The sequence below is a fragment of the Heteronotia binoei genome, chromosome 7 (assembly GCF_032191835.1).
Source record: "Heteronotia binoei isolate CCM8104 ecotype False Entrance Well chromosome 7, APGP_CSIRO_Hbin_v1, whole genome shotgun sequence".
NCBI lineage: Eukaryota > Metazoa > Chordata > Lepidosauria > Squamata > Gekkonidae > Heteronotia > Heteronotia binoei.
The window spans coordinates 4549320-4691313 of NC_083229.1; the positions used below are offsets into that span (position 1 = coordinate 4549320).

The following is a 141994-nucleotide window of genomic DNA, read 5'->3' on the forward strand; positions in this document are numbered from 1 at the left end:
TGGAATGGCCTTGGGCCAGCCAGAGCTCTCATAGCAGTTGTCCTTGAAAGGGCAGCTGCTGTGAGAGCTCTCTCAGCCCCACCCACCTCACAGGGTGTCTGTTGTGGGGTAAGGAGTTATAGGAGATTGTAAGCTGCTCTGAGTCTCTGATTCAGTCTCTGCAGTCATCTTCTTGGTTCTAGTCTGTGTGAAAAGGATCTAGGGGTCTTGGTGGACCATACGCTGAACATGAGTCAACAGTGTGATGGTCTAATATGGGGTGGGGAACCTTTTTTCTTCCAAGGGCCATGTGGATATTTATAACATCATTTGTGGGCCATAAAAAATTATCAACTTAAAAAAACAGTGCTCCATTGAGGCAGAATGCTTCAGGCCAGCAAAATTCATGCAAATAATTGTTTTTCTGTTTGAAGTCATGTGGGGAGAGCCCAATCTGGCACACACACACACGCACACACCAGGCCCACCGCCCTAGGCAAATGCATAGGTCCAGAGCTTTTTTGTAGGAAAAGCCCAGCAGGAACTCAGTAGCATGTTAGACCACATCCCTTAATATTAGCATATTAGGTCACACACTCATTAGCATATCAGGCCACACCCTCTGGGATAATCATGTGCAAACTGAACTGGGACAGTAACTTTTCCAGGCCCTGCAGCTGTTCTGGCCGAACAGCCAGGCCCGAGGGAGGCTGCTGCACAGTACATCTGGGCCCTGTGATCCCTGCCTGGCCCTGGGGAGGCTGCTGCACGGCGCGGCTGGGCCCCACGATCCTCGCTGGCCAGCCAGGCTCCAGGGAGGCTGCCACATGGCTCAGTTCGGCCCATCAATCCCCAAGGGCAACACCAAGTGACCTCGAGGGCCGCATGTGGCCCTCGGGACAGAGGTTCCCCACCCCTGCTCTCTAAGACTTTGATTCAGAGAGAAGGGCGTGGCATAAAAGCACTCTCATTTTCACTGGTCAGTTCTTGAATGGGCCACAGCAAGCCTCCAGGGGCAGCCCTATTACTGCCACCTTCTGAGCAGCCCCTGGCACAGTGAAGCAGAGCCGAAATGCTACTCAACTGCCCCCGGTTTTGCCACTCACTCGGATCTTTCGGCATCCTCCAGAGATGAGCAAAAGAGGATCCCGCTCTGTGGGATAGGGCAGGGGGGTCTAAATCGCAAATTAAATGAAATTAAAACTGTCAGCTAAGCCGTTCCACAACAGCACACAAAAGTGTCGTTCATTCCTCCACATCTACACCCTCAGTCTTCCATCGGGGAACTCGGTCTGGTATAGACGGATGAAGTCACATTTCTCCCACGACCCCCCCCTCCCCCAACCTCCTCAAGTAGGGTAAAGGAAAAGAGCAGCCGGCACAAAGAGCTCGACTGAACTTGGAGAGCTGGGCTTCGGGGCAGAGCATCTGCTTTGCATGCAGACATTCTCGGGCTCAGTCCTTGGCACGATCCCAGTTAAAAGAGAGCCAGTGTGGTGTAGTGGTTAAGTGTGCAGACTCTTCTCTGGGAGAACGGGGTTGGATTCCCCACTCCTCCACTTGCACCTGCTGGAATGGCCTTGGGTCAGCCAGAGCTCTCTTATCTGGGAGAACCGGGTTTGATTCCCCACTCCTCCACTTGCACCTGCTGGAATGGCCTTGGGTCAGCCAGAGCTCTCTTATCTGGGAGAACCAGGTTTGATTCCCCACTCCTCCACTTGCAGCTGCTGGAATGGTCTTGGGTCAGCCAGAGCTCTCTTATCTGGGAGAACCGGGTTTGATTCCCCACTCCTCCACTTGCACCTGCTGGAATGGCCCTGGGTCAGCCAGAGCTCTCTTATCTGGGAGAACCGGGTTTGATTCCCCACTCCTCCACTTGCAGCTGCTGGAATGGCCTTGGGTCAGCCATAGCTCTCTTATCTGGGAGAACCAGGTTGGATTCCCCACTCCTCCACTTGCACCTGCTGGAATGGTCTTGGGTCAGCCATAGCTCTCTTATCTGGGAGAAAGGGGTTTGATTCCCCACTCCTCCACTTGCACCTGGCTAGAATGGCCTTGGGTCAGCCGTAGCTCTGGCACAACTGTCCCTGAAAGGGCAGCTCCCGTGAGAGCTCTCTCAGCCCCACCCACCTCACAGGGTGGACCTGAGGGCCAGTTTGGTATAGTGGTGAAGTGTGTGGACTCTTATCTGGGAGAACCGGGTTTGATTCCCCACTCCTCCACTTGCACCTGCTGGAATGGTCTTGGGTCAGCCAGAGCTCTCGCAGAGCTGTCCTTGAAAGGGCAGTTTCTGACAGAGCTCTCTCAGCCCCACCCACCTCACAGGGTACGTATTGTGGGGGAGAAGCGTAAAGGAGATTCTGAGCTGCTCTGAGATTCATCTTCTTCTAGAAGGATCCGGTTGGCTGGTGGTGTATAAGGGCTCTCCCTGAGACCCTGGAGAGCCGCTGCCAGTCTGAGTAGACAGTGCCAACTTTGAGGGACCCAACTTTGAGACACCAAGCTTCACGTTCCATAGCCCTACCCAGGATTCAACCTCTGGTCTCTGAAGCGAAAGCCCCACGATACCAGCCTGGCCTTTCCCCCTTGGTCCTCGACCAGACAGAACTCCCCAAGAATGAAGTCAAAACACACAAGTCATCGACAAGTGGAAGACGTATTTCGGAACTGACAGCATGGCATACAAAAATATTCTTCCTTTGCCCTGAGATTGTTTAAGGCGAACATTAAACAGCTAAAGAAAAAAAAGCAAGAGTGTAAACGACTTTGGGGAGAGCGGAGAGAGAACTGCTTCTCGTCGACTGCCATCGACAGAAATGGCGAGCATCGCACAGAACGGAGGAACCCATCGGATCAGCTGACAACGATCCAAGCAAGCAAAATCCTCACAGCTGGACAGCTTGGCGTAGCTCATAACTAAGTGCAATAGAGTCTGTTACCAGAACTGCTCTATCCACCGGAGAAAACGGCTTGCATCTGTAGCCACCGCTCCTTCCCTCTTTGGGGCAGGTCATGCACACACCCCAAGGTAAATACAGTGAGGCCTGCTAGACTTCTGCACCGGTCACGCTTCTCCCCCAAAATCAACTGTCTTCGGCAGCGGGCCAGTACTCCCTGTAATTCATTCATGGGCACAGACCAGTAAGCGATAAAATTAGCCCCGGCCAACAGATTTGGGGCTCCCGTTCTTGTGCAAAGCGCTTCTCTCTCCGCTCTGTACAGTATTTTCTGGACAAAGATGTCTCATGCTTTGTAAGCTCTATACAGAACAGATTAGAGCCTCTCTCCCTGTGATGAAAAGGAATTGGTTATTTTGGAACGATCCCCACGTGTGCAGTATTCAAGTGTGTGTTGGCGGGGGGGGGGGGGAACCAAGTCTAAAGAAATTAAGAGAAAAGGAAACTAAAGAAACGGTCCAGCAGATCAAAAGGGAAGATCCAGCCTTCGCGAATGAAATTAGTTGCGAGACATTTTCCATAGAATTTGTGGGAGGGGATACAGGAACCAACGGAACGCATTTCTAGGAACTGGTGTATTAAATCCCGTTGGCAATGGGGGGAATGACCAAACGCAGCTGTTCATCTTAAGCAAACCAAGGGGGTAAAGTCAGCCCACTTTCCAGAGACACTCCACATAATGCCTCGGGCCACCCCGGTCCAGGATACAGCATTTCCTTAGGACGTGCCAAGAGAGGAGGGCAGCTGCCAATGTGGAAAGGGCAGAGGCGACGAGGACCAGCAGAAGTTGTGAAGGAGGTCCAAGAGAGGCCCCGAGGATGCTCGATGAACAGGGGATTGGGGCCAGAGGTTCAAGGGCGGGGGGGAATTAACTGGAAGAGCAGAACAGGCTGAGGCAGAGACGATGGCGTCCCACCCACAGACCTAGGATCATCGCAACCAAGGGTGGGATTCTAGCAGGAGCTCTTTTGCATACTAGGCCACACACCCCTGATGCAGCCAGTCCTTCAAGAGCTTACCGAAAAGAGCCTTGTAAGCTCTTGGAGGATTGGCTGCATCAGGGGTGTGTGGCCAAATATGCAAAGGAGCGCCTGCTGGAATGCCACCCCCGATCGCGACGACGACTGCAACAAGGACGCTTGCTCAAAGCGCACGCCGTCAGGAATCGGGTCTCAATCCAAAGCCGCAAGCGCCGCCAAATAATTGGGGTCGTTCAAAAACTAAAGTGCCATCAACGTTTACAGGACCGTCAAAGACACGGAGACGAAACAACAACAAAAAAGCCAAAGTGCGCAGAAAAGTCACAGTCGTTGGTCCTCTCGGGATTCCCGGTCCAAACTAGCCGGAATTTATTGCAGGATGAGGTCCTAGCAGGGGACATTTCCCACGTCTCCCCGAGTTTGCTTCTGGATTCACGGAACCCGGCCCAAGTGAGAACAAAAACCACCCTGCAAGCTCCCCCCACTCCCCCATCGTACCCCGAGCCGCCCTCTGAGCTCCGGTTTCCCTGAGCTGAACCCCAAAGCAAAGGTCAGGTTTCCCCTCCTGCCGAAGAACATCTGGGAGCGACTCGTTGAACTCAAGGCAAGGCACAGAAATTCTTGCCCCCCTCCCCCGCCGACCCATACGCGTCTCCAGATCAATCAGAAGAACCAGCCGCCGAAAGCAGAAGAGCACCACGAACTCTGCACCCCGCAGGGGGATTCTACAAACAGCGGGAGAGAAACGTCAGCGGAGAACCTCGAAGGATGAGTCCACGGAAGCCTCCGCTCCGGACAGGGAGAGCCGCCGCTGGGCCCCTCAGTCACTTATAGAGTGCCATTTTCTTGCTTTGGTACATGTACATATAGGCGTCGCAGAACAGGCGTTTGGCGACACCCTCCATGTCCCGGGGCTGCTCCATGGCCAGGACGGCCACCGGCATCTCCAGGTACTTGGCGACCTCTGGGCACAGCGTCACGGTGGGGATGTTGAAGCCGCTCTCGTCACCTGCGCCAATGAGAAGGGTCATAGAATCATAGAGTTGGAAAGGAGCTCCAGGGTCATCTAGCCCAACCCCCTGCACAAGGCAGGAACCTCACAAGAACCTCCCCCTAAATTCACAAATCCACATTGCAGTCAGATGGCAATCTAGCCTCTGTTTAAAAACCTCCAAGGAAGGAGAACCCACCCACCTCCCGAGGAAGCTTGCTCCACTGAGGAACCGCTCTAATGGTCAGGAAGTTCTTCCTAATCCTAGAATCCTAGTGCTGGAAGGGACCTCCAGCTATTAGCCACAGCATATTGATGGAACTCTCTGTCTGGAGCACATTATGCTTTCTATTCTTGGTGCTTTGGGGAGGGGCACAGGGGGAGGGCTTCTGGTGTCCTGGCCCCACTGATGAGCCTGGGTTTTTTGGCCACAGAGTGTTGGACTGGAGGGGCCACTGGCCTGATCCAACATGGCTTCTCTTATGTTCTTATGTGTGACACAGAGAGTTGGACTGGAGGGGCCATTGGCCTGATCTAACATGGCTTCTCTTATGTTCTTATGTGTGACACAGAATGTTGGACTGGAGGGGCCACTGGCCTGATCCAACATGGCTTCTCTTATGTTCTTCTGTGTGACACAGTGTGTTGGACTGGAGGGGCCATTGGCCTGATCTAACATGGCTTCTCTTATGTTCTTATGTGTGACACAGAGAGTTGGACTGGAGGGGCCATTGGCCTGATCCAACATGGTTTCTCTTATGTTCTTACTTGTGACACAGAGTGTTGGACTGGAGGGGCCATTGGCCTGATCTAGCATGGCTTTTCTTATGTGACACAGAGTGTTGGACTGGAAGGGCCATTGGCCTGATCCAACATGGCTTCTCTTATGTTCTTATGTGTGACACAGAGTGTTGGACTGGAGGGGCCATTGGCCTGATCCTACATGGTTTCTCTTATGTTGTTATGTGTGACACAGAGTGTTGGACTGGAGGGGCCATTGGCCTGATCCAGCATGGTTTCTCTTAGGTTCTTATGTGTGACAGAGAGTGTTGGACTGGAAGGGCCATTGGCCTGATCCAGCATGGCTTCTCTTATGTTCTTATGTGTGACACAGAGTGCTGGACTGGAGGGGCCACTTGCCTGATCCAACATGGCTTCTCTTATGTTGTTATGTGACACAGAGTGTTGGACTGGATGGGCCATTGGCCTGATCCAACATGGCTTCTCTTATGTTCTTATGTGTGACACAGAGTGTTGGACTGGATGGGCCATTGGCCTGATCCAACATGACTTCTCTTATGTTCTTATGCCTAGGGCAGTGATGCTCTGTATTCTTGGTGCTTGGGGGGCACAGTGGGAGGGCTTCTAGTGTCCTGGACCCACTGGTGGACCTCCTGATGGCACCTGGGTTTTTTGGCCACTGTGTTACTCAGAGTGTTGGACTGGAGGGGCCTTTGGCCTGATCTAACATGGCTTCTCTTATGTTCTTATGTGTGACACAGAGTGTTGGATTGGAGGGGCCATTGGCCTGATCCAACATGGTTTATCTTATGTTCTTATGTGTGACACAGAGTGCCAGTTTGCTGTAGTGGTTAAGTGTGCGGACTCTTATCTGAGAGAACTGGGTTTGATTCCCCACTCCTCCACTTGCACCTTCTGGAATGGCCTTGGGTCAGCCATAGCTCTGGCAGAAGTTGTCCTTGAAGGGGCAGCTGCTGTGAGAGCCCTCTCAGCCCCACCCACCTCACAGGGTGTCTGTTGTGGGGGGAGAAGATATAGGAGATTGTAAGCCGCTCTGAGTCTCTGATTCAGAGAGAAGGGCGGGGTATAAATCTGCAATTCTTCTTCTTCTTATGTGTGACACAGAGTGTTGGACTGGAGGGGCCATTGGCCTGATCCAACATGGCTTCTCTTATGTGTGACACAGAGTGTTGGACTGGAGGGGCCATTGGCCTGATCCAACATGGCTTCTTTTATGTTCTTATGTGCGACACAGAGTGTTGGACTGGAGAGGCCATTGGCCTGAACCAACATGGCTTCTCTTACACTCTTAAGGCTGCTTACAATGCCGTGTACTCAGCTATGAGATTTGTTGCACAAGAATTTGGGCTGTGCTGGCAGAGCACAAGCAGCAGCAGCCAGCACCGGCCCGAGGTCGCATGGCACCCTAGGCAGACTGGGTGGCCTGCTGCCCCCCTCCACAGTGCCCCCCGCCCCTCCCCCATGGCGCAGTGGGCTCCCCTCTCCCACGCGCTTCCTCCTCCCTGGATGGGAAGGAAGTGTGGATGAAGGAAAAGCCACAGCATCCTTTCCGGACGCAGTTCGTTCGAGCTGCCGCTGGCTGCCCAGGCACTGAGTGAGCACATAGCACGGTTTTCCCCGCCGAACAGCTGATTGACGGGGAGCCACCTTTACACAGCTTAATCGCCCTTCCTGACACTGAAATAGACCTGGGGTTGGGAAGGGAGGGAGGAGGTGCGTGGGGGGGGCAAACTAGGCGTTTGCCTGGTGGGCGAGCCGGCCCTGGTAGCAGCCAAACGTGCTGAAGTGCCAGTCGGTGGGTTTGGGGAAGAAACCTGTCCCCAGCCATCTTCAAAGGCTGCTGATTAGTCAGCGAAAAGCTGGTGAGAAGACCCAGCCTGGAAAATGCTTCCCAAGAAGAGTACCTTGACAAAGGTCAAAGGTCTTTTTTTGTCATTTTGGCAGGGCCAGGAAAATGCTAGCAGAGGAGGCTGGTGTTCTGGTTATTCGGGATGACAAATGAACGGAGCCCATCTCCCTGGCTGAACCTTCCCCCAGCGCCCTCTGTGTTCATGGACCTGGTTTGGAATATTGACAACGCAGGCCAAAGCTTTTACTCTGGCCAGACGCTCAGCGCTTCCCTCAGCAGTTCTCGAGGGCCGGTAACAAGGGAATCCCCTTCACGAAAAGGCTTTGCCACCGTGGCTTTGGGGGAGTTGAATCCACTACGCACAGAATCCTTCGGTGTTCCTGGTATAAAGAGGCCCGTGTGAAATATGCAGAGCCTATGTTAAGGGCAAATTCTGGGCTGCTGGAATCAGAATGTCCCAATCTCATGCTTTCGCAGGAAAGCCAGCTGATTTCCAAAGCTATTGCCAATTGTGGGCTGCCTGCTGCAGCATCCGAAAGACTCGTTTTACCGCTTCTCAGTTTTAAGATTTTCTGTTTTTAACTTGCGTCTTGGTGCAGTCTTTTATACTGAACGTATTAAGACAATTGTCCATCCTAGAGAGCCAGTTTGGTGTAGTGGTTAAGTGTGCAGACTCTTATCTGGGAGAACCGGGTTTGATTCCCCACTCCTCCACTTGCACCTGCTGGAATGGCCTTGGGTCAGCCAGAGCTCTCTTATCTGGGAGAACCGGGTTTGATTCCCCACTCCTCCACTTGCACCTGCTAGCATGGCCTTGGGTCAGCCATAGCTCTCGCAAGAGTTGTCCTTGAAAGGGCAGCTGCTGCCAGAGCCCTCTCAGCCCCACCCACCTCACAGGGTGTCTGTTGTGGGGGGAGAAGATATAGGAGATTGTAAGCCGCTCTGAGACTCTGATTCAGGGAGAAGGGCGGGGTATAAATCTGCAGTCTTCTTCTTCTTCTAATACTTACTATAGTATAGATTTTATCTTCTGTGTTGAAGCTTTTATAATCGTGCTGGTTTTTTCCAACTTGGCCTGTGACCATAAATAAATTGACTGACAACGCCGGCCATCAGCTTCACTGCACGGCTTTCAAAAGAAGCCACCCACTGAGCCGTAGCCGATGTGAAATTGCTGCTGGAGACGCTCTGCGTTCGCTTTTTAAAAAAAAATTATGTAAAGAATCTATATAATTGAATCAATATCGGTCCCAGGTCTGATGAAGACTGGAAAGAAACAAGTACTTAAATCGATTGGCTTGTCACCACACTACTTTGGGACTTGAATGCACACGTTTTGGACATTCGGACTGGTTTCTATCTACTTCTTAGTAAATTGGTCGCTAGCTTGCATTTTTTGTTGGCTTTCAAAATTGGCTTCTCTTCCTTGCCCAAGCGCAAGTCCTTCTGCAATGCTCCAGACATGCAGGTGCCCGTCTGTACCCAGCTATGGAAGCGGTGCCAACCCTGGGAGAGGGAAACAGACAGACACACACACACACAGCCCTGTTGTGAGCTTACCATGCCTGTCCGCCATGCTGTCAAAGAACATCCAGTGCTCTCTCTCCGGCCCGTATTTCACAAAGGAGACATAGTGGCTGGTTTCGATGCAAAGGACAGCAAAGAGCTCCATCTTCTCCCGAGGCACTCGTACGCTCCCGTGGGGGCCCCCCCTGCAGAACTCCTCCGGGACGCGCAACTTGGTGGGCTGGTGCGTCTTGCGCTGGTAATGAGAATGAGCCTGGAAATGTACATGAGGGAGGGAGGATCAAAAGGAGCACAAAGCGTCTTAAGGAACTGCCTGAGAGTTGGCCAGAGTCCCACAGAGCAAGGCAAGAGATCGTGGCTAAGAAGCAGTGGCCTAGATTCAGCCAGCTTTCTGGCTCACAAACCCACTCCGTGGATAACCAGGCTATTGCAATTCTGGCTGTGTGTGTGTGTGTGTGTACACACATACACACACAGAATCTACTCTCTGGGGCATAGACTGTCAGCCTGAAAGGCTTTGCCTCTTCTCAACGATTTCCTAGCCCTCATGGAGGCTGAGAAATCTCTCCTGACAAGTCAACCTCTGCGAAAGCTCAACAACTAGAATGATTAAAGGTTTGGAACACTTTCCTTATGAAGAAAGGTTAAAACACTTGGGGCTCTTTAGCTTGGAGAAATGTCGACTGTGGGGTGACATGACAGAGGTTGACAAGATTATGCATGGGATGGAGAAAGTAGAGAATAATAACTTTATTATTAGAGAAGTACTTTTCTCTCTCATAATACAAGAACTCGTGGGCATTCACTGAAATGGCTGAGCAGTCGGGTTAAAACGGATAGAAGGAAGTATTTCTTCACTCAAAGGGTGATTAACATGTGGAATTCATTGCCAAGGGAGGTGGTGGCGGCTACAAGCATAGCCAGCTTCAAGAGGCGGTTAGATAAAAATATGGAGCAGAGGTCCATCAGTGGCTATTAGCCACCGTGTGTGTGTATATATATATTTGGCCACTGTGTGACCCAGAGTGTTGGACTGGATGGGCCACTGGCCTGATCCAGCATGGCTTCTCTTATGTTCACGGAAATTTTGCTGGTCTGAGAATGTAGAGCTGGCTACTAAATTCCTACAGCATATCACACATTCCTTTCTCATCCTCACAAAGGATTTCAAATTCTTTAAAAAAAAAAATCCCCTACATCAGGGGTGGCTGACGGTAGCTCTCCAGATGTTTTTTGCCTACAACTCCCATCAGCCCCAGCCAGAATGGCCATGCTGGCTGGGGCTGATGGGAGTTGTCGGCAAAAAAAAGCACCTGGAGAGTTACGTTGGCCACCCCTGCCCTACATGCTACAAACAGTCAGCTCATCAGAACTCTCAAATCACAAGACGCTTTTTGTCAGTTCAGAATGTAGTTTCCAAGACACGGCCTGGCCTTGGGGGCAGACAAAGTCATTCGTCCAGCTACCTCCAGAGAAGGGAATCCCGCCGGGCACTCCAGAAGTCTCAGGGCAAGTGGGTATGAATCCAGAGCCCCGGGCAACCACCTCCTCCTGCCAGAAAGCAAAAACAGGGGTACCTGTCTGCAACAGGAATCGCAGTACTGCTTCAGTCCCGTGTCCGCAAACATCTTGTCCTTGAAGCAGGCCGAGCATTCTTGGGTGGCGACACCTCCGCACACAAAGCACTCCCGGGGACCTGCGGCGGGAGACCTTTGAGCGTCTGCCCCCAGACACGAGAGGGCGCGTCCAGCTAAGCACCTTCTGTGGCCAGTTCCCGAGCCACGGCAGTTCTGATCACAGGGACGGCCTGGCTGGTTTCCAACCCACCCCCCCCACCCCCGGGGCCCATTCTCAGTGGGAGGAGACGACAGCAGGATTTGAACTCGGCAAACTCGGCAGAGATGATGGCCGCTATCACCTGTTGGGCTGTTTCTATCTACCCCAAGTGTTCCCCACACGGTGACATCATTCCTGGTGCCCCCACCCAAGCAGGGTTCCCCCTCAGCTGAGTGAGCGTGAGCCAGCTCTCAGATTTTTAGCCTCACATTTTAGCCACACATTTTTGTCTTAGCTCAGGCAGGAGGACCCCAGAGCGCACTAATTGATGCAGCAGCTCACAACTTTAATACCAGGAGCTCACAAACTAGAATTCCTGCTCACAAGACTCTGCAGCTTAGAGAAGAAGAAGACTGCAGATTTATACCCTGCCCTTCTCTCTGAATCAGAGACTCAGAGCAGCTCACAATCTCCTTTATCTTCCTCCCCCCACAACAGACACCCTGTGAGGTGAGGGCAGATTTATACCCCGCCCTTCTCCCTGAATCAAGAGTCTCAGAGCGGCTTACAATCTCCTATATATTCTCCCCCAACAACAAACACTCTGTGAGGTGGGTGGGGCTGAGAGGGCTCTCACAGCAGCTGCCCTTTCAAGGACAACCTCTGCAATAGCTGAGGCTGACCCAAGACCATTCCAGTAGCTGCAAGTGGAGGACAGGGGAAGAAGAAGACTGCAGGCTTATACCCCGCCCTTCTCTCTGAATCAGAGACTCAGAGCGATTTACAATCTCCTATATCTTCTCCAATGACAATAGACACCCTGCGAGGTGGGTGGGGCTGAGAGGGCGCTCACAGCAGCTGCCCTTTCAAGGACAGAGACTCAGGGCGACTTACAATCTCCTATATCTTCTCCCCCGCAACAGACACCCTGTGAGGTGGGTGGGGCTGAGAGGACACTCACAGCAGCTGCCCTTTCAAGGACAACCTCTGCAATAGCTCTGGCTGACTCAAGGCCATTCCAGCAGGTGCAAGTGGAGAAGTGGGGAATCAAATCCGGTTTTCCCAGATAAGAGAGCTCTGGCTGACCCAAGGCCATTCCAGCAGGTGCAAGCGGAGGAGGGGGGAATCAAACCCGGTTCTCCCAGATAAGAGAGCTCTGGCTGACCCAAGGCCATTCCAGCAGGTGCAAGTGGAGGAGTGGGGAATCAAACCCGGTTCTCCCAGATAAGAGAGCTCTGGCTGACCCAAGGCCATTGCAGCAGCTGCAAGTGGAGGAGTGGGGAATCAAACCCGGTTCTCCCAGATAAGAGAGCTCTGGCTGATCCAAGGCCATTCCAGCAGCTGGAAGTGTGTAGGCTCTTATCTGGGAGAACCAGGTTTGATTCCCCACTCCTCCACTTGCAGCTGCTGGGATGGCCTTGGGTCAGCCATAGCTCTCTTATCTGGGAGAACCAGGGTTGATTCCCCACTCCTCCACTTGCACCTGCTGGAATGGCCTTGGGTCAGCCATAGCGCTGGCAGAACTGTCCCTGAAAGGGCAGCTCCCATGAGAGCTCTCTCAGCCCACCCACCTCACAGGGTGGAGTCTCTAAATGGTGTACTGGGTAAAGGAGTCTATTTCTACTGGGCTGACCTTTTGGCCAAAGTGAATTTATACTCCTCCCCCCCACACACACAGACAAAACCACAAATGCGCACCCACCCACCCACACACCCTACACAAACACAACACTTACTATCCAGGAGGAGGTCGGTGATATCCAGCTCCAAAGAGGGAATGATTTTGCTGAACATTTTGTACTCCTTTCCAAAACGGGGCATTTGGATGATGAAGCAGGAAGGAATCTGGGGAGAGGGAAAAAACGGCAAAGATGTCACACGGCCTGCCTTTCCGCTGAGCGAAATTAGACAGATACAGGGAGGAGAGCTCCATCAGCAGCGACCAGTCACGGTGACAGAGGGGAACCTACACGTTCAGAGGCAGTTAGCCTCGGAATCCCAGTGTTGAGGAGGCAAAACCAGGGGAAGGCCACGATGTCTGTGTCCTGTTGTTGGCTGCTGTGTGAGACAGGATGCTGGACTAGATGGACCACTGGTGTGATCCATTAGGGCTCTTCTTCCATTCTTATGAAGGCCTCTCTGCCCTGTTGCTGGCCCTCCAGAGGAACTGGCTGGCCCCTGTGTGGGACAGGAGGCTGGACTAGATGGATCCTCCCTGGTCTGATCCAGCAGGGCTCTTCTGATGTTCTTCTCAGGGGAAGGCCTCAACCTCTGTGTCCTTTTGTTGGCCCTCCAGAGGAACTGGGTGGCCACTGTGTGAGGCAGGAGGCTGGACTAGATGGACCTTCACTGGTCTAATCCAGCAGGGCTCTTCTGAGGTTCTTTTCAGGGGAAGGCCTCAGCCTTTCTGCCCTGTTGTTGGCCCTCCAGAGGAACTGGGTGGCCTCTGTGTGAGACAGGATGCTGGACTAGATGGACCCTCACTGGTCTGATCCAGCAGGGCTCTTCTGATGTTCTTCTCAGGGGAAGGCTTCAGCCTCTCTGCCCTGTTGTTGGCCCTCCAGAGGAACTGGGTGGCCCCTGTGTGAGACAGGAGGCTGGACTAGATGGACCCTCATTGGTCTGAGGTTTTTATGTATCATGTGCACGCTCTCAGTATGGGGTGCTGTGGCAGCACCACAGTTACGGAACAATTTTGTATGGTTTTTTATAGTTTTTACTGTGTTTTCAGTAACATTAGATTTACATTTAAGCCACCTTGAGTTCTGCAAGGGAGAAAGATGGGTAATAAACATTTGAACTAAATATATTTTGTAGCGACACCTGAGGACACCTCTATCATGTCACCCCACAGGCGACGTTTCTCCAAGCTAAAGAGCCCCAAGCGTTTCAACCTTTCTTCATAGGGAAAGTGCTTTAGCCCTTTAATCATTCTAGTTGCCCTTTTCTGGACTTTCTCCAATTTTTTGCACTTACGGTACATGATTCTGTACTACTCTATACAGTTTTATTCTTGTAGCTGACCCACCTGGAGACTGGTAACCCCAGGCTAGAGGGAGGGAGGGGGGTCTCTGCTACTCACCTCCACCAGCTTGAGGTCAGAGGAGAGGAAGGAATGTTCCACCAGCTGCTGGACGTTGGGCACCACCAAGTCCTCCTGCTTGTCCATGAAGATCTGGTAGCAGAAGCACTCCTGCTCTTTCAGCTTCCCCGACCTAAAAGCAGCAGGCGAGTCACTCCTCCGCAGGGGTTACGAGGCCCCCGGAACTCCGTCCCAAGACCTCCGGGGGTGGCTCCAAGCTATACAACAGCACCAAGGAAACTGGAAGTGCAAGGGCGGACGCGTGCTCCTTTACCTCCCCTCTCTTTGCAAGGCACTGCCAGGACCACATGTGAAGCTGCCTTCTCCTGAAGCGGACCATCGGTCATCGTGGTCAGTCTTGTCTACTCTGACTGGCAGCTGCTCTCCAGGGTCTCAGGCAGACAAAGGTCTTTCACATCACCTAAAACCTGCTCCTTTTAACTTGAAATACCAGGGACTGAACCTAAGACCTTCGGCATGCCAGGCCAAGGCTCTGCCCCCAAAGGCCACAACCACCAGCTAGATGACAGCCCCCATCCCTGAAGAGTATCATCAAATTCCCTATGAACCATCTTCTTGGAAGACCAACGGAGGCCCTGCAAGAAGACGGAGGAGGAGAAAGAGAAGGAGAGAAGAAGAGGAAAAGGAGAGAAGAAAGAAGAGGAAGAAGATGACGACGACAACCTTGGATTTATATCCTGCCCTATACTCTGAATCTCAGAGCTGCTCACAATCTTCTTTACCCCCCCCCCCATCTCACAACAGACACCCTGTGAGGTAGGTGGGGCTGAGAGAACTCTGACAGCAGCTGCCCTTTCAAGGACATCTTGAAGAGAGCTACAAGAGCTATGGCTGAGCCAGTTTGGCGCAGTGATGAAGTGCGTGGACTCTCATCTGGGAGAACCGGGTTTGATTCTCCACTCCTCCACTTACAGCTCCTGGAATGGCCTTGAACATATGAACATATGAAGCTGCCTTATACTGAATCAGACCCTTGGTCCATCAAAGTCAGTATTGTCTTCTCAGACTGGCAGCGACTCTCCAGGGTCTCAAGCTGAGGTTTTTCACACCTATTTACCTGGACCCTTTTTTGGAGATGCCAGGGATTGAACCTGGGACCTTCTGCTTCCCAAGCAGATGCTCTACCACTGAGCCACCGTCCCTCCCCTTGGGTCAGCCATAGCTCTGGAAGAGGTTGTCCTTGAAAGGGCAGCTGCTGTGAGAGCCCTCTCCAGGCCCACCCACCTCACAGGGTGTCTGTTGTGGGGGGAAGGTAAAGGAGATTGTGAGTTGCTCTGAGACTCTGAGATTCAGAGTATAGGGCAGGATATAAATCCAATATCTTCCAATATCATCTTCTTTGCTTCCCCACTCCACTTGCAGCTGCTGGAATGGCCTTGGGTCAGCCAGAGCTCTTGTAGGAGTTGTCCTTGAAAGGGAAGCTGCTGGGAGAGCCCTCTCCAGCCCCACCCACCTCACAGGGTGTCTGTTGTGGGGGGAGAAGACGTGGGAGATTGTGAGCAGCTCTGAGACTCTGAGATTCAGAGTATAGGGCGGGATATAAATCCAATTTCTTCTTCTTCTTCCTTCTCCCTGCGTGCCAACTCTTCTGCCAGCTTCTCTCCCCACTCAAGGCCTTAGGCCTGACACGCCAGCCGCCCTTGGGAAGCAAGAACACCACAATGTCTTCCCAATCCCAGAATGCAACAGCCTCCATTCAGCAGTCTGTGGGGGTGGGGGGTGGGGATTAACTTACTGAAGCTTCAGAAGGGGCTCGATCCCAAGGATGCGATGCATGATGAGATTCAGAAACTCTTCCGGGTCTGAAAGCACCAAGGAAACATCAGGTCAGACCCAGCGCAAGGGGGAAAAAAACCCCAACTCCTCCAGAGAGGAAGCCCCTGTACCGATCAAGGATCTTTTTGCACAAATCAAAGCAAGCTATTAGGAGGCGTGGGCAAAATTAACTAGCTGGTTTTGCCCCTTCATTGTTCACAAGCATGCACCTTGTCAATGGAAGCCCAGATAGCAGCCACTGCTAAATCCGCCTTTTTTTCATCTTAGGCGGGCGAGGCAATTGGCCCCCTTCCTGGAGCATGACGACCTGGCAACAGTGATCCACACGACGGTCACCTCGAGGTTAGACTACCGTAATGCCCTCTACATGGGGCTGCCCCTGTGCCGAACCCGGAAACTGCAGCTAGTGCAGAACGCAGCAGCCAGGCTGCTATTGGGACTCCCTGTCAAGCATCGATATTTCTCAATAATCAGCCTTTTGTTATTAAATCAAAAGTTACTTTATGACTGAAACGCCATAGCTTTGCCAAGGTCCTTGGAAGTAATGACATATGCAGATTCAAATAGTTACTTCATAGTATAGCTTCAAAGGATAACATACAGATGCAATTTGAGTCACGGGTTCAAAGGCTACTACATCCTATCTCTTTTATTGCTGAGGAATGCAAGGTAATAAAAACATCTCCCTTTCTCACACTTTCTCTGAGAGTAGATAAGACCTGGCTGTGTGAATCTGGGGGAGAGGCACATTGCACCATTAGAAGCAAGGCTAACCTAAACATCCTTGGGCCAGATGGATTTATTATGCACCCTTTGGTTGTAAAGAAGGGGGGGAGCAGACTAAGGTGGTGTTCTGCTCTATGTCTTGTGGACTGTTATGGTATACAGAAATATGCATGATTGACACTCCCTAAGTGGAAGCACACACAGCCGAGGCTGCGGAAACTGCACTGACTGCCAATTGTGTACCGGATTCGTTACAAGGTGCTGGTTATTGCCTTTAAAGCCCTATATGGCCGAGGACCTGCCTACCTTAGGGACCGTCTCTCCCCACAGGTTCCCCAGAGGGTACCGAGATCTGGTTCGCAAAATCTGTTGACAATACCTGGGCCGAAGGAGGCCAAACTGAAAGCTACAAGAGAAAGGGCCTTTTCGATCACAGCTCCTCACTGGTGGAACCAATTACCAGAAGAGGTATGGGCGTTGTGGAGCCTCGCTCAGTTTCGCCGGGTCTCCAAGACTACCCTCTTTCAGCTGCCTTTTTCTGAATGTGGAACCTACTGTACCGTCGTCACGGAAAAATTGTAAGACGGGTAACGTCGAGACTGTAGTGCCAAACTAATTTGCTAGAATTGAATTTGCTGGTTTTAATTAGATGGTTTGAATGTAATAATATATATGAATTGTAATATGTAATACGTTGTGCAACCAGTGTGCTTTTGTTATTGTAATGTTTGTATTTTATGTTATGCTTCGTGAACCGCCCTGACACTGCTTCGGTGGGGAGGGCAGGATACAAATTAAATATTATTATTATTATTATTGGGGGGGGTCAGTGTCAGACAAGGAAGGATGCACAGTTGATTTTTGATGCCAGAAAGGCACCATAAGAAGATTTCATCATCTCGAGGTTGTCCATCAGTGGCTATTAGCCACAGTGTGTATATATTTTGGTCACTGTGTGACACAGAGTGTTGGACTGGATGAGCCACTGGCCTAATCCAACATGGCTTCTCTTCTATTCTTGTGTGTGACACAGAGGGTTGGACTGGATGGACCATTGGCCTGATCCAACATGGCTTCTCTTCTGTTCTTGTGTGTGACACAGAGGGTTGGACTGGATGGGCCATTGGCCTGATCCAACATGGCTTCTCTTCTGTTCTTGTGTGTGACACAGAGGGTTGGACTGGATGGGCCATTGGCCTGATCCAACATGGCTTCTCTTCTGTTCTTGTGTGTGACACAGAGTGTTGGACTGGATGGGCCACTGGCCTGATCCAACATGGCTTCTCTTATGTTCTTTTGTGTGACACAGAGTGTTGGACTGGAGGCGCCATTGGCCTGATCCAACATGGCTTCTCTTCTGTTCTTGTGTGTGACACAGAGTGTTGGACTGGATGGGCCACTGGCCTGATCCAACATGGCTTCTCTTATGTTCTTTTGTGTGACACAGAGTGTTGGACTGGAGGCGCCATTGGCCTGATCCAACATGGCTTCTCTTCTGTTCTTGTGTGTGACACAGAGTGTTGGACTGGATGGGCCACTGGCCTGATCCAACATGGCTTCTCTTATGTTCTTTTGTGTGACACAGAGTGTTGAACTGGAGGCGCCATTGGCCTGATCCAACATGGCTTCTCTTCTGTTCTTGTGTGTGACACAGAGTGTTGGACTGGATGGGCCACTGGCCTGATCCAACATGGCTTCTCTTATGTTCTTATGTGACACAGAGTGTTGGACTGGAGGGGCCATTGGCCTGATCCAACATGGCTTCTCTTATGTTCTTGTGTGTGACACAGAGTGTTGGACTGGAGGGGCCATTGGCCTGATCCAACATGGCTTCTCATATGTTCTTGTGTGTGACACAGAGTGTTGGACTGGATGAGCCACTGGCCTAATCCAACATGACTTCTCTTCTGTTCTTGTGTGTGACACAGAGTGTTGGACTGGAGGGGCCATTGGCCTGATCCAACATGGCTTCTCTTATGTTCTTGTGTGTGACACAGAGTGTTGGACTGGATGAGCCACTGGCCTAACCCAACATGGCTTCTCTTCTGTTCTTGTGTGTGACACAGAGTGTCGGACTGGATGAGCCACTGGTCTGATCCAACATGGCTTCTCTTATGTTCTTGTGTGTGACACAGAGTGTTGGACTGGAGGGGCCATTGGCCTGATCCAACATGGCTTCTCATATGTTCTTGTGTGTGACACAGAGTGTTGGACTGGAGGGGCCATTGGCCTGATCCAACATGACTTCTCTTCTGTTCTTGTGTGTGACACAGAGTGTTGGACTGGATGAGCCACTGGCCTAATCCAACATGACTTCTCTTCTGTTCTTGTGTGTGACACAGAGTGTTGGACTGGATGAGCCACTGCCCTAATCCAACATGACTTCTCTTCTGTTCTTGTGTGTGACACAGAGTGTTGGACTGGAGGGGCCATTGGCCTGATCCAACATGGCTTCTCTTATGTTCTTGTGTGTGACACAGAGTGTTGGACTGGAGGGGCCATTGGCCTGATCCAACATGGCTTCTCATATGTTCTTGTGTGTGACACAGAGTGTTGGACTGGATGAGCCACTGGCCTAATCCAACATGACTTCTCTTCTGTTCTTGTGTGTGACACAGAGTGTTGGACTGGAGGGGCCATTGGCCTAATCCAACATGACTTCTCTTCTGTTCTTGTGTGTGACACAGAGTGTTGGACTGGATGAGCCACTGGCCTAATCCAACATGACTTCTCTTCTGTTCTTGTGTGTCACACAGAGTGTTGGACTGGAGGGGCCATTGGCCTGATCCAACATGGCTTCTCTTATGTTCTTGTGTGTGACACAGAGTGTTGGACTGGATGAGCCACTGGCCTAACCCAACATGGCTTCTCTTCTGTTCTTGTGTGTGACACAGAGTGTCGGACTGGATGAGCCACTGGCCTGATCCAACATGACTTCTCTTCTGTTCTTGTGTGTGACACAGAGTGTTGGACTGGAGGAGCCATTGGCCTGATCCAACATGGCTTCTCTTATGTTCTTGTGCGTGACACAGAGTGTTGGACTGGAGGGGCCACTGGCCTGATCCAACATGGCTTCTCTTATGTTCTTGTGTGTGACACAGAGTGTTGGACTGGAGGGGCCACTGGCCTGATCCAACATGGCTTCTCTTATGTTCTTGTGTGTGACACAGAGTGTTGGACTGGAGGGGCCACTGGCCTGATCCAACATGGCTTCTCTTATGTTCTTGTGCAGTAATATCTGAAAATGGCATGGGCGAACAAGGCCTTGTTTTGTTCCACACAGCTGGCGTTAGCAAAACAGGAAGCTAGCTCTCACTAGAGGAGCACCTGTTGGGTCACAAAACATTTGCTGTGCTGAACTACCAGAATGGAACCATCCCCTAGAGAGCGATTTAGCCACACTGAAAAAGCATAATGCCAATGCCCTCACTTTACACCCCTGCTGTAATGCCAGACTGAGCCTATTGGCATTACAGCAGGGGTGGCCAACGGTAGCTCCCAAGGAATTTTTTTGCCTACAACTCCCATCAGCCCCAGCCATTGGCCATGCTGGCTGGGGGTGATGGGAATTGTAGGCAAAAAAACATCTGGAGAGCTACCATTGGCCACCCCTGTGATAGAGCAACCTGCCCGAGGATGCCTCGATAACACAGAGAATCGTGCAGAGCCACAAAACGCAAGAGAAGATGGCTCACCTTTCTCCGAAGTCGCAAAGCTGGAACACTGGCCCTTCTCGGTCAGCTGGTGCCGAAGGTTCATCACGTTGCTTGCGGCGACGAAGCCTTTCCTGAGGAGGAGGAGGAGAGATTTTTTGTAGCAGGAACTCCTTTGCATATTAGGCCGCACACCCCTGATGTAGCCAATCCTCCAAGAGCTTACAGGGCTCCTAAGCACAGGGCCTACTGCAAGCTCCAGGAGGATTGGTTACATCAGGGGTGTGTGGCCTAATATGCAAAGGAGTTCCTGCTACAGAAAAAGCCCTGGCCATACCCCACCCTTCACTACCCGAAGAAGTCTCAGAGCAGCTTACAGTCTCCTTTCCTTTCCCCTCCCCACAACCCTGGGAAGTAGGTGGGGCTGAGAGAGCTCTGCAAGAACCGTTCTTGAGCAGAAGAAGCTCTGAGAGAACTTGTGACTGACCCAAGGTCACACCAGCAGTTGCATGTGGAGGAGTGGGGAAATCAAACCCGGTTCTCCCAGGTAAGAGTCCGGGCACTGAACCGCTACACTAAACTAACTCTGAAAGGAAGAGAACAGATAAGCTCTATTAGATCTCAACAACCACGGCCGAAACCTGGCAGCTGGATGGTACGCGCTCCATACACAGCAAAAATGCAAGTTCTAGGTCCATGATGCTAAAAAAAATTGGCTCCGCTTGTCTATTTCTCGTGCCTGTCCTCTGAAATTTCCCTCCTAAGTTTCTCAGCTTTGGAAAAGCAGACTTCAACAGGCAGAATTCTGCATGCCTTTCATGTGACCATGGAAGCAAAAACACCGAGATTTGTATTTAAGCAAAGAGCCAGTTCGGTGTAGTGGTTAAGTGTGTGGACTCTTATCTGGGAGAACCGGGTTTGATTCCCCACTCCTCCACTTGCACCTGCTGGAATGGCCTTGGGTCAGCCAGACCTCTTTTATCTGGGAGAACCGGGTTTGATTCCCCACTTCTCCACTTGCACCTGCTGGAATGGTCTTGGGTCAGCCAGAGCTCTCTTATCTGGGAGAACCGGGTTTGATTCCCCACTCCTCCACTTGCACCTGCTGGAATGGCCTTGGGACAGCCAGAGCTCTCTTATCTGGGAGAACCGGGTATGATTCCCCACTCCTCCACTTGCGGCTGCTGTAATGGCCTTGGGTCAGCCATAGCTCTGGCAGAGGTTGTCCTTGAAAGGGCAGCTGCTGTGAGAGCCCTCTCAGCCTCATCCACCTCACAGGGTGCCTGTTGTGGGGGGAGAAGATATAGGAGATTGTAAACCGCTCTGAGTTTCTGATTCAGAGAGAAGGGCGGGGTATAAATCTGCAATCCTTCTTCTTCTTCTAAACACGAAAGGAGTTCCGGGGCTGCTCTAGCTGATGAGGCAGACAACGAACTACTCACTGTCTGAGTGGGTTGACTATCTTTTCCCGGAGAATCCTCTGAATGTGTCTGTCAGGCGGGAGGGAGGGCTTGAACAGCATGGAATCCAACACCGACGTGCAAGAGAAGAGGCTGTAGGAAGAGAGGACACTTTCTGGCAACGTCTCCATATTTCATAGGTGTTCCCCTCCCCGCAGTGGTGTCTCAAATCTCTCAATTTTTCCATCAGAAGAAGCTGTCAGGGAAACAAACCTGAAAAGCCATTCTGTCCCAGTCTGGGGGGTTTTTTCCCCCTATTCCTCCACCCCACCTCTGGCCTTCATGTCCATATCTCTTGGCCCAACGTGAACATAAGAACATAAGGGAAGCCCTGTTGGATCAGGCCAATGGCCCATCCAGTCCAACACTCTGTGTCACACAGTGGCCAAAAAACCCCAGGTGCCATTAGGAGGTCCATTGGTGGGGCCAGGACACTAGAAGCCCTCCCACTGTTACCACCCCCAAGCACCAAGACTACAGAGCATCACTGTCCCAGACAGAGAGTTCCATCTATATCTTGTGGCTAATAGCCACTAATGGACCTCTGCTCCATATGTTGATCCAATCCCCTCTTGAAGCCTTTGGTGTTTATCCAATCCCCTTGAAGCCTTTAGTGTTTATCCAATCCCCTTGAAGCCTTTGGTGTTTATCCAATCCCCTCTTGAAGCCTTTTGTACTTCTAGAGAAGGGGCGGCCAAACTGTGGCTCGAGAGCCACACGTGACTCTTCCATGCATATTGTGTGGCTCTTGAAGCCCCCACCACCCCATCAGGTGGCTCGGAGAAAGCATTTCTCTCTTTAAATTGCTTCTTCAAGCTAAGCCATCTGGTGCCTTTGAGAATGCATTTAAAGTTGCTCTCTTTCCACCTCTCTTCCCTCCCCCCGCCATCTATTTGGCGCCTGCCTGTCTTGCGGCTCTCAAGCATCTAATGTGAATGCCTTGTGGCTCTCTTTATTCCATGTGCCTCTTACGCAGAGCTTTTTCTACAAAAAAAACCAACCCAGCTGCAACTCATTTGCAGATTAGGCCACACCCCCTGACGCCACCATTGTTTCACACAGGGCTCTTCGGTAGAAAAAGCCCAGCAGGAATTCATTTGCAAATTAGGCCACACCCCCTGACACCACCATTGTTTCACACAGGGCTCTTCGGTAGAAAAAGCCCAGCAGGAATTCATTTGCAAATTAGGCCACACCCCCTGACGCCACCATTGTTTCACACAGGGCTCTTCGGTAGAAAAAGCCCAGCAGGAATTCATTTGCAAATTAGGCCACACCCCCTGACACCACCATTGTTTTACACAGGGCTCTTCGGTAGAAAAAGCCCAGCAGGAATTCATTTGCAAATTAGGCCACACCCCCTGACACCACCATTGTTTTACACAGGGCCTTTTTATTTGCATATCAGGCCACACCCCTTTTCTCGTTTGCCTATTAGGCCACACCCCCTGCCGCCGAGCCAGTCGGAACTGTGTTCCTGTGCGTTCCTGCTAAAAAAAAAAAAAAAAGCCTCACTCTTACATTAAGCAAGTTTGGCTTCCCCTGTTCTAGAAGAACGTCAAGGCAGATCAGCTCTCTCAATGGACCAAAGGAAGTTTCCAAAGGAAGAGGCTTACCAAGCTTTCTGGGAGCGAAGCTGAGTGGGACCTCCTACCTGAAGAGGGCAGCATCCATATAGCAAGAGTTGCAATGGCCCTGGATCCCCCGCATTCGCCCCTGCAGCACGTGCACTGCTAAATCGTCCCTGAGAGGAGGCGAGTTGCTCTGAACCTCCGGTGTGTCCAGCCCACCTGAAAGAGAGGGGTTTTTTTAAAAAAAGACTCTAAACATGCGACCCAGGGGCTAAATCAGGCCCTCGGAGGGCTCCTATCAGACCCCCCAGCAACTGGCTGTCATCTGCTTCCTTCTCCCTCTCTCTTGCTTCCTTCTGCATCACAGCTTGCTTTGCCAGGCTTGCTCAATCGCACAGAAGCTACAGAGCAATACCTCTTATTTTCTTCATTGGCTGAGACTCCCCCTTTGGGAAGGAAGGGGGGAACAGCTTGCTTTGCCAGGCTCTCTCAGTTGCACAGCAGAGCTACTGAGCCAATCCTCTCTTCCTTCTCTTGGCTGAGGCTCCTCCCCCTCCTGGCCCCCTGGGGAAGGAAGAGCCAGAGCTTTCTTTGCCCAGTTCCTTGGATCCCATGGGAAAGGTACAAAGAAAGCACCTTTAAGATCACGAGGTGCTAATGTTTTAAGCATGTTTTAATTTTTTTTTTTAAAAAAAGTATTTAACTGTGTTTGTCTGTGTCTTTTATAAAGTTTATATCTCTGCTAAAACAGGTAAAAGTAGTCCCCTGTGCAAGCACCAGTCGTTTTCAACTCTGGGGTGACGTTGCTTTCACAACATTTTCACGGCAGACTTTTTACAGGGTGGTTTGCCATTGCCTTCCCCAGTCATCTACGCTTTTCCCCCAGCAAGCTGGGGACTCATTTGACCGACTTCAGAAGGATGGAAGGCTGAGTCAACCTTGGGCCAGCTACCTGAACCCAGCTTCCGTCAGGATCGAACTTAGGTTGTGAGCAGAAGGCTCCGACTGCAGTACTGCAGCTTTACCACTCTGCACCACGGGGCTCTTTAAATAAACAAGGAAAAGGAAAGGTCCCCTGTGCAAGCACCAGTCGTTTCCGATTCTAGGGTGATGTTGCTCTCACAACGTTTTCACGGCAGACTTTTTACGGGGTGCTTTGCCATTGCCTTCCCCAGTCACCTACCCTTTCCCTCCAGCAAGCTGGGGACTCATTTGACCGACCTCAGAAGGATGGAAGGCTATATCTCTGCTACCTAATCTTAAATAGGTACACACATGGCCTGGCCCAACAGGATCTCAGTTATATCAGATCCAGTCCTCAGAACAAATGAGTTTTGACACCCCTCCTCTAAAATAACATTCTGTTCCTGAGAGACTGGGTGTGGAAGATAGATCGATTTTATTCATTTACAGCAAACACCAACATCTTAAACAAAAGGGATAGCCATACGTATCCATAAGAACTATCTGTAAAAACATGACAGAAGTATTATAACATTATTAAAATTGAACAAATATACAGAAATGGCCATTAATGCAAACGTGCTCCGGCGTATTAAGCTACTAGTAATTCTCTCCTAAAGAGACGGAGCAGCAAAGTCAAGGGACTCTATGGTAAATCATGTGTGAGATGACCTCGCTCAACTATCCAGTGAAGGCCTTCCAGTAGGAAGAGGCAGACTGGGGGGGGGGGGTGCTGCATTTCACAGCAGCTTTGGAAAGTGGGCGGTGCCCCCAAACCACGTAGCAGCAGAGGACAAAGGCAACAGAAGCCGCTGGGGGAAAACTGCTGGTTGACGAATAAGGTGAGGGGTATGGAGACCAAGTCCTATCAAGGAAAGGTTGAAGGAGCTGGGGATGTTTAGCCTGCAGAGGAGGCGGCTGAGAGGTGATAGGATCACCATCTTCAAGTACCTGAAGGGCTGTCCTATACAGCAGGGGTGGCCAACGGTAGCTCTCCAGATGTTTTTTGCCTACAATTCCCATCAGCCCCAGCCAGCACGGCCAATGGCTGGGACTAATGGGCGTTGTAGGCAAAAAACATCTGGAGAGCTACCGTTGGCCAACCCTGCTATAGAGAATGGGGTGGAATTGTTTTCTGTGGCCCCAGAAGGTAGGACCAGAACCAACAGGTTGAAATTAAATCAGAAGAATTTCCGGCTCAACATTAGGAAGAACTTCCTGACCATTAAAGCGGTTCCTCAGTGGAACAGGCTTCCTCGGGAGGTGGTGGGCTCTCCTTCCTTGGAGGTTTTTCAACAGAGGCTAGATGGCCATCTGACAGCGATGAAGATCCTGTGAATTTGGGGGGAGGGATTTGTGAGTTTCCTGCATTGTGCAGGGGGGTTGGACTAGATGACACTCGAGGTCTCTTCCAATTCTATGATTCTATGACTGTTAAGAGCGGTTCCTTAGTGGAACAGGCTTCCTCCTCGGGAGGTTGCGAGCTCTCCTTCCTTGGAGGTTTCTAAACAGAGGCTAGATGGCCATCTGACAGCAATGAGGATCCTGTGAATTTAGGAGGAGGTCTTTGTGAGTTTCCTGCATTGGGCAGGGGGTTGGACTAGATGACCTGGAGGTTCCTTCCAGCTCTGTGATTCTATGATTTCCTTTTCATGAGGAAGCCAAGCATCAAGGCTTCCTCCTCGGGAGGTGGTGGGCTCTCCCTTCTTGGAGGTTTTTAAACAGAGGCTAAATGGCCATCTGCAAGCGATGAAGATCCTGTGCATTTAGGGGGAGGGGTTTGTGAGTTTCCTGCATTGTGCAGGGGGTTGGACTAGATGACCCTGGAGGTCCCTTCAACTCTTTGATTCTATGATTAGGAAGAACTTCCTGACTGTAAGAGCGGTTCCTCAGTGGAACAGGCTCCCTCCTCGGGAGGTGGTGGGCTCTCCTTCCTTGGAGGTTTTTAAGCAGAGGGTAGATGGCCATCTGACAGCGATGAAGATCCTGTGAATTTAGGGGTAGGTATTTGCGGGTTTCCTGCTTTGTGCAGGGGGTTGGACTAGATGACCCTGGAGGTCCCTTCCAACTCTACGATTCTTTGATTCTATGATTATTTGATCTTCACCAGCTTGACCTATCATAGAAGATGACGTTTGGAACAACTCAACCAGTTAAGCGGAACTTACCGAACTCGGCAGACTCCAGAAAAGCCCTGTCGTTGCACTGGAAACGCATGTCGGGTTGGCACAGCTCCAGGTGGACAAAAAGGCCCCGCTTCGGGGGACAGGTGAAGTAGCGCACTCCTTCCCACTCCCCGTCACAGACCCCCTTCTCTTCATCCTGCAGCGGAGGGCAAAATCTCTCAGGCAAAGCAGTTGTGTGGGGCTAGACGAACTCTTGCGTAAGAAAGATTCAGGTGGGTCACTGTGTTGGTCTGAAGCAGCAGCTTTGAGTCCTGTGGCACTTTTAAGACCAACAAAGTTTTATTCAAGGCATAAGGTTGCCTTGTTTGGTGTAGTGGTTAAATGTGTGGACTCTTATCTGGGAGAACGGGGTTTGACTCCCCACTGCTCCGCTTGCACCTGCTGGAATGGCCTTGGGGCAGCCATAGCTCTCGCAGAGCTGTCCTTGAAAGGGCAGCTTCTGGGAGAGCTCTCTCAGCCCCACCCATCTCACAGGGTGTCTGTTGGGGGAGGGAGGCGGAAGGTAAAGAAAGCCAGTTTGGTGTAGTGGTTAAATGTGTGGACTCTTATCTGAGAGAACCAGGTTTGATTCCCCACTCCTCCACTTGCACCTCCTGGAGTGGCCTTGGGTCAGCCAGAGCTCTCGCAGAGGTGTCCTTAAAAGGGCAGCTTCTGGGAGAGCTCTCTCAGCGCCACCCACCTCACAGGGTATCTGTTGTGGGAGGAGAAGATATAGGAGACTGTGAGCAGCTCTGAGTCTCTAATTCAGAGAGAAGGGAGGGGTATAAATCTGCAGTCTTCTTCTTCTTCTTGCATGTGCACTTCTTAATCTGCATGCGCACAAAAGTGTCCACCTTGAATAAATCTTTGTTGGTCTTAACGGTGCCTCTGGACTCAAACTTTGTTCTCCAGTGCAGGAAATTATCACGACCGGTCAAATCTTAGCGCTTGTACATCCTAGTTGCACAACATTCTTACTCTGGCTGATGCCAAAGGAAAATCAGATTTGGAGGAAAACAAGAAGCAAAGTTTGCCCTGACCGGGATAGCCCGGGAGGCAAGCCCAACCTCATCAGATCTCCGATGCCACACAGGGCCAACCCTGGCAAGGACTTGGGTGGGAGGACTCCGAAGAATACCAGGGCTGGGAGGCAGAGGCAGGCTGCATCGAGCCACTTCTCTGAATCTCCTTCATGGCCCAGCAGGAGTTGCCATGACTTCCAGGCACGGGGGCACAAACACACACGCACACACACACAAATGCAAAAGGAGGTGGAGGAGGGGCAGCAGCAAAGTTTGATCCTCCTCAGCATATGGGTGGCATAGACCACCAAGCTTGTGTACAGGTTCATCTCACAGAGGTCTGGGAGGAGCAGAGCAGAGCAGCTCTGATAGCTGAGACAGCTGGAGAAATTGCTGAGAATTTCTGAGTTTTGAAGGACTACATTCTAAGGTTTGTGGGGCTGCCTAAAATTCTAAGGTGTGATAGCTGGGGAACTGCTCTTTGTTTGGTTGACTGCTCTTTGTTTGGTTGACTGCCTTAAGGGTGAAAGAGATTGAGAGTGATTGCTGCTGATTGAGAGTGATTGCTGAGGAGTGCCCTGCTCCACCTCTTTGCATTTTAAGCTGCGCCTTGCCAAAGGCGCGAGCCTTTGGCGCGAGCCGAAGGGCGAGAGCTAAAGGGCTCTTGGCCTGTGGCTCTTCGCCTAGGGGCTCTCTAAGGAGCAGGAACCCAGATCCCTGGCTTCCTTGTTCTCCAAATAAGGTAAGTTCCCAATAAGGTAAGTTTAGGTAAGTTGACCCGCCAGAAGGGGAGCCACTTAAACAGCATTTAAAGAGGACTGTATATTTTAATATATATATATATACAATGAAGATAGAATGCCAGCAGGGGGTTGGGGGCTTTCCAGTGTTTTGCACTGAGTGTCACATGTATGACTATCTGTCCAAAGGACAGAAGTCTTGGGTGTGTGCTCGATGCAAGGAGCTCCTGGTCCTCAGGGAACGAGTTCGTACCCTTGAGGCCGAGGTGACTGCCCTGGAGAAGCAGAGACGGTCAGTTAGGCACTTGGGGAAGACTCTCGGGGGCGTATTAGATGAGCCCCGCTCTGAACGTAGCAGCCCCGTTGCTGCCAGAGAGCGTGAGGGTCGAGAGGGAACAGGGCACCGTGCTGAGGATAAGGGGAATGCGCCCTCAGAAGGGACCTCTTCTTCGGTCGGTGAGCGGGAATCCTTTCGCGCCAAGGAACCATCCCTGAGCAGGGGGAGAGGGGGGGTATTGGTAGTTGGTGATTCGATCATTAGGCAAGTAGACAGCCGGGTGGCGAAACCGCGTACTGACCGTATGGTGACTTGCCTGCCTGGTGCGAAGGTAGCGGACATTACGCGTGTAGTAGATAGACTGATAGACAGTGCTGGGGAGGAGCCTGTGGTCGTGGTGCATGTTGGCACCAACGATGTGGGGAAATGCAGTCGTGAGGTCCTGGAGGAAAAATTTAGGCTGCTAGGCGGGAGACTTAAGGCCAGGACCTCCAAGGTAGCCTTCTCGGAAGTGCTACCTGTTCCACGTGCAGGGCAGGAGAGACAGGCACAAATTAGAAGTCTCAATGTGTGGATGAGACGATGGTGTAAGGAGGAAGGGTTTAAGTTTGTTAGGCACTGGGATGCTTTCTGGAACAAGCGGGAGCTGTACAAAAGAGACGGTCTCCACTTGTCCCCGGATGGAACCAGGCTGCTGGCGCTTAAAATCAAAAAGGTGGCAGAGCAGTTTTTAAACTAAATCTTGGGGGAAAGCCGACAGGAGATGAAATGTCTCTGGTTCGGGAGGACTCGTCTCAAAGAGATGAAGGGTTAGCTGCTATTTTTCTACCGGGTAACGGACCGGAGTTGTCCACTGTGAAGGTGACAAACAATATGGACTGTCTGCCAGTGTCTCGAGGCGGCAGGAGGAAGGTGGCGGGCCTAGCTCGCCTGGGAAATTATAGATGTTTGTATGCAAATGCTAGAAGTGTTCAAAGTAAAATTGGTGAATTGGAATGTTTAGTGCTGGGAGAAAACATAGACATTGTGGGAATTTCAGAAACTTGGTGGAATGAGGAGAATCAGTGGGACACGGTGATTCCTGGATATAAGCTATATCGGAAGGATAGGGAGGGAAGGGTTGGAGGTGGGGTGGCTCTGTATGTCAGAGAGGATATACGGTCCAGTAAGGCTGAGATCAGAGAATTAGATTCACTTTTAGAAATGCTTTGGGTTGAAATAGAGGGCCCAAAAGGAAATTTAACTATGGGAGTTTGTTATCGCCCACCAAATCAAAAGAGAGAGGACGATTATAATATGATGGAAGGCTTAAAGATAGCGGCTAAACGTAAAAACTGTGTTGTAATAGGTGATTTTAACTACCCGCAGATTGATTGGGTCAATATGTGTTCTGGTCGAGAGAAAGAGATTGAGTTTCTTGATGCTCTCAATGACTGTGCTATGGAGCAGATGGTCTCAGAACCTACCAGGGGTGGGGCGATCCTGGATTTGGTCCTAAGTAATGCCCAAGACTTGGTGAGAGATGTAAAAGTGATTGCGCCGCTTGGGAGCAGTGACCATAATGTTATTGATTTCACCGTTTGTATAAATAGGGAGTTGTCCAAAAAGACCACCACAACCACGTTTAACTTTAAAAGGGGTAAATACACTGAGATGAGGAGGCATGTGAGGAAGAAACTGAAAGGAAAGGTACATACGGTCAAAACCCTTGAGAAAGCTTGGACGCTATTTAAAACTATAATCCTAGAAGCTCAGATAAAATACATACCACAAGTTAGGAAAGGCACAAACAGGCATAAGAAAAGGCCTGCGTGGTTAACAAATAAAGTAATGGAAGCTGTAAAAGGTAAGAAGGACTCCTTTAAGCGGTGGAAAACCAGTCCAAGTGAGATTAGTAAAAGGGAACACAGGCTGTGGCAAATCAAATGCAAGACTGTGATCAGGCAGGCAAAAAGGGACTATGAGGAGCATATTGCAAAAAACATAAAGACCAACAATAAAACTTTCTTCAAATATATTAGAAGTAGGAAACCAGCCAGGGAGGCAGTGGGGCCCTTGGATGACCATGGGGTGAAAGGATTACTGAAGGAGGATAGGGAAATGGCTGAAAAGCTAAATGAATTTTTTGCCTCCGTCTTCACTGTAGAAGACGAGAACTTTTTGCCCGCCCCAGAACCACTAATTTTGGAAGGGGTGTTGAAAGACCTGAGTCAGATTGAGGTGACAAATGAGGAGGTCCTACAACTGATAGACAAATTAAAAACTAATAAGTCACCGGGTCCGGATGGCATACATCCGAGAGTTCTGAAGGAACTCAAAGTTGAACTTGTGGATCTTCTAACAAAAATCTGTAATCTTTCATTGAAATCTGCCTCCATTCCTGAGGACTGGAAGGTAGCAAATGTCACCCCCATCTTTAAAAAAGGTTCCAGAGGAGATCCGGGAAACTACAGGCCAGTCAGTCTGACTTCAATACCGGGAAAGTTGGTAGAAACCATTATCAAGGACAGAATGAGTAGGCACATTGATGAACATGGGTTATTGAGGAAGACTCAGCATGGGTTCTGCAAGGGAAGATCTTGCCTCACTAACCTGTTGCATTTCTTTGAGGGGGTGAACAAACATGTGGACAAAGGAGACCCGATAGATGTTGTTTACCTTGACTTCCAGAAAGCTTTTGATAAAGTTCCTCATCAAAGGCTCCTTAGAAAGCTTGAGAATCATGGAGTAAAAGGACAGGTCCTCTTGTGGATCAAAAACTGGCTGAGTAATAGGAAGCAGAGAGTGAGTATAAATGGGCAGTCTTCGCAGTGGAGGACGGTAAGCAGTGGGGTGCCGCAGGGCTCGGTACTGGGTCCCATGCTTTTTAACTTGTTCATAAATGATTTAGAGTTCGGAGTGAGCAGTGAAGTGGCCAAGTTTGCGGATGACACTAAATTGTTCAGGGTGGTGAGAACCAGAGAGGATTGTGAGGAACTCCAAAGGGATCTGTTGAGGCTGGGTGAGTGGGCGTCAACGTGGCAGATGCGGTTCAATGTGGCCAAGTGCAAAGTAATGCACATTGGGGCTAAGAATCCCAGCTACAAATACAAGTTGATGGGGTGTGAACTGGCAGAGACTGATCAAGAGAGAGATCTTGGGGTCATGATAGATAACTCACTGAAAGTGTCAAGACAGTGTGCGTTTGCAATAAAAAAGGCCAATGCCATGCTGGGAATTATTAGGAAGGGAATTGAAAACAAATCAGCCAGTATCATAATGCCCCTGTATAAATCGATGGTGCGGTCTCATTTGGAGTACTGTGTGCAGTTCTGGTCGCCGCACCTCAAAAAGGATATTATAGCTTTAGAGAAGGTGCAGAGAAGGGCAACTAGAATGATTAAAGGGCTGGAGCACTTTCCCTATGAAGAAAGGTTGAAACGCTTGGGACTCTTTAGCTTGGAGAAACGTCGACTGCGGGGTGACATGATAGAGGTTTACAAGATAATGCATGGAATGGAGAAAGTAGAGAAAGAAGTACTTTTCTCCCTTTCTCACAATACAAGAACTCGTGGGCATTCGATGAAATTGCTGAGCAGACAGGTTAAGACGGATAAAAGGAAGTACTTCTTCACCCAAAGGGTGATTAACATGTGGAATTCACTGCCACAGGAGGTGGTGGCGGCCACAAGTATAGCCACCTTCAAGAGGGGTTTAGATAAAAATATGGAGCACAGGTCCATCAGTGGCTATTAGCCACAGTGTATGGAGCACAGGTCCACCAGTGGCTATTAGCCACAGTGTATGTGTGTATATAACATTTTTTGCCACTGTGTGACACAGAGTGTTGGACTTGATGGGCCGTTGGCCTGATCCAACATGGCTTCTCTTATGTTCTTATGTTAAATGATCTCAGAGTCATTTTGGAAAGGAGACCCCCCCCAACAAAAGGAGACCCCTATATGGCCTAAGACCTGCCTACCTTAGGGACCGTCTCTCCCCACATGTCCCCCAGAGAGTACTCAGATCGGGATCATAGAATCTATTAGTAATCCCCGGGCCGGAGGCCCGATTGAAATCGACCAGAGACAGGGCCTTCTCAATCGTAACCCCTGCTGGTGGAACCAACTGCCGGAGGATGTGAGGGCCTTGCGGGACCTTGCGCAGTTCCGCAGGGCCTGCAAGACTGTCCTCTTCCGGCTGGCATTCAATGGACTCGGCACCGACATTTAAGAGAAGTGGAAGAAGGCCGCCGCCGCCGCCAGAATAGCACCAACTCGATATTCTGTTTTAACTGTTTTAATCGTTGCAGATCTATTTTATTACTGAATGTGTAATTTTAATATTAATTTGTTTGCGGGATTTTATGTTGTGAGCCGCCCTGGGTCTGCTTCGGTGGGGAGGGCGGGATAGAAATCAAAATAAATAAATAAATAAATAAAAGGTCCCAGAAGGGAGCTACGCAGTCAGTCACCCACCTTCACCCCCTTACATAAACAGACCCGAGGCTGCCTTCTACACAGGGGTGGAATTCTGATGTAGCCAATCCTTCAAGAGCTTATGAGAGCTCTTTTTTTGTAACACCTTGGAGGATTGGCTACATCAGGGGTGTGTGGCCTAATATGCAAAGGAGCTCTTGCTAGAATTCCAAGCTCTTGGAGGATTGGCTGCATCAGGGGTGTGTGGCCTAATATGCAAAGAAGCTCTTGCTAGAATTCCAAGCTCTGGGAGGATTGGCTACATCAGGGGTGTGTGGCCTAATATGCAAAGGAGCTACTGCTAGAATTCCAAGCTCTTGGAGGATTGGCTACATCAGGGGTGTGCGGCCTAATAGGCAAAGGAGCTCTTGCTAGAATTCCAAACTCTTGGAGGATTGGCTGCATCGGGGGGGGTGGCCTAATATGCAAAGGAGCTCTTGCTAGAATTCCAAGCTCTTGGAGGATTGGCTGCATCAGGGGTGTGTGGCCTAATATGCAAAGAAGCTCTTGCTAGAATTCCAAGCTCTTGGAGGATTGGCTACGTCAGGGGTGTGTGGCCTAATATGCAAAGGAGCTCTTGCTAGAATTCCAAGCTCTGGGAGGATTGGCTTCATCAGGGGTGTGTGGCCTAATATGCAAAGGAGCTACTGCTAGAATTCCAAGCTCTTGGAGGATTGGCTACATCAGGGGTGTGCGGCCTAATAGGCAAAGGAGCTCTTGCTAGAATTCCAAACTCTTGGAGGATTGGCTGAATCGGGGGGGGGGGGGGGGGTGGCCTAATATGCAAAGGAGCTCTTGCTAGAATTCCAAGCTCTTGGAGGATTGGCTACATCAGGGGTGTGTGGCCTAATATGCGAAGGAGCGCCTGCTAGAATTCCAAGCTCTTGGAGGATTGGCTGCATCAGGGGTGTGTGGCCTAATATCTAAAGGAGCTCTTGCTAGAATTCCAAGCTCTTGCAGGATTGGCTGCATCAGGGGTGTGTGGCCTAATATGCAAAGGAGTGCCTGCTAGAATTCCAAGCTCTTGGACGACTGGCTACATCAGGGGTGTGTGGCCTAATATGCAAAGCAGCTCTTGCTAGAATTCTAAGCTCTTGGAGGATTGGCTACATCAGGGGTGTGTGGCCTAATATGCAAAGGAGCTCTTGCTAAAATTCCAAGCTCTTGGAGGATTGGCTACATCAGGGGTGTGTGGCCTAATATGCAAAGGAGCTCTTGCTAGAATCCCACACCTGCTTCTACAGAATCAGACCCTTGGTCCATCAAGGTCAGTATAATGCACGAAGCGGAGAGAGATGACAAACAGAAATTTCTCCCCCTCTCCCCAAACTCTAGAACTCGAGAGCATCCAAGGAAGCTGATGGGCAGGAGGTTCATGATGGGCAAAAGGAAATACTACTCTACACGGGGGGGGGGGGTTTCAAATCGGGAATTTGCTGCCCGAAGATGCTGTGAGGGCCACTGGCACAGACAACTTGAAAAGGGGATTAGAGAAATACACAGTGGCCAACCAGTTCCTCTGGAGGGCCAGCAACAGGGCTGAGGCCTTCATAAGAACATCAAAGAGCCCTTGTGGAGTAAACTAATAGTCCATCTAGTCCATCCTCCTCCTTTCTCCCACAGTGGCCAGCCAACTCCTCTAGATGGCCAGCAGCAGGGCTCAGAGGCCTTCCTCCGATGTTGCCTCAGGGATCCAGAGGATTAGGGTCTTTGAATGTGGAGGTTAAGTTGAGCCACTGATAGACCTCTCCTCCATGAGAGACAGGAGGCTGGACTAGATGGACCCTCACTGGTCTGACCGAGCAGAGCTCTTCTGATGTTCTTCTCAGGGGAAGCCCTCGGCCTCTCTGCCCTGTTGTTGGCCCTCCAGAGGAACTGGGTGGCCCCTGTGTGAGACAGGAGGCTGGACTAGATGGACCCTCCCAGGTCTGACCAGCAGGACTCTTCTGATGTTCTTCTCAGGGGAAGGCCTCAGCCTCTCTGCCTTGTTGTTGGCCCTCCAGAGGAACTGGTTGGCCACTGTGTGAGACAGGAGGCTGGACTAGATGGACCCTCACTGGTCTGACCCAGCAGAGCTCTTCTGATGTTCTTCTCAGGGGAAGGCCTCTGCCTCTCTGCCTGTTGTTGGCCCTCCAGAGGAACTGGTGGGTCCCTGTGTGAGACAGGAGGCTGGACTAGATGGACCCTCCCTGGTCTGACCCAGCAGGACTCTTCTGATGTTCTTCTCAGGGGAAGGCCTCAGCCTCTCTGCCCTGTTGTTGGCCCTCCAGAGGAACTGGATGGCTGCTGTGTGAGACAGGAGACTGGACTAGATGGACCCTGCCTGGTCTGACCCAGCAGGGCTCTTCTGATGTTCTTCTCAGAGGAAGGCCTCGGCCTTTCTGCCCTGTTGCTGGCCCTCCAGAGGAACTGGTTGGCCACTGTGTGAGACAGGAGGCTGGACTAGATGGACCCTCACTGGTCTGATCCAGCAGGGCTCTTCTGATGTTCTTCTCAGGGGAAGGCCTCAGCCTCTCTGCCTTGTTGTTGGCCCTCCAGAGGAACTGGTTGGCCACTGTGTGAGACAGGAGGCTGGACTAGATGGACCCTCACTGGTCTGATCCAGCAGGGCTCTTCTGATGTTCTTCTCAGGGGAAGGCCTCAGCCTCTCTGCCTTGTTGTTGGCCCTCCAGAGGAACTGGTTGGCCACTGTGTGAGACAGGAGGATGGGCTAGAAGGACCACTGGTCTAACCCAGCAGGGCTCTTCTGATGCTCTCTTCAGGGGAAAGCCTCAGCCTCTCTGCCCTCTTGTTGGCCCTCCAGAGGATCTGGTAAGCTAACGTATGAGACAGGAGGCTGGGCTAGATTTTTAAACAGAGGCTGGATGGCCATCTGACAGCAATGAAGATCCTGTGAATTTACAGGGGAGGTGTTTGTGAATTTCCTACATTGTGCAGGGGGTTGGACTAGATGACCCTGGAGGTCCCTTCCTACTCTATGATTCTATGATTTTATTCTATGCTGAAATTTTGAGTAGCACAGTGAAATGTATTTTAATTGTTATTTTATTGTTTTTAAATTGTAACCTTAATTATTTTTTTTAACTTGACTGTTGAACACATGAAGCTGCCTTCTACTGAATCAGACCCCCCTCGGTCCATCAAAGTCAGTCTTGTCTACTCAGACTGGCAGCCGCTCTCCAGGGTCTCAAGCTGAGTTTTTCACGCCTATTTGCCTGGACCCTTTTTAGTTGGAGATGCCAGGGATTGAACCTGGGACCTCCTGCTTACCAAGCAGATGCTCTACCACAGAGCCACCGCCCCTCCCTAAAGTCAGTCTTGTCTACTCAGACTGGCAGCCGCTCTCCAGGGTCTCAAGCTGAGTTTTTCACGCCTATTTGCCTGGACCCTTTTTAGTTGGAGATGCCGGGGATTGAACCTGGGACCTCCTGCTTACCAAGCAGATGCTCTACCACAGAGCCATCGCCCCTCCCTAAAGTCAGTCTTGTCTACTCAGACTGGCAGCCGCTCTCCAGGGTCTCAAGCTGAGTTTTTCACGCCTATTTGCCTGGACCCTTTTTAGTTGGAGATGCCGGGGATTGAACCTGGGACCTCCTGCTTACCAAGCAGATGCTCTACCACAGAGCCACCGCCCCTCCCTAAAGTCAGTCTTGTCTACTCAGACTGGCAGCCGCTCTCCAGGGTCTCAAGCTGAGTTTTTCACGCCTATTTGCCTGGACCCTTTTTAGTTGGAGATGCCGGGGATTGAACCTGGGACCTTCTGCTTACCAACAGATGCTCTACCACTGGGCCACCGTCCCTCCCACCTTGAGTTAGCCGCCTTGAGTCCACTTGCGGAGAAGGCGGGATAGAAAACTAAAGTAATAAATAAATAAACAAAACTCCCCCTGCCCACCTTCCCTTTGCCGGCACACCTGGGGCTGCAACAGTGAGAAGGAGGGGGGGCGGAAAACCCTAGTTTAAAAGGCTGCCGGCTTCTGCGCTAGGACGTGACACTAGCCGGGTCCGAGACCTGCACGCAAGTACCAGTTCGATCCCAGCCGTCTTCTGCCGTGTTGTCGACATGTAGCCAATCCAGCGGATCGTGCCGGTGATGCAACTGCCTGTGCCCAGGTCAATCTGCACGACGGAGTTCACGTCAAGAGCGGGCGGCCGGTCCTCTCCGTCCTCCAGCTCCTCGCTTCTCTCACGTTTCCGTGGGGTCCAGGGCCCACTGGCTGCGTCGGTCCCCAGCGCTGAAAGCAACAAACACAGAATAACGTTAGGGTTTGTAGAATCTTTTGGGCTCAAGTGCCGTGTTCTACTGGAGAAAGTTTTCCTTCCAGACGTTTCGTTCTCAGCTGCGGAGAACATCCTCAGTGGCGTTGCAGCCGGAGCAGGCGCTCAGACCTTCTTGGCTGCTGTGCATTGAGATCAGAAGGTCAGAGCGCCTGCTCCAGCTGTAACGCCACTGAGGATGTTCTCCGCAGCTGAGAACGAAACGTCTGGAAGGAAAACTTTCTCCAGTAGAACACGGCACTTGAGCCCGAAAGATTCTACAAACCCTAATGATGTTACCAGCCGTGAAAACCTGAAATCTTTGACAGAGTAACGTTCTCTGGCCACCGTTTGATGCTAGATTCAGGTGGGCAGCTGTGTTGGTCTGAAGCGAGGGTGGCCAAACCGTGGCTCGGGAGCCACGGGTGGCTCTTTCGCACACATTGTGCGGCTATTGAAGTCCCCAAGGCCCTGTCAGCTAGCTCCGAGAAGGCATCTGTCTCTTCAAATCCCTTCTCCAAGCCAAGCCAATCAGTGGTTTGGAGATGCAACGTTGCTTTTTTTCCACCTCTCCCTCCCTCCTCTATTTATTTTCCTTCCTTCCTTCGAACATCTGAAGTTCATGTCTTGCGGCTCTCAAGCATCTGATGTTTATTCTATGTGGCTCTTGTGTTAAGCAAATTTGGCCACCCCTGGTCTGAAGCGACAGAACAAACCTTGAGACCAGTGGCACCTTTAAGGGCAACAAAGTTGCCACTGTGTGACACAGAGTGTTGGACTTGATGGGCCATTGGCCTGATCCAACATGGCTTCTCTTATGTTCTTATGTGACACAGAGTGTTGGACTGGATGGGCCACTGGCCTGATCCAACAGGGCTTCTCTTATGTTCTTATGTGACACAGAGTGTTGGACTGGAGGGGCCACTCGCCTGATCCAGCATGGCTTCTCTTATGTTCTTAAGTGTGACACAGAGTGTTGGACTTGATGGGCCACTGGCCTGATCCAACATGGCTTCTCTTATGTTCTTATGTTCTTAAAGTTTAATTCAAGCTTTCGTGTGCATGCATGCTATTTCAGGGGAAGCATGCGTGCATATGAAAGCTCATACCCAGAATAAAACTGTGTGGGTCTTAAAGGCGCCATGGGATTCATACGTTGTTCTACAGTCTGATGTTGCCTCACAGCTTAGCTGTCAAGAGCTGCCCTGAAAGAAGGCCAGAAACACAAGAATGATAGGGGGGGAAAGCTTTTCTTGTAGGCCGCTTTGGAAATGTGGATTGAAAGGCAATGTGAACATCTAGCTCAGATTTTTAAAAAGAAAAATAGGGTAAATAAGCTCGAGCATCACCTCTGGAAATGGAGTGACAAGCAGCAGTGGCTCTCATAAGAGAAGCCCTGTTGGATCAGGCCACTGGCTCATCCAGCCCAACACTCTGTGTCACACATAAGAACAGAAGAGAAGCCCTGTTGGATCAGGCCAATGGCCCATTGGCCTGATTCAACATGGCTTCTCTTATGTTCTTATGTGACACAGAGTGTTGGACTGGATGGGCCATTGGCCTGATCCAACAGGGCTTCTCTTATGTTCTTATGTGACACAGAGTGTTGGACTGGAGGGGCCACTGGCCTGATCCAACAGGGCTTCTCTTATGTTCTTATGTGACACAGAGTGTTGGACTGGATGGGCCACTGGCCTGATCCAACAGGGCTTCTCTTATGTTCTTATGTGACACAGAGTGTTGGACTGGATGGGCCATTGGCCTGATCCAACAGGGCTTCTCTTATGTTCTTATGTGACACAGAATGTTGGACTGGAGGGGCCACTGGCCTGATTCAACATGGCTTCTCTTATGTTCTTATGTGACACAGAGTGTTGGACTGGAGGGGCCACTGGCCTGATCCAACAGGGCTTCTCTTATGTTCTTATGTGACACAGAGTGTTGGACTGGATGGGCCATTGGCTTGATCCAACATGGCTTCTCTTATGTTCTTATGTGTGACACAGAATGTTGGACTGGAGGGGCCATTGGCCTGATCCAACATGGCTTCTCTTATGTGACACCGAGTGTTGGACTGGATGGGCCATTGGCCTGATCCAACATGGCTTCTCTTATGTTCTTATGTGACACAGAGTGTTGGACTGGATGGGCCATTGGCCTGATCCAACATGGCTTCTCTTATGTTCTTATGTGACGCAGAGTGTTGGACTGGATGCGCCATTGGCCTGATCCAACATGGCTTCTCTTATGTTCTTAACACCTGATCAACTCAATCTGGAATTCTTTCAGGAAGCTAAAATGACTAAAATTTGGCTGTAGGACAGAGCAAGAGCATCTCAAGGGCTAACGAAGTTTGTGGCAGGGGGTGAGCTTTTCTGAGTTACTCCTCACTTCCTTCAGGTATCCGAAGAAGTGAGCAGTGACTCACGAAAGCCCCTCCCCTGCCACAAATTTCATTTGTGGACTCTGTTGGACTCTGGTTGTTTTCTACTGCCGCAACCAAACACGGTGACCCATCTTGATCTAAGCTGAGACTATTGCATTTCAGTCACTGAAAAATACAAAAATGCTAGGAAAAGCTGAAGCCGGTAGAAGAAGAAGATGAAAAAGATATTGAATTTATATCCTGCCCTCCACTCCAAATCTCAGAGTCTCAGAGCGGTCACAATCTCCTTTACCTTCCTCCCCTAAAACACACACACACACACAACAGACACCCTGTGAGGCAGAGGGAGCTGAGAGAGCTCTCCCTGCAGCTGTCCTTTCAAGGACAACTCCTGAGAGAGCTATGGCTGATTCAAAGGCTATGCCAACTTTTTCATGGGGTTCTGAAACTATTCTGCAGGACAGAACCAAACAAAGCAGCTACAAAGGCAATGGGGCGGGGGGAGTTGCAGAAAACATCCATTCAAAACCACACCCCGACGCTGCAACAGAACTAGAAAAGAGTTTGGGGGCAGCTTTCGCCCTCAGGAAAATGGAGAACAGAATCTATAGCTACAGACCACCAAAGAGCCAATTCACCTGATGTAAGCAGCTCTTCCTTCACCACGGAGTCCATGGGGATATCCCTAAAAACATCTGTCGTCCCTTCTTCTTCCTATACGTGGAGAAGCACAAGACTCAGTTAAGAGTGGAAAGGGAAGGGTGGGAGATGAAGACAATCCTATATTTCTACCAAAAGTTCCTGTCTCACTGGTAGGCATTTATCTGATTAAAAAAGGTAAAAGTAGTCCCCTGAGCAAGCACCAATCGTTTCCAACTCTAGGGTGATGTCGCATCACAACAAATTACACGGCAGACTTTTTTCAGAGTTTGAAAACAAATCAGCCAGTATCAATCGATGGTGCAGTTTCATTTGGAACGCTGTGTGCAATTTTGGTCACCACACCTCACAAAGGATATTATAGCACTGGAAAAAGTCCAGAAAATGGCAACTAGAATGATCCAAGGGTTGGAACACTTTCCCTATGAAGAAAAGTTAAAACGCTTGGGGCTCTTTAGTTTGGAGAAACGTCGACTGCGGGGTGACATGATTGAGGTTTACAAAATAATGCATGGGATGGAGAAAGCAGAGAAAGAAGTCCTTTTCTCCCTTTCTCACAATACAAGAACTCGTGGGCATTCAATGAAATTGCTGAGCAGTAGGGTTAGAACGGATAAAAAGAAGTCCTTCTTCACCCGAAGGGTGATTAACATGTGGAATTCACTGCCACAGGAGGTAAACCTCTATCATGTCACCCCGCAATCGACGTTTCTCCAAGCTAAAGAGCCCCAAGCGTCTGATTGACAGCAAAACTTCATAATTATTACTTGGAGCTGCACTATTCCATTGATTCATATACAACCTGCTGTGCCTGAAAGTTTTTGCGTGTGTCACTGTTTGAAAAAGTTGACTTCCAATGTTTTTTGGATGGTTCACCAGCTTGAGGGCCCGAAGTGGGCAGAAAGGCAGCACCACCAACGTTTGTCAACAAGTTCAGAAACACCTGCAGAGGAGCAAGGAACTGCATAATCCAGAGACAGTTAGGTGTTTCACTTTCCAAACTTTATCCTGCTCTCTATGGTCACAGGCGAAAACTGTCCAAAACCACAAAATAAAACATTTTTTAACTAGAGACACCAGGACTGATGAATGCCAAGCATGAACATCTGCCACTGAGACTTTAGCAACATTATCTGCATCACCTTCCAATGCAGCAAGTGGAACACATGCTCTGCCCCAAAAATGGGACAGCCACCACACCCTCCTTAGGAGAAAGGAGGAGGAGGAGACCACCTCCATACATTTATACCCTGCCCTATACTCTGAATCTCAGAGTCTCAGAGCGGCTCACAATCTCCTTTCCCTTCCTTCCCCACAACAGACACCCTGTGAGGTAGATGAAGATATTGGATTTATATCCCGCCCTCCACTCCGAAGAGTCTCAGAACGGCTCACAGTCTCCTTTACCTTCCTCCCCCACAACAGACACCCTGTGAGGTAGATGAAGATATTGGATTTATATCCCACTCTCCACTCTGAAGAGTTTCAGAGCGGCTCACAATCTCCTTTACCTTCCTCCCCCCACAACAGACACCCTGTGAGGTAGATGAAGATATTGGATTTATATCCCACCCTCCACTCCGAAGAGTCTCAGAACGGCTCACAGTCTCCTTTACCTTCCTCCCCCACAACAGACACCCTGTGAGGTAGATGAAGATATTGGATTTATATCCCACTCTCCACTCTGAAGAGTTTCAGAGCGGCTCACAAATTCCTTTACCTTCCTTCCCCACAACAGACACCTTGTGAGGTAGATGAAGATATTGGATTTATATCCCGCCCTCCACTCTGAAGAGTCTCAGAGCGGCTCACAATCTCCTTTCCCTTCCTCCCCCCCCCCCCCCACAACAGACACCCTGTGAGGTAGATGAAGATATTGGATTTATATCCCGCCCTCCACTCCGAAGAGTCTCAGAGCGGCTCACAATCTCCTTTACCTTCCTCCCCCACAACAGACACCCTGTGAGGTAGATGAAGATATTGGATTTATATCCCACTCTCCACTCTGAAGAGTTTCAGAGCGGCTCACAATCTCCTTTACCTTCCTCCCCCCACAACAGACACCCTGTGAGGTAGATGAAGATATTGGATTTATATCCCGCCCTCCACTCCGAAGAGTCTCAGAACGGCTCATAGTCTCCTTTACCTTCCTCCCCCACAACAGACACCCTGTGAGGTAGATGAAGATATTGGATTTATATCCCACTCTCCACTCTGAAGAGTTTCAGAGCGGCTCACAAATTCCTTTACCTTCCTTCCCCACAACAGACACCTTGTGAGGTAGATGAAGATATTGGATTTATATCCCGCCCTCCACTCTGAAGAGTCTCAGAGTGGCTCACAATCTCCTTTCCCTTCCTCCCCCCCCCCACAACAGACACCCTGTGAGGTAGATGAAGATATTGGATTTATATCCCGCCCTCCACTCCGAAGAGTCTCAGAGCGGCTCACAATCTCCTTTACCTTCCTCCCCCCACAACAGACACCCTGTGAGGTAGATGAAGATACTGGATTTATATCCCGCCCTCCACTCTGAAGAGTCTCAGAGCGGCTCACAATCTCCTTTACCTTCCTCCCCCTCCACAACAGACACCCTGTGAGGTAGATGAAGATATTGGATTTATATCCCGCCCTCCACTCCAAAGAGTCTCAGAGCGGCTCACAATCTCCTTTACCTTCCTCCCCCCCCCACAACAGACACCCTGTGAGGTAGATGAAGATATTGGATTTATATCCCGCCCTCCACTCCAAAGAGTCTCAGAGCGGCTCACAATCTCCTTTACCTTCCTCCCCCACAACAGACACCCTGTGAGGCAGGTGGAGCTGAGAGAGCTCCCACAGAAGCTGCCCTTTCAAGGACAACTCCTGCCATAGCTATGGCTCTCTCTCAAGGCCATTCCAGCAGCTGCAAGTGGAGAAGTGGGGAATCAAACCCAGGTCTCCCGAATAAGAATCCATGCACTTCATCACTACACTAAACTGGCTCTGTTTAATGAATACGTCTAGCAAAAGACTGAAAACAGAAGAGTGAGTTCCTTACCGGGCATACTTTAACCATCCAGTTGTTGCCCTCCTTGTACACAGCCATGGCTACTCCGCGAGTGCAGACGTCATCCACGTAGAAAGCAACGGTTTCCCCCACTTTTACAGGAATGTCCTCCGCAGCCTCCATCTTTCCCTCCTGCTTTGCCTCATCGCCCTCAGATGCTGCTACAAACTGCAGCTTGTTACATGGCAGGAAGAGGCCACAGTCCGGTTTGCACTTGAAGTATTCTTTCCCGTTATAGGTGCCGTCACAGTGGCCTTTGCCAACGCCGTCCTCCTGGAGAAAAGGCAGACAGATACGTGACATCCCAGGCCCGCAGACCAAACCAGGGAGAACTCTGTAAGACAAGCGTAACACGAGCCATGGAAAGAGGCAGCGAGGAACATCAGCACAGGAACGAGAATTTGCAGAAGAGTAGATCCTAAATCTCATACAATAGGTTTACAAGATTATGCATGGGATAGAGAAGGTAGAGAAAGAATTCCTTTTCTCCCTTTCTCACAATACAAGAACTCATGGGCATTCAAGGAAATCCCTGAGCGATCAAGTTAAAACAGATAAAAGGAAGTACTTCTTCACCCAAAGGGTGATTAACATGGGGAATTCACTGCCACAGGAGGTGGTGGCGGCTACAAGCATAGCCAGCTTCAAGAGCGGATTGGATAAACATACGGAGCAGAAGTCCATCAGTGGCTATTAGCCACAGCATATTGTTGGAACTCTCTGTCTGGGGCAAGTGATGCTCTGTATTCTTGGTGGTTGTAGGGGTAACAGTGGGAGGGCTTCCAGTGTCCTGGCCCCACTGATGGACCTCCTGATGGTGCCTGGTTTTATTGGCCACTGTGTGACACAGAGTGTTGGACTGGAGGGGCCACTGGCCTGATCTAACATGGCTTCTCTTATGTTCTTATGTGACACAGAGGGCATTTTCGCACTCACCTTCAGCCGGCGCGACCCCCCTCTTCACCCCCCTCTTCCTGCGCGGATTTCGCACTAAATGCCGCGGAGCAGCCGGAAGAGCCGAAAGCTCCCAGCGCAAAAGCCGCTCAAACGTAAACCGCCAAAAGGCAGTTTCCGTTTGCGTGGCTTTTGCGACGGGAGTTTCCGGCTCTTCTGGCTGCTCCGCGGCATTTAGTGCTAAATCCGCGCAGATCCTGCGCGGTGAAGAGGGGGGACGCGCCGGCTGAAGGTGAGTGCGAAAACGCCCAGAGTGTTGGACTGGATGGGCCATTAGTCTGATGCAACATGGCTTCTCTTATGTGACACAGAGTGTTGGACTGGATGGGCCATCAGTCTGATCCAACATGGCTTCTCTTATGTTCTTATGTGACACAGAGTGTTGGACTGGATGGGCCATTGGCCTGATCCAACATGGCTTCTCTTATGTTCTTATGTGACACAGAGTGTTGGACTGGATGGGCCATTGGCCTGATCTAACAGGGCTTCTCTTATGTTCTTATGTGACACAGAGTGTTGGACTGGATGGGCCATTGGCCTGATCCAACATGGCTTCTCTTATGTTCTTATGTGACACAGAGTGTTGGACTGGATGGGCCATTGGCCTGATCTAACAGGGCTTCTCTTATGTTCTTATGTGACACAGAGTGTTGGACTGGATGGGCCATTGGCCTGATCCAACATGGCTTCTCTTATGTTCTTATGTGACACAGAGTGTTGGGCTGGATGGGCCATTTGTCTGATCCAACATGGCTTCTCTTATATTCTTATGCATCAGTGTTACATCACAAGTACATATGAACAGCCCTGCTGGAACAGACCACTGGCCCATCTACTCCATCATCCCATCTCACGCAACCAGTTCTTCTGGAGAGCCGAACAAAACAGGCATGGAGGCGAAGGCCTTCCCCGATGAAGAAGAGAAGGGTTTCATACCCCACTTTTCTCTACCTCGAGGAGTCCCGAAGCGGCTTACAGTCACATTCCCTTCTTCCCTCCAGGATACTGCTTCCTTGCCCTGGGATTCAGAGGTTTGCTGCCTCTGAACATGAAGGTTCCCTTTCGCCACCATGACTAGCGGCCACTGATGGGCCATGAATCTGTTTAATTCAGGGGTGTCGAACTCATTTGTTATGAGGGCTGGATTTGACATAAATGAGACCTTGTTGGGCTGGGCCATGTCGGGTTCGGCCAAACCATGTCGGGCCGGGCCACAGATTCGGCAACAGAGATATAAATTTTATAAAGAACACAAGCACAAATATATTTCTTTGAAAACTTAAAACATGCACTCATTGGTCTCTAGGATGCTTTCTTTGTATTTCTCCCATGGGATCCAGGGAACTGGCAAAGGAAACTCTGGCTCTTTCCTCCCTTCCCCAGGGGACGGGAGAGAGGAGCCTCAGCCAACGGAAGGAAAAGAGGCTTGGCTCAGTAGCTTCGCTATGCCACTGAGAGATCCTGGCAAAACAAGCTATTCCTCCCCCTTTCCTCCCCAAGGGAGGAGCCTCAGCCAATGGAGAAAATAGAGGTTTTGCTCTGCAGTGGCTGTGCCATTGAGCAAGCCTTGCAAAGCAAGCCGTGATGAAGAAGGAAGCAAGAGAGAGGGAGAAGGAAGCAGACAAGAGCCAGTTGCTCAGGGGCCTGATAGGAGCCCTCTGGGGGCCTGATTTGGCCCCCGAAATGCATGTTTGACGCCCCCGATCTTGTCCTCTTTTAAAGGCATCCACGCCTGCGGCCATCACTACACCCTCTGCCAGCAAATTCAGCGTTTCAATGATGACGACGACGTTGGATTTATATCCCGCCCTTCACTCTCCGAGTGGCTTACAGTCTCCTTCATCTTCCTCCCCTACGACAAACACCCTCTGAGGCAGGGGTGGGGGCTGAGAGAGCTCCCCCAGAAGCTGCTCTTTCAAGGACAAACTCTAGATGCCTAACCGACTGCCCACCAGTTGTACGTAGCACTGCTCACCGTACCCCATTTCATCGTCAGACGAAGTGTGCACGCTCACGAAAGTTGACGCCCTGAATAAAACTTTGTTGGTCTTAAAGTTGCTACTGGACTCCAACTTTGTTCTATCGCTTCCCACAGGTTACGCCACAACCCGCAAACTCAGTCAATGCTTGAAGTGTGCTGTACAGAGCCTAGGTGCGCTCACGCGCCACACCCACAAGCATCGAGGCCATTCCTGCTTCCTCGATCACCTTACCTGCAACTCCACCCCAACGTAAATGGGACACAGCCCACATGGCAAAGGGCTCCTTAGGTTCCCAATGTAGCATATAGTTCCAGGGAAAGTCCGTTGGCCCAAATCGACAAGGACCCGTTGACCCTCTCTGGCCTTCAAAGCTGAGTCCAGAGCCAGCTTTTCCAGAAAGCAGTTCAACCGCTCACGGGGGCTGCTGATAGCTATGAGGAAATCCGCCATCACCTTGCCCACAGGGTGCAGAATTTCTACATCCACCGTGGCCGCAGAGCCATCCTCGACCATGAAGAATCTCCAAAAGCGGGTAGAAGACATGTCCGTTCCAATGTAGCGCAGGTACGTCTGCTCTTTGATGTAGCACATGCTCCCCGCAAGAAATAACTTGCTGCCATAGGGTAGATTTTCCATCAGGATGTAATAAATATACTTGTCCCCTTGAGGAAGCTGGAAGGAGGAAGATAAGATGGCAGAAGTCATCTCTGCAGTTCTTCGCTCCTGGAAAAAAAATCGCACAGTCGCATTAGCTGATCCCACAGGACAACACATCCAATCTGTTTCACATCCCTGACTGCACAAAAGCAATCAGACCAGCTAAAGCTCCTACGTTAAATGGTTGGTTTAACAAAGTTTGGGGCATCTTGATTCAAGATAAATTAGCTACCAGCATTACTCTGCAGGATAACGTCAAAGCAGACGACTGGTTTCTTGAAAAATGGTTCATCTTTCTCAAAGATGTAAACAATAAGGAAACTAGGGTTTGTAGAATCTTTCGGGCTCAAGTGCCGTGTTCTACTGGAGAAAGTTTTCCTTCCAGACGTTTCGTTCTCAACTGCGGAGAACATTCTCAGTGGCGTTGCAGCCGGAGCAGGCGCTCAGACCTTCTTGGCTGCTGTGCATTGAGAGGAAACTAATTTTGGTAACATTCCTCTAAAGTATTTGAACATTATGATTTATTAATTCGATGTCGTAACTTTGAGGAATATTTTGCCTTAGGGCTTGGTGGTGTATCGCAGGGGTGGCCAATGGTAGCTCTCCAGATGTTTTTTTGCCTACAACTCCCATCAGCCCCAGCCATTGGCCATACTGGCTGGGGCTGATGGGAGTTGTAGGCAAAAAACCTCTGGAGAGCTACCGTTGACAATCCCTGGTGTATTGGGTTAATGTTTTGCATTCTATGTTTCTTTCTTTATGTCATGAGGAAACTGCAATACGCATCTTGCTTGGTTTCTATTTTTTCTTTGAGTTGTTTGTTGGTTTGTTTTTTATATATTGAAAAGTTTCAATAAAATTTAAACTGTAAAAAAAAAAAAAAGTAATCATACCTCTATACTTTTAAGGAACACCTTGAAATTTTAAATTGGTACAAGTCATCTAATACGAGGGTGTCGAACTCATTCGTCATGAGGGTTGGAAACTTTGTGAGGCCGGGCTGTGTGTGTCATAAAATGCAACGCCAGGTAACAGAGATATAAACGTTATAAAGGGCACAGTCAAACACAATTAAAGATTTTTTTAAAAAAACTTAAAATAAAACATGATTAATACATTAACGCTTGTCAGTCTTAAAGGCGCTTTCTTTGTACCTCTCCTGCGCGATCCAGGGAACTGGGCAGAGGAAGCTCTGGCTTTTTCCTTCCTTCCCCAGGGAACCAGGAGGGGGAGGAGCCTCAGCCAACAGAAGGAAGAGAGGCTTGGCTCAGTAGCTGTGCTGTGAGATTGAGAGAGCCTGGCCAAGCTACCCCAAAGGAGGCGCCTCAGCCAATGGAGAAAATAGAGGCTTCACTCCGTAGCTCCTGTGCGATTGAGCAAGCCGGGCAAAGCAAGCAGTGATGCAGAAGAAAGCAAGAGAGAGGGAGAAGAAGCAGATGACAGCCAGTTGCGCAAGGGTCTGATTAGGCTCTCGGGCTGCAGGTTTGACACCCCCAATCTAATGGGTGCAAATTAACATCTGAACAGGAAAGTCAAGAAAGTAGGCACATTTTTCATATTAATCAACATTCAACTAAACTTTTTTGTTTTGTTTTGGTTGTGAATCTGTATTCCTTTTTAGCTATCATGGCCAGTCACCTTGAGTCCTTTGCAGAAATCAGGCTGTCCTTCTTAAATGCATTCATAACCTTACCTTCGCAAGAATTCCCCGGCAGATCCCAAAAAAGCTACCACTCCCACAAATCATTATCAAGAAAGCCACCCTTGTGAAAACCAAATTAAACCCAAGCCCAGGGGTATCTTAAAGCTTGTTCCAGCATAATTACAGGAATGAGGGTCTTCCTTCATCAGAGGAATCCAGGCACCTAGTAAAGTGAGCACTGCTCACAACAGTGTACGCTAGAGAGCCAGTTGGAAGGAAAGAGAGCCAGTTTGGAGCAGTGGTTAAGTGTGCGGACTCTTATCTGGGAGAACCGGGTTTGATTCCCCACTCCTCCACTTGCACCTGCTGGAATGGCCTTGGGTCAGCCAGAGCTATTGCAGGTGTTGTCCTTGAAAGGGCAGCTGCTAAGAGTCCTCTCAGCCCCACCCACCTCTGTCTGTTGTGGGGGGAGAAGACATAGAAGATTGAAGCCACCCTGACTCTGATTCAGAGAGAAGGGCGGGGTATAAACCTGCAATTCTTCTTCCTCTTCTTCTTAGAACAGATTTTGCTAAGGCCTTAAGAAGAAGACTGCAGATTTATAACCCACCCTTCTCTCTGAATCAGAGCTTCAAAGCGGCTTACAATCTCCTTTATCTTCTCCCTCAACAAAAGACACCCTGTGAGGTGGGTGGGGCTGAGAGAGCTCTCACAGCAGCTACCCTTTCAAGGACAACTCTGCGAGAGCTACAGCTGACCCAAGGCCATCCCAGCAGGTGCAAGTGGAGGAGTGGGGAATCAAACCCGGTTCTCCCAGATAAGAGAGCTCTGGCTGACCCTAGTCCATTCCAGCAGCTGCAGGTGGAGGAGTGGGGAATCAAACCCTGTTCTCCCAGATAAGAGAGCTCTGGCTGACCCAAGGCTATTCCAGCAGCTGCAAGTGGAGGAGTGGGGAATCAAACCCGGTTCTCCCAGATAAGAGAGCTCTGGCTGACCCAAGGCCATCCCAGCAGCTGCAAGTGGAGGAGTGGAGAATCAAACCCGGTTCTCCCAGATAAGAGAGCTTTGCTGACCCAAGGCCATTCCAGCAGCTGCAGGTGGAGGAGTGGGGAATCAAACCCTGTTCTCCCAGATAAGAGAGCTCTGGCTGACCCAAGGCTATTCCAGCAGCTGCAAGTGGAGGAGTGGAGAATCAAACCCGGTTCTCCCAGATAAGAGAGCTTTGCTGACCCAAGGCCATTCCAGCAGCTACAAGTGGAGGAGGGGGGAATCAAACCTGGTTCTCCCAGATAAGAGAGCTCTGGCTGACCCAAGGCCATGCCAGCAGGTGCAAGTGGAAGAGGGGGGAATCAAACCCGGTTCTCCCAGAAAAGAGCTCTGGCTGACCCAAGGCCATTCCAGCAGCTGCAAGTGGAGGAGTGAGGAATCAAGCCCAGTTCCCCCAGATAAGAGAGCTCTGGCTGACCCAAGGCCATCCCAGCAGCTGCAAGTGGAGGAGTGGGAAATCAAACCCGGTTCTCCCAGATAAGAGAGCTTTGGCTGACCCAAGACCATTCCAGCAGCTGCAAGCGGAGGAGGGGGGAATCAAACCCGGTTCTCCCAGATAAGAGAGCTCTGGCTGACCCAAGGCCATTCCAGCAGGTGCAAGTGGAGGAGGGGGGAATCAAACCCGGTTCTCCCAGATAAGAGAGCTATGGCTGACCCAAGGCCATTCCAGCAGCTGCAAGTGGAGGAGTGAGGAATCAAGCCCAGTTCCCCCAGATAAGAGAGCTCTGGCTGACTCAAGGCCATGCCAGCAGGTGCAAGTGGAGGAGGGGGGGAATCAAACCCGGTTCTCCCAGTTTAGAGAGCTCTGGCTGACCCAAGGCCATGCCAGCAGGTGCAAGTGGAGGAGGGGGGAATCAAAGCCGGTTCTCCCAGTTAAGAGTCTGCACACTTAACCACTACATCAAACTGGTAGCACGAGTCTCTTATTTAAAACTGCAGTAACAAATTAGCATAGCTACCTCTCTGGATCAGCGTCAAATCTGTCCACGACTGCAATGCAGACAGGCTTCCAGAAGCCAAGTAGAGAGCCGTTTTCATAAATTGCAGGACGATGCACCCTCGATGCACTATAGCAATTGTTCGCAACCAGATTTTCTGGCGGGAAACAGGAATATTCGGTCGCAACCAGGGGTCATTTTGTAGGAAAAAAGATGCAAGAACTCAGTAGCATATCTCATTTCCGAATGCCCCGGGATCTGTGTGCAGCAGGTAGAAAACTCCCCACTTCATACAGACCTTGGCTGGAGGTTCAGGAGCTGTGCTCCTGTGAGCTCCTACTGAATTCAAGCCCTGCTTGCAACCAATTGCTGTAGTGCAGGGGGGGGGGGGGCCAACGGCAGCTCTCCAGATGTTTTTTTGCCTACAACTCCCATCAGCCCCAGCCAGCATGGCCAATGGCTGGGGCTGCTGGGAGTTGTAGGCAAAAAACATCTGGAGAGCTACTGTTGGCCACTCCTGCTGTACTGCATCAAGAGCGTACTATTCAGCTTGAAACAAATCTAGGTCTCTGTGACAGACATAATCCCTCCAAGGAACTCAACTAACTCCAGCTACAAGGGGCTCTTTAAGGCAGATACGGTTGGACAGTGGGCTGCGTTGCATTACATCCATACTGAGCTCTCTGCCATCTCCAGAATCCACTCCAGAATTTCTTAACCAAATCCAGCAACTCTACATAAAAGTAAAGGTAAACCCCTGTGCAAGCACCAGTCATTGCTGACTTTGGGGTGATGTTGCTTTCACAACATTTTCACGGCAGACTTTTTACAGGGGTGGTTTGCCATCGCCTTCCCCCAATCATTTACGCTTCACCCCCAGCAAGCTGGGGACTCATTTTACCGACCTCGGAAGGATGGAAGGCTGAGTCAACCTGGAGCCGGCTACTTGAACCCAGCTTCCACCAGGATCAAACTCAGGTCATGAACAGAGCTAGGACTGCAGCTTTACCACTCTGCGCCACGGGGCTCTCTGCCCTCCCCAGGATCCACCCCCAAACCTCCAAGCATTTCTCAACCAAGATCCAGCCACCCTAAACAAAGGTAGAAAAGGGCGCAGAAGAAAAGAGAATGTGTTCCAGGGTCAAAGAGCAAAACAAAGAACCGTAAATCATATTGGTACAAAGTCCATTCCAGACGCAAAAGCAATACAAGGTGCTTTCAAAGAGACAGAACTGGTTAATCCACACTCACTTTCATTTCAATCTGGATTATTTATCATTGCACAGTTCCTTCAAATGCACATTAAATTCAATTCATGAACTAGAAGCTGCCAACCTCCGGGTGGGGACTGGAGATCTCACGGAATTAGAACTGGTCTCCAGACAACAGAAATCAGTTCCCTGGAAATGGCTGCTTTGTGGCATGGACTTTGCGGCCTTGTATCCCATTGAGGACCCTCCCCTCCCCAAATCCTGTCCTCCCATACAGTTGCCAACCTCCAGGTGGGGCCTGGCGATCTCCCAGTCTCCTGAGAAGGCTGTTTTGCAGTGTGAATTCTATAAGTGCTTTCACAAAACAAGTGGAATTTGCAGTAAAAATCCAGTTGCAAAGTATGTTATTTAGTGTGTGTGAACGCTTCCTATGGCATTACATTCACTGGGTGCCCCCTTTCCCAAATCCTTTCAGCTACATAAAGTCGCCATACTCCAGGTGGGGTACCAGAGAAAACTATGTAATAAGCAATTTTGTAAGCAATGCTTACAATCGGAGAACCGCTAATGCCGCCTGAGAAATAAACCAGTAGACTAACACGCTGTAACTTTTTTGAGCATTGGTTCCAGATACTGAAAATAGGTGTGTCAGATGAAGGCTATCGAAACGTGCCTAAAAACCGGAAGCGTGTCACACGGCATCTTTGATGAAATATGGCATTCCTTTGCTGAAGAAACTTAGTACCAACGCTGCATTTTGGCTGAATCTCAGCATTTGTGCTAAAGAAAATTTACCAGCACAACAGCATCAGTCTTCAATTGGCAACGCCTCCTCAGGCGTAATACAAGTATAGAGCTTGTCTCTTTAAATGCGGACTCTCTGCATCGTTTCTAAGCAATTCATGTTACGATTGCATACTGTTCAGTTGCGAAATGTGAACAATATGAACCTATGAAGCTGCCTTCTCCTCAATCAGACCCTTGGTCCATCAAAATCAGTATTGTCTTCTCAGACTGGCAGCGGCTCTCCAGGGTCTCCAGCTGAGGTTTTTCACGCCAACTTGCCTGGACCCTTTTTAGCTGGAGATGCTGGGGATTGAACCTGGGACCTTCTGCTTACCAAGCAGATGCTCTACTACTGAGCCACCATCCCTCCCTAAAGTCAGTCTTGTCTACTCAGACTGGCAGCGGCTCTCCAGGGTCTCAAGCTGAGGTTTTTCACACCTATTTGCCTGGACCCTTTTTAGTTGGAGATGCCGGGGATTGAACCTGGGACCTTCTGCTTCCCAAGCAGATGCTCTACCACTGAGCCACCATCCCTCCCTAAAGTCAGTCTTGTCTACTCAGACTGGCAGCGGCTCTCCAGGGTCTCAAGCTGAGGTTTTTCACACCTATTTGCCTGGACCCTTTTTAGTTGGAGATGCCGGGGATTGAACCTGGGACCTTCTGCTTCCCAAGCAGATGCTCTACCCGAGCCATCGTCCCTAATACGATTAACTGTATTATTACGTATCAGGATACTATATACGTAAAAAATTAATTGAGCTTAAGCATTGCTCACAAAATTGTTTATTACACGGTTTTCTCCAGTACTCCGTGCTTTCCCGTTGGTTGCCAAACCTCCAGGTGGGGCCTGGAGAGCTCCCAGAACTAGGACCCAGAACTCTAGGTGACAAGAAATCAGTCCCCCCGGAGCAAAAGGGCTGCTCTGGAGGGTGGACAAGGCATTAGGACCCCCCCCCACTGAAGCCCCCAAACTGTGCCCCCATCTCCAGGAATCTCCCGGGCTAGTTGGCAACCCCACCGCCTTCCCGCCGGAAACTGTGAGAGTGAGGGGAGCCGGCCGGAAGAGCAGCGAGGCTACCCCGAGGGCGCAGGAAGGAAGCCCGCCCGGCCTTCTCACCTCCCGGGCCCCGAGAGCGAATCCAGCCCGCCTCTGCTTCTTCTTCTTCTGGAGAAATGGAACCATAGAGAGCGACTGACCCAGAGCAGCCCAATGCCCGGACGGAAGACGCCCATCCGCCAATCAGTGCGAAGGGCGGGATACCGGAAGGAGTCCAACGGGGTGGTTTTATTCCTTCCCGCTTGACTGATACTTAGTTGGGCCAATCGCAAGTTCTTGGAGGGAATGCGGAACCGCAGGCATCGCACGCATGCGCATTTCGGGGCTTTCTGTCAAAAGAGAAAGGGGCGGGGGTAGCAGCTGTTCTCTTATTGGCTGGGACCGTTTGGCGACGCCCCTGGCCGGAGGAGCGACTGTCTCGCTTCTGGTTGGGATCAGAAGGTTCACACTGCGCAGGCGCTTCCGGTAGACAGTGCTTACAGCCTTAAGGGGGCGCTAGTTATTTAGGTACGGGTGTTGTTGCCAACCTCCAGGTGGGACATGGAGAACTCCCGGAATTACAATACAATCCTGCAATACAAAGGAACAAAACAAAGTTTGAGTCCTGTGGCACCTTTAAAGCCAATGGAATTTAATTCTGGGCGCCAACAAAAGCCTCTACCCAGAATTAAACTTCTTTCATCTTAAAGGTGCCACTGAACTCAAACTTTGTTCGGCTACAAAGCAGGAGTCAAGTTTCACCTTTAAGACCAACCAAGTTTTATTCAGAATGGAAGCTTTTGTGTGCTCTCTAAGCACACTTCATCAGACAGCAGGATGGAATGGCCAGCAGTCCTATTAATATAGAGAAAGTGGGCAGTGAATTAGTATACAAAGTCATGGAAATGTTTGTTAGCAGAGTAAAAGACTCACAATTTGGGGCCTGGTGATTGTTAGTTTATGTCAACTGGGCTGCAACAACAAGGGGGCAATATGTCAGAATCTCAGATTTATGTCTATGTCATTAAGGTATCCTGGGTGCGAAGTGCAATAAATAAGAGTCTGGAATGGCAAGCAGTCCTTAATATAGAGAAAGTGGGCAAAGTCATGGAAATGCAAAGTCATGGAAATGTTTTTAGCAAATTAAAAAAATCGCAAGTTGGGGTCTGGTGATTGTTGGTTGGTGGTGACTGGGCTGAGACAACAATGAAGGCAATATAAGTCAGAATAGCGGGTTGATGTCTATGTCATTAAGGTATCCTGAGTGTGAAGTGCAATAAATAAGAGTCTGGAATGGCAAGCAGTCCTAAATACAGAGAAGGTGGGCAGTGAGTTAGTATGCAAAGTCCTATTGTCTGATGAAGTGTGCTTCCAGCATATGAAAGCTCACATTCTGAATAAAACTTTGCTGGTCTTAAAGGTGCCATTTTTGACTCTTGCTTTGTTCTACTGCTTCAGACCAACACAGCGAACCACCTGAATCAACTCCACAGAACAATTCCCCTGGAGGAAATGACTGCTTTGGATGGTGGACTGTATATCATTATACCCTATGGCGGTCCTGTCTTCCCCCCTCCCATTACCACTACCTCCCATTACCTCTCCAGGAGTTTTCCAGCCCAGAGCTGGCAACCCTGACACTGGCAGCAGAATCTGGACATGTAAAAGAAACCATGCATGGTCACTGGGAGGCTGACAGGCCATTAAGTTAGATGACTTTGAAGAGTATCAGTCAACTTCCTTCCTTCCTTCCTTCCTTCCTTCCTTCCTTCCTTCCTTCCTTCCTTCCTTCCTTCCTTCCTTCCTTCCTTCCTTCCTTCCTTCCTTCCTTCCTTTGAATTTCTATCCCGCGGCAAGGCCCCCCCAAGGGAGCGCTGCAGCCCCTCTCGTTGAAGCCGGAATGCGGGCCAGCCGCCTCCCCCAGGAAAGCCCCGGCTGAGCCGCCCAGAAGCAGCGCGCGAGACCTCGAAGGCGCCACGCGCAGTCCCAACCCCGGGGAAGCTGCCGGCGCGCGCTGAAGCCTCCCCCCTAGACTCCGCCCCCTCAGGGCCATATACGGAGTGAAGGGGGCGGGGAAGGAAGCTTCTCGACGAATCGGGACTGGCCGGCGTGGCTATAAAAGGAGGCGCCGCAGCATGGTGCAGGCAGATAGCGCCAAGCGTGCGCCTGGAAAGGAGCTGGTCTGGAGTGCGGCATGCCCAGCCTGCGCGAACGACGCTGGCGGCTCTCCCCGTCGAGGGCTTGCAGTCCCGCGGAGATGTGCGCTTGGGAGACGGCGCGGCCCGCCGGCAGCCTGCTGGAGGGGATGCTCGAAGACGGGGGCGCCCAGCTGGGGGTGCTGGAGCGCGGCGCCCTCTTGCTCCTGGACGGGACGGACCTGCGCTCCTGGGGCCAAGCGAGCGCCCCCGTGCGGCTCTCGCTGGACCTGGCCGGCTTCTCCCCCGAGGACGTGGCGGGGCGGCTGGACGGCAGGAGGCTGAAGGTGACGGCCAAGCGGCAGACTCAGAAGCGGGCCCCCGACGGCTGCTGCTCCCGGGACTACCGGGAGGTGTCCCGGGAGGTGCTGCTGCCCGACGACGCCGACCTGGAGGCCGTGACCTGCGCCCTCCACGCCCGCGGGCAGCTCCGCGTCGAGGTCCCTCGCCTGCCCCCGGAGAGAGTCGTCCCCATCCACCGGGAGGCAGCCGTCGAGCAGGGGACGCGGGTGGAGGGCGGGGAGGAGGCGCCGGTGGAGGAGAGGAGGCGGCTGCAGGAGGAGAAGTGACGGGCTAGGACAGACTCTGCCCTGGGTTCCGGTTCTGCTTCCTGCGCTGCCCCATCCCGAGAGTTCTGTGACCGTCGAGGCCCAAAGACTTGTTGCGTGGCTGTTAAATTCGAGTCCGGTGGCAGCTTTAGAGACCAGCCCAAGGGGCCAGGAGACGTCCCAGAGCCAAGGCAGAGGCAGTGACGTTTCCGAGACTTTTTATTTGGGCCAAAAAAAGGGGGGGGGATGTTGTGGTTTTGTATGTATTTTCGGTGTCAAGAAAGAAATTTGCTGGGTTTTCTCCGATTGCTGTTTCCTACTCTTCTTCCCTTTCGTTATTGTAACTTGGTGTATCTACTGTGGTGCATAGTGGTTTGACTGCGGAGCCAAACTGTGACTCAGGATGGCCTATGAGATGGAATCCTGAAGTGACACCTAGCCATCTAATATATACATATACACCACGTTGTACGGTAGCACCTTTAACTGTAGTGGTTTTTTAATTAATTTATTAATGTTTTTATTGTATTTTATTATATAATGTATTGTTCTAATCATGGTCCATTCCATGTCTTGTAAGCCGCCCTGAGCCTGCCTTGCCGGGGAGGGCGGGATATAAATAAAAATTTATTATTATTACACCTGTGGCTCTTTCACACATCTTGTGTTGGCTCTCCAAGCCACCACCGCCCCGTCAGCCAGCTTGGAGATTACTTCTAAATTACGTACTTCTCCAAGCCAGCCAATGGATTGAAGATTACATTTAAAGTTGCTTTTCCCATCTCTCCGTCCCCCACCTGTTTTCAGGATAAAACGCTTGGGGCTCTTTAGCTTGGAGAAATGTCGACTGCAGGGTGACATGATAGAGGCTGACAGGATTCTGCATGGGATGGAGAAAGTAGAGAAAGAAGTCCTTTTCTCCCTTTCTCACAATACAAGTACTCGTGGGCGTTCGATGAAATTGCTGAGCAGTCAGGTTAAAACGGATAAAAGGAAGTCCTTCTTCACCTAAAGGGTGATTAACATGTGGAATTCACTGCCACCGGAGGTGGTGGCGGCTACAAGCATAGCCAGCTTTAAGAGGAGATTGGATAAAAATATGGAGCAGAGGTCCATCAGTGGCTATTAGCCACAGTGTGTGTGTGTGTGTATATATATATAGGCCACTGTGTGACACAGAGTGTTGGACTGGATGGGCCATTGGCCTGATCCAACATGGCTTCTCTTATGTTCTTATGTGACACAGAGTGTTGGTCTGGATGGGCTACTGGCCTTATCCAACAGGGCTTCTCTTATGTGACACAGAGTGTTGGACTGGAGGGGCCATTGGCCTGATCCAACAGGGCTTCTCTTAGGTTCTTATGTGTGACACAGAGTGTTGGACTGGATGGGCCACTGGCCTGATCCAACATGGCTTCTCTTAGGTTCTTATGTGACACAGAGAGTTGGACTGGAGGGGCCATTGGCCTGATCCAACAGGGCTTCTCTTATGTTCTTCGCTCCCTCCTTTCTTGTCTTAACAGGTCTCAGACATCTGACATTCGTGTCTTGCAACATTCAAACATCTGACTATATTCTGTGTGGCTCTCGTGTTAAGCAATTTTGGCCACCCGTGCCCTAGAGCATGGTGTGTTATGCTGCTTTTCAGAAACCAGAGTCCAAATCCTGCTTGACAATGGAGAAAAAGGAGTGTGTGGGGGGGAACTGTTAGGGACAGACCACAGTCAATCTCCCCTCCAGTTTTGCCTTCCCCAGTGCTGCACAGAACTGGCAGTTTTGTGACCGTCTGGGTTTCAGGGACTCCTGGCTTGGGAGTGTCAAGCATGCTATTTCTGTGCATTAAATCAATACACTTATTGGAATCTGATTTCTCTCTCCTTGGTTCTGACATCTGTCCTTTCCCATAGTTGCATTTCAAAGCTCAAACCCCCTCGTATTTTTCTCACCTTCCTTTCCTCTTTCCCACCTCTGGGTAGAAAATGTAGGAATGCAGTAACTTTGATAGAGAGAAAGGAGGCGCCTCTCCCAAACAGTTCCCATTCACCACTTATCAAAAGGAGCAGGAATGTATGAGAATGATTGAAGTTTCAACCGCATGATAGTAGTGGGTAGTATTTTTGCATCGTTGTAACAATTCACACATGCTTGTTATGCCTTGAGGCTATCTTTTCTATATCCTTTGATGTAGTCCTTAAAACACTATGCTATGAGCAACTCTGTATCACTCTCAAGGTACCGTACCTTGAGCAACAACGGATTATCAATAAAACGAGTTTTTGTATCAAACAATGGCTTGTTTATTCGAAATACCGATGCTTGACAGGGAGAGGGTTTTTGTTTGGCTGTTTGATTTGAAAGAGACCGACAAGAATTTTGGGGGTATGAGCTTGCCATACTCAAAGTTCCCTTTGTCAGAGCAGAAAGGAAGGAAGGAGACCTTTTATTCTGTTCAGATGGGAGGGGGAGAGTTGGAAAAGAGGCGAAGAGACATTCCCATTGATTGGTGTGTGTTTGTATGGTTCCAGCATTTGCCAATAAATAAATTTACTTTTTTTCTCAGTACTGTTGTTGTTGTTGTTAGCCGCCCTGAGCCTGCTTGGACGGGGAGGGCGGGATACAAATAAAATTTTACTTTACTTTACTGTTTTTCATGCTCCTTCACTTTATTTTCAGTCTTCCTGAAATGATGGTGGTGGGTCTTAGATTTTTGTCGTTGTTGTTCAGTTGCACAGTCAAGTCCGACTCTTTGCAACTCCATGGACCAAGTCACGCCAGGCCCTCCTGTCTTCCACCATCCTCTGAAGTCTGCTCAAATTCGTGTTTGTTACATCAGTAACGCTGTCCAGCCATCTCCTCTTTTGCCGTCCCCTTCTTCTTTTGCCTTCTGTCTTTCCCAGCATCAGGATCTTCTCCAGGGAGTGCTCCCTTCTCATTGGGTGGCCAAAGTATTTCAGCTTCAGCATCTGACTTCAGCATCCCAGGGAACAGTCTGGGTTGATTTCCCTTAGGACTGACTAACTGGATCTTCTTGCAGTCCAAGGGTCTCTCAAGAGTCTTCTCCAGCACCACAGCTCAAAAGCATCTATTCTTCTGCACTCGGCCTTCCTTATGGTCCAGCTCTCACAGTCATACATCACTACAGGGAATACCATCGCTTTGACTATACGGACTTTTGTTGGCAGGGTGATGTCTCTACTTTTTATTATACTGCCCAGATTCACCATATTTGACCCCCCCAAGGAGCAAACATCTTTTAATTCCATGGCTACAGTCACCATCTGCAGTGATCTTCTACGTCTACGGGACTCTTGCCCACAGTAATAGATGTAGTGATCCTCTGGGTTAAATTCACCCATTCCCGTCCCATTTTAGTTTACTGATTGTCGATGTTCAGTCTTTCCATCTCTTGCTTGACTACCTCCAGCTTACCTTGATTCAGAGATTGGGGGTGGCCAAACAGTGGCTCAGGAGCCACATGTGGTGTTTCCACATATATTGTGTGCCCTCACTGCCCCGTCAGCCAGCTTGGAGAAAGCATTTCTCTTTAAATCACTTTGCCAAGCCAGCCGGCAGCTTGGAGAATGGATTTAAAGTAAAAGTTCTTCCACCCTCCCTCCTTCCTTCCCTTCCTTACTACTTTACTTTCCTTCCTTCCTTCCTTCTCTCAAACATCTGATGTTTATTCTGTGTGTAAGAACATAAGAGAAGCCATGTTGGATCAGGACAACGGCCCATCCAGTCCAACACTCTGTGTCACATAAGAACATAAGAGAAGCCACGTTGGATCAGGCCAATGGCGCATCCAGTCCAACATTCTGTGTCACATAAGAACATAAGAGAAGCCATGTTGGATCAGGCCAATGGCCCATCCAGTCCAACACTCTGTGTCACATAAGAGAAGCCATGTTAGATCAGGCCAGTGGCCCATCCAGTCCAACACTCTGTGTCACATAAGAACATAAGAGAAGCCATGTTAGATCAGGCCAATGGCCCATCCAGTCCAACACTCTGTGTCACATAAGAACATAAGAGAAGCCATGCTGGATCACGCCAATGGCCCATCCAGTCCAACACTCTGTGTCACATAAGAACATAAGAGAAGCCATGTTAGATCAGGCCAGTGGCCCTCCAGTCCAACACTCTGTGTCACACAGTGGCAAAAAAAAATTATATATACACACACACTGTGGCTAATAGCCACTGATGGACCTGTGCTCCATATTTTTATCTAAACCCCTCTTGAAGGTGGCTATGCTTGTGGCCGCCACCACCTCCTGTGGCAGTGAATTCCACGTGTTAATCACCCTTTGGAGAAGGGTGTCTCTCATGTCAGCAAATTTGGCCACCCCCACCTTAGATAGCCTGATTATTGTTGGGGAGACCTGAAGTCCCTGCTCAGCCAATGAGCTCAGGGGAACTCACAGGAGGTGGTGGTGGCTACAAGCATAGCCAGCTTTAAGAGGGGATTGGATAAAAATATGGAGCAGACGTCCATCAGTAGCTATTAGCCACAGTGTGTGTGTGTGTGTGTGTGTGTGTATATACACACACACACACATATATGTTGGCCACTGTGTGACAGAGTGTTCGACTGGATGGGCCTGATCCAACAGGGCTTCTCTTAGGTTCTTATGATGACTTTGGACCAGTCATTCTCAGCCTGGCCTGTATCACAGAGTTCTTGGCAGGATCCAGGAGAAGCGTGTCCACCTTGCTGTGCCACTGGGGGGAAGGGGGGAGAGAGAAATGTGTTCCACTGATAGAAATAATGCAATGTAGATGCTTACCACCGGAGGAAGCCCCGTACTTACGTTGTAGTCTGGCTCGTCTTTAGGCCTGAAAGCTAAAAAGCGAGTAGAGGCATAAACGACTCTTCCATATCACTCCCTTTGTTTCAAAATTCACGCATCGCCTAGTGTCAATCCACCCTTCAGACACTGTTCACTCTCTAGCCTTCTGCTCGGTCACCAGCAGATATGCAGACACAACCAATGTGTATTTAAAATTGGGGGGGGGGGAGAGAATTTTGTTCAAAAGCATCATTTTACACTTTCTCACACCCAAAATCTTGCCCTCTTGAGCAGATCAGCGGAATTGCTCCTGAATTCATTCACACAGCAAATGGCACAGATGCATCAATACCCAAACCATATAGACACCCGAACAAAGCAGGAGTCAAGTGGCACCTTTAAGACCAACCAATTTTTATTTAGAATGTCAGCTTTCGCGTGCTCTTAAGCACGCTTCATCAGACGAGGAATCCAGCACAGCGAGCAGAGCCATACGTAGCTGAGCAGAGCCATACATCGCTGGTAGGCAGTGTATGTATGGCTCTGCTCAGCTTAAGAGCACACGAAAGCTGACATTCTACATAAAAATGGGTTGGTCTTAAAGGTGCCACTTGACTCCTGCTTTGTTCAGCTGCTTCAGACCAACACGGCTGCCCGCTTGGATCTATCCATATAGACACCCATAAGGAAATGTCTTTCAGTTACATTGGATGGAGCTCCAGCAAGACAACAGAGATGCAGCTTGAAAAATTCCGTTCTGCAGAGAAGAAGAAGAAGATAGAAGATATTGGATTTATATCCCGCCCTCGACTCCGAAGAGTCTCAGCGGCTCACAATCTCCTTTATCTTCCTCCCCCACAACAGACACCCTGTGAGGCAGATGAAGATGTTGGATTTATATCCCGCCCTCCACTCTGAAGAGTCTCAGAGCGGCTCACAATCTCCTTTACCTTCCTCCCCCACAACAGACACCCTGTGAGGTAGATGAAGATATTGGATTTATATCCCGCCCTCCACTCCGAAGAGTCTCAGAGTGGCTCACAATCTCCTTTATCTTCTTCCCCCCCACACACAACAGACACCCTGTGAGGTAGATGAAGATGTTGGATTTATATCCCACCCCCCACTCCAAAGAGTTTCAGAGTGGCTCACAATCTCCTTTACCTTCCGCCCCCCCACAACAGACACCCTGTGAGGTAGATGAAGATAGTGGATTTATATCCCGCCCCCCACTCCGAAGAGTCTCAGAGCGGCTCACAATCTCCTTTCCCTTCCTCCCCCACAACAGACACCCTGTGAGGTGCATGGGACTGAGATAGCTCTCCCAGAAGCTGCCCTTTCAAGGACAACCTCTGCCAGAGCTCTGGCTGACCCAAGGCCATTCCAGCAGCTGCAAGTGGAGGAGGGCGGAATCAAACCCGGTTCTCCCAGATAAGAGTCCGCACACTTAACCACTACACCAAACTGGCTCTCCTACACCAAACTGGCTCGGGCACGGCTTAACTTCATAAAAGAGGGAACAAGCCGAACAGGTCTATGATGGAAATTATACGGATTTGTCTCTTCCCCACTCAGCTCATTTGCATATTAGGCCACACCCCCTGAAATCACCATTGCTTCCAACAGAACTTTTTTGTAGGCGAAGCCCAGCAGGAACTCATTTGCATATTAGACCACACCCCCTGGTGCCAAGCCATCCAGGACCGCTTTCCTGTTTTTAAAAAGCCTTGGGTGTTAGATCTACAGATAAAAAGGTAGTCCAACATTTGCAAAAGTCTCTGCCAGTGTTCCCTCTAAGGTGCGTTAGCATGAGCTAGCTCACAGGTTTTTAGCCTCCAGCTCGCAAAGGATGCCCCCAGAGCACACTAATTTATGCAGTGGCTCACAACTTTAATGCCAGTAGCCCACAAAGTAATATTTTTGCTCACAAGATTCTGCAGCTTAGGGGGAACTTTGTTCTTTGCCCTTCTTCATTCTCCTGCCCAAGACTCCTTCACCACACCAGGGCAGGGGTGTATGCTTTCCTTTGGCCTCTTTTATATTGGATGCTTTTATTGCTCAGATGATCGGTTGTCCAGAATTAAGCCTTGCTGTATGTGAGCCTGAAACTCTCTGAGCGCCTCCCACTTCTTTTGATCTTTCTTTCTCTCATCCCTCCTCCAACGGGATGGCATCCACAACTCTTGCCTTCTTGTGTCCTTCCTGGCACCAACCCAAGTGGCAGGCCATGCTGAGAGAGAGAGCGACTGGTCTAAGGGGAGCTCTATAGTTACTTAAAATTATATAAAGGAAGTTGTAGCTGGATAGTCCTGAAACCTTCACCCACACATCGTAATATTTACCTTTATGGTTCTCTGGGAAAAAAGGAAAGGTCCCCTGTGCAAGCACCAATCGTTTCCGACCCTGGGGTGACATTGCTTTCACAACGTTTTCACGGCAGACTTTTTACAGAGTGGTTTGCCATTGCCTTCCCCAGTCATCTACACTTTCCCCCCAGCAAGCTGGGGACTCATTTTACAGACCACAGAAGGATGGAAGGCTGAGTCAACCTTGGGCCGGCTACCTGAACCAGCTTCCACCAGGGATCAAACTCAGGTTGTGAGCAGAGAGTTCAGACCACGGTACTGCAGTACTGCTGCTTTACCACTATGCGCCACGGGGCCACTGGTTCTCTGGGACAGAGTATCAAATATCACGGGATGTGAGATAACGCCATCAAAGTAAGCAACTTTATATAATTTTAAGTAACTACACATTGTACAAGAAGTGACACCTGGGATTCTATCATTGCCATTGCTTGATGTGTGTGTGTGTGTGTGTGTGTGTATGTATATGTATGTATGTGTGTGTGTATACACACACACACACAGAGGAATATATATATTCACATATAAATTAACCAAAACGCTTATGGTTATTGTGATGATTAGAAGTCCATCAATTGTATATGTGAAATAGTATATGGTTTGCAAATATTATGCAGTCTGATATTCAGCCAATATGTTTTAAATTCATCTATGTGTATAGATATAAAAAAAGTAAAGGCAGTCCCCTGCGCAAGCACCAGTCGTTTGCGACTCTGGGGTGACGTTGCTTTCACAACGTTTTCACGGCAGACTTTTTACGGAGTGGTTTGCCATTGCCTTCCCCAGTCCTCTCCGCCTTCCCCCCAGCAAGTTGGGGACTCATTTGACCGACCTCGGAAGGATGGAAGGCTGAGTCAACCTTGAGCCGGCTACCTGAACCAGCTTCCGCTGGGATCGAACTCAGGTCGTGAGCAGAGCTTAGGACTGCAGTACTGCAGCTTTACCATGTTTAAAATTCATTTATGTGTATGCCTTAAATGTGATACGTTTTTATGAATTATGTTATAGGCAGCTTTACTCTCTATTACGCTGTTTCATTTTGGGTTGATTTCCCCCCCCCTCTTTCTTTGTTCTCCCCCACATGCGTCAGGCACCCTAAACCCTCTACCCCACAGTCCCCGACTCCCCGTAGTGAAATAAAGAAGGGTGGAAAACAGCACTGGGGGGTGGAATTAAAAGTTTATTTCCTGGCAAGCATTCAAAAGATACAAAAATCATAGAAAAGGTTGCGAAGTGTCTGTTATTCGCAGTCAAAGTCATACAAAACAAACTCCGTAAGGCTGTGACAGTCTAAGCCAGTTAACAGAACTGCTGGAAACCTACAACCCTGGAAACAAAATGTGTGTGTGTGGGGGGGGGAGGTAATAGCAGTCCGTCCTTGTGAGTCTTCTCTCCCCCATCACTTCTTACCACCCCCCACACAAATAGTGAAGAAGGATCTGGATTCCAGTTTCCCAAATATCACATTCTCTAACCCCTATAACTAAACGCTATGCACTGGGTTTCTTCTACTACATGACAATAACAAAACTGAAGCAGAGAGGGGAGCAGAGCGGATGGCATGCTTATTTCCCGCCGCAAAGCCTTCCAAAAACACAAGAAAGCCATGGCAATAAGTGGGAATGCCCGTCATCTACATTCAAAGTCATGCTCCCCAAGGACAACAGAGGGTCACCCCTCCGGGGTCACAAAGCTGGCAAACCAGCGCTGCGCTGGAAGCACCTTGGGAAGGTTTGTTCCGCACGCTACCCCTGCAGGTCTTCTCTCTCCATCAATCCCCTGTTAGAGTTTAGATATACGATTAGCAGAGTAACATGGACAAAACCACAAAACAACAGCCAGGCACAGAGTTTAGCTTAAGAAACAAAGTAGTTTACTAGCGAGGAAAGGGATGGCTGGGATTTCTAGGAAGCAAAGAATTTGTTTTGTTCGATTTATATCCCGCCCTACCCCACCAAAGCGGGCTGGCCAGGCTGGCTGGGGCTGATGGGAGTTGTAGGCAAAAAAAAAAAACATCTGGAGAGCTACCATTGGCCACCCCTGCAATATCCTATCTAGCTTCTAGGCTACATCTCGACTCTCTCAAGTCCTAACTTCAACTGCAGGGAGATCCAAGGGCTTCACACAAAGGGCAATCAAACTGACCAAATGGTTTCCCTTAGACCACCACCCAAATATATGGATTAGCCTATTAGGGCTCTCCCTCAATGGCCACTATGCATATTGACACCCAGCTTTGGCGGGAGGTAGGTGCACACATTCTCACCGGCTCTACCTACTCACTGGCTAAACATCAGCATGCATATACAAGCACTTAATTAACTCATGACGACAGGAAGTGAAATTGCATCAAAAACCCAAACTTCCCCCCTTGAGGACTAAGGAGGATTTCCCCAACAACAGATGCTCTAACCGCCTAACTACCCAGTTGCTATAAAGGAAGTAAAGAAGAGGGGTGGAGGACATTGCATTGGGGAAACGACAGGTTTGTTTTCTGGCAAGCACTCAAAAGTTACAACGTGGATGGGGGCGCATGCAGCGTGGTCCGTGCTGGCCGGTCTTCGCCTCCCCCCCTCCCGGTTATTTGTTTCCTTCGGGCTTCTTCTCTTCTCCGTCGTTGGGCACCTGTTTCCCCTGCCCGACGGCTTCTTCCTCCCGCTGGATGTGGATGGGGACGACTCTCTCCGGGGGCGTGGTCGGGGGCAGGCGGGGGGCCTCGATGCGGAGCTGCCCGTCGGCGTTGAGGGCGCAGGCCACGGCCTCCAGGTCCGCGTCTTCGGGCAGCAGCACCTCCCGGGACACTTCCCGGTAATCCCGGGCGCAGCAGCCGTCGGGGGCCCGCTTCTTGGTCTCCCGCTTGGCCGTCACCTTCAGCTTCCTGCCGTCCAGCTGCACCGCCACGTCCTCGGGGGAGAAGCCGGCCAGGTCGAGCGAGAGGCGCACGGGGCCCTCCCGCCGGGAGCCTCCCGGGCTAGCCAGACGGGCGCCGGCGAGCGTGAGGAGGGTGGGCGCGTCGAGCAAGAGGGAGCCCTTCCTGCGCTCCAGCGCGTCCAGGTAGGCGTAGGCGTCCTCCAGCACCAGGTCCAGCAAGCCCTCGGGGGTCTGCGCCGTCTTCCAGCCCGTGACCCAGACGGGGCTCGGAGGCACCGCCGCCGGGGCGACCCACCCGCGTTTGGAAGCAGACCTCTGCATGGCGCGCTCGGGGCGCTTCGCAGCCTCTCCAAGTTGGAGACTCCAAGTCTCGCCCGCTGCTTCTGCACGGCTCGTTGCGCCACAGCGCCGCCGACGGCTGCTTTTATGCTCGTCGGCTCAGCCGCTCCACACCCTTCGCGAAGCTTCCCCCGCCTCCTCTCCGCCTTCTCCGGCGCTGGGAGGAGGAGCCCGGACGGCGCGCCCTCTGCAGACGCGCCGGAGACTTCGCCGTGCCACTGGAAGCTTCCAGCTGCGCCTGGCGGCTGCTCGAAGGGGCTCGGCCGCGAAGAGAGGGCGCGGGGGGGGGGGGAAAGCAGGCTGGCGCGGCAGCAGTCCGAAGCGCCGCCTCCTTCTCCGGGGGCGCCCGGCCTTTTGGACTCTTCTTCAGCCGGTCCTGCAAAAGAGCTACAAAACGAATAGATCCAAGCGGGCAGCCGTGTTGGTCTGAAGCAGCTGAAGAAAGCAGGAGTCAAGTGACATAATAACAATAATAATAACAATAATAATAATAATAATAAATTTTATTTATATCCCGCCCTCCCCACCTCGGCAGGCTCAGGGCGGCTAACAACATTTTATAAAAACATACAATAGTAGATAGTAGATAAAAGCCTTAAATTTAACAATATAAAACATTAAAACATTAAACTTAATAACATTAAAACCAATCCCAATAAGTGCAGTTATTCAGCGGTATAGGTCTTCAAACCGCATTGGCGGATCTTTAATTACCGATCTTCTTAGCAGTCCAAGTGTGCAAGTTTGAAAAGGGCGGTCTTGCAGGCACCTGCGGAACTGATCAAGGTTCCGCAGGGCCCGCACCTCCTCGGGGAGTCGGTTCCATAGGGTAGGGGCCGCGATTGAAAATGCCCGTGCTCTAGTGTTCTGGTATTTAATCTCCTTCGGCCCAGGGATGGTCATTAGATTTTTCCCGACTGACCTCAGTGCTCTCTGGGGTTCATACGGGGAAAGACGGTCCCTCAGGTAGGCAGGTCCTCAGCCATATAAGGCTTTAAAGGTAATGACCAACACTTTGTACTGGACCCGGTATATAATCGGCAGCCAGTGCAGTTCACGTAGCCTCGGCTGTATATGTTCCCGTTTTGGGAGTCCCAACAACAGCCTGGCCGCCGCATTATGCACTAGCTGCAGTCTCTGAGTCCGGCACAGAGGTAGCCCCAAGTAGAGGGCATTACAGTAGTCTAGTCTTGAGGTGACCGTTGCGTGGATCACTGTTGCGAGCCATGTTGGAACAGGCCAGTGGCCCCTCCAGTCCAACACTCTGTGTCTCATAAGAACATAAGATAAGCCCTGTTGGATCAGGCCAGTGGCCCCTCCAGTCCAACACTCTGTGTCACATAAGAACATAAGAGAAGCCCTGTTGGATCAGGCCAGTGGCCCCTCCAGTCCAACACTCTGTGTCACATAAGAACATAAGAGAAGCCATGTTGGATCAGGCCCGTGGCCCCTCCAGTCCAACACTCTGTGTCTCATAAGAACATAAGATAAGCCCTGCTGGATCAGGCCAGTGTCCCCTCCAGTCCAACACTCTGTGTCACATAAGAACATAAGAGAAGCCATGTTGGATCAGGCCAGTGTCCCCTCCAGTCCAACACTCTGTGTCACACATAAGAACCTAAGAGAAGCCATGTTGGATCAGGCCAGTGGCCCCTCCAGTCCAACACTCTGTGTCACATAAGAACATAAGAGAAGCCATGTTGGATCAGGCCAGTGTCCCCTCCAGTCCAACACTCTGTGTCACACATAAGAACCTAAGAGAAGCCATGTTGGATCAGGCCAGTGGCCCCTCCAGTCCAACACTCTGTGTCACACAGTGGCTAAAATGATTGATTGATGGATGGATGGATGGATGGATTTACACACAGACACACTGTGGCTAATAGCCACAGATGGACCTCTGCTCCATATTTTTATCTAACCCCCTCTTGAAGCTGGCTATGCTTGTAGCCGCCACCTCCTCCTGTGGCAGTGAATTCCACGTGTTAATCACCCTTTGGGTGAAGGAGGACTTCCTTCCACAGATGAGAACCCAAACAAAATGTGATCCACTGGAGAAGAAAAATGGCAACCCACTCCAGTATCCTTGCCAAAAAAAGCCCATGGACAGTAACAAAAGGCTAAAAGATATGGCCCCGGAAGTTGAGCCCCTAAGGACAGAAGGTGCCCAATATGCTACTGGGGAAGAGCGGAGGGTAACCACAGAAAGAGTGAAGCAGCTAGGCCAAAGCCGAAAGGACGCTCAGCTGTGGATGTGTCTGAAAGGAAAGTCCAATGCTGCAAAGAACAATACTGTATTGGACGTGGAATGTAAGGTCTATGAATCAAGGTAAGCTGGATGTAGTCAAACAAGAGGTGGCAAGAAAGAACAACAAAAAATGGCTTCTAATTTGTTACCCTTTTTTGCCATATGATCCAAGCTTTGTATCAGTTTGCCCTCTTAACCCACAAACTGCATGTATTTCAGCCCACTGTACCTTATCCCCTTGTCTGAAGAAGTGTGCTTTTAGCACAGGAAAGCTTACGTTCTGAATAAAACTTCATTGGTCTTAAAGGTGCCACTTGACTCCTGCTTTGTTCAGTAGTTTCCATGCATATCCTTTGCTCATGTCTTTCGTTTGAAGAATCTGGGATTTTTCAGTTCAGAGAAGAGACAACTGAGGAAGGGCAGGAATGGATGGAATCCTAGAATCATAGAGTTGGAAGGGACCTCCAGGGTCATCTAGTCCAACCCCTTGCACAATGCAGGAAACTCACAAACCCCTCCCCCTAAATTTACAGGATCTTCATTGCTGTCAGATGGCCACCCAGCCTCTGTTTAAAAACCTGCAAGGAAGGAGAGCCCACCACCTCCCAAGGAGGAAGCCTGTTCCACTGAGGAACTGCTCTAACAGTCAGGAAGTTCTTCCTAAGGTTGAGCCGGAAACTCTTTTGATTTATTTTCAACCCACTGGTTCTGGTCCTGCCTTCCGGGGCCACAGAAAACAATTCCACCCCATCCTCTAGATGACAGCCCTTCAAGTACTTGAAGATGGTGATCCTATCACCTCTCAGCTGCCTCCTCTCCAGGCTAAATATGCCCAGCTCCTTCAACCTTTCCTCATAGGACTTGGTCTCCAGAGTTTGATCAGATTATGGATGGGGTGGAGGGGGCTGACGAAAGAGAACTTTTTCTCCCCCTCCTAACCCTATGCTATGGGGGGGGGCTTGGGCTGGAGCCCCCCAATACCAATATAGGGACTGGGGGACTCAGGTCTCCGCCACCCCCCCCGGCAACCAGTGCCAGGTATGACAAACTCCTTTGAGTGTATGAAACTTTTCCAGTCCATTTTTGATTTTCAAGAAGGAGAGATAATGTTCTTCAAAGGCATGAATGGGATAGTGGATTCTGTGAAGAAATGCATTTTTCTCCTGAGACATTGTGAGGCAGGAAAACTCCCCCCCCCCATGTGTGTTTTTTCCTCTGGGCTGGAAAGAAAGGAGTCAGTGGTGTAAGGATCTTCCAAGCTCACCTTCTTCTAAATGCTAATTAAGCTAGCAGAGCAGACTCTCTCTCTCTCTCGGCTTGGCTTCGCGAACGAAGATTTAAGAAGGGTGCAATAGTCCACGTTTGCTGCAGGCTCGCTGGTGGCTGACAAGACCAATGTGGGACAGGCAGGTCCGGCCACAGCGGCTGCAGGGAAAAGTCTGATTTAGGGTTGGTGCTGTAGCAGTGCGATTCTTCCTCAATCTTCTTTTGTCCTCAAGACCAGCTATGCGTGTGTTCTCAAAGGAAGAGACAGCCTGGTGGATGGTGTGCCTCCATGCTTTGCGATCTGAGGCTAGGTCAGACCACTGGTGATGGTTGATGTGACAGGTGCTAAGGGATTTCTTCAAGGAGTCCTTGTACCTCTTCTTTGGTGCCCCTCTATTTCGATGGCCGGTGGAGAGTTCGCCATACAGGGCAATCTTGGGCAGGCGGTGGTTTTCCATCCTAGAAATATGCCCCGCCCAGCGCAGCTGCGTCTTCAACAGCAGTGCCTCGATGCTGGTAACCTCTGCCCGCTTGAGGACTTCAGTGTTGGTCACAAAGTCACTCCAGTGGATGTTGAGGATGGTGCGAAGGCAGCGCTGATGAAAGCGCTCAAGGAGTCGCAGGTGATGACGGTATAAAACCCACGATTCGGAGCCATAGATGAGGGTTGTCATCACAACCGCTTTGTAAACATTGATCTTTGTGCCTTTTTTCAGATGCTTGTTGCTCCACACTCTTTTGTGCAGTCGGCCAAATGCACGGTTTGCCTTTGCCAGCCTGTTGTCAATCTCCTTGTCGATCTTGGCATCTGAGGAGATGATGCACCCCAGGTAGCTGAACTGCTGGACTGTCTTCAGAACTGATTCACCCACAGTGATGCAGGGAGGGTGATAATCTTCCTGGGGTGCAGGCTGGTGGAGAACTTCTGTCTTCTTCAGACTAACTTCTAGGCCGAATAGCTTGGCAGCCTCTGCAAAGCAGGACGTCATATGCTGCAGAGCTGATACCGAGTGGGAGACGAGTGCAGCATCATCAGCAAACAGTAGCTCTCGGATGAGTTTTTCCATTGTCGTGGAGTGTGCCTTTAGTCGCCTCAGGTTGAACAGGCTGCCATCGGTGCGATAGCGGATGTAGACACCATCGTCCTCATCTAGATCTACTGCGGCTCTTTGAAGCATCATGCTAAAGAAGATCGTAAAGAGAGTTGGCGCGAGAACGCAGCCTTGCTTTACACCTGTGCCTATTGGGAAGGGCTCCGAGAGGTCGTTGCAGTGTCTGACTTGGCCTCGCTGGTCTTCGTGTAGCTGGATGACCATGCTGAGGAACCTTGGGGGACATCCTAAACGTTCCAAGATTTGCCACAGGCCTTTCCTGCTAACAGTATCGAAAGCTTTGGTAACGTCGACAAAAGTCACATACAGACCCTTGTTCTGTTCCCTGCATTTCTCTTGGAGCTGCCTGAGAACAAATACCATGTCGGTGGTGCTCCTGTTAGCTCTGAAGCCGCACTGGCTCTCTGGGAGGAGTTCTTCTGCAATGGTGGGCACCAGTCTGTTCAGGAGTATTCTGGCAAGGATTTTTCCTGCGATGGAGAGCAGGGTTATCCCCGGTAGTTGGAGCAGTCTGACTTTTCCCCTTTGTTCTTGTATAGGGTGATGATGATTGCATCGCGAAAGTCCTGTGGTAATTTGCCTTGTTCCCAGCAGGTGACAAGTACTTTGTGAAGTGAGCTGTGTAGTACTGTGCCCCCATACTTCCAGATCTCTGGTGGAATTCCATCAACTCCTGCTGCCTTGCCACTTTTCAGTTGCTTGATGGCTTTAACAGTCTCTTCTAGGGTGGGGATCTCATCCAACTCTGTTTTCACCGGTTGAAGTGGGGTGAGGTGGATTGCTGAATCTTGAACTACGCGGTTGGCACTGAAGAGAACCTGAAAATACTCCGACCACCGGTTCAGTATGGATGCCTTGTCTGTGAGGAGCACTTGGCCGTCTGCACTATGCAAGGGACTCTGAGCCTGATATGATGGCCATATACTGCCTTCAGGGCTTCGTAGAACCCTCTTAAATCACCAGTGTCTGCACACAGCTGGGTTCTCTCTGCAAGTAGATGGATAAACACCACCCGCCCCCCCCCTTCTCTCCCTTCCCTTCTCCAAGCAGGAAACATAGATGTGGAGGCAGGGGTTGTTTTGTAGAAAAATAGGTGGTGGAGCTCATCCAGGGATTGTTATTTAAGGGATCTGTTGAGGCTGGGTGAGTGGGCGTCAACGTGGCAGATGCGGTTCAATGTGGCCAAGTGCAAAGTAATGCACAATGGGGCCAAGAATCCCAGCTACAAATACAAGTTGATGGGGTGTGAACTGGCAGAGACTGACCAAGAGAGAGATCTTGGGGTCGTGGTAGATAACTCACTGAAAATGTCAAGACAGTGTGCGATTGCAATAAAAAAGGCCAATGCGAGGGAATTGAAAACAAATCAGCCAGTATAAATCGATGGTGCAGTCTCATTTGGAATACTGTGTACAATTCTGGTCACCGCACCTCAAAAAGGATATTATAGCATTGGGAAAAGTGCAGAAAAGGGCAACTAGAATGATTAAAGGTTTGGAACACTTTCCCTATGAAGAAAGGTTAAAACGCTTGGGCCTCTTCAGCTTGGAGAAACGTCGACTGCGGGGTGACATGATAGAGGTTTACAAGATTCTGCATGGGATGGAGAAGGCAGAGAAAGAAGTCCTTTTCTCCCTTTCTCACAATACAGGAACTCGTGGGCATTCAATGAAATTGCTGAGCAGTCAGGTTAGAACGGATAAAAGGAAGTCCTTCTTCACCCAAAGGGTGATTAACGTGTGGAATTCACTGCCACAGGAGGTGGTGGCGGCTACAAGCATAGCCAGCTTCAAGAGGGGGTTAGATAAAGATATGGAGCAGAGGTCCATCAGTGGCTATTAGGCACAGTGTGTATATATATTGGCCACTGTGTGACGCAGAGTGTTGGACTGGATGGGCCCTTGGCCTGATCCAACATGGCTTCTCTTATGTTCTTACCCATTATGGAACTTGACTCGTAGATACCACTGGACTCACACCTTGTTCACATGCCTGCTTGTTAACTTTTGTATTTGCTTGCTAATTTACTGCCCTTCACAGCTCTCTCTCACATCCATCCAGCTATAATCACCTAGTACGTACTTATGAATCTTGACTCTAAACTCTGTTTCGCCTGTATCTGCTGAAGTGTGCTTGCACAGGATAGCTTCGACCCAGAATAAAACTTTGAATAAAAAAGGTGCTAAAGAGCCCCAAGCGTTTCAACCTTTCTTCATAGGGAAAGTGTTCCAAACCTTTAATCATTCTAGTTGCCCTTTTCTGCACTTTTTCCAATGCTATAATATCCTTTTTGAGGTGCGGTGAACAGAATTGTACACAGTACTCCAAATGAGACCGCACCATCGATTTATACGGGGGCATTATGATACTGGCTGATTTGTTTTCAGTTCCCTTCCTAATAATTCCCAGCATGGCATTGGCCTTTTTTATTGCAATCGCACACTGCCTTGACATATTCAGTGAGTTCTCTACCACGACCCCAAGATCTCTCTCTTGGTCAGTTTCTGCCAGTTCACACCCCATCGACTTGTATTTGCAGCTGGGATTCTTGACCCCAATGTGCATTACTTTGCACTTGGCCACATTGAACCTCATCTGCCACATTGACGCCCACTCACCCAGGGTATAAGCAAGAACTGAGAGACTTAGTATGTTCACTCCCTAAGATTAATTGAAACAGATTTCTTCAAATATTACATATAGGTAAGGGCGGGAGGTTTAAATTGCCAGGAAGAGCTAATTGGAGTGAAAATGTCTACATGATACATACAGCTAAGACTGGAATAACACATTAGGTAAGATGTGAAAATTGCATTAAATTGGAATACAGGTAATAAAGCAATTATCAATGGATGTGAGAACTAAGTTTATGTCCTATGACACCATTTAGAACAACATTATTTGATTTCTGGGTGTGAGAACTGAGTTAGCATGTGTAGTGATGGAGGCTCAAATAGCAGCCACTGCCAAGTCCGCGTTTTTTCATCTTAGGCGGGCAAGGCAGTTGGCTCCCTTCCTGGAACGCGACGATCTAGCAACAGTGATCCACGCTACGGTCACCTCGAGGTGGGACTACTGTAATGCCCTCTACATGGGGCTGCCCCTGTGCCAAACTCGGAAATTGCAGTTGGTGCAGAATGCTGCGGCCCGGCTGTTATTGGGGCTCCCAAGATGGGAGCACATTCGGCTGGGTCTTCGGGTTCTGCACTGGCTGCCAATAAGATACCGAGTCCGGTACAAGGTGCTGGTCATTACCTTTAAAGCCCTATATGGCCTAGGACCTGCCTACCTGAAGGACCGTCTCTCCCCACATGTTCCCCAGAGAGTACTGAGATCAGGAACACAAAATCTTCTCGTTATCCCTGGGCCAAAAGAAGCCCGCTTAAAATCTACTAGGGACAGGGCCTTCTCTGTTATGGCCCCTTCATGGTGGAACTAGCTGCCGGAGGAGGTGAGGGCCCTGCGGGACCTTACTCAGTTCCGCAGGGCCTGTAAGACAACCCTCTTCCAGCTGGCTTACACCTAACTGGCATAGGAAACTAAGTGTAGTTCTATCAGATTCTTGTTATTTATACTGCCGCAATGCTTAAATGTTTATATGTTTTAAATGTTTTAAATGCTTTAAATGTTTAAATGTCTTAAATACCTAACTTAAATGTTATGTTTGATTTATCTGTTGTAAGCCGCCCTGAGCCACCTTGGTGGGAAGGGCGGGATACAAATCATAAAATAAATAAATAAATAAAATAGTGAGAGAAGAAGCCAATGTCTCTGTTAAGTCCTGGGGTTCCATTGTCCTGAGTGTTACAATAACTTGCAATTCGGCAGTCTCTTATTCCCATCCATTTCTGAAGTTCTTTTGAAATAAAGCAGCTATTTTGATGTCCCCCACTGAGTGTCCTGGAAGGTATACATACTCTTCTGTTCTTGCATATGTCGGAAGTACTCCTTCAGGCATAGATGGTAGAAAAAGTCTTTCAGATCCCCAGACACAATGGACCCAGATCTGACCTCAAGAGTCACAAGACTGAGAAACCTGTAGGGTAGGAGAACAACTCAACCTTCCAGGAGACTCAACAGGGACCTCACAGTAGTTGTTTCATTGCACAAATGCTTTGAATGCACAGCGACTGTTAGCTCAGAGACTCCCGCCCTGCATTTACTAAACGAAGGTGTCTGCAATGCCATAATTTTGTAAATTTCAGTACAATGTTACCCTTACGAATAAGGAAGAAACAAGACACCTGTAAATGAACATCCAGGGAAACTTTTTTTTTCCAGTTTAAATCATTTTTATTGATATTAATAAAACATTAACAAATCTAATGTATACAACTATAACATCTAAAACTCCAGCTATCTCATTACGATTACAATATTATGTTGAGAGATTTAGTAGAATACAAAATTTGTATATTTTTCTGGTAGTTTACACAGGGCATTTTGTTGGTTTTGCACAAACTCAAAGAAATACAACCATTTTCCAACAAAAGAATTATTATCCTTTCCGCTTTCTAGTACTTCAGATTGCAGGATAGTGCTTGCTATCTTGTCCGTTACAATTATGTCCCAGATCTTCAAGAACCATTGTCTTTTTGTAGGAAGTGCCTTGGATTTCCATTGGTGTGCTATTAAAATTTTTGCTGCTAGTATAAGGAGAGAAGTCAAGTCAGCTTTATGTTTCGGCACCTCATCATTTTTCAGGGAAACTTTTTAAAAAGTTCCCTTAAAGCAGGGGTGTCAAACATTTGTTATGAGGGCCGGATCGGACATAAATGAAACCTTGAGGGGCTGGGCCATGTTGGGTTGAGCTGAGCCATGTCGGGTCGGGTCGGGCCACATGTGTACCTATTGAAATTAGGTAAAGGTAATAAAAATAAAAAAGGCCAACGCCATGCTGGGAATTATTAGGAAGGGGATTGAAAACAAATCAGCCAGTATCATAATGCCCCTGTATAAATCGATGGTGCGGTCTTATTTGGAGTACTGTGTGCAGTTCTGGTCGCCGCACCTCAAAAAGGATATTATAGCATTGGAGAAAGTCCAGAGAAGGGCAACTAGAATGATTAAAGGGCTGGAGCACTTTCCCTATGAAGAAAGGTTGAAACGCTTGGGACTCTTTAGCTTGGAGAAACGTCGACTGCGGGGTGACATGAGAGAGGTTTACAAGATAATGCATGGGATGGAGAAAGAAGTACTTTTCTCCCTTTCTCACAATACAAGAACTCGTGGGCATTCGATGAAATTGCTGAGCAGAAAGGTTAAAACGGATAAAAGGAAGTACTTCTTCACCCAAAGGGTGATTAACATGTGGCATTCACTGCCACAGGAGGTGGTGGCGGCCACAAGTATAGCCACCTTCAAGAGGGGTTTAGATAAAAATATGGAGCACAGGTCCATCAGTGGCTATTAGCCACAGTGTATGTGTGTATATAAAATTTTTTGCCACTGTGTGACATAGAGTGTTGGACTTGATGGGCCGTTGGCCTGATCCAACATGGCTTCTCTTATGTTCTTATGTTCTTAAAGGTAAAAGGTTTACCTGTGCAAGCACCAGCCATTTCTGACTCTGGGGTGATGTTGCTTTCACAACGTTTTCACGGCAGACTTTTTACGGGGTGGGTTGCCATTGCCTTCCCCAGTCATCTACACTTTCCCCCCAGCAAGCTGGGGACTCTTTTACTGATCTCGGAAGGATGGAAGGCTGAGTCAACCTGGAGCGGGCTACTTGAACCAGCTTCCGCTGGGATCGAACTCAGGTCGTGAGCAGAGGGCTCCGACTGCAGTACTGCAGCTTTACCACTCTGAGCCACGGGGCTTTTTAATTTAAATTAGGTAGCAGAGATTTAAATTTTATAAAGAACACAAACACACAATATATATATATATATCTAAAACTTGAAACATGCTTAAAACGTTAGCACTCATCGGTCTTAAGGATGCTTTCTTTGCATTTTTCCCATGGGCTCCAGGGAGCTGGGCAAAGGAAGCTCTGGTTCTTTCCTTCCTTCCCCAGGGGACCAGGAGGGGGAGGAGCCTCAGCCAATAGAAGGAAGAGAGGCTTGTATTTCTCCCATTGGATCCAGGGAATTGGGCAAAGGAAGCTCTGGCTCTTTCCTTCCTTTCCCAAGGGACCAGGAGGGGGAGGAGCCTCAGCCAATGGAGAAAATATTTGAAATGCTTTTCATTTAGAGGAGGGCAAGGAGCCGGTCCACTTGGCAGTCGAGGATAGGAACCGAAGCAATGGGCTCAAATTACAAACTAAAAAGTATCGGCTGGATATTAGGAAAACATTTTTTTAATGGTCATAGTTCCGAGGTTGACCCGGCTGCCTAGGAAGGCGGTGAGCTCCCCTTCATCGGCAGTCTTCAAAACGTGGCTGGATGATTATTTGTCGGAGATGCTCGAGGCTGATCCTGCATGAAGCAGGGGGGTAGACTAGATGGTCTCTATGGCCCCTTCCAACTCGTATGATTCTGTGACACATTAAAGGATGCAAAATCACAGAGCAAGATCCTTGAAACAGAGGCAATTATGGGGGGAATAAGGTATGCCTCAATCCCATCCCCCCCAAAAATACACACTTTCTGCTTTTCAGGCTTAAAAAAAGAATCAAACTATTGCTTAAGAACTGGTGTTTCTCAGCTGGTCAGTAAGCCCCAACTTGCTATTTCCACCCACGGTCCACTTTCTTTTCTCGCCTCCTTCCTCCAAGGGCCACAGAGAGGCGTGCAGGCTTCTCTCCTGCTGCAAAGAGCAGCCCTGCGAGGTAGGCCAGCCTGACGAGTCCAGAGTCCCCCAGTGAGTCCCAGAGCTGAGCAGGGATTTCAGGGCACCCCAACCAGCCAAACTGTCTAACCGCTACACCCCACTGCCACCATTTCAGGACGTTTGGAAATAAAGAAGAGTGCAGAACGGAACTGGAAGAATAGCAGATTTTATTTCTTGTGCCAAGCGCTGAAAATATACAAACCCAGAGCAAAAACTGGGAAAGGTCAGCAAAACAGAAAACGTCTCCCATCCACAAGGGGGCTCTTTTCCACCTCGAGGGCCACAGGACTGCCCGATTGGCGTGGCGTCGATGAAGCGAAGCCCAGAGGGTCCTCGGGGGTCCTTGCGGGTATTCTCTCTCTCCCCCCGCCCCTCCAGACCCCCTCACTTTTCTCTTTCAGCCTCCTTCTCGTCTCCTCGGACCTCGGCCGCCTCTCCGACGCTGGGCACCTGTTTCCCTTGCTCGACGGCTTCCTCCTCCCGCTGGATCCGGATGAGGACCCTCTCCGGGGGCGTCGTCGGGGGCAGACGGGGGGCCTCGACGCGGAGCTTCCCGTCGGCGTGGAGGGCGCAAGCCACGGCCTCCAGGTCCGCGTCGTCGGGCAGCAGCGCCTCCTTGTACACCTCCCGGTAGTCGCGGGCGCAGCAGCCGTCGGGGGCCCGCTTCTGGGTCTCCCGCTTGACCTTCAGCCTCCTGCCGTCCAGCCGCCCCGCCACGTCCTCGGGGGAGAAGCCGGCCAGGTCGAGGGAGAGGCGCACGGGGCCCTCCCGCCGGGAGCCTCCCGGGCTGGGCAGGCGGGCGTCGCTGAGCGAGAGGAGGGGGGTGGGCGCGTCCAGCAGCGAGCCCCTCCAGCCCTCCAGGGCGTCCAGGTGGGCATAGGCGTCTTCCAGCACCTGCTCCAGCAGGCTGGCGGCGGTGGGTCGCCTGGGCATGGCCTCTTGCTTGCTGCCTCTCTGGTCGTGCCTTGCTCCAGCTCCGACGCCTCGCTCGGCTGGGCTGCGACCGTCGAACCTCCATTTATGCTAGCAGCGGCCGTCCAGAAGCGCCTGGAAGCTTCCCCCGCTCGGGATCTGGAGCTCGAGGGCGGCCCCTGGTGGGCGCGCACTCATTTGCAGGCGCGCCGCCAACCCCGGTCGGAATTCGCGAGCAGCTACAGCTCAGTCAGCGCGGGGCCTTTCAAACAACGTCCCCCTTCTCGCCCCCAGGTCGGCCAAAGGGGCTTCGACTGTGTACCGCCCCCCTCCCCGCAATTACAAATTGTTCCAAACACGGAGCCAAAGTTCAAGTCTAAGGACGGACACTTTTATAAATCTAACAAGTTTTATTCAAGTTATAAGCCTTGAAAGAGCCAGTTTGGTGTAGTGGTGAAGTGTGCGGACTCTTTTCCGGGAGAACCGGGTCTGATTCCCCACTCCTCCACTTGCAGCTGCTGGAATGGCCCTGAGTCAGCCATAGCTCTAGCAGGAGTTGTCCTTGAAAGGGCAGCTTCTGGGAGAGCTCTCTCAGCCCCACCCACCTCATAAAACATAAGGGAAGCCATGTTGGATCAGGCCAATGGCCCATCCAGTCCAACACTGCGTCACACAGTGGCCAATACACACACACACACACACACACACACACACACACACTGTGGCTAATAGTCACTGATGGACCTCTGCTCCATATTTTTATCCAATCTCCTCTTGAAGCTGGGTGTCTGTTGTGGCGGAGGAATCATAGAATTATAGAGTTGGAAGGGACCTCCAGGGTCATCTAGTCCAACCCCCTGCACAGTGCAGGAAACTCACAAACACTTCCACCTAAATTCACAGATAAAAGGAGATTGCGAGCCGCTCTTACACTCTGATTCAGAGAAAAGGGTGGGATATAAATCTATGGTCGTCTTCTTCTTCATGCAGCTGCTGGAACGGCCCTGGGTCAGCCAGAGCTCTCCCAGAGTTGTCCTTGAAAGGGCAGCTTCCGTCAGGGCTCTCATCCAACCTCACAGGGAAGATTGTGAGCTGCTCAGAGTGGAGGGCAGGGCAGGGCAGAAATCCTCCTTTCTTCTTCTTTCCTCCACAGCCTCCTTTCTTGAGATAAAGCGAAAACACAGTTTGGGAGACCATGGGACATCGGAGGACATGGCGCTCAGGTAGGGTTGCCAAGTCCAATTCAAGAAATATCTGGGGACGTTGGGGGTGGAGCCAGGAGACATTAGGGGTGGAGCCAAGATCAAGGCTGTGACAAGCATCATTGAACTCCAAAGGGAGTTCTGGCCCTCACATTTAAAGGGACGGCACACCTTTTCAATTCCTTCCTTCCATAGGAAATAATAAAGGATAGGGGCACCTTCTTTTGAGGCTCATAGAATTGGACCCCCTGGTCCAATCTTTTTGAAACTTGGGGGGTATTTTGGGGAGAGGCACTAGATGCTATACTGAAAATTTGGTGCCTCTACCCCAAAAAACAGCCACCCCAAAGCCCCAGATACCCACACATCAATTCTCAATGATTTTCTATGGGAATAAATCTCCATAGGGAATAATAGAGTTCCCAGCAGACATTTCCCTCCCCTCCCCTCCCCTCTCCCGCTTTCTGACGACCCTGAAGCGGGGGGAGGGCCTCCAAACCGGGGGATCCCCTGCCCCCACCTGGGGATTGGCAACACTACGCTGAGGCTCTTTACGCGCGGCAGCCAAAGGCCAAGAGCCAGCGCCGAGGGCTGGGCATGCGACCCCCCCCCCCCTCCTCCCCAAGCCTGCATTCAGGTCCTGCGGCAACTCCCCCTCCCCTCTGCAGCCGAACCCCTTCCCGGGACCACGCGGTCCAGCCAGAAGCTTCCAGGCGCGGGCGGAGGTCACCGAAAGGTCTGGCAGAGGCGGGCCCGGCTGGGCTGTGCTTCTGCAGGAGTCCCCGCCCGCTCCCGCCCGCCAGGCCCATGTAAGGAGCGGAGGAGGCGGGCGAAGCTTCTGGGCGCGTCTGGACCGACCAGGGGAGACTCTAAAGGGAGGCGCAGCGGCGCCAAAAGCGCAGCAAGGCACCGTCTCCCGCAGCATGTCCCGACGCGTGTGGGTCGCCCCGTCGGCTGCGGACTTGAGCCCCGTCTGGGTCGCCGGCTGGAAAACAGCGCAGACCCCCGAGGGCTTGCTGGACCTGGTGCTGGAGGACGCCTACGCCTACCTGGACGCGCTGGAGCGCAGGAAGGGCTCCCTCCTGCTCGACGCGCCCACCCTCCTTTCGCTCGCCGGCGCCCGTCTGGCCAGCCCGGGAGGCTCCCGGCGGGAGGGCCCCGTGCGCCTCTCCCTCGACCTGGCCGGCTTCTCCCCCGAGGACGTGGCGGTGCGGCTGGACGGCAGGAGGCTGAAGGTGACGGCCAAGCGGGAGACCCAGAGGCGGGCCCCCGACGGCTGCTGCGCCCGGGATTACCGGGAGGTGTACAAGGAGGCGCTGTTGCCCGACGACGCGGACCTGGAGGCCGTGGCTTGCGCCCTCCACGCCGACGGGCAGCTCCGGGTCGAGGCCCCCCGCCTGCCCCCGACGACGCCCCCGGAGAGGGTCGTCCCCATCCAGCAGGAGGAAGCCGTCCAGCAGCAGGGGAAGCAGGTGCCCAACGACGGGGGGGCCGCCGGCAGAGACGAGAAGAAGCCCGAAGGGGAAAAGTGACCGGGAGAGGGGCGGAGACCGGCCAGGAGACACGCGGCAGGCGCCCACACCCCCTCAAGGCGCTTCCAGCGCTGCCCCAGGGCGCCTGACTTTTTGTAGGACTGTGACCGCAGACGGGACAGGTCTCCATTTATTGCTGTGACTTTGTATCTTACGCTTGCCAGAAAAGAAACCTATCTCCCGCAATGCAATGTCTCCCACTCCTCTCCTTCACTTCCTTTAGTGGAACTTGGTGTCTAGAATGTGGCGAGGGGTCCAAGAGGGCAGCCGTGTTGGTCTGAAGCGGTAGAACAAAATAGGAGTCGATTGCACCTTTAAGACCAACTTAGTTTTATTCAGAAGGTCAGCTTTGGTGGGCACGGACACTTCTTCAGACATGAGGTACGGTAAGCAAAGACACATATAGCTGGTGGGGTTTGGAAGGCCAAATGGTACAAAGTGAACATCCAATAGCAGAACAGTAAAATTAACGCATTCAGATCAAAGGTTCTCTGAATTTGTTAATTTTTATTATTCTGCTATTGGATTTCAACTTTGTACCATTTGGCATTCCAAACCCCACCCGCTATCTGTGGCTCTGCTTAATGTTCCTCATTCCTCCTCTGAAGAAGCGTGCGTGCGCATGAAAGCTGATGTTCCGAATAAAACTAAGTTGGTCTTAAAGGTGCAAGCGGGGAGGGGGATGATGGGGAGAGAAGACCCCTAGTCTGCACCCCACCCCCCAGAGTTTCCAGCGCTGCACTAGTCTGGCAGCTCTCTAACCCCCTAGGCCAGGGGTGGCCAAACTTGCTTAACACAAGAGCTACATAGAATAAATGTCAGATGTTGGAGGGAGGGAGGGAGGAAGGAATAGATGGGGAGGGAGGCGGAGATGGAAAGAAAGCAACTTTAATTTTAAATGCATTCTCCAAACTGCTGGCTGGCTTGGCTTGGATAAGTGATTTAAAGAGACAAATGCCTTCTCTAAGCCAGCCAGTGGGGGTTTCAAGAGCCGCACAATAGGTGTGAAAGAGCCACCGCTCTAAGCTGGTGGGAACCCTCGCCGTAGAGAAACTGGTTTGACTGTAGCTGCAGATGTTCTGGATTATTACTGTGATGTCATGTCTTTTGCATGCTTGTCAAGAAATAAAGCGGTCCTTTCCGCAATGCCGTTACCTATTTTCATCCCTTCCCTTCATCTCTGTCTTCCTGAAACAGTGACAGTGGGAGATGTTTTGACGGTGGTTGGGGAGATTCCAAACAGCTGTTCAGCCACAGAGCTCATTGGGTGAATCTGGACCAGCTGCTCTCTCTCTCAGTGTCAAGTGCACTCCTTTCTGTAATGTATTTCTCTTCCTAGAGAAAGAGCAGGCCACCAGCTCTCTATTGCTCCCCCCTTCTTTACAACCAGTGGGTAGTAATAAATCCATCTGGCCCTAGGATGTTTATGCTACAGCCTGGCTGGCAATATCATCAAGTCGCCTCTCCCCCAGGTTCACACAGACAGCTCTTATCTCCCCCCAGAAAAGTGTGAGAATGTTTGATGTTTCCAATAGCCTACATTCCTTAGTAATAAAATAGATAGTGGTTTAGTAGCCTTTGAACCCGTGACTCAAGTAGGCATCTGTATGGTACCCTTTGATGATACCCTCTATAGCAACTGTGTAACTGTGTGTACGTCATTATTCCCAAGGCTTGTGTCCTTCGTACAGCTCCTGAGTTTCTAACAATAAAACAGCTTTGATTAAAACAAAAGGCTGCTTATTGAGAAAGATTGGCGCTTGACACTCAGCCTGGCCTGCCCTACAGGGTTGGTGTCAGTTATAAATATCACTCACGTTCTCCTTTGGTGTTTCTTTTGCAACCTGAAGAGTCCCAGATGTTTCTTACTAGGGAAGGTGCTCCAACCACAAGCTCCGCAATCATCTTGGCTTCCTTCTTGGACATTTTCCCTGTTCTCAATGTGCACCACTCAGTCTACAGGAATTTACCTTCCTGTATCTGGCACTCATGCACCTTCACCTGGCAACATCTGTCTGTCTACAGATCCTTCCATCCTAGGGTTACCAATCCCCAGTTGGGGCAAACCGGAAACTGATTAGCAAACAGTAGAAATAAACCACTGCTTTTTAATGTTGCAAATAAATGCTTAAGCAATTTCTTTCATAATGATGCAATTATATTATTCTCATCACAAACCAGAATTCATTAAATGTCCATAGAAAAATCAAAAAGTTAGTTCACACCACTCTTGTAAGGTGGTACTTTCAAAATCACAATGTTCTTTCACACCACTCTTGTAAGGTAGTACTTTCAAAATCAGAATGTTATTTCACACCACTCTTGTAAGGTAGTACTTTCAAAATCAGAATGTTATTTCACACCACTCTTGTAAGGTAGTACTTTCAAAATCAGAATGTTATTTCACATCACTCTTGTAAGGTAGTACTTTACAGTACAGTCTCCAGTCTCCTTTGCTTGAAAGACGTAGACAGTGCCACGCTTGTATATGATTCCTCCAAAGGGTAGCAGACCGAAGTCTGACAGGTGTGGCGGCTACACAGGTCCTATGTTCAGTTCTGTGGTTCTGATTTGTACAAGCTGCAAAGTAACATTGTATTGTAATGTGTGAGTCTTTAGCAGGAGTTCCAAAGCTAAAAGAAAAGCGGCCAGTGGAAGGTGAACGAGACACAAAACTGAACCTCAGACCTGTGTAGCCGCTGTACCTGGGTTTGCCAGGGTATTCTTGAAGCTCCAACAGTGCAACATTGCATAAATATGAAACATACATTCGATGAGATTAAATGTACAGTAACATATGCTCTTAAAGGACACCTTTCAAGGATAACTCCAGTGAGAGCTCTAGCTGACCCAAGGCCATTCCAGCAGGTGCAAGTGGAGGAGTGGGGAATCAAACCCTGTTCTCCCAAATAAGAGGGCTCTGGCTGACCCAAGGCCATTCCAGCAGCTGCAAGTGAAGGAGTGGGGAATCAAACCCGGTTCTCCCAGATAAGAGAGCTCTGGCTGACGCAAGGCCATTCCAGCAGCTGCAAGTGGAGGAGTGGGGAATCAAACCCGGTTCTCCCAGATAAGAGAGCTCTGGCTGACCCAAGGCCATTCCAGCAGGTGCAAGTGGAGGAGTGGGGACTCAAACCCGGCTCTCCCAGATAAGAGAGCTCTAGATGACCCAAGGCCATTCCAGCAGGTGCAAGTGGAGGAGTGGGGAATCAAACCCGGCTCTCCCAGATAAGAGAGCTCTAGCTGACCCAAGGCCATTCCAGCAGGTGCAAGTGGAGGAGTGGGGAATCAAACCCTGTTCTCCCAAATAAGAGGGCTCTGGCTGACCCAAGGCAATTACAGCAGCTGCAAGTGGAGGAGTGGGGAATCAAACCCGGTTCTCCCAGATAAGAGAGCTCTGGCTGACGCAAGGCCATTCCAGCAGCTGCAAGTGGAGGAGTGGGGAATCAAACCCGGTTCTCCCAGATAAGAGAGCTCTGGCTGACCCAAGGCCATTCCAGCAGGTGCAAGTGGAGGAGTGGGGAATCAAACCCTGTTCTCCCAAAAAAGAGGGCTCTGGCTGACCCAAGGCCATTCCAGCAGCTGCAAGTGGAGGAGTGGGGAATCAAACCCTGTTCTCCCAAATAAGAGAGCTATGGCTGACCCAAGGCCATTCCAGCAGGTGCAAGTGGAGGAGTGGGGAATCAAACCCGGTTCTCCCAGATAAGAGAGCTATGGCTGACCCAAGGCCATCCCAGCAGCTGCAAGTGGAGGAGTGGGGAATCAAACCCGGTTCTCCCAGATAAGAGAGCTCTGGCTGACCCAAGGCCATTCCAGCAGCTGCAAGTGGAGGAGTGGGGAATCAAACCCGGTTCCCCCAGATAAGAGAGCTCTGGCTGACCCAAGGCCATCCCAGCGGGTGCAAGTGGAGGAGTGGGGAATCAAACCCAGTTCTCCCAGATAAGAGAGCTCTGGCTGACCCAAGGCCATCCCAGCAGGAGCAAGTGGAGGAGTGGGGAATCAAACCCGGTTCTCCCAGATAAGAGAGCTCTGGCTGACCCAAGGCCATCCCAGCAGGTGCAAGTGGAGGAGGGGGGAATCAAACCCAGTTCTCCCAGATAAGAGAGCTCTGGCTGACCCAAGGCAATTCCAGCAGGTGCAAGTGGAGGAGTGGGGAATCAAACCCGGTTCTCCCAGATAAGAGAGCTCTGGCTGACCCAAGGCTATCCCAGCAGGTGCAAATGGAGGAGTGGGGAATCAAACCCAGTTCTCCCAGATAAGAGAGCTCTGGCTGACCCAAGGCCATCCCAGCAGGTGCAAGTGGAGGAATGGGGACTCAAACCCACTTCTCCCAGATAAGAGAGCTCTGGCTGACCCAAGGCCATTCCAGCAACTGCAAGTGGAGGAGTTGGGAATGAAACCCGGTTATCCCAGATAAGAGAGCTCTGGCTGACCCAAGGCCATTCCAGCAACTGCAAGTGGAGGAGTTGGGAATCAAAGCCGGTTCTCCCATATAAGAGAGCTCTGGCTGACCCAAGGCCATTCCAGCAGCTGCAAGTGGAGGAGTGGGGAATCAAACCCAGTTCTCCCAGATAAGAGTGCTCTGGCTGACCCAAGGCCATTCCAGCAGCTGCAAGTGGAGGAGGGGGGAATCAAACCCGGTTCTCCCAGATAAGAGAGCTCTGGCTGACCCAAGGCCATCCCAGCAGGTGCAAGTGGAGGAGGGGGGAATCAAACCCGGTTCTCCCAGATAAGAGAGCTCTGGCTGACCCAAGGCCATGCTAGCAGGTGCAAGTGGAAGAGTGGGGAATCAAACCCGGTTCTCCCAGATAAGAGTCCGCACACTTAACCACGACACCAAACTGGCTTGTGGGAATTTCAGGAGTGGAAATTCCTCTATTCCTTTGCCCACCCTGCGGTTCAGAAGCAAGAAGCGCTTTCCCTACACCCCTCTCTGGAGTACAGAAATAACTGCTGATGCCCAGGCTTCGTGATGAGGGGTTGTGGTCATTGGATGGAGATCATAGAAAGGAAAAACAGGCGACTGTGAAAACACAAATGCGGAAGAAGAGCTGGTGGTTGGGTGTTTTACAGGGGATTGCAATAGGCAGGTAGAGGCATGAAGAGATGGGCCTAATATTTAGAACTTCCGTCCTTCCCTTGAACCCTACTGCAGCTACGCAAATTGTTGTGGGAGAGTGAGGTAGAAAGAAAACAACTTTTTCTGTACAGCAGAGCCACATAAATCTATTCCCTTCCCCCCACCCCTGTGCCCAGTTTCCTTCCCACCGTCTGTTAATTTCAGCAGCTTTCCATGCGCCAAAGCCCCACCTGTCCTCATCAGTCCTCCCCCCCCTCTGCTTTACGGCCATCCTTCCTTCAAACCCAGCTGTCCTTTCTTCAGAATAAACTAGGAGTCAAGTGGGGGCGGGGGGGGGGGTGGGCTCCCTCTGGGTATCCTACCCCCCCAGGGAAAGTGTATGCGCAATACATAGCCTCTCCTCTCCCGGTGTAGTGAACGCCGCGTGGTCACTGTCTGGCTATGCCTAGCAGATGGTCACTGCAATGGCCTCTCCTGCATTACTGCATCCGTAGCAACACCTTCTCACTGGTCCCCCCCCCCCGTTTTTCACAGAGTTTGCTACGTCATGGTGCGACCGAATTGTCCGGCGGTATAACCGGATGGGCAGGCTGGGCCCACCAACCTCGCCAGCCTAAGAGAAGGAAAACTCTAACATCAAACCTGGGCAGATAGAGCTCGTTAATGTAACACCTACCACCTGGAGGACTCGCTGCCGGCGTCCCGGCTTACTGGGCCATGGCAGATGACCCCCGGGTGAAAGGGTGGAGCCAGTACCGCGCACACTGCGCTTCACCTAAAAAATTCCTCTGCGCAGGCCTGAAGGGCATATCCACATACACACCTGCAGCAGACGTGGACTATTGCACCCTTCTTAAATCTTCGTTCGCGAAGCCAAGCCGAGAGAGAGAGAGAGAGTACACCTTTAAGACCAAGAAACGTTTATTCAGAATGCAAGCTTTCCTATGCTCTAAGCCAGGGGTCCTCAACCTACGGCCTGCGGGCCAGATGCGGCCCGCTGAGGACGTTTATGCGGCCCGCCGGGTTATGGCAAAATCAGACCGGAAGTGACGTTCGACCTAAACTTGCGTTAGCAACGCACACTTCCGGCACTGGGCTGAGGCGGCGGAGACAGAGTGTGAGGTGATACTGAGGTGAGGTGAGTTCCCAGGCCAGGGTGTGTGGTGTGGGGAAGGGAGAGAGATGCAGAAGACGGAGAACTGACGGCCCGCGGCCTTGTACAGTAACGGCAGTCCGGCCCTCCAACAGTCTGAGGGACAGTGAACTGGCCCCCTATTTAAAAAGGTTGAGGACCCCTGCTCTAAGCAGACTTCATGAGACCCTTCAGTCTTGCCGTTCATTCATAATTGTCCTTCAACTAATACCTAAGGAATCTGAATATATTTCATGCAATTATAAATGAAATCTCTACGCACCAATCCTGCTCGGGTCACCATAGAACAGGGGTGGCCAAACTTGCTTAACGGAAGAGCCACAGATGTTTGAGAGCTGCAAGGAAGGAAGGAAAGAAAACTGGGGGGAAAAGCAGCTATATGGGGGAGAAGGAGGCAGAAAGAAAGTAAATTTAACTATAAATGCCTTCTCCAAGCCAGCTGATGGCGCTGTGGGGGCTTCGAGAGCCACACAGCATGTGTGAAAGAGCCACATGTGGCTCTTGAGTCACAGTTCGGCCACCCCTGGTATAGAGTTACGTGTCCTCAATCCCATTCCTGGAAAACAGCTTTGATTGCAAGGCCTGACTGGCAACTATGAACACACCCTTTTGCTATGTCGTCTGCAAAATTGTTCTTCTTTGGGGAGGGGTGGTGTATAACAATAGTCATTCATGCACAGCTTGAATCCCCCTTCTCCCTGTTGTTTTTGCAATGGTGCAAGAGACCTTGTTGGGCCAGGCCAGGTGTGTACCTATTTAAGACTAGGTACGTAAAGGTAGTCCTCTGTGCAAGCACCAGTCGTTTCTGACTCTGGGGTGACGTTGCTGTCACGTTTTCACAGCAGACTTTTTACGGGGTGGTTTGCCATTGCCTTCCCCAGTCATCTACACTTTCCCCCAGCAAGCTGGGGACTCATTTTACCAACTTCGGAAGGATGGAAGGCTGAGTCAACCTGAAGCCGGCTACCTGGACCCAGCTTCCACTGGGATCAAACTCAGGTCATGAGCAGAGTTTAGGACTGCAGTACTGCAGCTTTACCCCTCTGCGCCACTTGCAAAGGAAGACTAGGTAGCAGAGATATAAACTTTTTAAAGAACACAGACAAACATGACTACAATTTAAAAAAAACCTCTTAAAATAAAACATGCTTAAAACATTAGTGCTCATTGGTCTTAAAGGTGCTTTCTTTGTATCTCCCCTGGGTTCCAGGGAACTGGGCAAAGGAAGCTCTGGCCCTTTCCTTCCTTCCCCAGGGGACCAGGCAGGGGAGGAGCCTCAGCCAATGGAGAAAGTAGAGGTTTTGCTCTGTAGCTCCTGTGTGATTGAGCAAGCCTTGCAAAGCAAGCTGTGATGCTGTTATGTTTCTTGAATAAAGCCTCCACGTCAGACATACACCTCAGTTGCAGAAGGAAGCAAGGGGGGGGGGAGGAAGCAGATGACAGCCACTTGCTCGGGGGCCTGATAAGAGCCCTCCTGGGCCACATGTTTGACATCCATGGGTTAAAGTGTTGCTGCAGCATTTTTGCACCGCTGGGTGGTCGCTGCCTGTTGGATATCCTCAGAGGAAAAAAATATTATTTTAGCAGAGTTAGAAATCAGCCCATTAGCGGCCCCGTGGCACAGAGTGGTAAAGCAGCAGTACTGCAGTACTGTGGTCTGAACTCTCTGCTCAGGACCTGAGTTCGATTCCAGCGGAAGCTGGTTCAGGTAGCCGGCCCAAAGTCGACTCAGCCTTCCATCCTTCTGAGGTCGGTCAAATGAGCCCCCAGCTTGCTGGGGGGAAAGCGTAAATGACTGGGGAAGGCAATGGCAAACCACCCCGTAAATAGTCTGCCGTGAAAACGTTGTGAAAGCAACGTCACCCCAGAGTCGGAAACGACTGGTGCTTGCACAGGGGACCTTTCCTTTTCCTTGTTTATTTGAAGAGCCCCGTGGCGCAGAGCGGTAAAGCTGCAGTACTGCAGTCTGACCTCTCTGCTCACTCTCTGCTCTCTGCTCACCTCACCTCACTCACACCCCCTCCAGCCTAGAAACAGCAGCTCTCCAGCAGCCCTGGCTCCACTCAATGCACAGCAGCCAAGAAGGTCTGAGCGCCTGCTCCGGCTGCAACACCACTGAGGATGTTCTCCGCAGCTGAGAACTAAACGTCTGGAAGGAAAACTTTTTCCAGTAGAACACGGCACTTGATCCCGAAAGATTCTACAAACCCTAATCTTTGCTCACCGTTCGATCCCGACGGAAGCTGGATTCAGGTAGCCGGCCCACGGTTGACTCAGCCTTCCATCCTTCCGAGGTCGGTGAAAGGAGTCCCCAGCTTGCTGGGGGGGGGGGGGAGTGGAAATGACTGGGGAAGGCAATGGCAAACCACCCCGTCAAAAGTCTGCAACGTCACCCCAGAGTCGGAAACGACTGGTGCTTGCACAGGGGACCTTTCCTTCCCTAGAAATTAGCAGCGGAGCAAAGCGTATGCAGAGAACATCTACTGAAGCGTTGCAAACTCGCTCATGCCAACACTGCCGTCGCAGCGCCCTGCTCAGGCAAAGGCGTCTCCCTCCTCTTTGCAAACCAGGAACCCGGCGGCGGGCCGAGCGCACAAAGGGTTCGCCGCCTGTTGCATGCATGCACGCCGTCTGCTTTTTCCACGCGAGGGAGCGCGCAGAGCCCCCAGCCGGTGCTAACTGCTGGGCGCTTTTTGTGCAGCAAGAGAGCTGCAAGCTGGGACTGGAGGTCCGGACCAGGCGGTTCCGCCGCTCATTGGCTGCCGGATCCCGCCCCCAACTCCCCCTCCTGTGGGGGCGGGCAAGCAGACGCCTCTTTGCCCTGAGCCGGGCGGTCGCTGGACGGGTGCTTTTTTGGCCAGGGCGCATGGCTTAGGTGCCAGCGCCCCCCCTCCCGCCAACCATGGCCCGCTGCCGTTCCCCCGAGGCCTGGCACCGCGGCAGCCCCTCCTGCTTGGGGTCTCCCCCCGGGGGGCCGTCGAAGACCAGCCCAGGCGGCTCCCCCAGCAGCAGCAGAGGCCGTTGGAGCCGCTGGAGAGCCGCACGCAGGCCCACCCGGAGGAGATGGAGAGACTGCGGGACCCCTCGGGGGACGCCTCCCCCGGGCACCAGCGCCCCCAGAAGCCGCCCGACGTGGCCCGAGCCGGCGGTAGCGACGACGACGACGAGGAGGGCACCTACCGCTTCTCCCTCGACGTGGCGGGCTTCGCCCCCGAGGAGCTGTCGGTGCAGCTGCGAGGCCGGCGGCTGACGGTGCGGGCCAAGCGGCGGAGCCGCAGGGAGGCCCCCGACGGCTGCGTCTCGCACGACTACCGGGAGGTGCGCAAGGAGGTGGCGCTGCCCGACGACGCGGACCTGGAGGCCCTGGCATGCACCCTCGACGGCGGCGGGCGCCTCTGCCTGCGGGCCCCCCGCCGTGCCAGGCCCGGGGGCAGCTTCGACGGGGAGCCCGGCTCGCCCCCCGCGGCCGCCCAGGGAAGGAGGACGCCGCCGCCGTTCCCCGACAGCCCGCAGGAGGACGCCGGAGGGGCCGCAGCGCCTTGAAAGCCGCAAGTCACGTCGAGGGCGCGACTCCTGGCGCCCATTCGGGCTTCCCTGGCTGCGGTTTGACGACGGAGGAGAGAGACCACTGCGGACATTTCCAGCCCGCCTTGCGCCCTGCTGCTGAGGTCCCGGGTTCAGGTTGTGCGCTGGAATGGCCGACTGGGGCTGCTGTTGTTGAAATGGTTGTGGGGGGGGGGAGGTGCTGGAAGAAGTCTGTGGGTTCGTCCTGTAAAATAAACGCCCTTTTGCGCAGCCTTGGGTCGGCGTCCCTTTTTAGAAAGCGAAAGTGCCGGCGGGCGAGGGAGCGATTGCGAGAGCCCTTCCAGTTCGAGGGGGCGGGGCGGCTTCCAAAAGAAGCCCTCCTGGCGGACAGAAATAGAAGCTGAGGGGGGGGGGGGAGAGGTGGTGGTGCACCGAAGGCGCTTGAAGGCTGGGGGCTGCAGCGCCTGCGGAACTCCCCGCCACCAGCCGTGCTTCTGCCCGCCTCCAGGGGATCTCCTGGTCCTTGAGGCCTTAAGCCCTCCTCCTGACCTCCCCTCCACCACCCCCCGACGGGCCGGGGAGGGGGCTGAAAGCCGAGAAGGTGGGGGCCGCCCCCTCGTGGCGCCGGGGGGAGGGCAGGGCCGGGGGGCTCCGAGTTGGGGCTTTGCAAAGCGCCCCTCCTTCCTTCCCCCCCCCTCTTTCTTCCGCTGCTGCCAGCAGCGGCGTCTATGGCCGGGGCAAGCCGCGATTCTCGGGTGGGCTGTAAGAAACGGGAAGGGCTTTCCGTAAGGAGGGTTTCCCTTCTCCGAAGGGGCAGGATCGGCGCCACTCCGTGGGGGAGGGCAAAGGCGCTGGAGACGCCAAGAGTGCTGGAGAGATGCCCGAGCGAGAAGAGGGAGAAACCCGAAGGAATCACCAAATGGTCATTAGTGGGGCCTTTTTAGTATAAAAAGCCCAGCAGGAACTCATTTGCATATGCATATTAGATCGTGCCACTTAACGTCACTGTTGTTTCATAAAGGACTTTTTTGTAGGAAAAGCCTAGCAGGAGCTCATTTGTGTATTAGACCATGCCCCTTGACATCACCATTGTTCCATAAAGGGCTTTTTTGTAGAAAAAAGCCACGCAGGAGCTCATTTGCATATTAGACCGCACCCCTTGACATAATTGTTTCATTTGCCGCAGAAACTCATTTGCCTATTAGACCACGCCCCTTGACATCACCATGGTTTCGTTAAGGGCTTTTTTGTAGAAAAAGCCCAGCAGGAGTTCATTTGCATATTAGACCACGCCCCTTGACATCACCATGGTTTCGTTAAGGGCTTTTTTGTAGGAAAAAGCCCAGCAAGAGCTCATTTGCATATTAGACCGCACCCCTTGACATCACCATTGTTTCATAAAGGGCTTTTTTGTAGGAAAAAGTCCAGCAGGAGCTCATTTGCATATTAGGCCACACCTCCTGATGCCAAGCCAGCCGGAACTGCATTCCTGTGCGTTCCTGCTCAAAAAAAAAAAAAAAACCCTGGTCGTTAGAATACAACAGTAGCGCACCTTGAAGACCCACGAAGTTTTATTCATAGATCCCAGTGGGCATCCGTGTTGCTGGTCAGAAAAAGTAGAACAAAGCAGAAGTCCAGTTGCATCTTGAAGACCAACAAAGGTTTATCTGTTGTCACAGGCTTTCGCGGCCAGAGTCCATTGGTTTCTGTAGATTTTCCGGGCTGTCTTGGCATTTGAGACCTGACGTTTTGCCAGGGATGTGACTGGCATCTTCAGAGGTATCACCCAGAAAACCGGAGTTCTCTCTGGGTCAAAGTGCTGGCGAAACGTCAGGTCTCACAATGCCTGGACCACGGCCACGCAGCCCGGGAAATCTCCAACAGCCAACAACGTTTTATTCAGAATGTAAGCTTTCGTGTGCACGCTTGCTTCTTCAGACAAGGGGATGGGGTACACTGGGCTGAAGGACATGTAGCTGGCGGGCCAAGGGTGTAAACTGATACAAAGTAAGGATCAAATGGCAAAATAAGTGTAACAAATTGGAAGACCATTTGGTCTGGATAGCAATAAAATGTCAGTTAGCCTTCCAATTTATTACTCTGTTTTGCCATTTGAGCCTAACTTTGTATCAGATTACACTCTCAACCCACCAGCTACATGTATTTCAGCCCACTGTACCCCATCTCCTTGCCTGAAAAAGTCTACATGCACAGGAAAGCTTACATTCTGAATAAAACTTTGTTCCACTTCCCCCCCCCCCAAAAAAAATTATGGTTTTGAATTAAAATCACCTCCTCCTCCTCCCCCGGACTTTAATTGCATAAATCAGGCAAGTGGCGCAACAGTTTAATAGACCCCAGCGGGAGGAGGCAGGGAGAAAAAACTACCAGGGACTGAGAAATAAACAGCCTTGAATAGGACACCGTTGCTTGGTGCCAAAAAGGTTGGCGGAGACGGGCACAGAGCCTGCTGTGTGTGGGAAGGCAGGGAGACCCTGCTATGGGGCCAAGCAGATGGGCTGGCCAGGGAACAGAAGCAGCTCTGGGAATAGCGTCAGAGTCTAACTGGGGGCTTAAAAGAACGGACTTTCTGTTTCTCTTTATTCCAACAGGCAAAGAGATCGTCTGCGAGCTATCTCGCCACAGCATATGCTCCAGCTAAGTAGCTCAGGGCACGATGAAGGCGCTTCTGGCTAGAAAGGCGGATTTCCTGGAAGGGGGTTATCTGCTCGCCCTGCATGGGGAGATACTGGCAGAACCAAAGGTCTCATTTTGGCATTTGAGAAATGAGTCGATGCAGTTGGCAGCCGGGCTTGTGAGAGTGGCTGTTCTGGATCGAACCAGTGGCCCATTTGGGCTAGCATCCTGTTTCCGGCTGTGACCACCCAGATTCCTCCAGAAGACTGCTTTTCACTTGTTTCCCCACAACCCCAGACACTGGTATTTGGAGTTACTCTGTCTTTGAATGTGGAGGTTCCGTTTAGTCCTTTGTAGCTAAAAGGCAGTGAAAGACCTATTCTTTGTGGACATAGGCTGTCTCCTTGTAGCCATCACTACATCTGCTGGGTACTGAATTCCACAATTTAATTCCTCTTGAGTGAAGAAATACCTCCTTTTCATGTCCTAAATTTCTTGCCCATCAACTTCACTGGGTGCCCCCATGTCCTAGTGTTATGGGAAGAGGGCAGTACAATTTCCACACACCTTTTGCGCCTCGTAAACCTTTACAATATCCCCCAAACTGCCTTTTCTTTTAAAAATCCCAAGCCGCCATAGTGTTTCCTCCTAAGAAGAAGAAGATATTGGATTTATATCCCACCCTATACTTTGAGAGTCTCAGAGCAATCACAATTTCCTCTACCTTCTCCCCCCACCCCACAACAGACACCCTGTGAGGTGGGTGGGGCTGGAGAGGGTTCTCACAGCAGCTGCCCTTTCAAGGACAACTCCTGTGATAGCTATGGCTAACCCAAGGCCATTCCAGCAGCTGCAAGTGGAGGAGTGGGTAATCAAACCCGGTTCTCCCAGATAAGAGAGCTCTGGCTGACTGAAGGCCATTCCAGCAGCTGCAAGTGGAGGAGTGGGGAATCAAACCCGGTTCTCCCAGATAAGAGAGCTCTGGCTGACCGAAGGCCATTCCAGCAGCTGCAAGTGTAGGAGTGGGGAATCAAACCCGGTTCTCCCAGATAAGAGAGCTATGGCTGACCCAAGGCCATTCCAGCAGGTGCAAGTGGAGGAGGGGGGAATCAAACCCAGTTCTCCCAGATAAGAGAGCTCTGGCTGACCCAAGGCCATTCCAGCAGGTGCAAGTGGAGGAGTGGGGAATCAAACCCGGTTCTCCCAGATAAGAGAGCTCTGGCTGACTGAAGGCCATTCCAGCAGCTGCAAGTGGAGGAGTGGGGAATCAAACCCAGTTCTCCCAGATAAGAGAGCTATGGCTAACCCAAGGCCATTCCAGCAGCTGCAAGTGGAGGAGTGGGTAATCAAACCCGGTTCTCCCAGATAAGAGAGCTCTGGCTGACTGAAGGCCATTCCAGCAGCTGCAAGTGGAGGAGTGGGGAATCAAACCCGGTTCTCCCAGATAAGAGAGCTCTGGCTGACCGAAGGCCATTCCAGCAGCTGCAAGTGTAGGAGTGGGGAATCAAACCCGGTTCTCCCAGATAAGAGAGCTATGGCTGACCCAAGGCCATTCCAGCAGGTGCAAGTGGAGGAGGGGGGAATCAAACCCAGTTCTCCCAGATAAGAGAGCTCTGGCTGACCCAAGGCCATTCCAGCAGGTGCAAGTGGAGGAGTGGGGAATCAAACCCGGTTCTCCCAGGTAAGAGTCTGCACACTTAACCACTACACCAAACTGGCTCCCAAGGGTACTCTGACCACCCCCCAATCAGTTTTCTTCCTACCAGTTCTGTCTATTCTGATCCCCAAAGCAGGCAAGTGGCTCAGTGGAAGAGCCTCTGCTTGGCACATAGAAGATCCCAGGTTCAGTTCCCAGCATCTCTAGTTGGGTGATAGGGGGACATTTATCTGAGACCCTGGAGAGCTGCTGCCAGTCTGACTAGACCAGGTGTGTCAAATGTGCATGCCAAGGGCACCCCAAGCTCCTATCAGGCCCGCGAGCAACTCACTGTCATCTGCATCACAGCTTGCTTTGCTAGCCTGGCTCAGTTGCACAGGAGCTACAGAGCAATGCCTCTATTTCTCCACTGGCTGACCAGCACAAGAAGCAGCTTGTGTACAAAAGCTTCGCAATGCCCAGCCGTTTCATGTTTTCCCCTGGGTCTTAGGCTCAGAGCACGGCCCATGAGATTTCTGTAAGGAATGTCAACAAATCGAAAGTCGGTTTGCAACTTACAGACACATCTGAACAGCATACTCAAGACTGCTACAGCACAGGCATTGTCTCCAGATTTTGATGCAATAATTCAAGGCAAGAGGCGTCAGTTACCACAGACTGTTAAATAAACAAAACGTTGCAAGAGTGCAAATCTTTTAAGCAGATTTTATTTTAAAGGGTTTTTTTTCCTAAAAACTAATTGTGTTTGTCTGTGTCCTTTATAAAGTTTATTTATTTCTTTTATTGGATTTATATCCCGCCCTCCCTGCCAAAGCAAGCTCTGGGCGGCTCACAGCACAAAGTTTCCAATAAAAACATTTACATTAAAAGCATTAAAACAGTTTAAAATAATTTGGTGCTAATTTTGATACAGATTTAAGATGACGTTCGATGATCTTGAACAAAGCAGCCCTCGAGGTCACTTGGCAACCTCCCTGGGGCCCGGCTGGCCGGCCAGAACAGCTGCAGGGCCTGGAAAAGTTACTGTCCCAGTTGTTTGCACTTGATGATCCCAGAGGGTGTGGCCTAATATGTTAATGAGTGTGTGACCTAATATGCCAATATTAGGGGATGTGCCAAGTGTGTGTCAGATTAGGCTCTCCCCACATGACTTCAAACAGAAAAACAATTATTTGCATGAATTTTGCTGGCCTGAATCATTCTGCCTCGGCGGAGCACTGTTTTTTAAGCTGATAGTTTTTTTATGGCCCGCGAATGATGTTATAAATATCCAGGGCTTTTTTTTTTTTAGAAAAAGCCCAGAAGGAACTCATTTGCATATTAGGCCACATCCCCTGATGGCACCATTGTTTCGTGCATGGGTTGTTTTTTTTTTAAGAAAAAGCTCAGCTGGAAATCATTTGCATATTAGGCCATACCCCCTGACACCAAGCCGGCTGGAACTGCATTCCTGTGTGTTCCTGCTCAAAAAAAGTCCTGTAAATATCTATATGGCCTTTGGCAGAAAAAAGGTTCCCCACCCCTGCTGTAATTGATCCCTGGGCTTGGTCCTGATGGCTCAGATTTCCCCAGCTCCTAAACCTCCATCACAAATATTTTTAGACTTGTCTGTTTATGGAGGCTGTTTTATGGCTTCTTAAGGTGTCCTAATAGCCTTTGGCAATGCAGCCTGGCCTCCTGGAGAATTGTGTTCAGTTTTGGGCACCACATTTTAAGAAGGATGTAGACAAGCTGGAACGGGTCCAGAGGAGGGCGACGAAGATGGTGAGGGGTCTGCAGACCAAGTCCTATGAGGAAAGGCTGAAGGAGCTGGGCATGTTTAGCCTGGAGAGGAGGCGGCTGAGAGGTGATAGGATCGCCATCTTCAAGTACTTGAAGGGCTGTCCTATAGAGAATGGGGTGGAATTGTTTTCTGTGGTCCCAGAAGGTAGGACCAGAACCAATGGGTTGAAATTAAATCAGAAGAGTTTCCGGCTCAACATCAGGAAGAACTTCCTAACCGTTAGAGCAGTTCCTCAGTGGAACAGGCTTCCTTGGGATGTGGTGGGCTCTCCTCCCTTGGAGGTTTTTAAACAGAGGCTAGATGGCCATCTGACAGCAATGAGGATCCTGTGAATTTAGGGGGAGGTGTTTGTGAGTTTCCTGCATTGTGCGGGGGGTTCGACTAGATGACCCTGGAGGTCCCTTCCAACTCTAGGATTCTAGGTTTTTCAACAGAGGCTAGAGGGCTGTCTGACAGCAATGAAGATCCTGTGAATTTAGGGGGAGGGGTTTGTGAATTTCCTGCATTGCGCAGGAGGTTGGACTAGATGACCCTGGAAGTCCCTTCCAACTCTAGGATTCTATGAAATTGGGCTCTCCTTCCTTGGAGGTTTTGAAACAGAGGCTAGATGGCCATGTGATAGCGATGAAGATCCTGTGAATTTAGGGGGAGGTGTTTGTGAGTTTCCTGCATTGTGCGGGGGGTTGGACTAGATGACCCTGGAGGTCCCATCCAACTCAGGAGGTGGTGGGCTCTCTTTCCTTGGAGGTTTTTAAACAGAGGCTAGATGGCCATCTGACAGCAATGAGGATCCTGTGAATTTAGGGGGAGGTGTTTGTGAGTTTCCTGCATTGTGCGGGGGTTGGACTAGATGACCCTGGAGGTCCCTCCCAACTCTAGGATTCTAGGATTCCTCTCGCCCTGGTCTTGATCTCACAACAGATACCCTGTGGCAAACCTGAGGCTGGCCAATGCAGGGAACCCTTCTGGGCCTGGCTGTCTCAGCAGACTATGTCTGAAGCCCTTCTGAGCCCAGCTGCTGCAGTGGAAGACGCCAGGGCAAACTCCCAGCTCTAAGATAAGCAATGCCAGGAGAGGCTGCTGGGGGGTGGGTGGGATTCCCCTCACTAGGAGTCATGCAGGCCCCCAAGTTGTCACATCTAACAACTGAGACACCCCCTGCATGTTTGGGTGGGGAATTCATGTCACTTCCCTGTTGACCTATTCAGCCTCTTCCCTATTTGGACTCTGGACAGCGGGGTTTGGGCTTCCGCAAGCTGCTTTTCCATTGTCGTACTGAGATATGTCCTGCTGAGATATCCAAATATCACTGAAAGATGTGGGTTCCCTTGTGTTTGTCTGCTGCCCCAGATGGTGAACGAGGGTTACCAATCCCCAGTGGGGGCAAACCGGAAACTTCAGTGTACTGATTAGCAAACACTAGAAATAAACCACTGCGTTTTTATGACGCAAATAAATGCTTAAGCAATTTCTTCCATAATGATGCAATTATATTATTCTTATCACAAACCATTCGTGCAAGCTGCAAAGTAACATTGTATTGTAATGTGCGAGCAGTGGTCTTTAGCACGGGTTCCAAAGCTAAAAGAAAGCGGCCGGCGGAAGGTGAACGGAACACAGAACTGAACCCAGGACCTGTGTAGCCGCCACACCTGTCAGACTTCGGTCTGCTACCCATAGGAGGAATCCTATACAAGCGTGGCGCTGTCTACGTCTTTCAAGCAAAGGCGAACTGAGACAGTGGACTGTAAAGGACTACCTTACAAGAGCGATGTGAAATAACATTCTGATTTTGAAAAGACTGCCTCACAAGAGTGGTGTGAAATAACATTCTGATTTTATTTATTTATTTACATTAAACTTTTATCCCGCCCTCTCCGCAAGCAGACTCAGGGTGGCTCACATTCGTTTACACGATTTAAAACAATAAGTCAATAAAATCTATAAAACATTAATGCAATTAAAATTTAAAAACTATTGCATAGTGCTGAAAGTACTACCTCACAAGAGTGGTGTGAAATAACATTCTGATTTTGAAAGTACTACCTCACAAGAGTGATGTGAAATAACATTCTGGTTTTGAAAGTACTACCTCACAAGAGTGGTGTGAAATAACATTCTGATTTTGAAAGTACTACCTCACAAGCGCGATGTGAAATAACATTCTAATTTTGAAAGTACTACCTCACAAGAGTGGTGTGAAATAACTTTTTGATTTTTTTTATGGATATTTAATGAATTTTGGTTTGCGATGATAATAATTGCACCATTATGAAAGAAATTGCTTAAGCTTTTTTTTTGCTACATAAAAATGCAGTGGTTTATGTCTAGTGTTTGCAAATCCCCAGGTGGGGGCAGGGGATCCCCCGGTTTGGAAGCCCTCCCCCCGCTGCAGGGCCATCAGAAACCCGGTGGGGGGGGGGGGAGGAGGGAAATGTCAGCTGGGCACTCCATTATTCATTCCCTAGGGAGACCGATTCCTGTAGGGTATAATGGAGAATTGATCCATGGAGATCTGGGGAGGCTGTTTTTTTGAGTTAGAGGCACCAAAATTTCAGCATAGCAACCAGTGCCTCTCCTCAAAACATCCTCTAAGTTTCAAAAAGATTGGACCGGGGGGTTTCAATTCTACGAGCCCCCAAAGAAGGTGCCCCTATCCTTCATTATTTCCAACGGAGCGAAGTCATTTCAAAGGTGTGCGGTCCCTTTAAAAGTGATGGCCAGAACTCCCTTTGAGGTTCAGTGATGCTTATCCCAACCTTGCTCCTGGCTCCACCCCCAAAGTCTCCAGGTATTTCTTGAATTGGACCTCGCAACCCTATGGTGAAACATGGGTGGAAGAAGAACGGAGCAGATGCGCAAAGGGGGAAAGACATGCGGGTGAGTGACTTTTATTGGGGGTATGAGCTTTGGGATGTGTTCACATGACACTACACGAAACAAGGCGTTTTGCAACTGGATTTTTACTGTGAAAGAATATCAAAACTCCTGTTGCAAAATGCATTCTATCGTGTCGTGTGAACGCATCCTTTGTGTGTTGGGTTGCCAATCCCCAGGTGGGGACAGAGGATCCCTCAGTTTGGAGCCCCCCCGCCGCTTCAGGGTCGTCAGAAAGCGGGGGGGGGGGGGAGGGAAATGTCTTCTCGGCACTGCATTATTCCCTATGAAGATCGATTCCCATAGGGTATAATGGAGAATGGATCCGCTGGTATCTGGGGCTCTGGGGAGGCTGTCGTTTGAGGTAGAGGCACCAAATTTTCAGCACAACATCCAGTGCATCTCCCCAAAATAACCCCCAACTTTAAAAAAAGATTGGACCAGGGGGTCCAATTCTATGAGCCCCCGAAGAAGGTGCCCCCAGCCTCATTATTTCCATTGGAAAGAAGGCATTTCAAAGGTGTGCAGTCCCTTGAAATGGGATGGCCAGACCTCCCTTTGGTGTTCAATGATGCTTGTCACACCCTTGCCCCTGGCTCCACCCCCAAAGTCTCCTGGCTCCACCCCCATGGCTCCACTCCCCCCTCCCAGTCCCCAGATATTTCTTGAATTGGACTTCGCAACTAGGGTTGCCAAGTCCAATTCAAGAAATATCTGGGGACTTTGGGGGCGGAGCCAGGAGACATTGGGGGTGGAGCCAAGATCAAGGCTGTGACAAGCATCATTGAACTCCAAAGGGAGTTCTGGCCCTCACATTGAAAGGGACGGCACACCTTTTCAATTCCTTCCTTCCATAGGAAATCATGAAGAATAGGGGCACCTTCTTTTGGGGCTCATAGAATTGGACCCCCTGGTCCAATCTTTTTGAAACTTGGGGGGCATTTTGGGGAGAGGCACTAGATGCTACACGGAAAATGTGGTGCATCTACCCCAAAAAACAGCCCCCCCAGAGCCTCAGATACCCGCAGATCAATTCTCCATGATTTTCTATGGGAATAAATCTCTATAGGGAATAACAGAGTTCCCAGCAGACATTCCCCCCCCCCCCGCTTTCTGATGACCCTGAAGCGGGGGGAGGGTCTCCAAACCAGGGGATCCCCTGCCCCCACCTGGGGATTGGCAACCCTGTTTGTGCGCCAAGCACGCTTTTCCAGATCGTGCCCCGAATAAACTTCCCTTGGTCTTTTAAGGTGCCCTGCTAGACTCAAACTCTGTTGCAAGGAGGGGAGAGAGGGAGAGAGCGCCACAGTCCTAGAGAGGCAGGTGGTGGTGGTGGTGTGGGGGGGGGGGGAGATCTAGGTCTTCCTCCGCCCCTTCCAGGAAAGCGCCTCTGAGTCTTGCGGGATTCTGTTGGAAGAGCTGGACAGGAATCTGGTAAGCTCCGAGGGGCTTTGGAGAGAGGGGTGGTGGTGGAATACGGGGTGGGGGGCTGCAGTGCAAGAGAGGGACGAGAGGGGATGTGGCAGGGGGTGAAAGATAGGGTTACCAAATCCAATTCAAGAAATATCTGGGGACTTTGGGGGTGGAGCCAGGAGACGTTGGGGGTGGAGCCAAGATCAAGGCTGTGACAAGCATCATTGAACTCCAAAGGGAGTTCTGGCCATCACATGTAAAGGGACGGCACACCTTTTCAATTCCTTCCTTCCATAGGAAACAATGAGGGATAGGGGCACCTTCTTTTGGGGCTCATAGAATTGGACCCCCTAGTCCAATCTTTTTGAAACTTGGGGGGTATATTAGGGAGAGGCACTAGATGCTATAAGGAAAATTTGGTGCCTCTATCACAAAAAACAGCCCCCCCAGAGGCCCAGATACCCGCGGATCAATTCTCCATGATTTTCTATGGGAATAAATCTCCATAGGGAATAATAAGAGTTTCCAGCAGACATTTCTCTCCCCTCCCCCCGCTTTCTGACGACCCTGAAGCGGGGGGAGGGTCTCCAAACCGGGGGATCCCCTGCCCCCACCTGGGGATTGGCAACCCTAGTGAAAGAACACCCCCCCCTCCATGTGCTTCCTTGCTCCAGCCCCCAAGGAGAACTGCTCCTCGTTCTGCAGAGCTTCAAGGTCAGCGGGCTTGAGCGCGGGATCTGAATCCGGCTCCTTTGGAGACTGGGAGGAAGTTCCGGCAGCTTCCCTTTTCAGAGGCACATTTAGGAAGGAATGGGGGGGGAGGGGCGGAGAGTGACATTTGGGTGGGGGGGGAGAAGGATGCCACGGATCAAGGAGGGGGAGATTGCGGGGGGGCAGGGGTGGAAGGAAAGGCTGAGGGGGCTGGGAAGGGGGGAGCGTTAAGGGGAGCCCCGTGGCGCAGTGTGGTAAAGCTGCAGTGCTGCAGTCGGAGCCCTCTGCTCATGACTTGAGTTCGATCCCAGCGGAAGCTGGGTTCAGGTAGCCGGCTCCAGGTTGACTCAGTCTTCCGAGGTCGGTCAAATGAGTCCCCAGCTTGCTGTGGGGGGAAGTGTAGATGACTGGGGAAGGCAATGGCAAACCACCCCGTAAAAAGTCTGCCGTGAAAACGTTGGGAAAGCAACGTCGTCCCAGAGTCAAAAACGACTGGTGCTTGCACAGGGGACTACCTTTTACCTTTACTGTCCCAGGAAAAATTGTGTCGTTTGATCCTCATGAGGGGAATGGCGGGGAGTGGGAGGATTTGGGGAGGATATCCTCCTCTTTGGAATCCAGGCTGTACCCTTCTGTCTTGGGGAAATGGGAGCAAGAGAATTAGCTCTCCTCCCCACAGGTGAGTATTGGATGGGGCTTGATGCTTTGGGGGATTCGTTTTCCCTGCTTCTGCACATAACCGTGTGTGTGTGTGTGTGTGTGTGTGTGTGTGTGTTGGACGCAGATTCAGATTTGCATTAGAGCATGGACAGAGTGCCAAATAGAATTGCACTAAGCCTGGTCATAGAACTCATTTGCACTAACCTGCCTTACCAGTTGTAGCAAAACCATTACATTCGAAGTGTTATATTTGCATGGCTTGCCTAAAAGTATATAGTGCCTTTTCTCTCTCTATTCCAGGCCTGAATTGGTCTAGGAAACAATGGACAATAGGCCTTTATTAGAGTCCTTGCTAAGCATAATATACATGAAAGGAAGCACATTGCATATCTCAAAGCACATTTCTCTAGCAAGAGAATGTTATCAAAGTTCTGTTGGCATCCTTCGATAAGGAAAGCTTTTCCCCCTGCCTCAAGGAAGGACCTCCTAGTCTGAAAAGAGCCGTCACCCCCACGCAGTAGAGATTGTTCTTACTGACACATTCTCTGGAGCAAAACCAGAAACCGGGCGGATGCTAGATGCCAGGAAGACGGGAGATTGGGAGTCGAGAACAAAGAAATCCCCAAGGAATTACTTCACCCTGGCAGAGACGGGTTTCTTTAAGCCAATGAGATACCGCAAAAGGCTAAAAGCGAGGATCGGTAACCAATCAACCAGACCCGCTTTGTTATCAGAAATTGTATAAATATGCTATGTTCTGTAAAGATGGGTTGGAGGAAAAAACGCAGGAAGGATGGTGGTATAGAAGGAGTACGGCTTTTTCCTCCTGCCACGGGTGGTAATAAAGGCATCTCTGGATCAACTCACTTGGAAATCTGGCTGTTGAGACTCTTCAGTTGGGCTGGAAGGACTCAACTTTTGGCACAGATGGTGTGTGCAACGTACGTGTGTGTGTGTGTGTGTGAGAGAGAGAGGTGTTGTTTTTTTTTTAAATATCCCAGTTGGATAGTGTATCCAGTAAATCCACACATCTGCCGGCTCTTGTTGTTCAGTCGCACAGTCAAGCCTGACTCTTTGCGACCCCCTGGACAAAGTCACGCCAGGCTCTCCTGTCTTCCACCATCCTCCGAAGTCTGCTCAAATTCGTGTTTGTTACATCAGTAACGCTGTCCAGCCATCTCCTCTTTTGCCGCCCCCTTCTTCTTTGGCCTTCTGTCTTTCCCAGCATCAGGGGCTTCTCCAGTGAGGGCTCCCTTCTCATTTGGTGGCCAAAGGATTTGAGCTTTGCGACCCCCTGGACAAAGTAACGCCAGGCCCTCCACCATCCTCCGAAGTCTGCTCAAATTCGTGTTTGTTTCATCAGTAACGCTGTCCAGCCATCTCATCTTTTGCCGTCCCCTTCTTCTTTTGCCTTTTGTCTTTCCCAGCATCAGGGGCTTCTCCAGGGAGCGCTCCCTTCTCATTGGGTGGCCAAAGGATTTGAGCTTCAGCTTCAGCATCTGACCTTCCAGTGAACAATGCCAAGATATTAATACTAGACGTAAGGCCTGTTGTGGGGAAAAATACAACGGGCTCTAGAAAGAGGCGAGTGTCCCCCCCTTACTGTCTTCTCACCCACCCACCCAAGTGAAGGCATTCCCTCCCCCGCCGCTAATACCACCCCCCCAAACCACCTCTTCCTCTCAACTTCCCCTGCTCCGGCGGGGAGGGCGGGATATAAATAAAATTACCTACCTATCAACTACCCCCACACCCTTGGCTCCCCCCACCTTGCTGTCTTCCCACCTCCAACCCTTGGCATTCACTCACCCCCCCCCACCTTACAACTGAAAGAGATGCTGACTTTCTGCCCCCCCCCCCGCACATGCGTGTCCCCATGTTTGTGGTGTCAGAAAACCCTGGAAGAGGCCCAGAATTGAGATTTTGTTGTTCAGTCGCACAGTCGAGTCACGCCAGGCCCTCCTGTCTTCCACCATCCTCCGAAGTCTGCTCAAATTTGTGTTTGTTCCATCAGTAACGCTGTCCAGCCATCTCCTCTTTTGCCGTCCCCTTCTTCTTTTGCCTTCTGTCTTTCTCTGCATCAGGGTCTTCTCCAGGGAGGGCTCCCTTCTCATTGGGTGGCCAAAGGATTTGAGCTTTGCGACCCCCTGGACCAAGTCACGCCAGGCCCTCCTGTCTTCCACTATCCTCCGAAGTCTGCTCAAATTTGTGTTTGTTCCATCAGTAACGCTGTCCAGCCATCTCCTCTTTTGCCATCCCCTTCTTCTTTTGCCTTCTGTCTTTCCCAGCATCAGGGTCTTCTCCAGGGAGTGGCATTCGATGAAATTGCTGAGCAGACAGGTTAAGACGGATAAAAGGAAGTACTTCTTCACCCAAAGGGTGATTAACATGTGGAATTCACTGCCACAGGAGGTGGTGGCGGCCACAAGTATAGCCACCTTCAAGAAGGGTTTAGATAAAAATATGGAGCACAGGTCCATCAGTGGCTATTAGCCACAGTGTATGTGTGTATATAACATTTTTTGCCACTGTGTGACACAGAGTGTTGGACTTGATGGGCCGTTGGCCTGATCCAACATGGCTTCTCTTATGTTCTTATGAGTGCTCCCTTCTCATTGGGTGGCCAAAGTATCTGAGCTTCGGCTTCAGCATCTGACCTTCCAGGGAACAGTCTGGGTTGATTTCCCTTAGGACTGACTGATTGGATCTTCTTGCAGTCCACAAGACTCTCAAGAGTCTTCTCCAGCACCACATCTCAAAAGCATCTATTCTTCTGCGCTCGGCTTTAAGGAAGAATAATTATTGGTGGGGAGGGGATGATGACAGTCACACAGATGCTGAAGCTCACCCTTCCTTTTGTTGCAGTCCATTCTCCCTGCCTTTTCCTGTCATATTCAGTCTTGCAAAGTGTCAAGTGGCTTGCCATGAAAGGGTTACTGTTTTTGTAGTTCTGTGCATAAAATACTGAACTGTGGTTACTTTGCGCCGCTTTGCATACCTCTTCCCTTCCCAGACTTTTGCTTGCTTGCTCCTGTTGCTCAGCCAGGATGTTACTGTCTGCCTCAAGGCCTTTGGCTTCGTAACACGTCGTATCAAGATTGCAGTCTTGGACAATGAGAAACGAAACTGCAGTCCCAACAATATGCTTGGGAAAGTAAAAGGGGGGGGGGATGCTGGTCATTGTTTGCTATGCTGTCGCTAAACCTATATTATTGCTGAATTCACTTCTCTATAGAACAGATCTGACTCAGAGCCAGTCAGTTCAATTCTGTTTATTATTATAATCATTCACCAGAACATTTTAGACATCTAAAATAACCTTAAAAACACCTTATGAAAAGCCCCACAGAGAATCTGCATGTTAAAATTTGATGACTTGAGGGTTATAACAGTAAAAAAAGAATTTAAAAGATGGTGGTGATGATATTGGATTTATATCCCGCCCTCCACTCTGAATCTCAGAGTGGCTCACAATTGCCTTTATCTTCCTCCCCTACAACAGACACCCTGTGAGGTAGATGAAGATATTGGATTTATATCCCGCCCTCGACTCCGAAGAGTCTCAGAGCGGCTCACAATCTCCTTTCCCTCCCTCCCCCACAACAGACACCCTGTGAGGTAGATGAAGATATTGGATTTATATCCCGCCCTCCACTCCAAAGAGTCTCAGAGCGACTCACAATCTCCTTTATCTTCCTCCCCAACAACAGACACCCTGTGAGGTAGATGAAGATATTGGATTTATATCCCGCCCTCCACTCCGAAGAGTCTCAGAGCGGCTCACAATCTCCTTTCCCTTCCTCCCACACCACAGACACCCTGTGAGGTGGGTGGGGCTGAGAGAGCTCTCCCAGAAGCTGCCCTTTCAAGGACAACTCCTAGGAGAGCTACAGCTGACTCAAGGCCATTCCAGCAGGTGCAAGCGGAGGAGTGGGGAATTGAACCCGGTTCCCCCAGATAAGAGTCCGCACACTTAACCACTGCACCAAACTGGCTCTCCTTAAGATTATTATTTAACCCTTTAAACCATTTTAAAAAGTCATTTTAAAATTTGTTAAAAGATTTACAGTTTGTCCTGTTTGTCTTGCTTTTTGTGTTCTTTATATACCTGGGAACAGAACCTAGCCACCTGTTGTTTGGTTGTTCCTGTCTGACATGATAATCTAATTTGAGTTTATTTGATCTGCCAGGGAACCTTTCCAACAGCGGGCTGATAATTTCCCTTCGGCTCACCGTATGAAAAGAGCAATTAAAGAATAGATGCTCCAGAAAATCTATTTCAGGTTGGGAACAGCAGCAGAGTACATAAGGAGTTCTTTTACATCTCCCCTCTACTACTGCAAATGGCAGGCACATACTCTTGGCTGAAGTGAAGGCCCTTCTAGTGTTGTGAGATTCAAGAAAGCATAGGTAGGTGGCGGGGACAACTACGTATCTACTGTTTGCTGAATAGTCTGGGGAACTGAGAATATCTGTTTGTCTTGATACACGATTTTGCCTGGTCTATGTCAAGGTTTCTCTTCAGACCCCAGTCTGACAGTATTCTCATCTGAAATTCTTAATAAATGGAACCTATAGAACCCTGAAAGACTGTTTACTGAGTACTCAGGGGTACTTATTTGTGTTTTAACAATTTATTAATAACATATGGTTACAATATTTAATTATCTCTTTTCTATACTAACCCATATGATATTTCAACCCCCCCTCCCTCCAATATTTGACTTCCCTGAAGTTATAAATTTAAATTCAATTATAAGCTACCACTAACCAATCAAAGTTCGATACTTTTCTTTTCTCATTAATACTAAAAAATTGTCCAATGTCTTTTTACATTCCACTCTTTCTCCATATATCCTTTAAATTTCTTCCACTCCTTTTTGAATATATCTAAATCATAATCTCTTAACGTTTTAGTTAATTTGTCCATCTCACTCCACGATAAAACTTTCACAATCCAATCCCATTTCTCTGGTATTTTTCCCCCGTTTCCACAGCTGCGCATACAATGTCCTAGCAGCTGAGAGCAAATACCAAATTAAAGTCCTGTCTTCCTTTGGAAATTTTTCTAATTGTAATCCAAGCAAGGGGTACTTATTGAGTACTTAGCATCACTGTGAACTTGTGGCATGATCTGTGGTTTTTTTTGGCCTGGCATGATTGTGTTATCCCCTACCGAACCCGGAAGTTGCAGCTAGTGCAGAATGCTGCTGCCCGGCTGTTGTTAGGGCTCCCTAGACGGGAGCACATTCAGCCAGGGCTCCGGGGACTGCATTGGCTGCCGATAACATACCGAGTTCGGTACAAGGTGCTGGTTATGACCTTTAAAGCCCTTTATGGCCTGGGACCTGCCTACCTTAGGGACCGTCTCTCCCCACAGGTTCCCCAGAGAGTGCTGAGATCAGGGTCTCAGAACCTCCTTATAATCCGTGGGCCAAAGGAGGCCCGTCTGAAAGCGACCAGAGACAGGGCCTTTTCGATTGCAGCTCCCTGTTGGTGGAAGCAGCTCCCGGAGGAGGTGAGGGCCCTGCGGAACCTTGAACAGTTCCGCAGGGCCTGTAAAACAGCTCTCTTCAGGTTGGCATACAATTAATTAATATCGGAATGCCTGAACATTTAAACTTTGAACATCAGAATATTGAACACTGGAATACTTGAAGAATTGATTTAATGGAAAAGGTAGCATAGTGCATATTGATGTGAGTTTTATGTATTTTTATGTATGTTATTGTATAATTATTAATGTATTTTAAACTGATCTCTTTTAGCTTTTTGTATTGTAAGCCGCCCTGAGCCCGCCTTGGTGGGGTAGGGCGGGATATAAATCGAACAAATAAATAAATAAATAAATACCACAAAGCAGGGGTGTCAAATTCATTTGTTATGAGGGCTGGATCTGATATAAATGGGGCCAGGCCATGCAAGTCATAAAACGTAATGCCAGATAGTGGAGATATAAACTTTATACAGAGAAACACAATTAAAGACATTGTTTTTTAACTTAAAATCTTGGGGTTTTTTTCGAGCAGGAACGCACAGGGACGCAGTTCCGGCTGGCTTGGTGTCAGAGGGTGTGGTCTAATATATCAATCAATCCCCGCTGGGCTTTTTCTACAAAAAAATGCCCTACGTGAAACAATTATGACATCAGGGTGTGTGGCCTAATATGCAAAAGAGTTCCGGCTGGGCTTTTTCTACTAAAAAAGCCCTGCTTAAAATAAAGCTGCAAGGAAAACCTGGAATGGATTTTCCATTAAGGTCCCTGTGCCCAGATAGACTATACCCAGAGTAGGCTATCTGGGCATAGAGACCTTAATAGAAAGTCCATTCTGCATGTTCTTCACAGCTTTGGAAGCCCGGAATTGCTTCTTGCTTCAGCCTGTAAAGACAAAGCAGAAGGAGCTGAGAACTTTTGTCAGCCTTGGAGCTTCGAAGTGGGCGGGGGGGGGGGGAGAAAAGAGCCAGGGGCCTGATTGAAGCCCTGGGTGTGACTTGTGGGCCAGACATTTGACACCGCTGCCATAGTGTGCATCTCAAGATGGCTGTTTTCTGTAGGGGAATGGATCTGACTTCAGCTTTCCATCTCATCTCTCCTCCCTGCAGCCTCTGTCTAGGAAAAGTAGTCTTCCCCTTCCAGGCAGGAGTCGAAAGACACCCTGGATGCCTTTAAACCATCTCCTCTGTGTGCTGAAGGGAAAAGAGCCACCATGCAGCCAACTCAGGTATGGTGGGGGGGGGGATCACTGGGGAGACGTGCGGGAGACAGTAGGAATGAAGAAGATATTGCATTTCTATCCCACCCTCTGAATCTCAGAGTGGCTCACAATCTCCTTTATCTTCCTCCCCCACAACAAACACTCTGTAAGGTGGGTGAGTCTGAGAGAGCTCTCCCAAAAGCTGCCCTTTCAAGGACAGCTCAGTGAGAGCTACGGCTGACCTAAGGCCATTCCAGCAGGTGCAAGTGGAGGAGAGGGGAATCAAACTCGGTTTTCCCAGATAAGAGTCCACGCATTTAATCCCTACACCAAACTGGCTCTCGGAGGATCAGGCTTCTTCCCATTCATTCCAGTGTTCCCCACTGGGGAGGCAGAAAAATGGCCACTGTCTAGGATGGTTTTTGCAGGGAAGCAGGACAAATTAGAATATTACTTTTGATTCTGCCCAATCCCAAACATCTCCATAACACTGTTGAATTTCCCATGAAAAACAATTTGATCCCTTAGCACAGCGGCCCCCAACCTTTTTGGCACCAGGGACCGGTTTCGTGGATGACAATTTTTCCACAGACCGGGGGGTGGGGCAATGGTTTCGGGATGATACAATTGTGCACTTTATTTCTAAAGTGTTTGGTGTAGTGGTGAAGTGCGCACACTCTTATTTGGGAGAACCAGGTTTGATTTCCCCACTCCTCCACTTGCAGCTTCCAGAATGGCCTTGGGTCAGCCATAGCTTCTCACAGAGTTGTCCTTGAAAGGGCCGCTTCTGGGAGAACTCTCTCAGCCCCACCTACCTCACAGGGTGTCTGTTGTGGGGGAGGAAGGTAAAGGAGATTGTGAGCTGCTCTGAGAGTCTGAAATTCTGGAGTGGAGGGCAGGATATAAATCCAATGTCGTCATCATCGTCTTCTTTCTACTGCTACAACATTGTAATATATAATGAAATAATTATACAACTCAAGGCCCCGTTGCTAACAGGCCATGGACCAGTATTGGTCCACAGACCAGGGTTTGGGGACCCCTGCTTTAGCATATGGGCATCTCTAACCTCTTCCCCGGAAGGTTGCTAGCCCACTGTGGCTGAGAACGGCCCCTCTGGTTCCAAAATTCTCCCAAGGAGGGCTTGGGGGGGGGGGGTGGGAGATGTCCCCATGGGTCTTTTCTTATATGAAATATGGGGAGGGACGGTGGCTCAGTGATAGAGCATCTGCTTGGGAAGCAGAAGGTCCCAGGTTCAATCCCTGGCATCTCCAAAAAAGGGTCCAGGCAAATAGGTGTGAAAAGCCTCAGCTTCTGACCCTGGAGAGCCGCTGCCAGTCTGAGAAGACAAGACTGACTTTGATGGACTGAGGGTCTGATTCAGTATAAGGCAGCTTCATATGTTCATGTTCAACACATGAAGCTTCCTTCTACTGAATCAGGCTGAAAAGAGTTTTATGCATGGGATGGAGAAGGTCCTTTTCTCCCTTTCTCACAGTACAAAAACTCGTATTCACTCAATGAAATTGCTGAGCAGTCGGGTTAGAATGGATAAAAGGAAGTCCTTCTTCACTCAAAGGGTGATTAACACGTGAAATTCACTGCCACAGGAGGTGGTGGCTACAAGCACTGCCAGCTTCGAGAGGGGATTGGATCAACATATGGAGCAGAGAGCCATCATTGTCTATTAGCCACAGTGTATTGTTGAAACTCTGTCTGGGGCAGTGATGCTCTGTATTCTTGATGCTTGGGGGGCGGGGACACAGTGGGAGGGCTTCTAGCCCCACTTGTGGACCTCCTGATGGCACTTGGATTTTTTTTTTGTGGCCACTGTGTGACACAGAGTGTTGGACTGGATGGGCCATTGGCCTGATCCAACATGGCTTCTCTTACATTCTTAGATAAGAGGTGTCCATCAAAGTCAGTCGTCTGCTCAGACTGGCAGTGGCTCTCCAGGGTCCCAAGCTGAGGCTTTTCACGCCTATTTTTAGTTGGAGATGCTGGGGATTGAATCGGGGACCTTCTGTTTACCAAGCAGATGCACTACCACTGAGCCACCGTCCCTTCCCATGAACCTATGAAGCTGACTTCTACTGAATAAGACCCTCGATCCACCTAAGTCAGTAGTGTCTACTCAGACTGGCAGCGGCTCTCCAGGGTCTCCAGCTGAGGTTTTTCACGCCTGCTTGCCTGGACCCTTTTTAGTTGGAGATGCCAGGGATTGAGCCTGGGACCAAGCAGATGCTCTATCCCTGAGCCCCCTCCCCTCCCCTAAAGTCAGCATTGTCTACTCAGACTGGCAGCAGTTCTCCAGGGTCTCAAGTGGAGGTTTTTCACGCCTGCTTGCCTGGACCCTTTTTAGCTGGAGATGCCGGGGATTAAACCTGGGACCTTCTGCTTACCAAGCAGATGCTCTACCACTGAGCCACCGTCCCTCCCCACCTTCTTGCCATCTCTTCGTGCTGCTCTTCCCCTATGAATTGATTCTCTCTGTTTTTGGCTTCTCCTCAGCTTTCCAGTGATATCAAGAATTGCTTCCTTCTCCCTCTTGCAGGCTGCGGTGTCCTTTGAAGAGGTGGCTGTGCGTTTCACCCCGGGGGAGTGGAGCCTGCTGCGCCCAGCCCAAAGAGCTCTGTACAAGGAAGTCATGCTGGAGAATTTTGGGAACGTGGCCTCTTTGGGTGAGGATCCTTTGCTCCTTCTTGCAGTGAGGAGTGACAATGAGGCAGCCCTTCAGGAGGAAGGACGTGGTCAGGCTGTCTGCCTTGGTCCCAATGGCTGGTCTTTGCCTCCCTCCACAGTCCTTCCTCTGACGTGGGAAGGCTTCTGGGCTCTTCTTGCAGAGAGAAGAAGAAGAAGAAATTTGAGATCCAGTTTTATATTCCGCCCTTTACTCTGAATCTCAGAGTCTCAGAACGGCTTACAACCTCCTTTACCTTCCCATGTCATCACAACAGACATCCTGTGAGGTGGGTGGGGCTGAGAGAGCTCTCCCAGAAGCTGCCCTTTCAAGCACAACTCTGCGAGAGCATTGACTGACCCAAGGCCATTCCAGCAGCTGCAAGTGGAGGAGTTGGGAATCAAACCCGGTTCTCCCAGATAAGTGTCCGCGCACTTAACCACTACACCAAACTGGCTCTCTTGAAGAAGAAATTGGATTTATACCCTGCCCTTCACTCTGAATCTCATTGCCTTGGACTGGTCACAATCTCTTTTTTACCTTCTTTCCCCCCACAACAGACACCCTGTGAGGTAGGTGGGGCTGAGAGAGCTCTGACAGAAGCTGCCGTTTCAAGGACAACTGTGTGAGAGTGATGGCTGACCCAAGGCCATTCCAGCAGCTGCAAGTGGAGGAGTGGGGGAATCAAACCCGGTTCTCCCAGATAAGTGTCCACACACTTAACTACTACACCAAACTGGCTCTCTGATCCACCCTGTGAGGTGGGCAGGGTTGAGAGAGCTCTCCAAGAAGCTGCCCTTTCAAGGACAGCTCTGTAAGAGCTCTGGCTGACCCGAGGCCATTCCAGCAGGTGCAAGTGAGGAGTGGGGAATCAAACCTGGTTCTCCCAGATAAGAGAGCTCTGGCTGACCCAAGGCCATTCCTGCAGCTGCAAGTGGAGGAGTGGGGAATCAAACCCGGTTCTCCCAGATAAGAGAGCTCTGGCTGACCCAAGGCCATTCCAGCAGGTGCAAGTGGAGGAGTGGGGAATCAAACCCGGTTCTCCCAGATAAGAGAGCTCTGGCTGACCCAAGGCCATTCCAGCAGGTGCAAGTGGAGGAGTGGGGAATCAAACCCGGTTCTCCCAGATAAGAGAGCTCTGGCTGACCCAAGGCCATTCCTGCAGCTGCAAGTGGAGGAGTGGGGAATCAAACCCGGTTCTCCCAGATAAGAGAGCTCTGGTTGACCCAAGGCCATTCCAGCAGGTGCAAGTGAGGAGTTGGGAATCAAACCCGGTTCTCCCAGATAAGAGAGCTCTGGCTGACCCAAGGCCATTGCAGCAGTTGCAAGTGGAGGAGTGGGGAATCAAACCCGGTTCTCCCAGATAAGAGAGCTCTGGCTGACCCAAGGCCATTCCAGCAGCTGCAAGTGGAGGAGTGGGGAATCAAGCCTGGTTCTCCCAGATAAGCGAGCTCTGGCTGACCCAAGGCCATTCCAGCAGCTGCAAGTGGAGGAGTGGGGAGTCAAACCCGGTTCTCCCAAAGCTGGTTCTCCCAGGACAACCTCTGCCAGAGCTCTGGCTGACCCAAGGCCATTCCAGCAGCTGCAAGTGGAGGAGTGGGGAATCAAACCTGGTTCTCCCAGATAAGACAGCTATGACCTTACCTGGGCTGAGAAGAAACTCGGCTGTTTTTTCTGCTTTGGAGTTCTCAGCTGGCATTTCCATCTCAGCTTGGCATGGGACAGGGACAGAACCTCCTGGGTTAGGCCAGCGCCCCTCTGGTTGTCTAGGGCCTCAGTCTGGGAAAAGTTTACTTTAAATTATTCCCCCTTGTGTTCATTCCCAGTTAAGAGGTGCCCAAAAGGAAGAAGAAGCTTTTATCAGACTCAGGGAAAGTAATTGCTCCAATCCTTTAAAATGCAAAATGAGCTTTCAGGACCTTCTAAAAACAATCCTGACTTGCTAAGATCATTTCAGATTTGAGCCACAAAGAAATGTTCAGTTTTCATGACGACAAAGGGACAAATATTGCTGAAGCAAAGGGATTTTCCTCATCGAAACGTCTTAAGACCTTCAAGTGAACAACCCACTTCCTCAGTTACTTATAAAGGGACAAATGAATTTTCAGGCTCCACAGGGCTTTTTTTGTGTAGCAAGAATTCTTTTGCATATTAAGCCACACACTCCTACTGTAGCCAATCCTCCAAGAGCTTACAGAGCTCTTAGTGCAGGGCCTACTGGAAGCTCCAGGAGGATTGGCTACATCAGGGTGGGTGTGGCCTAATAGGCAAAGGAGGTCCTGCTAGAATTCCTTACAGGGCTCTTCGTACAGGGCCTGCTGAGAGCTCCAGGAGGATTGGCTCCATCAGGGGGGTGGGGCCTAATATGCAAAGGAGGTCCTGCTAGAATTCCTTACAGGGCTCTTCGTACAGGGCCTGCTGGAAGCTCCAGGAGGATTGGCTGCCTCAGGGTGGGTGTGGCCTAATAGGCAAAGGAGGTCCTGCTAGAATTCCTTACAGGGCTCTTCGTACAGGGCCTGCTGGAAGCTCCAGGAGGATTGGCTGCATCAGGGGTGTGTGGCCTAATAGGCAAAGGAGGTCCTGCTACAAAAAAGGCCCTGTCCTGGAGTTTCGCAACCTGAATATGGCAATCTCTCCCCCCACCCCCCAGTTCCCTGCCAGTGGTGAAGGGGACCTGACAAGCCTAAACAAGACAGACAACTCTTCAAGAGAGCCAGTTTGGTGTAGTGGTTAAGTGCACGGACTCTTATCTGGGTTTGATTCCCCACTCCTCCACTTGCACCTGCTGGAATGGCCTTGGGTCAGCCATAGCTCTGGCAGAGGTTGTCCTTGAAAGGGCAGCTTCTGGGAAAGTTCTCTCAACCCCACCTACCTCACAGGGTAGACCTGAGAGCCAGTTTGGTGTAGTGGTTATGTGTGTGGACTCTTATCTGGGAGAATACAGTTAGATTCCCCACTCCTCCACTTGCACCTGCTAGCATGGCCTTGGGTCCGCCATAGCCCTGGCAGAGGTTGTCCTTGAAAGGGCAGCTGCTGTGAGAGCCCTCTCAAGCCCCACTCACCTCACAGGGTTTCTGTTGTGGGGGGAGAAGATAAAGGAGATGGTGAGCCACTCTGAGTCTCTGATTCAGAGAGAAGGGTGGGGTATAAATTTGCAATTCTTCTTCTTCTACTTTCTCCTTCTTTTCTCTCCCTATGGCCCGCAGTGTTGGATCAGGCCAATGGTCTATCCAGTCCAACAATCTGTGTCACAGAAAAACATAAGAGAAGCCATGTTGGATCAGGCCAATGGCCAATACAGTCCACTGCTCTGTGTCACACATAAGAACCTAAGAGAAGCCATGTTGGATGAGGCCAATGGGCCATCCAGTCCAACACTCTGTGTCAGACAGTGGCCAAAAAACCCCCAACCCATGTGCCATCAGGAGGTTCACAAATGGGGCTAGAAGCCTTTCCACTTTGCCCCTACCCCCCCAAGCACCAAGAATACAGAGCATCACTGCCTCCGACAGTGCCAACAATATGCTGTGGCTAATAGCCACTAATGGACCTCTGCTCCATATTTTTATCCAATCCCCTCTTGAAGCTGGCTATGCTTGTAGCCGCCACCACCTCCTGTGGCAGTGAATTCCACATGTTAATCACCCTTTGGGTGAAGAAGTACTTCCTTTTATCCGTTCTAACTCGACTGCTCAGCAATTTCATCGAATGCCCATGAGTTCTTGTATTGTGAGAAAGGGAAAAAAGGACTTCTTTCACTACTTTCTCCATCCCATGCATAATCTTGTAAACCTCTATCACGTCACCCTGCAGTCGACGTTTCTCCAAGCTAAAGAGCCCCAAGCGTTTTAACCTTTCTTCACAGGGAAAGTGTTCCAAACCTTTAATCCTTCTAGTTGCCCTTTTCTGCACTTTTTCCAATGCTATAATATCCTTTTTGAGGAGCGGTGACCAGAATTGCGCACAGTATTCCAAATGAGACCGCACCATCGATTTATACAGGGGCATTATGATACTGGCTGATTTGTTTTCAATTCCCTTCCTAATAATTCCTAGCATGGCGTTGGCCTTTTTTATTGCAATCACACACTGTCTTGACATTTTCAGTGAGTTCTCTACCACGACCCCAAGACCTCTTGGTCAGTCTCTGTCAGTTCACACCCCATCAACTTGTATTTGTAGTTGGGATTTTTGGCCCCAATGTATATTACGTTTGAAAAACTGAAAAATGTCCGAGCCCCATTAGGGGTTGCCAGATGTCACCAGGGCTTCCAGGCATGTACACATACACACAAAATACTAAAAAATACTTGTCATTGTTGAATTTGGAATTATCTAAATAGATAGTTTAAGTGTTTTGTGTGCTAGCTGCCTTTAAAATTCTCCTTTCTGTCTCCGCTTCCATCTATCCCTTTATATTCCATCAGGGCTTTTTGAAGAAGAAGATGAAGAAGAAGAAGAAGATATTGGATTTATATCCCGCCCTCCACTCCAAAGAGTCTCAGAGCGGCTCACAATCTCCTTTACCTTCCTCCCCCACAACAGACACCCTGTGAGGTAGATGAAGATATTGGATTGATATCCCGCCCTCCACTCCGAAGAGTCTCAGAGCGGCTCACAATCTCCTTTACCTTCCTCCCCCACAACAGACACCCTGTGAGGTGGGTGGGGCTGGAGAGGGCTCTCACAGCAGCTGCCCTTTCAAGGACAACTTCTGCGAGAGCTCTGGCTGACCCAAGGCCATTCCAGCAGGTGCAAGTGGAGGAGTGAGGAATCAAACCCGGTTCTCCCAGATAAGAGAGCTCTGGCTGACCCAAGGCCATTCCAAGCAGGTGCAAGTGGAGGAGTGGGGAATCAAACCTGGTTCTCCCAGATAAGAGTCCGCACACTTAACCACTACACCAAACTGGCTCTCCCAGTTCTCTTTGCAGCAGGAATTCTCTGGATAAGAAAAGAGAGAGGAGTCTTGACTTCATAGTGTAATCCATCCCACCCTCTTACTTGCCTGTTGTGTGTTTTTGGAGGGACGGTGCAGCTGGCTCGAAAATGTTGACTTTATGGGCACGCCGAGAACGTCTAATTTTGTATGCGTGTGTTTTCCTAATTAACAGGACCTCCGATTGCCACACCTGATCTCATTTCCTGGCTGGAGACAGAGGAAGGGCTTCTTCTGCTGAGCTGCGATGAAGAGGAGGGAGTGGCAGGTACGGGGCTTACAGATCTGTCTCTGAGTCTCCTTGGAAGGGCTGGCAAATGTCGGTGGCCTTGTTTATCCTCCCTGCCCGGAAAAGAGCTTGGATGAATTGCGGATGTTGAAATGGTGCTGGTAGATCGTCAACCCAGGACAAGAAGCAGCTTTCTTCTGCCAGTTTGGTGTAGTGGTTAAGTGTGCGGACTCTTATCTGGGAGAACCGGGTTTGATTCCGCCCTCCTCCACTTGCAGCTGCTGGAATGGCCTTGGGTCAGAGCTCTCTTATCTGGGAGAACTGGGTTTGATTCCGCCCTCCTCCACTTGCAGCTGCTGGAATGGCCTTGGGTCAGCCATAGCTCTGGCAGAGGTTGTCCTTGAAAGAGCAGCTGCTGTGAGAGCCCTCTCCAGCTCCACCCGCCTCACAGGGTGTCTGTTGTGGGGGAGGAAGGGAAAGGAGATTGTGAGCCGCTCTGAGACTCTGGTGGAGGGCGGGATAGAAATCCAATATCTTCATCTACCTCACAGGGTGTCTGTTGTGGGGGAAGGAAGGTAAAGGAGATTGTGAGCCGCTCTGAGACTCTTTGGAGTGGAGGGCGGGATATAAATCCAATACCTTCATCTACCTCACAGGGTGTCTGTTGTGGGGGAGGAAGGTAAAGGAGATTGTGAACCGCTCTGAGACTCTCCGGAGTGGAGGGCGGGATATAAATCCAATATCTTATCTACCTCACAGGGTGTCTGTTGTGGGGGAGGAAGGGAAAGGAGATCGTGAGCCGCTCTGAGACTCTTCGGAGTGGAGGGCGGGATATAAATCCAATATCTTCATCTACCTCACAGGGTGTCTGTTGTGGGGGAGGAAGGTGAAGGAGATTGTGAGCCGCTCTGAGACTCTTTGGAGTGGAGGGCGGGATATAAATCCAATATCTCCATCTACCTCACAGGGTGTCTGTTGTGGGAGAGGAAGGTAAAGGAGATTGTGAGCCGCTCTGAGACTCTCCGGAGTGGAGGGCGGGATATAAATCCAATATCTTATCTACCTCACAGGGTGTCTGTTGTTGGGGGGGGGGGGGAGGTATAATCCAATATCTTCTTCTCCAGTGTGGGTCCCCTGAAAGGGGTGGTGGTGGCAGGTGCTAGTTAGTAAGGCTGGTTTCCAAGGGGTCCGTAACAAAACCCACCCTGTGGAAACCCCTCACTCTGCAATGGCTGCTCTGTCTGAAAACACCAGACATTCTACAGAAGGAATGGGAACTCCTCCATTGCAAAGAGATCCAGCAAGCAGTGTGAGAGCCAGTTTGGTGTAGTGGTTAAGTGTCCGGACTCTTATCTGGGAGAAGCGGGTTTGATTCCCCACTCCTCCACTTGCACCTGTTGAAATAGCCTTGAGTCAGCCAGAGCTCTCGCAGAGCTGTCCTTGAAAAGGCAGCTTCTGTGAGAGCTCTCTCAGCCCCACCCACCTCACAGAGTGTCTGTTGTGGGGGGAGAAGATATAGGAGATTGTAAGCCGCTCTGAGTCTCTGGTTCAGAGAAATGGGCAGGGTATAAATCTGCAGTCTTCTTCTTATATGCCAGCAAATGTGAGCAATGTCCTTCCACTCTTGTTTGTCTCACAAACAGGTTAATCCCTACACACAAGAATAAATGGACCCCACAGTGGCTGTCCTTAAACACGGAAGCTTCAAAGAGAAAGTAAAATGCATGACTGCTGAACTTAAAGTCATTCACAAGTTCAGAACCGTGGACCCCCCAGGGCTGAGCAAGGACATAGGATTCTTATCTCACAGATGCTAATTTTCTGCTCCTGAGCATAGCTAAATAACTCCGCATCCCGAGTATTTTTTTTTTTCAAAACCCCTCCCACCGTCCAACTGCGATATACAAACTGAGAGATCCCCATTCTGAATCAAATATGAGGAAGACAGATCGCACCCAAAGAGTGCTTGTGAATGGTTCCTCATCCTCTTGGAGAGGAGTGATAAGTGGAGTGCCTCAAGGATCTGTCCTGGGACCTGTTTTGTTCAAGATCTTTATCAATGATTTGGACGAGGGAATAGAGGGAATGCTTATTAAATTTGCAGATGATACTAAATTGGGAGGGGTTGCAAACACAGAAGACAGAAACAGGATACAGGATGACCTTGACAGGCTGAAAAACTGGGCTAAAATCAATAAAAAGAATTTTAACAGGGATAAATGTAAAATTCTGCATTTAGGTAGGAAAAATCCCATGCATGGTTATAGGATGGGGGAGACTTGTCTTAGCAGTACTATGCGTGAAAAGGATCTATGCTGGACATGAGTCAACAATGTGATGCGGTGGCTAAAAAGGCAAATGCAATTTTGGGCTGTATCAACAGAAGTCTAGTGTCCAGATCACGTGATGTGATGGTATCGCTTTACTCTGCTCTGGTAAGACCTCACCTGGAGTATTGTGTTCAGTTTTGGGCACCACATTTTAAGAAGGATATAGACAAGCTGGAAGGGGTCCAGAAGAGGGTGACAAAGATGGTGAGGGGTCTGGAGTCCAGGTCCTCTGAGGAAAGGTTGAAGGAGTTGGGGATGTTTAGCCTGGAGAGGAGGCGGCTGAGAGGTGATAGGATCACCATCATCAAGTCCTTGAACGGCTGTCCTATAGAGGTTGGTGTGGAATTCTTTTCTGTGGCCCCAGAAGGTAGGACCAGAACCAGTGGGTTGAAATTAAATCAAAAGAGTTTCCGGCTCAACATTAGGAAGAACTTCCTGACAGCTAAAGCGACTCCTCAGTGGAACAGGCTTCCTCCTTGGGAGGTGGTGGGCTCTCTTTCCTTGGAGGTTTTTAAACAGAGGCTAGATGGCCATCTGACAGCAATGAAGATCCTGTGAATTTAGGGGGAGGTGTTTGTGAGTTTCCTGCATTGTGCGGGGGGTTGGACTAGATGATCCTAGAGGTCCCTTCCAACTCTATGATTCTATGAAGGCAGCCTCAACTCTGAAAGCTTATCCCTGGAAAACCTTGTTAGTCTTTAGGCGTTACTGGACTCAAAATTAGGTATTTGTGCAAAGCGTCGTGCCATCACATCACATTTTCCCTTTCTTTCAGCAGGAGACGTGTGGCAGTCAGCGAATGATGCAGAAGAATGCCAATTGATGGAAAGAGAAGATACATGTTCAGATGTGAAAGAGAAGTTTGAATATTTGAATGAACCAGGGAAGGAGGGAAAATACCCACCAAAAGAGAGGAATAATTCCAATCTTTTATAGGGGGATGACTCTCTACAGCAAAAAATATGTCAAGGAGACAACAGGAGCATCAGTTCCAGTCTTACTACCCATCAAAGAAATCACACAGCGGATAAACTATACAAATGCCTGCAGTGTGGGAAAAGCTTCAGTCAGAGTGACTTTCTTAATTCCCATCAAAGAATTCACAAAGGGGGGAATCAATACAAATGTATGGAGCGTGGGAAAAGCTTCAGTTCCATTCTTGCTTCCCATCAAAGAATTCATACAAAGAAGAAACTATATAAATGCCAAGAGTGTGGGAAAAGCTTCAGGAGCAGTTCATACCTTACTGTGCATCAAAGGATTCACAGAGGGGAGAAACCATATAAATGCCTAGAGTGTGGAAAAACCTTCACTGAGAGTTCCGGTCTTGCTTCCCATCGAAGGATGCACACGGGGGAGAAACCATACAAATGCCTGGAGTGTGGGAAAAGCTTCAGTCACAGTAGCACACTTAGTTCCCATCAAAGGATGCACACAGGGGAGAAACCATACAAATGCCTGGAATGTGGGAAAAGCTTCACTCAGAGTTCCAATCTTGCTTCCCATCGAAGAATTCACATGGGGGAGAAACCATACAAATGCCTGGCGTGTCGGAAAAGCTTCAGTCACAGTGGCACACTTAGTTCCCATCAAATAATACACATGGGGGAGAAACCATACAAATGCCTGGAGTGTGGGGAAAGCTTCAGTCACAGTAGTGCACTTAGTTCCCATCAAAGGATGCACACAGGGAAGAAACCATACAAATGCCTGGAGTGTGGGAAAAGCTTCACTCAGAGTTCCAATCTTGCTTCCCATCAAAGAATTCACATGGGGGAGAAACCATACAAATGCCTGGAGTGTGGGGAAAGCTTCAGTCACAGTAGCACACTTAGTTCCCATCGAAGGATGCACACAGGGGAGAAACCATATAAGTGCCTGGAGTGTGCAAAAAGCTTCACTTGGTGTTCACAACTTCGAATTCATCAGAGAATTCACACAGAGAAGAAACTATATAAATGCCTAGAGTGTGGGAAAAGCTTCAGGAGCAATTCATACCTTACTGTGCATCAAAGGATTCACAGAGGGGAGAAACCATATAAATGCCTGGAGTGTGGGAAAACCTTCACAGAGAGTTCTAGTCTTGCTTCCCATCGAAGAATTCACACCGGGGAGAAACCATACAAATGCCTGGAGTGTGGGAAAATCTTCAGTCACAGTAGCTCACTTAGTTTCCATCGAAGGATGCACACAGGGGAGAAACCATACAAATGCCTGGAGTGTGGGAAAAGCTTCAGTCACAGTAGCACACTTAGTTCCCATCGAAGGATGCACACAGGGGAGAAACCATACAAATGCCTGGAGTGTGGAAAAAGCTTCAGTCACAGTAGCGCACTAAGTTCCCATCGAAGGATGCACACAGGGGAGAAACCATATAAGTGCCTGATGTGTGGGAAAAGCTTCACTCAGAGTTCCACTCTTGCTTCCCATCAAAGAATTCACATGGGGGAGAAACCATACAAATGCCTGGAGTGCGGAAAAAGCTTCACTCACAGTAGCACACTCCGTTCCCATCAAAGGATACATACGGGGGAGAAACCATACAAATGCCTGGAATGTGGGAAAAGCTTCACTCAGTGTTCACAACTTCAAATTCATCAGCGAATTCACAGAGGGAAGAAAACATTCAAATGCCTGGAGTGTGGAAAGAGCTTCAATCAGAGTTCATACCTTACTGTGCATCAAAGGATTCACAGAAGGGAGAAACCATATAAATGCCTGGAATGTGGGGAAAGCTTCACAGCAAGTTCCAGTCTTGCTTCCCATCAAAGAATTCACACAGAGAAGAAACCATACAAATTCCCAGAGTGTGGGGAAAGCTTCAGTTGCAGCCTTACTTCCCATCAAAGCATTCACACAGGGGAGAAACCATATAAATGCCTAGATTGTGGGAAAAGCTTCAGTCGGAGTTCACACCTTACTGTGCATCAAAAAATTCATGCAGGGGACAAGCCAATCAAATGCCTGGAGCGTGGAAAGTGCTTCAATCGGCGTTCACACCTTTCTGTGCACCAAAGAATTCACACAGTGCAGAAACCATATAAATGCCTAGAGTGTGGGAAAAGCTTCACTTATAGTTCATACCTTACTGTGCATCAAAGAATTCACACAGGGGACAAGCCATTTAAATGCCTGGAGTGTGGAAAGAGTTTCAAGCAGAGTTCGTACCTTACTGTGCATCAAAGGATTCACAAAGGGGAGAAACCATATAAATGCCTAGAGTGTGGAAAAAGCTTCAGTCGGAGTTCACACCTTACTGTGCATCAAACAATTCATGCAGGGGACAAGCCATTCAAATGCCTGGAATGTGGAAAGTGCTTCAATCGGAGTTCATACCTTACTGTGCATCAAAGAATTCACACAGGGCAGAAACCATATAAATGCCTAGTGTGTGGGAAAAGCTTCACTTATAGTTCATATCTTACTGTGCATCAAAGAATTCATACAGGGGACAAGCCATTCAAATGCCTGGAGTGTGGAAAGAGCTTCAAGCAGAGTTCATACCTTGCTGTGCATCAAAGGATTCACAGAGGGGAGAAACCATATAAATGCCTAGAGTGTGGGAAAAGCTTCACTGAGAGTTCCAGTCTTGCTGCCCATCGAAGAATTCACACAGGGGAGAAACCATACAAATGCCTGGAGTGTGGGAAAAGCTTCACTCACAGTAGCTCACTTAGTTCCCATCGAAGAACTCACATGGGAGAAACCATATAAGTGCCTGGAACACAGGAAAAGCTTCCGCTTACTGTCCATCAAAGTATCCACTGAGGGATGTCAGGTGATCATGGCTGCTCATTAGAAGCACTTTCTGCTTTGGCTCTACCCCACCAAGGACTTTTTCCTATAAATATTGGAGGGAGGCGTTTCCAACCCTCCCTCTCCTGAGGAAGGGCTTTGACTGGTGGACTTATTTGGAATTTTTCCAGAATAGCTCTGATAACATCAAGACCAAGGAGAAAGAGAGGTATATTTGCCTGTAAGAACAGACCCTTTTAATTTCCCCCTGGCTTTTCCTTTACTCTCCTTCCCTGTCAGGTCTTTCTCATTTTTGCTTTTTCCTTTGAATATGGCAAGAATATTAAGAAGATAATGGATTTGTACCTTGCCTTTCACTCTGAGTCTCAGAGCAGTTTACAATCTCCTTTACTTTCAACCTTCACAAGAGACACACTGTGAGGTAGGTGGGACTGAGAGAGCTCTCCCAGAAGCTGCCCTTTCAAGGACAACAACTGCAAGAGCTATGGCTGACCCAAGGCCATTCCAGCAGCTGCGAGTGGGGAATCCAACTCGGTTCTCCCAGATGAGTCTGCGCACTTAACCACTACACCAAACTGGCTCTCTTAAAAAAAACACAATCTAAGTGAAGCAGTTTAATTAAGAGCTACCTCTCTTGCTCCATTCTGTCTTAACTTTCCATAAAGATGAACAGTCCCATCCTGGAGGGGAAGAATTTATTTCTGACCAGCAACGAAATATAATGAAGGTTTTTTTAGTTGGATGAATACCAGACTAATGAAGCTATTTTTTACTAATGCTTTCAACAAATGAATGAATATTTCTAAGGAACTTTCTATGTTCAGTTCTCATTTCGGTTTGACCCTGGAAATATGGATCAAAGTGTCAAGGAAGAATGCAAAAATCTGATTTTACTCCAGGGATGTCAACCCACTTCTGAGTTTTTGATATTGCTACATTTTGTTAACTAACTATTGTGCACAAGCCAAAAAGTGCATAGCGACAGAAATCTGAACTTCCGGTTTACAGGACCTATTGGTTTCCCCTTCACTCCTCTCTCTTCTCCATGGGAATTATTTAATTTTGGTGGGGGTTCTTTTTGTAATTTACTGATTGACTATTCCATATCCATTCCTACCTGTGCTAACTGAATACTTTTTGATTTGGATTAGACCCATATAATGGAATAAACAGAATTTTAACCTTTGTTCTGCTTGGTATGTTTCTTGTCTCCTCTCTGAGAGGATAGCCTTGACCTTTGCCAAAAGTGAGAAATGTAGACAATTATACCAGATTGATGTGCTCTGAAGATATCTAGTGGCCAAGTATTTTTGCATCCTGCCCCCCGTCTCCTTTCCTAATTGTCAGCATAAACAGCTGATACCCATCCTAATATACTAACACTTTTTTGTTTCCCTTTTTGCATATTGTAATATGATTGTAATAGAAGAGTTAAAAGACCCTGAGGGAAGAGGTATCTTGTTAGAGAGCCAGAATTTAAGAAAAGAATGCAATATAAATGCCTGGAGTGTGAATGGAATGTCTGTCAGCGGGGGGGGGGGGGGGGGGAGTCTTCGTTCCGATCAAAGAATTCACAAAGAGGAGAAACCGTATAAATTGTTTTCTGTGGCCCCAGAAGGCAGGAGCAGAACCAATGGGTTGAAATTAAACCAAAAGAGTTTCCGGCTCAACATTAGGAAGGACTTCCTGATCGTTAGAGCAGTTCCTCAGTGGAAGAGGCTTCCTCAGGAGGTGGTGGGCTCTCCTTCCTTGGAGGTTTTTAAACAGAGGCTAGATGGCCATCTGACAGCAATGAATATCCTGTGAATTTAGGCGGAGGTGTTTGTGAGTTTCCTGCATTGTGCGGGGGGGGGGGGGTTGGACTAGATGACCCTGGAGGTCCCTTCCCACTCTAGGATTCTATAAAATGCCTGAAGTATGGGAAAGCAACACAAAGTTGAGCTACGCAGTAACAAGAACAATAATCCAAAGGAACTGTGCACCAACACTCTACATAAAATCCAAAGTATTATATTATTACAAATTAATGTATGCTACAATTGCATATGTACAGCAGTCTCATTTCCCCAAAAGAAACTGGTTTGAGTTAAAATCAACCCAACTAATTGCATAAATCAGGCAAGTGATACAAGCCCTTGAGGGTGGGGAAAACCATTCGGTGGCTGCAAAATAAACAGCTATAAAGAGGACACCCTTGCCTGGTGCTGAAAAGGTTGGTGGAGACGGGCCCATAACCTGCTATGTACGGAAGGCAGGGACACCTTGCAATGGGCAACAGGCCAAGGAACACAACTGGTAATAGTGTCATAGTCTAACTGGGTGCTACGAAGAACGGACTTTCTGGTTCCTTTATACTTTCTCTTTATTGCAACAGGCAAAGAAGTTGGTTGTGACCTATCTCACCTTGGCATAAGTCAGGGGTGGGGAACCTTTTTTCTGCTAAGGGCCATATGGATATTTATAACATCACTCGCGGGCCATAAAAAATTACCAACTTAAAAAAACAGTGCTCTGCCGAGGGAGACGGATTCAGGTCAGCAAAATTACTGCAAATAGTTGTTTTTCTATTTGAAGTCATGTGGGGAGAGCCTAACCTGGCACACACACACACAAACACACACACAGCTCGCCGCCCTAGGCAAATGCATAGGTCTCGGTAGGACTCAGTAGCATATTAGACCACATCCCCTAATATTAGCACATTAGGTCACACCCTCATTAGTATATTAGGCCACACCCTCTGGGATAATCATGTGCAAACTGAACTGTGACAGTAACTTCTCCAGGCCCTGCAGGAATTCTGGCCAGCCGGCCAGGCCCCAGGGGGGCTGCCACATAGTACATCTGGGCCCTGTGATCCCTGCCTGGTCCTGGGGAGGCTGCTGCACGGCGTGGCTGGGCCCCACGATCCTCGCTGGCCAGCTAGGCCCCAGGGAGGCTGCCACATGGCAATCTATGTATCTGTCCAATCCCCGAGGGCCACATCAAGTGACCTCGTGGCCCTCGGGACAGAGGTTCCCCACCCCTGGCATAAGTAGTTCAGAAGGCACAATGAAGGTGCTTCTAGCTCAAAAGCTGGATTTTCTGGAAGGGGGTTATCTGCTCCCCTAGCATGGGGAGATACCGGCAGAACCAAAGGTGCTTCTTGGATCCAGTTTGGAATTTGAGAAATGGGTTGCTTCTGTTGCCAAATATGCTTGTAAGCGCGGCTACCCTGGATTAAACCAATGGCCCATTTTGGCTAGCATCCTATTTTCATCCATGGCCAACTAGATGCCTCTGAAAGACCGCCACTCCCACTTCTGTTTGTCCCCCTCCCCCAGGCACCGGTATTCAGAGATATTCTATTTCTGAACTTGGAGGTTCCATTTTGTCCTTTGTAGCTAAAAGAGCCAGTTTGGTGTAGTGGCTAAGTGCACGGACTCTTATCTGGGAGAACCAGGTTTGATTCCCCACTCCTCCACTTGCAGCTGCTGGAATGGCCTTGGGTCAGCCATAGCTCTGGCAGAGGTTGTCCTTGAAAGGGCAGCTTCTGGGAAAGCTCTCTCAGCCCCACCCACCTTGCAGGGTGTCTGTTGTGGAGGGAGAAGATAAAGGAGATTGTAAACCGCACTGAGTCTCTGATTCAGAGAGAAGGGCGGGGTATAAATCTTCAATTCTTCTAAAAGGCAGTGAAAGACCCATTCTTTGTGGACACAGGCTGTCTCTCCTTGCAGCCATCACTGCATCCACTGGATACTGAATTCCACAGTTACTCAGGAGTTGAGAAATACTTTTCTTTTCTTTGTCCTGCATCTCTTGCCCATCACCTTCATTGGGGGTCCCCATGTTATGGAGGAGGGTAGAACACATGTTCTGCACCTCATGCATATTTATAAACCTCTACAATATTCCCAAAACTGGAGAGCCAGTTTGGTGTAGTGGTTAAGTGTGTGGACTCTTATCTGGGAGAACTGGGTTTGATTCCCCACTCCTCCACTTGCATGTGCTGGAATGGCCTTGGGTCAGCCATAGCTCCAGCAGAGGTTGTCCTTGAAAGGGCAGCTGCTGTGAGAGCCATCTCAGCCCCACCCACCTCACAGGGTGTCTGTTGTGGGGGAGGAAGGTAAAGGAGATTGTGAGCCGCTCTGAGACTCTTCAGAGTGGAGGGCGGGATATAAATCCAATATCTTCATCTACCTCACAGGGTGCCTGTTGGGGGGGGGGGTGAAGGGAAAGGAGATTGTGAGCCGCTCTGAGACTCTTCGGAGTGGAGGGCGGGATATAAATCCAATATCTTCTTCAACCTCACAGGGTGTCTTGTTGTGGGGGAGGAAGGTAAAGGAGATTGTGAGCCGCTCTGAGACTCTTCGGAGTGGAGGGCGGGATATAAATCCGGTATCTTCATCTACCTCACAGGGGAGGAAGAACATAAGAACATAAGAACATAAGAGAAGCCATGTTGGATCAGGCCAACGGCCCATCAAGTCCAACACTCTGTGTCACACAGTGGCAAAAAATGTTATATACACACATACACTGTGGCTAATAGCCACTGGTGGACCTGTGCTCCATACACTGTGGCTAATAGCCACTGATGGACCTGTGCTCCATATTTTTATCTAAACCCCTCTTGAAGGTGGCTATACTTGTGGCCGCCACCACCTCCTGTGGCAGTGAATTCCACATGTTAATCACCCTTTGGGTGAAGAAGTACTTCCTTTTATCCGTCTTAACCTGTCTGCTCAGCAATTTCATCGAATGCCCACGAGTTCTTGTATTGTGAGAAAGGGAGAAAAGTACTTCTTTCTCTACTTTCTCCATTCCATGCATTATCTTGTAAACCTCTATCATGTCACCCCGCAGTCGACGTTTCTCCAAGCTAAAGAGTCCCAAGCGTTTCAACCTTTCTTCATAGGGAAAGTGCTCCAGCCCTTTAATCATTCTAGTTGCCCTTCTCTGCACCTTCTCTAAAGCTATAATATCCTTTCTGAGGTGCGGCGAGTCTCGGAGCGGCTCACAATCTCCTTTATCTTCCTCCCCCACAACAGACACCCTGTGAGGTAGATGAAGATATTGGATTCATATCCCGCCCTCCACCCCGAAGAGTCTCAGAACGACTCACAATTTCCTTTATCTTCCTCCCCCACAACAGACACCCTGTGAGGTAGAAGAAGATATTGGATTTATATCCCGCCCTCCACTCCAAAGAGTCTCAGAGTGGCTCACAATCTCTTTTCCCTTCCTCCCCCACAACAGACACCCTGTGAGGTGGGTGGGGCTGGAGAGGGCTCTCCCAGCAGCTGCCCTTTCAAGGACAACTCCTGCTAGAGCTATGGCTGACCCAAGGCCATCCCAGCAGGTGCAAGTGGAGGAGCGGGGAATCAAACCCGGTTCTCCCAGATAAGACACCGCACACTTAACCACTACACCAAACTGGCTCTCCTATGTCCGGATTTATGTCAGGATTCGGCCTTCATAGCAAATTAGTTTGACACCCCTGCTCTACAGTCTGCGGGGCAAAGCATCAGGGGAAGCTGAGATCAGCCCTACTCCTTGGCAGGCAACGGGCTTCTGGGCAACACCGCCAGGCTGTTGTGTCTACGCAACTATCGAGTAGGAACCGGATACACAGACCAAGCCCTAGGAATCACTAGGATGTACCTTGCATTAAAAAAGAAAGGTATTTAGTTCTTCAGAAATGAGTAAAGGGGGGTGGGTGGGGAGGATGTGTGTCTGTAGCAAGAGGTGGCTCTGCTCAGCGTTTGGTCCCAAGTTGATGTTTGCGAAGACTGGTGTTTCACCGGCTGCCTCGCTGAAGGTCAGTAAGGAGCATGTGGAGCTTCTGGGTCACGGCGACCTGAGGATGAAGGAAGGCGGAAGGTGAGAAGCGAAGGAGAGCACTCCCAGAGGACCACAACTCAGTACTAGAAGGCACCCGGCAGGTCCTTGGTTCGATCTCTGGCAGCCCCAATCAAAAGGAACTCCTGAAATGGCTTGGAAGCACCTGCCACTCAAAGCGGGCTGTGACTCAGTCTCCTAGAAGACAGATTTCCCCCTTGCTTTGGCAGGCTTGCTCAAGCGCACAGGACCATTGGCTGAGGTCAGTGTTCCCTCTAAGCTGCAGTGTCTTGTGAGCAAAAATTCTACTTTGTGAGCTACTGCATAAATTAGTGTGCTCTGGGGTCATCCTTCCTGAGCTAAGACAAAAATGTGTGAGCTAAAAACCTGAAAGCTGGCTTACGCTAACTCAGCTTAGAGGAAACACTGGCTGAGGTTCCTCCCTTGGGAAGGAAGGGAAGAATAGCTTGCTTTGCCAGGCTCTCTCAATCGCACAGCAGAGCTACTGAGCCAAGCCTCTCTTCCTTCTATTGGCTGAGGCTCCTCCCTTGGGGAGGAAAGGGGGGGACAGCTTGCTTTCCTAGGCTCTCAATCTCACAGCCGAACAACTGAGCCAAGCCTCTCTTCATTCTATTGGCCAGGGCACCTCAGCCTTCTGATCTCCTGGGGAAGGAGGAAAAGAACCAGAGCTTCCTTTGCCTGATTCCCTGGATTGCGCAGGAGAGATACAAAGAAAGCACCTTTAAGACCAACGAGTGTTAATGTTTTAAACATGTTTTATTTTAAATTTGTAAAAAATCTTTAATTGTGTTTGTCTGTGTCTTTTATAAAGATTGGAGAAATGTCGACTGCGGGGTGACATGATCAAGGTTTGCAAGTTTATGCATAGGATAGAGAAGGTAGAGAAAGAAGCACTTTTCTCCCTTTCCCACAATACAAGAACTCGTGGGCATTCAATGAAATTGCTGAGCAGTCGGGTTAGAACGGATAAAAGGAGGTACTTCTTCACCCAAAGGGTGATTAACATGTAGAATTCACTGCCACAGGAGGTGGCGGCGGCTACAAGCATAGCCAGCTTCAAGAGGGGAATGGATAAGCATATGGAGCAGAGGTCCATCAGTGGCTATTAGCCACAGCGTATTGTTGGAACTCTCTGTCCGGGGCAGTGATGCTCTGTATTCTTGCGCTTGGGGGGGGGGGCGCCAGTGGAAAGGCTTCTAGCTCCACTGGTGGACCTCTTGATGGCACTTGGGGTTTTTGGCCACTGTGTAACACAGAGTGCTGGACTGAATGGGTCACTGGCCTGATCCAACATGGCTTTTCTTATGTTCTTATGGAACTATTTGCCTGGGGCAATGATGCTCTGTATTCTTGGTGCCTGGGGGGGCAACAGTGGGAGGGCTTCTAGTGACCTGGTCCCACTGGTGGACCTCCTGATGGCACCTGGGTGTTTTGGCCACTGTGTGACACAGAGTGTGGGACTGGATGGGCCACTGGCCTGATCCAACATGGCTTCTCATGTTCTTATAAGCACAGCCAGCTTCAAGAGGGGATTGGATAAGCATATGGAGCAGCAGAGGTCCATCAATGGCTATAAGCCACAGCGTATTGTTGGAACTCTGTCTGGGCCGTGAGGCTCTGTATTCTTGTGCTGGGGGGGCACAGTAGGAGGACTTCTAGTGTTCTGGCCCCACTGATGGACCTCCTGATGGCACCTGAGTTTTTTGGCCACTGTGAGACATGGAGCGTTGGACTGGATGGGCCACTGGCCTGTTCCAACATGGCTTCTCTTATGTTCTTCTGTGACACAGAGTGTTGGACTGGATGGGCCATTGGCCTGATCCAACATGGCTTCTCTTATGTTCTTCTGTGACACAGAGTGTTGGACTGGATGGGCCATTGGCCTGTTCCAAGATGGCTTCTCTTATGTTCTTCTGTGACACAGAGTGTTGGACTGGAGGGGCCATTGGCCTGATCCAACATGGCTTCTCTTATGTTCTTCTGTGACACAGAGTGTTGGACTGGATGGGCCATTGGCCTGATCCAACATGGCTTCTCTTATGTTCTTCTGTGACACAGAGCATTGGACTGGATGGGCCATTGGCCTGATCCAACATGGCTTCTCTTATGTTCTTCTGTGACACACAGTGTTGGATTGGATTGGCCCCTGGCCTGATCCAACATGGCTTCTCTTAGGTTCTTACGATTATATATCTGCTACCTAGAATGTTATGTCACACCTGGCCCCGCCCGACAAGGTCTCATTTATGTCAGATTCAGCCCTCATAACAAAGGAGTTCGATACCCCTGGTATAATTCCTCTGAATTATGAGCATCTGCATGAGCCTCATACCTGGAAGGCCTCTGGATCTTGCAGCCTCTTGTGGGCGGGGCTGAGCTTGCTCAAGGAGGCCTGGGCGTGCTTCTTGATCTCGTCAAGGCTGGGGAGTGCCTGGAAGACCTTGGTTGGAGAAGGAGGAAACATGTTCACAACTGTGGGGACCTGAGAGACTGCATTGGGGGACAAGAGCAGAATCCAAAGGGTCTTGCTGGATCAGTCTAGTGGCCTATTGAGGATCAATATCCTGCCTGCAGCCCGATGCTCCTGGGAAACCCACTGTCAAGTCCCCTGTTTATTCCTAACCGTTTGCTGCAGTAACTTAAGTTTTACAGCTTAGGCCTGTGTTGTGTCTTCTAAAGCAGTGTTTCCCATTTGCAGGGTCGTGACCCGGTACCGGGCCACGGAAGCGTCACTACCGGGTCACAAGAAAAGCCAAAGCTAGCCCCGCCCCCAGCAAAGCATGACCTCTGCTCTGCTTCCTTCCTTCCCCCATCTCCCTGTTGTGCATATAAAAGCTAGCCTTGAAGACTGACACAGGCTGCAAAGCCTGAGCTTCCTTCCCCCTGTGTCTCTCTGTTGTGCAGAGAAAAGCTAACCTTGAAGATTGACACAGGCTGCAAAGTCTGAGCTCTGTTTTCCTTCCTTCCTTCCCCCATCTGTGTTGTGCAGAAAGGAGCTGGGCTGCCTCTCCTTCCTTCTCTCCCCCCCCCCTTTTTCCAAATTCTGGGCAGAATTTTTGCTGGTTGAGGTCATCTGATGGTGAGGAAAGTTTTTTTTTCTTTGCCCCCCCTTCTTTCTTTCTTTCCCTGCAAGTGATGCTCTGTCTGTATTCTTGGTGCTGGGAGGGGGGGAAGCAACAGTGGGAGGGCTTCTAGTGCCCTAGCCCCACTGGTGGACATTCTGGAAGTGACATCACAGGAAAAGGTAGAGTTTTGGTTCAGTGTACCCCAGAAGTGACATCACTTGACCCTTGAGACTACAGGAAATGACATAATTCCTGTTTCCCAGCTCCACCTCCAAAGTCTCCTGGCTCCACCCCCAAATTTTAGTGGGTCACAAAGCAGAAGTGTAAAATTAACCAGGCCACAGGAAAGAAAAGTTTGGAAAACCCTGTTCTAAAGAATGTGAGATGGTGAAGCTAAAGTGTTCAAGGTCTTTGATCCTCCCTTTCAATTCCCAGGTCTTCCTTTCCCTTTTCAGTTCCTGCATGCCTCATTGTATTATTAGTGATGTAGTATTGCTATTCTAACCTGTAACCTTTTAGCAGTTTGAAATATGCGCAGCTGGCTACTAAAGGCCTAATCCTTGCTCTGATCTTGCTAGTCAGTTTCCACACTGACAGCGTCTATGAGATACCATGCTCTTTTACAATAAGTGAACTTATCTAAAATACAAAGAGTCTCGTTATTGAAAGACGTGGGGACTTGACACCCACAGGGCCATGAAGACAACAGCCTTCTCCCCCACTCCCAGAGCCAGAGGGCAACCTCAGGGGAAGGCCTCGGCCTCTGTGTCCTGTTGTTGGCCCTCCAGAAGAACTGGTTGGCCACTCTGTGAGGCAGGAGGCTGGACTAGATGGACCCTCCCTGATCCAGCAGGGCTCTTCTGATGTTTTAATGAAGGCCTTGGCCTCTCTGCCCTGTTGTTGACCCTCCAGAGGAACTGGCTGGCCACTGTGTGAGACAGGAGGCTGGACTAGATGGACCCTCCCTGGTCTGACCCAGCAGGGCTCTTCTGATGTTCCTCTCAGGGGAAGGCCTCAGCCTCTCTGCCCTGTTGTTGACCCTCCAGAAGAACTGGTTGGCCACTGTGTGAGACAGGAGGCTGGACTAGATGGACCCTCCCTGATCTGATCCAGCAGGGCTCTTGTGATGTTCTTCTCAGGGGAAGGCCTCGGCCTCTCTGTCCTGTTGTCAGCCTTCCAGAGGAACTGATTGGCTTCTGTGTGAGACAGGATGCTGGACTGGATGGATCCTCCCTGGTCTGATCCAGCAGGGCTCTTCTGAGGTTCTTCTCAGGGGAAGGCCTCCACCTCTCTACCCTAGAGTAACTGGCTGGCCACTGTGTGAGACAGGAGGCTGGATTGGATGGACCCTCGCTGGTCTGACCTAGAAGGGAACTTCTGATGTTCTAATCAAGAGAAGGCCTTGGCCTCTCTGCCCTGTTGTTGGCCCTCCAGAGGAACTGGCTGGCCACTGTGTGAGACAGAAGGCTGGACGAGATGGACCCTCCCTGGACTGATCCAGCAGGGGTCTTCTAAGGTTCTTCTCAGGGGAAGGCCTTGGCCTCTCTGCCCTGTTGTTGGCCCTCCAGAGGAACTGATTGGCCACTGTATGAGACAGGAGGCTGGACTAGATGGACCCTCCCTGGTCTGATCCAGCAGGACTCTTGTGATGTTCTTCTCAGGGGAAGGCCTCAGCCTCTCTGCCCTGTTGTTGGCCCTCCAGAGGAACTGGTTGGCCCCTGTGTGAGACAGGAGGCTGGACTAGATGGACCCTCCCTGGTCTGACCCAGCAGGGCTCTTCTGATGTTCTTCTCAGGGGAAGGCCTCGGCCTCTCTGCCCTGTTGTTGGTCCTCCAGAGGAACTGGCTGGCCACTGTGTGAGGCAGGAGGCTGGACTAGATGGACCCTCCCTGGTCTGACCCAGCAGGGCTCTTCTGAGGTTCTTCTCAGGGGAAGGCCTCGGCCTCTCTGCCCTGTTGCTGGCCCTCCAGAAGAACTGGCTGGCCACTGTGTGAGACAGGAGGCTGGACTAGAGGGACCCTCCCTGGTCTAATCCAGCAGGGCTCTTCTTATGTTCTTCTCAGGGGAAGCTCTTGGCCTCTCTTCCCTGTTGTTGACCCTCCAGAGGAACTGGCTGGTCCCTGTGTGAGACAGGATGCTGGATTGGATGGACTCTCACTGGTCTGATCCAGCAGGGCTCTTCTGATGTTCTTAAAAGGAATTTTCCCCCTACCTGCCCATCTTTGAGGTACAGACGATGCAGGATTTCCACAGCGGTGGGAGTCACCTTTCCAGCCTCTCTGGTTCTTCCCAGCAACCAGAACTCAACTTCCTCCCCGGCCCGAGGGGGAGCCTCTTCCTCCAAGGCCATGAGGTCCATATGTGGGAACCCTGTTGATAGGAAAGTGACTGTCAGCTCAGCAGCACTCTGAGAATGCAGTAGGTGGTCAGAGAAACCCAGTTGCACCCCAACAGTTCTCCACACAGGCATGAGGTGCATTTCTGTATAATTTGGGAAGCCGTTTGCCTCTGCCATCAGAAAATTCCTAGTCCCCAAAGCCAGAACACACCAGAAGAAGATGACTGCAGATTTATACCCAGCCCTTCTCTCTGAATCAGAGCCTCAGAGCAGCTCACAATCTCCTATATCTTCTTCCCCCACAACAGTCACCCTGTGAGGTGGGTGGGGCTGAGAGAGTTCCCACAGCAGCTGCCGTTTCAAGGACAGCTCTGAGATAGCTCCTTTGGTGGAACATTTCACAGCAAAGAAACATGCTCCCGAGGCTTTAAGATTTTGTGTTGTCGAAAAATTCAACTCCAATGTATATAATAGAAATGATGTTACCAAATGGTTATTACAACGTGAGGCATTCTGGATTTTTAAATGTAATTCTCTCCAACCAAATGGTTTAAACAATGAATGTGATTTGTCCTGTTTTATATGAGTGTTTGCAGCATCAGTACATAAGAACATAAGAGAAGCCATGTTGGATCAGGCCAATAGCCCATCCAGTCCAACACTCTGTGTCACACAGTGGCAAAATTTTTTTATATATACACACACACTGTGGCTAATAGCCACTGATGGACCTCTGCTCCATATTTTTATCTAAACCCCTCTTGAAGGTGGCTATGCTTGTGGCCACCACCACCTCCTGTGGCAGAGAATTCCACATGCCAATCACCCTTTGGGTGAAGAAGTACTTCCTTTTATCCGTTTTAACCTGTCTGCTCAGCAATTTCATCGAATGCCCACGAGTTCTTGTATTGTGAGAAAGGGAGAAAAGGACTTCTTTCTCTACTTTCTCCATCCCATGCATTATCTTGTAAACCTCTATCATGTCACCCCGCAGTCGACGTTTCTCCAAGCTACCTTTCTTCAACCTTTCTTCATAGGGAAAGTGCTCCAGCCCTTTAATCATTCTAGTTGCCCTTTTCTGGACTTTCTCCAATGCTATAATATCCTTTTTGAGGTGCGGAGACCAGAACTGCACACAGTACTCCAAATGAGACCGCACCATCGATTTATACAGGGGCATTATGATACTGGCTGATTTGTTTTCAATTCCCTTCCTAATAATTCCCAGCATGGTGTTGGCCTTTTTTATTGCAAACGCACACTGTCTTGACATTTTCAGTGAGTTATCTACCACGACCCCAAGATCTCTCTCTTGGTCAGTCTCTGCCAGTTCACACCCCATCAACTTGTATTTGTAGCTGGGATTCTTGGCCCCAATGTGCATTACTTTGCACTTGGCCACACTGAACCGCATCTGCCACGTTGACGCCCACTCACCCAGCCTCAACAGATCCCTTTGGAGTGCCTCACAATCCTCTCTGGTTCTCACCACCCTGAACAATTTAGTGTCATCCGCAAACTTGGCCACTTCACTGCTCACTCCCAACTCAGTAGACTTGATGTGGCTCCTTTAAATGAGTATGTTAACTTTGAACACGTGTAAATGTGTTTATATTGTATGCCTGTATAGTGGGTTTTAATGGTCGCTGGAGCACCACATTATAAACATCACTGACATTGCACTTGAAGGATTGATTTCCATTGTCAATTGTGTCATTTTTTTGCATTAAGGTAAAATGGGTCATTTGAACATTTGAAATGATTTTTGAAAGTATTATTTGCATATTTAGTTTGTATTCTTCTTCACTCAGCCTGTGGAAGCTTCAGAGAAGGGAAGGCAGAGAGGCGCCGCCTTCGTAGCTGTCTGCTGCTGTTGGCTTTTTTTCTACCGCAGTTTGATTCGTGAAGAAGGCTCTATCTTGCCAGTTCTTGGTTGAAACCATTTGAAGGAGTACTGGTCCCAAGAAAGACTGTGCATATTATAGAACTTCACCTATTTTGACCTTTTCAAGGAGCATGCATATTGTATGACTTCATCTTATGTACAATTGATTGCTCTAAGTGTTTGTTTATGTTTCTGTTATAAACTTTAATGAGAATTTGTTGAGCGTATTGGAGGCTGGTTTAGTCACAGAACCCTTAGGGGCTCCCTTGCTAGTCATTTATCTGTGATTCTCTATTGTTATTGGGTTACTTAATCCCCAGGTGGGGGCAGGGGATCCCCCGGTTTGGAGACCCCCCCCTGCTTCAGGGTCGTCAGAAAGTGGGGGGAGGGGAAGGGAGGGGAGGGAAATGTCTGCTGGGAACTCTATTATTCCCCATGGAGATTTATTCCCATAGAAAATCATGGAGAATTGATCCGCGGGTATCTGGGGCTCTGGGGTGGCTGTTTTTTGGGATAGAGGCACCAAATTTTCAGTATAGCATCTAGTGCCTCTCCCCAAAATACCCCCCAAGTTTCAAAAAGATTGGACCAGGGGGTCCAATTCTATGAGCCCAAAAAGAAGGTGCCCCAATCCTTTATTATTTCCTATGGAAGGAAGGAATTGAAAAGGTGTGCCGTCCCTTTAAATGTGATGGCCAGAACTCCCTCTGGAGTTCAATGATGCTTGTCACAGCCTTGATCTTGGCTCCACCCCAATGTCTCCTGGCTCCACCCCCAAAGTCTCCTGGCTCCACCCCCAAAGTCCCCAGATATTTCTTGAATTGGACTTGGCAACCCTAGCCATAGCTCTTGCAGAATTGTCCTTGAAAGGGCAGCTTCTGGGAGCACTCTCTCAGCCCCACCCACCTCACAGGGTGTCCGTTGTGGGGGAGGAAGGTAAAGGAGATTGTGAGCTGCTCTGAGACTCTGAGATTCAGAGTGGAAGACGGGATATAAATCCAATATCATCACCATCAACAGATGAGTTCCATATTTTGTCCCATTGTGGCGCGGTAAGGCCCTTGTGCTAGGCAATTTGATATTAAACAGCCACTTTTATCTGGAGCAGAGGCCATGATGTCAACTGTATGGACAGTACGGCCTCTTGACGCAATGGCAGTATGCAGTAAGCATAGATGACAGTTTCAGGGGGAATCCGTGCTGCTCTCTATGTTGCTGCTGGATTCTGATCTAACTGAATACGATGGCAGTTATGTGTCGAGCCCAGACTTGAAAATGAAGTCCTCATTCCTCAATAAACCGAGAGAGCCAGTTTGGTGTAGTGGTTAAATGCGCAGGCTCTAATCTGGAAAACTGGGTTTGATTCCCCACTCCTCCACAGGCAGCTGTTGGTGTGACCTTGGATCAGTCGCAAGTTCTCTCAGAGCGGTTCTGCTCAAGAGCAGTTCTCAGGAGAGCTCTCTCAGTCCCACCTACCTCACAGACAGTGTTCCCTCTAAGCTTAGTGTGAGCTAGCTCACGGTTTTGTACATCTCATACATCTTTGTCTTAGCTCGGGAAATGTGGCCATAGAGCAAATGAATTTATGCATTAGCTCACAACTTTAAGGCCAGTGGCTCACAAAGTAGAATTTTTGCTCACAAGACTTCTCAGCTTGGAGAGAGAGTATTGTTCACAGGGTGTCTGTTCTGGGGAGAGGAAGGGAAAGGAGATTGTAAGCCGCTCTGAGACTCCGAGTGAAGAATAAGAATAAGATGATACTCCAAATCTCAGAGCGGCTTTCAATCTCCTTTATCTTCCTTCCTCACAACAGACACCCTGTGAGGTGGGTGAGGCTGAGAGAGCTCTGACAGAAACTGCCCTTTCAAGGATAGCTCTGCCAGAGCTATGGCTGACCCAAGACCATCCCAGCAGGACCAAGTGGAAGAGTGGGGAATCAAACCCAATTCTCCCAGATAAGAGTCTGCACGCTTAACCACTACACCAGGGCAGGGGGAGAAATCCAGTCTCCTCTTCACATCAGTGAAAGGGAAAATGCTGTTAAGCGTCACTCTTATAGAGGACCCTGAATGCCTGCAATGAATTCTTCATGCCGTACAAACCTGGCTTATGGAATTCACCATCACAGGCTATGGCCACTAGTTCCACATCCTGCTGCAATGTTGACGTACAAATGCATGCAACAGAATCCAGACCGCTGCCATCTAGTACGGAAAAGCTACTGGGACAGGGAAAGAGATCTGGAAGCAGAGAAGCTTCCTTCCCGCTTCGTGGGCAGAGTCTGATGCCCATCTGCAGGGGCAAACATGCACCTAGGATCATGTGAGAGGAAATGTGGGGAGCGGGTGAGCCTCAGGACGACAGCTGCAATTGCTGAGCTGTCGGGTTACAATAGAAAAAGGAAGTCCTTCTTCACCCAAAGGGTGATTAATATGTGGAATTCACTGCCACAGGATGTGGTGGCGGCTACAAGCATAGCCAGCTTCAAGAGGGGATTGAATAAGCATATGGAGCAGAGGTCCATCAGGGGCTATTAGCCACAGCGTATTGTTGGAACTCTGTCTGGGGCAGTGATGCTCTGTATTCTTGGTGCTGGGAGGGGGGCAATAGTGGGAGGGCTTCCAGTGTCCTGGCCTCACTGATGGACCTCCTGATGGCACCTGAATTTTTGGGCCACTGTGTGACACAGAGTGTTGGACTGGAGGGGCCATTGGCCTGATCCAACATGGCTTCTCTTATGTTCTTATGTGTGACACAGAGTGTTGGACTGGAGGGGCCATTGGCCTGATCCAACATGGCTTCTCTTATGTCCTTATGTGTGGCACAGAGTGTTGGACTGGAGGGGCCATTGGCCTGATCTAACAGGGCTTCTCTTATGTTCTTCTGTGACACAGAGTGTTGGACTGGATGGGCCATTGACCTGATCCAACAGGGCTTCTCTTATGTTCTTATGTGACACAGAGTGTTGAACTGGATGGGCCATTGGCCTGATCCAACATGGCTTCTCTTATGTTCTTCTGTGACACAGAGTGTTGGACTGGATGGGCCATTGGCCTGATCCAACAGGGCTTCTCTTATGTTCTTATGTGACACAGAGTGTTGGACTGGAGGGGCCACTGGCCTGATCCAACAGGGCTTCTCTTATGTTCTTATGTGGCACAGAGTGTTGGACTGGAGGGGCCACTGGCCTGATCCAACATGGCTTCTCTTATGTTCTTATGTGACACAGAGTGTTGGACTGGAGGGGCCACTGGCCTGATCCAACAGGGCTTCTCTTATGTTCTTATGTGACACAGAGTGTTGGACTGGAGGGGCCACTGGCCTGATCCAACAGGGCTTCTCTTATGTTCTTATGTGGCACAGAGTGTTGGACTGGAGGGGCCACTGGCCTGATCCAACAGGGCTTCTCTTATGTTCTTATGTGGCACAGAGTGTTGGACTGGAGGGGCCACTGGCCTGATCCAACAGGGCTTCTCTTATGTTCTTAAGTGACACAGAGTGTTGGACTGGAAGGGCCAAAGGCCTGATCCAACAGGGCTTCTCTTATGTTCTTATGTGACACAGAGTGTTGGACTGGAGGGGCCCTTGGCCTGATCCAACAGGGCTTCTCTTATGTTCTTATGTGGCACAGAGTGTTGGACTGGAGGGGCCACTGGCCTGATCCAACAGGGCTTCTCTTATGTTCTTATGTGGCACAGAGTGTTGGACTGGATGGGCCACTGGCCTGATCCAACAGGGCTTCTCTTATGTTCTTAGGTGACACAGAGTGTTGGACTGGAGGGGCCACTGGCCTGATCCAACAAGGCTTCTCTTATGTTCTTATGTGACACAGAGTGTTGGACTGGAGGGGCCACTGGCCTGATCCAACAAGGCTTCTCTTATGTTCTTATGTGACACAGAGTGTTGGACTGGAGGGGCCACTGGCCTGATACAACAAGGCTTCTCTTATGTTCTTATGTGACACAGAGTGTTGGACTGGAGGGGCCACTGGCCTGATCCAACAAGGCTTCTCTTATGTTCTTATGTGACACAGAGTGTTGGACTGGAGGGGTATTGGCCTGACCCAACATGGCTTCTCTGATGTTCTTATGTGACACAGAGTGTTGGACTGGAGGGGCCACTGGCCTGATCCAACAGGGCTTCTCTTATGTTCTTATGTGACACAGAGTGTTGGACTGGAGGGGCCATTGGCCTGACCCAACATGGCTTCTCTGATGTTCTTATGTGACACAGAGTGTTGGACTGGAGGGGCCACTGGCCTGATCCAACAGGGCTTCTCTTATGTTCTTATGTGACACAGAGTGTTGGACTGGAGGGGCCATTGGCCTGACCCAACATGGCTTCTCTGATGTTCTTATGTGACACAGAGTGTTGGACTGGAGGGGCGATTGGCCTGATCCAGCATGGCTTCTCTGATGTTCTTATGTGACACAGAGTGTTGGACTGGATGGGCCACTGGCCTGATCCAACAGGGCTTCTCTGATGTTCTTATGTGACACAGAGTGTTGGACTGGAGGGGCCATTGGCCTGATCCAACAGGGCTTCTCTGATGTTCTTATGTGACACAGAGTCTTGGACTGGAGGGGCCACTGGCCTGATCCAACAGGGCTTCTCTGATGTTCTTATGTGACACAGAGTCTTGGACTGGATGGGCCATTGGCCTGATCCAACAGGGCTTCTCTTATGTTCTTATGTGACACAGAGTGTTGGACTGGAGGGGCCATTGGCCTGATCCAACATGGCTTCTCTTATGTTCTTATGTGACACAGAGTGTTGGACTGGATGGGCCATTGGCCTGATCCAACAGGGCTTCTCTTATGTTCTTATGTGACACAGAGTGTTGGACTGGATGGGCCATTGGCCTGATCCAACAGGGCTTCTCTTATGTTCTTATGTGACACAGAGTGTTGGACTGGAGGGGCCATTGGCCTGATCCAACAGGGCTTCTCTTATGTTCTTATGTGACACAGAGTGTTGGACTGGAGGGGCCATTGGCCTGATCCAACATGGCTTCTCTTATGTTCTTATGTGACACAGAGTGTTGGACTGGATGGGCCATTGGCCTGATCCAACAGGGCTTCTCTTATGTTCTTATGTGGCAAAGAGTGTTGGACTGGAGGGGCCAAAGGCCTGATCCAACAGGGCTTCTCTTATGTTCTTATGTGACACAGAGTGTTGGACTGGAGGGGCCCTTGGCCTGATCCAACAGGGCTTCTCTTATGTTCTTATGTGACACAGAGTGTTGGACTGGAGGG

At 50.1% G+C, this 141994-nt stretch overlaps 5 protein-coding genes across 5 annotated transcripts in view; 2 read left to right on the forward strand and 3 right to left on the reverse strand.

The window, feature by feature from the left end:
- Positions 1-2619: 2619 nt before the first annotated feature.
- On the reverse strand, positions 2620-53562 carry LOC132574916 (ubiquitin carboxyl-terminal hydrolase CYLD-like). The gene is made up of 15 exons (XM_060243166.1): positions 53421-53562; positions 46254-46745; positions 43078-43359; positions 40016-40091; positions 36761-36969; positions 26242-26395; positions 23194-23329; positions 21522-21632; positions 20122-20213; positions 15660-15726; positions 13904-14036; positions 12558-12666; positions 10623-10741; positions 9079-9298; positions 2620-4925 (listed from the first exon to the last, which is right to left on the reverse strand). The coding sequence occupies exons 1-15, from the start codon at positions 53484-53486 to the stop codon at positions 4741-4743; spliced, it is 2451 nt and encodes an 816-aa protein (XP_060099149.1). The 5' UTR covers positions 53487-53562; the 3' UTR covers positions 2620-4740.
- Positions 53563-65818: 12256 nt separating this feature from the next.
- Positions 65819-66430, reverse strand: HSPB9 (heat shock protein family B (small) member 9). Its single transcript, XM_060243053.1, has one exon. It carries the CDS (start codon positions 66428-66430, stop codon positions 65819-65821), a length of 612 nt encoding a protein of 203 aa, XP_060099036.1.
- A 43231-nt stretch (positions 66431-109661) lies between these two features.
- LOC132574676 (zinc finger protein 557-like) lies at positions 109662-120829 on the forward strand. Its single transcript, XM_060242911.1, has 3 exons — positions 109662-109706; positions 112234-112360; positions 120633-120829. The coding sequence occupies exons 1-3, from the start codon at positions 109692-109694 to the stop codon at positions 120788-120790; spliced, it is 300 nt and encodes a 99-aa protein (XP_060098894.1). The 5' UTR covers positions 109662-109691; the 3' UTR covers positions 120791-120829.
- On the forward strand, positions 120795-123653 carry LOC132574823 (zinc finger protein 91-like). Its single transcript, XM_060243054.1, is given in 3 exon segments — positions 120795-120818; positions 120905-123555; positions 123557-123653. Coding segments are annotated over 3 exon segments (2772 nt in total).
- A 5690-nt stretch (positions 123654-129343) lies between these two features.
- Positions 129344-141994, reverse strand: part of NAPRT (nicotinate phosphoribosyltransferase) — a 95943-nt gene continuing 83292 nt past the window's right edge. The window contains exons 11-13 of the mRNA XM_060243167.1: positions 134729-134886; positions 131784-131891; positions 129344-129449 (exon numbers count right to left, since the gene is read on the reverse strand). Coding sequence (XP_060099150.1) covers positions 129390-129449; positions 131784-131891; positions 134729-134886 — 326 coding nt within the window. The 3' untranslated portion in view covers positions 129344-129389. The remainder of the gene's footprint in view (positions 129450-131783; positions 131892-134728; positions 134887-141994) is intronic.

Coding starts and splice junctions, on each gene's coding strand:
- LOC132574916 (XM_060243166.1), bottom strand. CDS start 53,486: ATGGTTCCATTTCTCCAGAAGAAGAAGAAGCAGAGGCGGGCTGGATTC. Junction 36,970..40,015: donor GGAAGAGCTGCTTACATCAG/GTGAATTGGCTC, acceptor TGTTGCTTTCAG/CGCTGGGGACCGACGCAGCC. Junction 26,396..36,760: donor AGACGGCTGGGATCGAACTG/GTACTTGCGTGC, acceptor CCTCCGCTGCAG/GATGAAGAGAAGGGGGTCTG.
- HSPB9 (XM_060243053.1), bottom strand. CDS start 66,430: ATGCAGAGGTCTGCTTCCAAACGCGGGTGGGTCGCCCCGGCGGCGGTG.
- LOC132574676 (XM_060242911.1), top strand. Junction 112,361..120,632: donor TGGGAACGTGGCCTCTTTGG/GTGAGGATCCTT, acceptor TTCTTTCAGCAG/GAGACGTGTGGCAGTCAGCG.